The sequence below is a fragment of the Pyxicephalus adspersus genome, chromosome 1 (genome assembly GCF_032062135.1).
Source record: "Pyxicephalus adspersus chromosome 1, UCB_Pads_2.0, whole genome shotgun sequence".
NCBI classification, from domain to species: Eukaryota; Metazoa; Chordata; class Amphibia; order Anura; family Pyxicephalidae; genus Pyxicephalus; species Pyxicephalus adspersus.
Genome location: NC_092858.1, coordinates 135,479,579 through 135,602,115, shown reverse-complemented (window position 1 = coordinate 135,602,115; position 122,537 = coordinate 135,479,579). Strand labels below are relative to the sequence as shown.

The 122,537-nt window shown below is 36.9% G+C and overlaps 3 protein-coding genes and 2 long non-coding RNA genes across 7 annotated transcripts in view; 3 read left to right on the top strand and 2 right to left on the bottom strand.

Moving 5' to 3' along the window:
• The first annotated feature begins 10,652 nt into the window (after positions 1 to 10,652).
• On the top strand, positions 10,653 to 19,300 carry LOC140341965 (organic solute transporter subunit alpha-like). Its single transcript, XM_072427933.1, has 5 exons — positions 10,653 to 10,830; positions 11,648 to 11,759; positions 12,909 to 13,055; positions 14,923 to 15,028; positions 17,246 to 19,300. Exons 1-5 carry the CDS (start codon positions 10,706 to 10,708, stop codon positions 17,422 to 17,424), a joined length of 669 nt encoding a protein of 222 aa, XP_072284034.1. The 5' UTR covers positions 10,653 to 10,705; the 3' UTR covers positions 17,425 to 19,300.
• Positions 19,301 to 38,972: 19,672 nt separating this feature from the next.
• LOC140341949 (uncharacterized) lies at positions 38,973 to 45,999 on the bottom strand. Of its 2 annotated transcripts, XR_011922964.1 has the most exons (4): positions 45,868 to 45,999; positions 45,538 to 45,630; positions 39,545 to 39,772; positions 38,973 to 39,109 (listed from the first exon to the last, which is right to left on the bottom strand). It is a non-coding gene; the product is annotated as an uncharacterized lncRNA (long non-coding RNA). The 2 variants fall into 2 exon arrangements; XR_011922961.1 differs by lacking the exon at positions 45,868 to 45,999 and having other exon boundaries at positions 45,538 to 45,803.
• Positions 46,000 to 46,105: 106 nt separating this feature from the next.
• On the top strand, positions 46,106 to 86,994 carry PDK3 (pyruvate dehydrogenase kinase 3). The gene is made up of 8 exons (XM_072427905.1): positions 46,106 to 46,443; positions 71,861 to 72,002; positions 73,575 to 73,646; positions 75,044 to 75,228; positions 78,221 to 78,310; positions 80,922 to 80,999; positions 82,586 to 82,662; positions 86,854 to 86,994. Exons 1-8 carry the CDS (start codon positions 46,338 to 46,340, stop codon positions 86,977 to 86,979), a joined length of 876 nt encoding a protein of 291 aa, XP_072284006.1. The 5' UTR covers positions 46,106 to 46,337; the 3' UTR covers positions 86,980 to 86,994.
• On the top strand, positions 82,670 to 84,646 carry LOC140341958 (uncharacterized). Its single transcript, XR_011922965.1, has 2 exons — positions 82,670 to 83,043; positions 83,616 to 84,646. It is a non-coding gene; the product is annotated as an uncharacterized lncRNA (long non-coding RNA).
• Positions 86,995 to 99,126: 12,132 nt separating the features above from the next.
• Positions 99,127 to 122,537, bottom strand: part of PCYT1B (phosphate cytidylyltransferase 1B, choline) — a 39,729-nt gene continuing 16,318 nt past the window's right edge. The window contains exons 2-8 of one of the 2 annotated variants that reach the window (XM_072427893.1): positions 121,658 to 121,757; positions 117,144 to 117,260; positions 115,432 to 115,583; positions 113,107 to 113,185; positions 107,001 to 107,143; positions 105,848 to 106,036; positions 99,127 to 104,343 (exon numbers count right to left, since the gene is read on the bottom strand). In XM_072427893.1, coding sequence (XP_072283994.1) covers positions 104,125 to 104,343; positions 105,848 to 106,036; positions 107,001 to 107,143; positions 113,107 to 113,185; positions 115,432 to 115,583; positions 117,144 to 117,260; positions 121,658 to 121,757 — 999 coding nt within the window. In that variant the 3' untranslated portion in view covers positions 99,127 to 104,124. Of the gene's footprint in view, positions 104,347 to 105,847; positions 106,037 to 107,000; positions 107,144 to 113,106; positions 113,186 to 115,431; positions 115,584 to 117,143; positions 117,261 to 121,657; positions 121,758 to 122,537 lie in introns of both variants that reach the window. The other variant, XM_072427884.1, reaches the window with a different exon arrangement.

Genomic DNA, 122,537 nt, shown 5'->3' with positions numbered 1-122,537 from the left:
TAATGATGTGAGAGGTGGCCCAGTTGGAAAACTCTGGTACAAATATAGTTCTTTTGCCACTAAGGAAATAGCACTGGTCCCACTGTCTGCACTGGTGTTGCCACCAGCTTGTCAGATTTTGAAAAATACTCAAAAAAAGATGTTTTTTATGGCTTATGTTGTCATGCTCTTCTGAAACACCTGTTTGGGGATGTGAATAAAGCACTAGCTGACCATGGCATACCACTGATTACTTGTTTGTGGGTAGGTCTAGTAGGTGTTTGGCTGGCTCTATCCATGGGGGTGATACTCTAAGCTCCTGGTAGTCTGGTCTGTGCTACTTTTCCTTGTCCTCTCTGTCAGCTCCTGCTTTAGATAACAGAATGCAGTTTTCTAAGCTTTTGGTCATATTGGGCATCCAGGCACGATGCAGCAAGAAGAGCACAGGGCTGATGTAGACACAGTACTGTGAGTAATAATGCAGAGAAGCATTAGGAGAAGCAAGGCGTATTTAATTAGGCACAGTAAAACAGAAAAGGACTTTAGGACACCCCAAATTTGCTTTACGCAGACTGTCTATGAATTTAACTATTGGAAGCACTGAAGCAAAAAAAAAAAGTTTTATTTATTTATTAAAAGTTTTATTACATTTTAAAAAATAATGATTTTGTCATTTTAAATTAAAATGTTTTTAAATTCCTAGATACATTTTACGTATTTATATGGTGTGTGTATTTATATTTTAGATCAGATGAAAGCAAATGCATTTTACTGTAAAATGATAAGAATAGAAAATAAACTTTTAATTAAGTCCTCTTGAACTGTATGCAAAACGTCTCCTCCCATAGTCAGCACAGATTCTTCCTTTACACTATGGAGCACTTGGATCACTAATTTACAACCTGTTTTATATCCTTTGGTTGATGTTTAGCTGAACTTGTCCTGGCTTTAAGACATGTGCTGCTGACTATAAGAAGTCTACAACAGCAGACTGAGAACACAGTTCAGCTTTTAAAAAAATCTTTTCAATACTTCTTTACAAGATGAGTTGTTTTTAAAGTGCACTGACTGTCCCTGGGGACATTGACAGAGTAGAGCTGTATTGTTCTACAATCTGAATCCTTTGCAGCAATAACTGAACAATCAGAAAGAACAAGATCTAGGCTGGGAGCAACAAGACACATTTAGATTAATTCATCAAGTCTACGACAAAATGAATGTTACAGAAATAAATCCTACAACTTTTGGGAGTACTACTCCATTCAATCCTATCTGCAGAAACAGACAAGCACCATACTCCTATGAAATCCTAGAACGTAAGTAAACTTTTCCTAGTTATGTAAAGTTTTCAGCACAACTGAAGTACTATGCAGGTTTTTGCCTTTTGTTCAGCATGATCATAGAGAAATAGTGGATATATTGCATACAATGCAATTTGTGCTTTTCTTACCAGCCAGTTTGCTGTAAACACTGACAACATGGTTTTAGGATACTTATTATCTTACATGAAACCAAAATATGATTTATCAGAGTATGAGTCACTTTGACAGCCTATCTTTGCTAATACAGTGTTTCTTTCTGTAAGAAGTTACAGATAGCATACGAGTTCAACTTGAATATAGTTTTACATTTTATTAAGCCATTCTTTCAATATCTGTTGTATTCCCAGGTATGAAATTAAAGAGCAAATTTCACAATAGATCAAAAACTTTACAATCTAAAGGAAAAAATAATTGCCTATACATACACTTTGAGAAGAATGGGCCAACTCAAAGCCAGGGGCTTAAAATTACCCCCATATTGCCTTTGCTCTCGCCCATAGTTATTAGCAGACTTACAGTTGTGTTTGCAATTTACACAGTAGAGAGAATGTATTACCTACCAATGTATTTAGTAGAGAGAATAAGAATGTCCCACTTATACTGTAAGGAGAATGGGTTACCTATTATACCAGTATCCAACATATTACTGATCAGAACATTTTTTTTGAGTCTGCAAGTGTCCCAAATAAAGTTTAGATTAGTACATGTGTCCTAAAAATGCCAGAATTAACTTTTCTGAGAAGTTTCCCATTTATCAAGGTCATAGTATAGCAGCTATTCGTCACATTGACCTAGGCCTGTTCTGTAATATTAAAGACACTTCACTGCTCATTTTAGCAGCTTTTTGGATTCCAATGAGTGTCAAGGACATAATTCACCATTTATAGCCACACAGGCAACTCACCATAAACAGTCATCAGGATGAATATATCTCTGCGGCATCTAAGCACTCAAACTTCATGCAGCTGATTTATTTCTGCAAATTTACCAGAAATGTATAGTTTTCATTGATGATCATTAAAAATTGCAATATATGTTTAAAATGCAAAAAAAAAATCTACTACACTGTATTTTTGATCTCGTCTGACATTTGACAGGTTGTCCTCAGCAAAAACAAATTATGTCAATGTGGACTCAATAAACTTTACATAATGTTTATATTTTGTTAGAACTTGAAGGAATGTATGTCCTAAAGCAGTGGTCGTCAACCTTTTCGGTCCCACCGATCACTAAAATTACTGGCTCCTGACCGTGCATGCACGGGGAGCCGGGTGTCAGACAAAGGGGGAGAAACCTCCTCCATGGTGATGTCATGATTACATAACCTTGCCCACTCTCCCATCGTAGATCTGAGCCTGCGATGGGAGAGTGGGTGGGTTGTGTTCAGGGACACAGCCCGCCCACTTCTCTTAGCCTAGGGGATGTGGTCCGCGGCTCTGGCCGGTGCGTTCCCCCAGCGACTGGTTGCTCATAGCAGTGGTCGCCAACCTTTTGGATCTCATGGACCACTAATTTCACTGACTCCATAGGATGCATGCGTGGGGAGCCCAGAGAAACTTCCCCCAGAGTAACGTCATGATGCCCGAACACGGCCACCGCCATGAGCCTGTGATCCATATGGGAGACATGGTCCGCAGCTCTGGCCAGTGGCCACCCTCCCAATGGGGTCCTTCTCCTGATCCCGCTGGGGGGTGCACCGACCATGGACCCCCAAAATTTTCTCGCAGATCACTGGTTGGTGACGGCTAGTCTAAAGGACCCAAATAGGTTTTTTTTCTATGTGATGACTTTGTGACTTTCTGTTTTATGTAATTGGTCCTTTCCAAATATAGGTTCATTTTTTTCTAAACAGTTATCTTTTTACAGCCAAGGTCTGTGTGCAATGCCTAAACAAAACTAGTTGCTATGGGATGTTAAAGTATATATGTTGTCATCATTTTTTTAGGTTTTGTATAGAGCAGGGAAAGGTTAAAACCTCTGTCAGGTTGTTCCTTGGGAGATATCGGGGGGGATTTCCCACAACTTCCTATTTTTACCAATCAACAGAAGAAATCTCTCCACAGTAAACTAAATGTTCATCCTAGAGAGTTGTCCCTGGCACAGATGTCCCAGGTTTAGGATTTTCCCTCATCTGTTTCTCTCATGACAACAAAAAATATTTTATTTTCCATCATATTCTGCCTTAATGATAGTGATCATCAGGTCAAATGAATCTCCCCACCTGGGACACAGAGAACAACAAACTCAACATTGTTTAGCCTAGGGCTGACTAGGTGTCTCTTACACCCAGCATTTCTAACTTATGAACTCATTTTACGCCTACATTGCTTACCAGCAGCATGACAGCATGAGATGACCACCATAAGAACTTAGCAAATAGAACATATTTATAAAAATGTCTATATATATATATATATATATATATTACTATAAACCCCCCAGCCCATTGTTTGGTTTTTGTTATTCCTAGGAACTTCCTTCCTTGTTGCTATTCTACTTCTCAAACAAACAATAATTCTCAATGCATGGTTGGCTCAGTGGTTAGGACCCTTTCTTTTATAGTGCTAGGGTCCCAGGTTTGAATTTCAGCCAAGACACTGCCTGTACAGAGTATGTTTATTCCTTTCATGTTTGTGGGGACTTCCTCCCACATTCCAAAAACATACAACTAGGTTATTTGGTTTCCCCTCAATTGGCCTTAAACTGTGTTATAGACATATATATGACTATGACATGGAAATATGATTATTAGCCTCTCTGAGGCACAGGAAGTTACATGATTATGAACTTGAAAGAACCGTTAGTATGATGCCACTATATAAGTTAAAAACTTACTGACTGTGACTACTATTATTGCATTGATTATAGTGCATGATTTACAGATTTAGCAATCTTTGAAATCTGCACTTATAAAGAAAGAATTGATATTCACAGAAACTCCTAAACCAGTATTTACACAAGTTTATTTGCATTGTGTGATTAAGTTTTTATAGATACTCATTAAAATGATGTTGTTTACCTCAGATGTCCTAAGCATACTATAGACTAGTGTTTCTCATCCAGAGTTCCTCCAGAGGTTGCTAGGGGTTCCTTGAGCAATTTGTGTTTTTCAGGTTAGTTTAGGTTTATTTTCATAGTCCAAGCATTCCACTGTTGAATTCAATCAGATCCATGCATTATCAAATTTCTTGACTAAAATTTGCATTTCCTATAAAACTGTCAAAATTCACTTTTCAAGGTGCTCATCTTCAGTTCTCATCTTTACAAATAGCCACATTCTCTATTCAATAGATAGACAGCTATAGCTGTTAGCTGTAGATAGCGTTCTAGTTTGTATAGTAATGCTGTATTTAGTAAACTGCCCAGTGACCATCAGTAAGCATTCCTGTAACAAGCCATTTATGAGCTTCCCAAAGCATTAGAAGCTAAATTCAGGTAAGCCCAGCTCATTTTCTGGCTGGAGGTTGATCAGAATCATCTAGCCCAGGCATGTCCAAAGCCCGCCCAGGGGCCAATTGTGGCCCATGTTCAGTTTTCCACCAGAACGCGGCCTAAATTAATAATATGTGACCCACCAGCACCACAGTTGACCACAGTAAAAAATACACGCGTACAAAAAACCTATTTTATATTTCATTAAAGTTTATCAACCGCCTTGCAATTATCAGCTACTCAGCGCGCATAATCGGCAGGACGGGAGGCCCCATGTATGCACAGGGAATCTGCACGGAGCCCGCACTGACACCGGACTTTGCGCACCCTGGTGGGTGTGTGCTGTGAGGGACCCGCGCAGACCACGCCGACACTTACCCTGAATACGTGCTGAAAGGTCGGCCCCTACACATTTTCACCTCACCAAATCTGGCCCTCTGTGCAAAAAGTTTGGACACCCCTGATCTAGCCCTTCTGTTCATCAGGGTTGAGGGCTCTTAAAAATATTTTGATGTTTTCAGAAAGCTATGTGCTGAACCCCGTCAACTTTCCTACCCACCCCAATCTACCTGTATTGTTTAGAAAAGCAAAGAGACTCAGTAACTGGGTCTAAAATAAGGCGTTTAATTAAAAAAAGAGATTTTATATTAGCATGTTAATGATGAGGAACCTAAGGTACAGATTAGAAGAACGAAAAATGTCTGAGTGTAACTTATTTTCCCTACAAGAGAAACAAAGCAGGATAACCAAGCAGTAAACCTTGTGATTCTGTCATTTATTTCTTTATATTTGCTGTATTTGCTTTTCATGGCAATCATAAAAAGAAAATGGCAAGAAGAGGTGAACATCCTGTTACTATAAAAGTTAAGACTACCACACCTACTTGGCAACATCTTTATGGTACTCTCTGGAATTGTTAAAGGTGATTGACACATGTAAACTTCAACTTTAACCTGAGGACTTGCCACAAAGCTGCAAAGATTTTTCACACTTTAGGCCTAGTTTACACTGGCAAATTCTGAATCTAAAATAAGTCCAACAGCTGACTGATTGTCAGCATTTGTTCATTAGGACCCCAAAATGTTTGTGTGTGATTGACCAGGCAAATGAAACTGGGAGCTCCTATCTGTTCTATAGTTCACCCTGTACCTGTTCAACTATAGCGGGGCAGTGTTTTCTACATGCATGTGCCGTATTTTCAAACTTCTGATCCATTATCACCAAGAGCACAATCATCAGTGGATTTGTTCCTGTGTTCTTTCGTTCTTCCCTCACAACTAATCACAGGTTAGCATTCTGTATTGCTTATAATTAAAGAAGCCCTCATCATGAGAATTCCAGGCTACTGCAGGGCAAAGTCTCGTCCCCTCCCTTACTCCCACATGCCAGGTTGGATCACTTGTGACATCTAGGTATACCAGGGCTCATCAATCTCTAAAGTTGTTGGCCATTTTTGAATAAATGATATTCTGACCATGGGTCAAAAATTGCAGGGACAGAAACCCTCTACATAGACTTCACATTAGGACAGCACAGGACTTTCCATCCTTTGGGATTTCCCAGAACTGTTCTGGGTTCAAGTGATGTAGAAGGAATTGATTTGTCCAGAAATTGGCTAAGGATATGGTATATTTAGGTAAAAGTGTGGTAAAACAATCAGGTCTAACTGAGCTGTGGAATACTGTAGAGGCATTGGTATTCAGACATAAAATATTAAATGATGAGTTTATTTAATACCCATACCAATGTTTATAAATACTAACAAACATGCATAAAAACACACATGCATTTTGTTTAGTAATGTGTTATCTCAAAATTAGAATTTAACGCGTTTCGCAGACAACAGTCAGCTTCATCAGGAGTAACTTGATACATACAGGACAGTTCCAACAACTGTTCTTTGCAATAAGAATATTCTTTTTGGAAGAAACTTAAAAAAAGGTAAATGGTAAAGTGAAGTAGCTCCATATGTAGGGTAAACACATTAGCTATAATTCCCACAGCTAAATGCAAACAGGACAATATGGTGTCTTCTCTATTACTTAAAAAATAAATACAACACAAGAACATACTCAAGTATTTCAAGTTTTAAAACATCATATGGGAAATCAAATTTGACAGGCCTAGAAAAGACTGCTTTGGTTAGCCTTTTTACACATGCAAGCACAATTAAAAACGATTAGACATATTAGGATTGCACTGCCTTTGTATAACATGATCAGTGGAGAGCTGGATGTGTGCATAATAAAACACATTTTTGGCTTGATTTGTTTAGCATACTCCTCATTTTCTATAGAGGATCAGTCAATGCCAATTAAAACACATTGGCCTGATTAATTGTATACCGGAGAATGTTTAAAAAGCAGTGAATCGGACATTCATCAAAGACCCCAAAGTTGAAATTGAGTCCTTCTGTTCCTATGATGTATGTTTGATTTTCTGTATATATATATATATATATATATATATATATATATATATATATATATACATAAATCATATTTCTTGATATAATAGGAAACAGTGTAAAGCAATCAAGTATATAAAAAGTGAATAAAAAAGAACAAACACTGTAATAATGGTGACAGTATGCAAAGATGGACGTTAAATACTAAATGTTAAGGTTTTTTGTGCACACATTCAATTAAAAAAGCTTTGTTCATATTGTATACTACTATACTATGTGGAGACAGAATTCTTCATATTTAATCTGGTTTGGGATTTAGATAAAAAAAACACTCAATCATAACATGTTAGGAAAAATCTATAAACCCATAAAAGTGAGTAACGCTAAAAGCTGACTGTAAAGAAAATCTGCAATTATCACATTAGTACAAAGGGAACAAAGTCACTGTTCTTGGTGACATGAACGTATTTATGATTTGGTATTGCAATTGTTTACAATTGACCCCTACTGTATTGCATTTGTTGTCCATTAGATACAGTACATTTATTACAGTACAATTTATTGGAATAAATGCAACAAATGTCAGAGCCAATCTGCTGCTGTATTTAGTTGAATTTGTAAAATGTACTAGCTATTCACCATTTTTATTTCCTCAAAATGATTCCAAGGAATATGTTTCATTATAAAAGTCTTCTATATAATTTATATTAGAAAAAGCTTTCAGATTTTTTTATTAATTAGAGATACATCAAGGATTACTTTATCAGAACATAATTTGTAAGACAAAGTAGCAAACCAGCCATAGGTCTATTTATAGTGATCAATGTGCCCAACTTCATGTATCTTGTATTAACATTTATGTCATGTAAGAGTACTTTTTTCTGGCTACTATTCAGCTGTTGGGAAATGTGACTTTAAAAGACACAAAAATCTTTCAGAAAGGGTAAGCACATAAGTGCTTTATTTCTTTTTCAACTCTTTTTGAGGTATCTACTTTTACCTGAGAAAACAGGAAAATATTTTCACTTGAGTATAAACCTAGGGCAAAAAATGCAGCCATACCTCCTAACATTTAAAACTGCCATCAATAAAAGAAAGTAAATAAAATGAATATAAATAAATATTTCTATGGTGCATTTTTTTTAAAACATCAAACCAGTCTGGGTTAAACCTCTATTTTTACTGGGTAAACTATTTTGTACTTTTGAGTCGGTTGTAGTAGGTAATTTGTTCTTTTAATCTTTAATGGATTTTTGTTAACCAACAGTAGATGTAGCCATGTCCTCATGTAAAGTGTAACAAACTGCTTCTCTATGACAGCTCTGATCTGTGAAACCAGAGACACTTCCAGGACATGCCACTAGCTGTTACCTGGGTATAAACCTAGATTCTGTTTCTAATGGGATATCGAGGGCAAAAATGTTGGTGTTTTCTCTGGTATATACAGAACATATTAAATACAAAGAGGTCCATTAAATGATAGTTGCATGATGATTAAACGCAGTGTTGGGCCTTTACTACTTAGTAAGGAGTCTGGTGGATAGGCAATAAAAAAATTCAAAGCCCCTCTACAGCACATTTTCTTTGCTACACTGGCCCTGATTTATTAAAGCTCTCCAAGTCTGGAGAAGATACACTTTTATCAGTAAAGCAAAACTGGAATGGATTTCCTAATGTCTTTAGCTAGTGTTAGCAATTGTTTTCAATCCTGGACCAGATCTATTACAGGTTTGCTGGATCACCCAGCTTTACTGATGAAAGTGTATTCTATCTAGCTTTAATAAATCAGGGACACTATGTCTACCTCAGGGTTCAATGACACTAAGTGCACGACATCATATTCACACCTTGAGCTCAGCACCTTGCATTGATAGTGTATTGATGCAGAAAGTGGCACTAGTGTTATCATACCAGTGGAGCTTTTTGCACAATCATAGACTATCACAGAAAAAAAGGCTGAAAATAAAAAGGACCCTGCCAACGACTAGATAGAATGAATAAGGCGTAACAAATGGTGTAACGAAGTTGAAATGAACTTTCACGGAAGGAATTTGCGGGGAGGTCCTGGAATCCTGCATTGATCTTTAAAGCTGCGTACACACGTCAGAATCTGGCGTGTGTACAGTCGGCGTCGTTCATCGTTCGTGGATCCGCGATCCTAATTGTGTTAAAGCTCATTGTCTGCTTGTTAGGAATATGTCCATAGTCTGGGTGTATGCATCCGGTTCACTTTTTTAGTGCATCACAACACCACTTTCACATTTTGGCACCTTCTGAATGTACATATTTAAAATAAGCTCACTCTCCCTTAATATGCCAACTTGATGATGACAAATGCACAGACTGCAAGTAACATAGTAAGGGGACTACATACTTGCAAAATTTAGTCTTGGTACAAGGAGTAAGCTAAAAGGTATTTGTTAAACAAAAAACTGAAAAAGAAAAAACTAAGAGCACCGGTACTAGAGGACTGTGTGATATTCCCAAATATCCCCAGCCTGTGGATCAGCTAGATCTGGGTAAATTTTAAAAGTGAACAATGAGTTGATTAAAATATGAAAAGGTAAAAGCTATAAAGCAGTGGAACAATCAGAACAAAAAAAAACATTTTATAGAATCTGTATCTATAGCAGGCAGCCACACACAGTTGCTCCTAGATGCTATGAGTGGATGTGGAACATTCACAACAAAAATGTTTGGAGGTAACATGGGCAAATTACATACACGTTCCATGCAAAGATTCAATCATGGACCTCCAAATGTTAACACTGCCCCTTCCTTTTTAAAGAAAATAGAATTGTGTTTACCACTCCCAGGTGTCTATTGTCTAAAGCCAGGAGAGGTATCAGGCAAAGCACTTGGTTTTAACAGGCATGTGCAAAAGCTAATACAGGAGTTTAAAACTGCTTATGCAGATATTTAGAGTGTTTATAGTGTTATAGTGAAACAGTGTTTCCATGCATTTTTATTATCTAAAGCCAGAAAAAAAACATCATGGGGTCCCTTTAATAGGCTTGGGACCTTACTGAATAGACAATAGGGCAGCAAGAGTGTGTGTCCCACTCCTATCAATTAAAAAGTCTTCTGGAACGAGGCTTGACAAATAAGGAGGGGAGCAAAAAGCATGTAGCCCCCTGTAGGTTAAAAAACAGGCCCTTGCCTGTCCCCATGGGTTGGCAGAGCACCTGTTATCACTTGGGTGATTGGCTGAATAAATATAAACAACGATGGAGTTGCAAGAGTTAGGTTGTGGGGATGACACCCCCTCTCCATCAATGGATTTTTCCTAATAAAATGGGTCGAAAAAGACAATAAAAAAATTCCTAAAAATGCCAACAAATATTTAACAGGACATTCCAAAGCCAATCTCCTTCCCACTTATCCTGTTGCAGCTCACTGACATTGTCCTATGATGCAAGACCAGTAGCAACAAGAACATGCCAACTATAGTTACACATTTTTTTTTCTTTAATAAAGGTGTATATAGTTTTGTCACCACCTTAACAATGTCTGTTTTCTCTTCTCTTAAAGGTTTCTTGCTGTTGTTATACACAAGTTTCAGCTCATGCTGGTAACTGAATGTGGTGGCAGAAGAGAATTCCTCAACAAGTTTCGAACACAAAAACTTCAACTCTACACAGGCCCTCTTTGTTGTTGTTGTGTATGCTTTCCAAAAGTAGATATTCACAGGTAAGATATGCATGTATGTTCCCTGAGGGCTTATTCACACTTATCATTCTAAATATATTTTATTTTTAAACGCACCTTATCATATGTTGTGAAATGGAAGGAAGGCCACTTTACTGCTTTGTACACCACAAATCACATATAATGCAGTTATTCTTTGTCTGTAAAGCATTTTAATGCACAATAAGTATTTATTTTGAAAACCTAAGATTAATTGCAATAAACTGTTTTCAAATTTATAATTAAATATATAGTTATATTAAATATTTGCAGATGTGTAAAAGGATTGTTTATATTTGACTATAGATATTTTGCTTTAAGGAAATATACATTTTTTGTGAACATTTGTTACGTAATTTGAAACTACTATACATACACAATAAAATGATGAAGAAAATTTGCTCACCATCTGCAAAAGTTGACAATTTCCAAGAAGCACAAAGGTTACATCATGACTAATGCTACAAATTATTCCTAGCAATTGGTGATTAAAACTAAGATGAAAAACTAGAAAGATTTTAATAGCAAATAAAACAAATTGCATCTAATAAACACTGGGCAGATGAACAAACCCTTCAACTATAAAAGATTGGTTTAATAATATGAACAAAGGTCAAGAACTACCTAGATGGGTAAAAGTGGAAAGCCATATATGGTCATGCATTACATTTGACTAAATTCTTAGCCTAGGTGTTTTAAGACATGTGGGTATTTTTTACAAATATTTCCGTTTTTGTCATCCTTCCAATTATTTTCTTTGTTAACCTTATAAATAACATAAACAATGTTAAATATTACACTCTGTTTTCCATTTTTGCAGGGGTACCTTATTTATTTTGAAGTTGGGGACCTTCCAGTTTGCACTGCTTAGACCAATACTTATGTTTTTGCAAGTTGTCCTTTGGACTAATGGAACGTACACAATTGGTGATGTAAGTAATTTCCTGTCTGATGTTTTATAGCTCCATATACACAGGTGATTTGCAGCATTGCAGTGTTGCTTTGTTCTAAACAGGACCTATTTCATTCAATTGGGACTGGTACAAAAAGATATTTACCTTCCCAGCAGCCACACTTGCTATTGAGTTTATTTAACACTTCTACCATTGCATCTTAACATCCAATACTTCAAGCCCCACCAGCAGTCAGCAAAAGGGGGGCAGGAGGGAGGTGTGTGCATGTGTATTGGGGTGGGTATTATTCTGCAATTAGCTTAACAGGATTAAAATGTTACCAAGTTTGCTTATTTATGTCCAGTCTAGTACTTGCAATTACAACTGTATCCACAAAAAAAAATTTGAATGTCCCGAAATACAGTAGTGTTGCCTAGTAAGCCTTTGTATTATCCTTGTAATCTGCAGCTGCTTTTTGCTAAGCAGATCACATTTCCCAGATAGTCTTTAGGTGTTGAGCATTCTGAGGTGTTCCCTTTACAGCTTAATCAGAATATACCTTATATAGTATAGACCTTATACTTTTAAATAATTTGTCGTTTCTATCTTTAGCTCTACGTACACATGTAGCCTTAGACTGAATGAGCACTGTATATACAGAGCTGTTCTGCTCTATGGAGAGGGAAGGGGGGAGGAAAAGGGAGTGGCACCCCGCTGGGCTCTATCCCCCTTTCTTGTATTACGATCGTTTGCCGTTCATGGGTCCACCAGAACGGTTCCATGAGCGACGTGAGACGAACCCTGTACAAACGCCAGATTCTTGTCCGATACTAGCCCTGAGACCATTATCAGACGAAAATCATCTGAGGTGTGTACATAGCCTAAGTATTACCATAAAAATTTAAAACGGGAAACAGTAATAATTCACAGTAATCAATACAAATTCCACTTAATTAGTCCCTAAAACAATAAATATAAACATTGTTCTGGCATCCATCTGTATGTAGGCTACCATGATAATCAGTTGTATGTCAAGGATGTAAAAGTTTAGCTCCTAATTTTATTGTACCTAAAGTTGGACATTTTCTATGTAGAGTTGCTATCATAGATCATTGATTTTTTTTATTCTGTAGCATTGTTTTGCAAAAAATGCCATAAGAATGACTTCCATTAAATATTTTCTTGCAGTCACGTGCTCAATCAGCCACAATTTACATCAGCGTGCTTCTTGGAATAACTACACTCTCTGCACTCTGGGCAGTTGGAATTATGTTCAATCTTGTCAAACCCGCCTTAACTGATAAGAATATTATTCCAAAATTTGCTGCTTATCAGGTAAGATATTGGAAGCTATTCCAACTTGAGTAAAAGTTACTAAGAATCTCATTACCAATAAAATAAAAGAGTTTTATGTGTTGGCATCGTAACTTAACAATCATGTTTGTCAGATAAACATAAGCAGAAACACTTATCTTGCTTTAAAGCCCAACTAAACCCAAAACAAACTTTTAAAGCAATCATGGTAATTAGTGTAAATTATAAGCATTGTCTTTGGAACCTAACATTTCAAATTTAAAAATCCATTGGACCTGATTGATCAAAGCTCTCCAAGACTGAATAAGATATATTATGACATTATGTCTAATGACTATGAATATTAAGACTATTATGGGGGAACCTGGGTGATCTAGCAAACCTGCAATGAATTTAGTCCAGGGATGGAAAACATATGCCTACTAATAGCAAATGATTTTTGGGAAATCCATTTCAAGTTTGCTGGACTACTCAGGTTTTCCCATGATAGTCAATCTTCTCCAGTCTTGGAGAGTTTTAATAACTTGGGCCCATCTACATCTACACAGAAATTACGTCTCATGCATTACTTTATCATTAATAAATTTAACTCCTACAATTGCTCACCACCTACTTCCTGTGATTACAAATTCTGCCCCTCCTCATTTATTTATCAATGTATTACATGACGGGAAACTTACCCAGGCATTTATTTTCCTATTAGTTTGTGTGTCATGTGGTTAACTTTAATTGCCCTTTTCCATCATTTGTCCCATGAAAAAGATATTTTGTTCATAACTTTGTTTCTGTACACTATTTGTATTAACTTAGCTACCTAATTACCTCTATAATTTGTTGAATTTTGGCAACAATACCAAAAACTTATCAATGCCAACTTCTGACCTTACCATCCAAATACTGCAGCAGAAACTGAGACTTTAGAATCCTTTCTCCCCAGTCTGATACTTTTTTTTGAAGTTCAGCAGGTGATCTTGACAGTACCTTTATGCCCTGATGTACCAAGTTGCTGCCATGTGATTGGCTAACTAGATATTTGTATTAACAAGAAATTGAAGAGGTGAACCCAATAAATTGGCCAATGTATAACCAACTTTTTGGCACATAATCAATCTGTCTCTGGAGACCTGGTTAATCCCCTATTGGGCACTGCCATCTTGCACAGCCTAGAAAATTGTTAACGGGACAGCCTGAAAATCGGACACATCTGAGCTCTCAGTGCCAGTCATTCCTCATTGTTTTTTTGGCTGTAGGTGTATATTAGCTACCAGGGGAAGTGGTTAGAGATATAGGTGAATGAGATTGTATCTGCTATTGTCATTTTTGGGTCACTTATCATTTCAGGTAGAGGTAAAGTAAAGGTTCCAGGGATCCTTAAGTATAGCTAAAGGAATGCATCATTGCAAAAAGAAAAATACTGGCTAATTAAAATATGAAGAAATTTGCAGATATTTTTTTACAAAAGGCATAATACTCTGGACAATGGCATTCCTACAAGCCATTTACAATATTTTTGAAGACTTTCTTACTTACTAGTTTTTCTGAAATACACATTTTCTTGGATATAAATGATATTGTTTAATGGTATTTATTGTAAAATGGAATCTTTCTGTACTGCTGTCCTAGTTCTCTCTCTTTGCATCTTGATTCAGAAATATCTTTGTTTTTCCTTGTTTTCCTTGTGCACTTGGTGGTAGTCCATTTAAAATGCACATAGTGACTAGGGGGGTGGGTGAGAGGAGTTTATATGTGTAGCTGTCCTGGAAGATTATGAAAAAATTAAATGCCAAAAAGTTTATAGAAATTTCCCAATAGAATCTGTATCTGTCAATCTTACATTTAAAAAATGTGTAATTTGGATATTTGTTGATGGTTATACCAATTTTTTTAGTTCATTGTTATTCTGAGTCAACTGCAAACATCAACTATCAACATTCTTGGTACCGTTGGAGTAATTTCCTGCGTTCCCCCACTCCCAGGACCATCTAGAGCATCTTGTAAGTACTTTTTATTTATGAAGAAATCTTAGTACATCAAACATTCAGATATTTTATTTAGACTACTATAATTATGTCTTTTAAAGTAGTAGAATTCTACAATTTGCCATACAGCACAACCATATCTCTGAAGACTCTGCAAACTGCTTTCCACTAAAACACATACAACCCACCTAAATACTATACCCCAACCTGCAATTGGTAATAAAGTATAACCCACACACCAATGACAGCATACCTGTGTGCTCGATTCCCTTAAATATCTGTTAGACTGACAACAGTGAGGAAAGAAATAAAGATCTTGATTGTTCAGAGTGATGACCCTTCATCTCTTCCTATAAGTACTGCTATGCAGGTGATTACATTGTTCAATTCAAGACAAATCCAGGCATTTAATTAGTTTCAATAATTTTAAGTTTATTTTATTATTTTGTATTATTTTAGTATGCAAATAAACATCAAGCAACTTAACTGTTGATGGTTTTTTTAGTTGTGTTTCTGTCTTAGCAAACATTCAAAATTTTGTCACCTGAGGCTTCTGAATGTGCAGCTTGCAAACATATCTATCTTGACAATTGTGACCACTGAAATGCCAAGAATCATTGTTAATTTTTTTTTCTAAATTTTGCTGAATTTCTTTTAGTGTTTTAACCATTCAATACCAGACTAGCCCCAAGACAAACAACAATTATGCACCCTATACTTGGCTTATTGTATGTGCTGCAGATAAATAAAATAGACAGAAGTGTAAATAATATTTAACCCAACAAAGATAAGTGTGACTCTCAAGACAAAACACATACAATATAAACAATCAAATAGAAAAAAAGAAATAACACGTAGCAATAAAAATGGAAAATGCCACCTAGACTGTACCAGGGATGATAGTCAAAGGTGTCATTATTTTAACCTGTTATTGTGGATATGCTATATTTTGTAACAACCGGAATTGGAAAATGTTTGATTTTGTAACAATACTAATAATAGGAACTAGAGAAGTGCTTGATAGTTTAACTCTGTCCTCAATAGCACTACAACAAGTAATCGGCTGTCACACAGATAAGACTTTCTGGCTACTTCTTGTCCTTTCTCTATTATCATTTCATTCCAGCACACAATATTGCTGGGAGGTTCTGCTAGACATGTCTACTGTGTACTTTGGTAGCGTGATAGATGTTTGGTTATCGTTCTACAACAAAAGAGGAGGCTATAAAACTGTTACCGTCTTGTATGTGAGCTATAAGGCAAGCATTAGTAGATAACATATCTAGATGGACCTGAGATCTGTAGGAATTCCTGCAGCTTAAAGCTAATTCATAGACCAGCCACGAAAAGGCAGATGTCTCACCAGGAGGAACAGGCACTGAAATGGCTGCCATGCTCATCTGGTAGACAACATTCAGATGTTGTGCAGAAACAATAAAACAGGTGTTACCTTTTCTAAACAATCCAATATATTTTCAAAGGATTTTTGGGGACAAACATTTTAGATTACTTTTTTGTTTTGGGTAGAGTAGAGAAGAGTTAAAATCTCTGCAAGGTGTTTTTTTTGGCAATTTCATGATACCCTTTACTTCTGACCCACAGACACAACACGATATAAGAGGTAATCCTTCTAAAATAAGAGAGATCTTTTTAATTTCCATATTATAGGATTTCCTTTCATACTTGCTCTAGTGACAACTCAAAGTTTGCAGTGTTCACCCATTGTCACTTCTGGAAACATCAGTTACTAAACAAATAGAGAGAGAGTAAATCTCCACTATGACATAGACAGCAATAAAAATAACACTTCCTGATCTAAAGACTTAAAGACTCTAAATGTTGGTTGCACAATTTTGCAATATGAGGTTGTACATGGTATGCCACATAAGACAGTAATCAATAGTTACACAAGCAGCACTACCTGCTGGAGAAATGTTATTACAGCACAGCATAAGTATCATGCAAATCTCTATATTTCACTGCAATCACTAATAACTGGAAACAAATCTCAATGGGAGAAAAAGTATTTATTTTTCCTTTTTTTCCCATTTTATTTTTCAAGACATGTTATCTTTGTATATCAGCTTCAACCAAGATGCTTTCACAATAAATATGATCAGCCTAAACCAAGCAGCTTTCAGACTTAAAATGTATTCTATTATTTTAACAATACAATTTTTAAATGATTGAAACATAAAATTAATCTACACATTTCTTGCATATCTATTACAGATATGAATCAGCAGCTCATGATCATGGAAATGTTCCTCACTACAGTCATCTGCAGAATGCTTTACCGACGGCGATATGACATCAATCCTAGTAATGCCGATGTCACCAAACAAAACCTGCAAAACAGCACACTTTATCTAAATGGGAAAATGATGGATGATGGCCCAGAAAAGGTTTAAAGAAACATTAATGGAATATTAAAAAACAATTCACAGGAATTTAGAAGAACATTGAGCTTCCAACAGACTATTAGAAGTATCTTTATATATATACTTATACTATTGTATATAAGATTTGGTTTTACATGTCTATGTATACTCTTGTTGTTTGACTTAAGACATAAATGAGTAATCTTTTTTTTCTTTTTTGCTAAGTACAACAGACTGAATTGTTACTGATGTGTAATGTTCATGCTACTTTATATTCATTTGTGAATACCCTATATATTTCTATACCTAGCAATCTAAAATAAATGTAAATATAGTGCTCCTATTCAAAGACAAATGCTACTACGTGAAACAGGAATCAAGGAGGATGTTAATACCAGGCAGTGTTTTTAATCTTGCAGAACGCAAACATTGATTGGTTTTCGGCTAACCACCAGTTGTGATATCTCCTTTTTAGTTCTACTGAATTCAAATATTGTCATACAAGCCCCTTTCAGTTTTTTTGCAGCATGTTTAAGTGACAGCTGTTCAAAGAAGCAATCATCATTTCAAAAGCATCTCCCTAAATCAAGTAAAATCATTCACTAAATGTTAATTTATTTAAAAAAAAACATTACCACTATGCTAAAAGTCATTGCATGTATATACTGTGAGCTTTATATATATTTTTCACATAAACATTTGCATCCAGATAAAATAAAAAGCTTTCATTATGCTTTAGAGTTTCACTGTAGCTTCTTGCAAGTCATTCTCTACTGTGCAAACTCCCTCAAAATAGATGTTTTTTTGGAGACTTTAATACCACACATTAAGCATGAAAATATTGGCCAATTGATCTATACCCTAATTTGCTGTTCATTGTCACACTAAGAGACAGATCTGCTCTTGTTTTGTAGGTTTTTAGTAATGAGTGTAACATTATTGTGTCTTTTTTGAACAGAAGAAATAAAAAGCTGCATAGTGATAATACAATACAAAAAAACATTACATATTAAAGTTGCAATAAAAAGCTGCATAGTGATAATACAATACAAAATACTATTACACAATAAAGTTACATTTGTCAACATACCATGGTGTTGTCACATTTTAAAATCAAACATTTATATATATATATATATATATATATATATATATATATATATATATATACATACACACATATTTCAATAAAATAAATGTTTTATTGATTATGATTACAAGTATAAACAATAACACAGTAATTAGTGCATGAGTGGTCCTGGGCTCTGATTTACTGGCTATGAAAGGCATTCTTGGACATTTCCTGGCTGCTGCCAGGGCAGTGATCCCAAGATATTGGCATATTCAAAAAATCCTCATCAATCCATGAAGGAGTTGGCTGCTGAGGAAAGTGATACAAATTACTGATATTTGTCTACTTGGATGGTCTGGACTCCTCTAAGTTTATAGCATGTCTGAATTAATACATGCCCCTGGAGTTGTCTGTAGAGTTGGAGGGGGATGGATATGGTGGTAAATCCCCTCTTTTGCATCTTAGGTCCCCTCCTACTCTCTGCTTTCATCTCAGCTTTCTTCTTCCTTTTCTGTATTCCTGCCCCCTTTCTTTTCTTTGTTACCCCACCTTCCTCTTTATCTGTTTTTCTGGGTTGGTTGTTTACTGGATGAAAAATGATAAACCCCCTTTTGCTATGTAAACAGTAATGCTTTGTACCTCTCTGACTTAATTCATATATATATATGATATGTTGCACTTCATCTGTTTGTATGGCAATACTGTGTGGTATGCTTACACATGTTACTTAGAATATACTGTTTGTTTTTACCTCCTCTGTACCACTTCTGTTTTTTTTTTCCTTCTTTGTATTATTATGCAAATACTTCAATAAAAGAATATATAAAACATGAATCCAAACCTGGTGTTTGGTGCTTTTTGGGAACAGGAAAGGGCATATTTTCTACATGTTGAGCAGGTGGAAGTGGCAGGACCTGAAGATGTTCTAAATGTGGAGAGGACACCAAGGTAGCGTGCCTCTGGGGTGTGCCAAATTATTATAGTATTAACATTTTGTAAATATATTAGAGAAGATTTTGAAGGTGAAGGGGGTAAGGTGATGAGTTGTGTGTTTTCCAGTGATATTTCTGTTAGTTTCATATATCTGTCAGTCATCCATGATGAGATTACTGAAAGGCAGTGTTAAACTTTATCCGGGTCAAGAAAGACAAGTCGGTAGAAAACAAGGGGAAGAACTGACGTTTAGGGGACAGGGACAGAAAGGAGAGTGGGTGTAGAAGAGTTACTATTAAATAAAATTTGGAATAAGCAGTCAGATAAACAGTCAGCGCATCAAGAGAGGGCAATGTCACCGATACAGAAAGCAGGCTCTAAAATAGACAAGGATAACTGACAGTGTCAAAAACAGAAGAATGACCTAAGAGGAGAAGGAGAGAAAAGTGCATTGGAGTTCAAAGGTATATGGAAAAAGGAAGGGTGAACAGAAGCTAGTGAGTAGAGAGGGGTCTACTGCGGTTTCTTCAGAACTGGGAGAACAATTTCCTGAAAAAAGGCTAAGGGGAAAACACCAGAGGAGAGGGTAAACACTTTGGTCAGTGCATGGACCAGGGGTGGAGGATGGGTAAGGAGTATATTAGAAGCAACTGGGTCAAGTGCTCAGGTAGTGGACAGATATGATGAGAAAATAGAGGCTTATCTAAACTAACAGGGCTAAAACAGGTAAGATTGATAGGGTTATAGAGGTAGCCAGGGAGGTTCCTGATTTTGTTGATTTTATCTTCTGAAGAAATGGCTATTTCTTGGGTGGAAAGGGGAGAGTTGTACAGTTTCAGAGGAAGTTTATGGTTTCAGAGGGAGTCAGCTGGGAACACAGAAGTAATTTTGTGCCTGTACAATCCAACATTGGGGCTAAAAGTATATCTTCTACATAAAATATTATATCTGCTCCAAATGTTTTGTGTGGTAAAGGGTGGAGGTGCTGCCATCAGGGAAAATAAAGGAAGTACTGTAGAGATAAAGTACAAGTACAATAAGCGAAGTACAAATAAGCATAGGGAAGAAAGAGTTAGGTGAGAGAGGGAAAGTAGGAAAGGAGAGGACCCCGTCTCCCCACACTACCCGTAAGAATTAAAGAAGTACAAAGTCATAACTGTGTTTCCAATAGATTGAGGTGGCAATTTTAAAGATTCTAAACAAGTACCCTAAAATGCTATCTTTTGTGACCTTTAAGTTGTCTTATATAACTACTGTGTTTTATTATTTAAGGATGTTGATAGGCACTTCAGTCCCTCTCTTTGAAAAAATACATGCTACTGAAGCACTACCCATTAAGTTGTTTTAATCAATTAATGTGGTTCAAACTAAAACCCATATGTAGTCTCCCAAACTGTATTTGTTTATACATTAAAGGAAAGTCCTAATATTTCAGTAATTATTACCAATGAAAGGTCAGGTTGTGCTGAAACAACAATTAATGTAGGTATGCTAGTTGGCAACACAAGAAAGCTAGGTAATGATCAACAGATCATGCCAGACCTTGCGTCTTATTCCAGTAGTCAAGGTTTTACCAGATTTCTTGACTGGAGTAAATCTACCAAAGCAAAAAGAGACAGCAATTTCCAACCAAACAAAAGAGAACTACAGTCTGGTGGACAGAGGCAGAGAATAAAATCAATGTGGTGAGACCAATCCTTTAAACTTTTTTAAAATGGAAAGCATTTGCCAATCAAGCACTGCTCTATGCACACGTGCTAAGAGAGTATATCAAAAAGGATGGAGAAAGTAAAGGGACTGCTGCTGCTCCTTATAGCCTTATATCCTGTTATAGCACCCGCTTGGGGCAGAAAAGTGCCCCTGACTCTGTGACAATATATTTCTGTTGTCTAAACTGTACTTCTGTGTAAATCACAAGTACTTATAGCAAGGATATATGATAAAGCTTAAAATGCTGTTCTGAAACTCCAGTTTAAATGTTATTCTCTGTGACCACAAATGTGGTATCAGAACCAAACGCCTCCATTTGTGGTCATCACACCCACGTGTTACAGATAACAACTTAAGAATGTGTTCTTTATCACTAATTAAATCTTCTATCACATTAGAAATCTCTTAAATGCAATATTTTATAACAGCCCAACTTGTTTCAATAGCGTGGAAGATAGTGTTGTGTATAGTTTATGATGCAATATGCACATGTTATTGACAATGACCTACCATAAGCACCTTTAACCTTTCATCCTCCCCCATATGACGTGAATATGACTAGTAAAAACTAAACAGAAAAGATGCTCCGGCTTGTACCGGACTACAATTCACCAAATAAAAGTAGAAACAGGGAGTTGATTGGTAAAGAATCATAATCTTTTACTTAAAAGTTAATTAGGTCATGTTCACATCAACCTCGGAATCAAGTGGTCCCACATGGCTCCTGAAGGCTGCTACCTGTCCAGCTTCATGGACACTCACACCGCAGTGCTGGTTTTAAAGAACAAGCATCCGCAGGTTTGACAGTACCGCTCACTCCCGCCCCCTATTCGATCTGTATGGGGTTGTTGCAGGTAGAAGCTACTTGTAGGCAGCAGTTCACTCACATGAGAAAGCAGCAATGACTCACAACCTTATAAGCGTGACATTTTACACAATTGACTGCAATGTAAGAGGCATCCTTATCATTGACCGGCACAATAATATACTGTGAACTGTGGATATATTAATTCCAGCAGAGGTTCCCTGAAGACCTGAAATTTATTTCAAAGGGTTGCCGTAAAGCCACTGTACCAAACTTTGAGTTGCCATTTAATAATAACTGTATTCCATTTCTTCTTCTCCTGAAATTAGTGGGACATTTCAGCTGATGTACATTCAGGCACACTCTGTAGCAAAAAAACTCTTGTTATTAAACACAGCATGTAAAAGCTATAGCCAATGCATAGGTGTCCACATGTACAGTAAACAATGTCACATTGCACCACCATGCCCTTGTCCAGAAAATGTGCCTGAATATGCATAACGCTGGTAAATCAGCCTTTCAATATTGCTATATTTAAATAATTCCAAATTAAAAGGGAGGGGAGGGGAATCTAGATTTCCTGAGGCAGAGGTAAAGCTGGCTGACTTCAAACTACAAATTATAGAGAAAGGAATTATTTAGTATATTAGTACTAGTACACACATATATATATATATATATATATATATATATATATATATATATATATACTGAGATACTGTCTCAAAAATTGCAGTTAAAAGCCAGAAAAATCAAATGTTTGACTACTTTTTCTTTACACAAATTACTTTATTTTACTTGAACAGTTTCCTTTACTTTACTAGCTCTGTCATAATTTAATTAATTAAGGCACCAAAGTATCTAGATTCTTGCAGTATGCTGACTTTATCAATAGCTCCCTATTTATTTTTTTGACTCAATAGCAAGGTATTTTCATCTGAGTCTCCTTCAACACCTCTCTACTGTAGCTGTGTAAGGTAATCACACAGCTACAGAGGGGTTAGGGCTTTAGCTTGTATTACCTTCTCAATCCACATTTTGATGGTCATCCCCTAACTTTCTGTAAAGATGGGAAAAAGTAGACTCAAAACAAGATAATTTCTGTATCATAGAGAAAGTTAAATTATCATGCCACTTCTGGCTATAGTGGCGAAAGATACCCAATGCACTGGCACCCTAGCCAACCAATTACATCACTTTTGCCAGAAACAGCTACAATGTCTACTCCCCATGCCCATCCACTAAGGTAGCATTTGTATTGGCATCCTGTTGACAGAAAGTGAAGGAAAATCCCCCCAGAGACAGAGATAAAAACTGAAATCTTACTTATACTGTCCCATAACTCCTCACATGACATGATAACAGTGACACCGCACAAATCCAAATAGCAAAAGCAAAGGTTCCATGCCAACTGACCTTGTATTTTAGAGTCCCTCCATCAAGGCAACAGACAGAACGTTTTGTGCCTTCAATACACATTAGTTTGGTATTAAACCACGGTAAATGGATTTTCAAAGAGTCTTTAGAGATAAAAGTTAGATACAAAAGGTAACTCTTCCCCAGTGTATCCAAAACTAGCAACCTATTGGCTATAGGTAGGAATTAAGTCTTTGAAAAGGTGGACAACATTTTATTTACTGGAAAAATAAATTACAAGTGGGTGAGTCAGTGTCTTGCACATGCTGGTCAAATAAAACTAAAACTGTTACACATATAACTACTATAAAAACAAAACAAAAACAAACAAAACCAAGAAAATACTTATATAGTACAATTACAGTACAAAGCAATCTGGTATGACTCATATCATATCTTCTTAGAATACAAAGTACAATTTTAAACACAAAGCATAGGATATTGTCCAATGAGTGTCATATAAAGGCTATAAACCGTTTGATAAGTAAAGACTATTGCCAGCATTTTAAAAAAAGTTTAAGGTCTATTGCCTCTGCAAGAAAAAAAATGTGTGATAGCTGTGCCACCAGGCCACCTGATTCATACAGATAGACCCAAGAGAATTGTATTTCATTTTCATAGATTAATACATAATTATGATGTGAAGCTTTGTATAATTAAGTGACCTTGAAATGATATAAGGAGTTGCGGTTTCTAAATGATTCGTAATGAAATTATGCTCATTGCATCAAGAAAGTCCTTGAGATAATGAGGCACAAAGATAGCACAGATGCAAATTCCTGAAAACATCACTTAAACATATCTATTATAAAATGAACGAAAGCTTGAAAGGAGCAATGATCACAATATCTGATTTGAAGAACAATATACATGGAATAATCTACACTCTACTTTTTATGGAAAATCAGATATACAGAGGGGTTTAGCAAACATGACCTCAAAACATGGCAAGTCTAGAGTCTGGCAGCATTTAACAAGGTCACAAAAATCCAAGGTGAATGATGATGACATTAAAAATAAGTTACAGTTATTGGTAATTAAATAGATACTGTTTTTTTTACACCTACTAATTAAAGTCTGTAATGGAAATTTAACTTAAAAAGTCATGTTCATTTTTTTTATATTTGCAACTATCAATAAAACAACACCTGGTAATTCTGCTGAGTATTAATGTTAATGGGGTGTGACCATGACAGCCTGAGCTCATAGAAAAGAGGAAATTTCAGATTCAATGTTTTATAAATGTAATATTTTCTGCTTTTTACCAGAAAATGTTTTAAGGAATGTCAGATTCACTGTTTTATAAGTAGACCCTCGGGTGTCAATCAAGCAGGAAATGAAGCAGTGACCTATGGCCACGTTTGTTTTAGGGCTAGTATAGGACAAGAATCTGACTTGTGCTCGTCCGATGTCGTTCATGGAGCCATCCTGGCAGATCCACGAATGACGATAGATCGTAATACAAGTTAAGGTGAGAGAGTGCGAGGGTGCAGCTCGCACGTTCTCCCCCCTCCCCTCTCTATAGAGCAGAATGGCGCTGTATGTAGAACGCTCATTCAGTCTTTTGTCGTTCGTAAAAGATCCTTTCCAAAGAAAAAAAGTCTAACCTGTGTACATAGCCTATGTTGGAACTCAGAGAACAATGCTCGGGCACTGAGTGTGTTATGCTTCATGATTGTGATCACATTCTATATACTATATATACATTTGCATTATATTATGATCATAAAGGAACTGGTCAGAAACCCAAGTAGCTGCAAATGGTGTAATAAACTGGAAAAACCCATCATCTGGGTTTTGGTTCGTTCTTTCAATATAAGTAACCCTGGTAGTGGATACAGCTGATCTCACACTCTACATTGCCCGACAGGAAAGCACAACCTGATGATCTCTCTGATTATGTCAAATAAAACGTTTGCCATATTTAGGCTGACATAGAAAACAAATTATTTCAGCATAAGATTGCTGCCTTAATGTGCACGTCCATCCTATTTAATTAATAGTACTTAACAAATTTAGAAGCTTTCCTTTTAATATTTATGATCAATCTAATTTATTTGAAATATGGTAAAAGGAATTCTGAAACTTTTTATGGTTTTAGGTTTTAGTATTTTTGTTATAAGTGGAACACCCTGCTCATCATGTAATACATGTTTATTTGTCATATATATATACACTGTGTTCTGAAATTTCAATAGAGATTTTTTTTATTATAATTATTGATCAATTGATCATTTTAACACAATATAAACATATTTAAGCAAGACGTCAGTTACAAAAATGGTGTACTTGGCCAGAATTTAGTTTTAAATTAGTTTTAAATGTAAAGTACTAAGGAAATGCTAAACCAAACATATCCAAAACAAATCTCATTGCTCCTTCTTTAACTTGAATACAACATCATTATTAAACAAGTTATTTATAATTTAGTAAAGTCTGACTACTTTGTCTTTGTGTAGTATAAGAGTCTACCACCAGATGGCAGTACAGACTGGTTTTAGGATCATCCATCATTATCCTGAGATAGGTGACTTGGGTCTTTTGGTGAAAAAAAAAGCAATAAAGATATTTGTACTGGTCATTTGGCTGTATTGTTTATATGGTATAATGAGAAAAAGTCCTATTTATTGTTACAAGTGAAATAAAAAGAAAGATGAAATCTAAAATGTTTGCAAAAGTTCTTAAGGTTTTGGCTACTGGGAGAGTTACTGGTACAGAACCATCTCCATTTTAATAATAATCAGAGAACCGTAATAAAAGTTTGTAATTGTTGTTGGTATTTCTCAACAGTAATGATTACATATGCTTCTAACCCTTATTAAATAGCATATTGACCCTGACAAGGACATACCTCCCAACTTTTGGAGATAAGGAAGTGGGCCACTTTTTAGCTTTAAAATAGTTAAAACCTTGTGTCCCAAAGGTTTCTCACAAATACATGATTAGGGGATCTAGGATTCATGTTATGTACAAAACCAACAGTTTTTGTACATAAGTCCCAATAAAGTTTGATTTGGGTCGTGGAGGTCAGAGGTTTATAGAGCAGAGTGGGATAATCGTGGAATCCTAGGTGCATTTTTTCCTGTTGAATAGACATCACCAATTAGTAAGTTATATAGAGATGTGGATGGTTCTTGGCTTTGTGACAGCCTGCTGCTGGGTGAAAGTGTGACTAATGAAAGCACTAAACAGGTACATGTGCTGTTTGTTTTGGGCAGCTTGATACCCAGGTACTGGTGAATAAGTGTCGCAGACAAGCAAATGTTTATGCTTGCTTTATTTTTTGAACTTGCATCAAAATGCCCTCCTGCATAAGTGCATGCCAGCAAAGTAATGGGCATATGTAACGTATGTAATAATTACCACTCATAGAAATCACAGTAATCCATCTGGCAACATCTTTATCTGGTTTTCTCTTTAGTATCATGGGTCATCAGTGTTTAGGCATAATACAGGGTCATGCAAATCTTGGTGAGTGTGCAATTTTTGTGTTCCCAAATATCTAATATAAATCATCCTGCATTTCTCACCTCCACCACCAGCTGGAGACTCTCACATACAATAGTACAGTGTAGTAATCTGATCACTGCAGGAGGGAGAGGAGACTGGTGAAATTCATTTTCTTGACTGCAGCACACCAATGACATCACTGGTTTATTACAAAAAGTACAGTTTATTTATAAATATTGTTTTTGAACAGTCAGCAATGTTATTGCATGTTTCAGTTCACTGCATTGACCATGCTGTGTGACAGTAATAACTGGCCAGACAGAATTATAGATATTTTAGTTGGTAAAATATGGATTTCAATAGTAAATATATTTTACTTTCTGTCAAACTTGAACTACACTAGGGGTTGTGTTTACGCAGCACATTACTATATATTATGGCATGCTGATGTAGGAGAGCCTATTCATTATTGGAAGTAAACCAAAACTTAAAACGTGCAAAAAAAATATATTAAATACACGTTTGGCTTGATTTAAGAAAGCTCTCCAAGGCTGGAGAAGATGCACTTTCTTTTGCGAACCTTGGTGATCCAGCACACCTGGAATAAATATGGTCAAGAACTGAAAACATTTGCTGACAACAAATAGAAAAAATCCATTCAAGGTTGTCGGGATCACCAGATTCACTGATGAAAGTGTACTCTTCCCCGCCTTGGAGAGCTTTCATAAATCAGGCGCATTGCGTGAAAGGCACTGCAGTAACATGTAGTTAAACAGGTGTTACTGCTGTGCAATAGTTTTAATCAGTTCCTAATAAATTTAAAAAATCAGGAAAAGAAAACGAAAAATGAAACGTATGCAATTTATTTCTCATAAATACATAATCATGTACCCAAGGTTACTTCTAGGGTGCTGTTTTTTAAGTTTTCAGAATGGACACTAAAATACTAAATATAATTTATTTCTCATAAATACATAATCATGTACCCAAGGTTACTTCTAGGGTGCTGTTTTTTAAGTTTTCAGAATGGACACTAAAATACTAAATATACAATGTACTAAATATATATATTTTTGGATTTATTAGTTTTATTTTGTGTTAAAGGCAAAAAAAAATCAACCATATCCAAAAAATTACTTTCCTGTCCCATAGTGACTCCTACGGTAGTTCTTTCTTAGACAAAAAACAAGCAGTAATATTTAGGAGGGCATATTAAAAAAGATTCAGTTAGTTATGTTAATGCAGAATTCAAACATAAATGGTTTCAAATATAAGAGGTAAGCTCATAATAGAGAAGGGAAGTACCAAAGTACCAGTGGCTTTTAGTATCTGAAAGGGTGTCTTTCTTCATAGTTAATACATGTAGTACAGTACTGATCTTCCCTATTTCCATTTGTTGTATGTACACATGGATATTCCAAGAACAATACCTTGGATGAGACGCTGACAGCTGTGAAAGGTCAAAGAACATTTGTATTGTTTGATGTCCATGTTTTTACACTGACCTCCACTCTACTGAAAGTCATCACCAGTGGAACAATACTTACATACCTTTGCTATAATATTTTGCTCTGGCAATTCTTTATGATCCTAACAAGTCAATGTGAGGTACACAGTACCAAACCTAAATAATCTAAATATGCCTAATCAGTCTAAATAAATTACCAGATCTCTATAATATTGAAACAACATACAATCAGTGTTTAAAGAATTACTGTAGCCAAAGTCCAAGTTCCTCCAGTCTCCTTGTGATGAAAACAAAATGCATTTAAATATTTTAATTGTGTTTTTAGCATGTTCTGCTGTGGATCGTTATGTTTCAGGCTGCTATTTTAGCTTTTGATGCAGAAAACTCTGAATATGTTCATCATAGGCACCTTGTTGATAGAAAACATGTAAAAGCACTAAGTAACACATTTAGTGTATATGTAGACTCCCTTAACATGACCCTATGACATAACACTCTTTCAGGTGACCCCTTAAACCTGAATGTATGAGCCTATGCAAGTTGTATGTCATTTTACCATGCAATTCTGCCAGTAACACACTTCCATTACAAGGTGGCAACACTAACTCTCCATAATGTATCTATACAAGAGAAGAGTTGTCACCCTAGGCTACTCTCCTGATCTGAACTACAAAGATTCCTTCATATCTTCATCTTTAAATTTTTAGTTTACATGAAAGATAGCATTGTTGTGAGTCACAAGGACATTGCATTTCTAACCAGATCAACAGGTATTTTCTAAATTTGCAGAAAATGTAGTTGCCTAAGAAATAACAACCAATATAACTGCCACATGTAAAATTTGATAAGCTACAATGTGTATCATTTTAGCTCTTGGTCCTCTTTAAGCAATAAACTTACATCAGTACCTTTTCTGAAACATTATGAAGAGCCGTCTATTAGTTAGTTATTCTTGAGCACGCTTCTTTTTCATTCTCAGTGTCACCTGCCCTTACGATACTTTTTAATCAGCCCCCTAACAGGCTGCCATTCTAATAGGGGCATGCAGTTGTCACGAAGTCCCTTGTAGCAAGATTATTTAATTTAATCACCATGTCAGAGCTCAGATAGAGAAAGATAGGTTACCACTTTTTGCATCCAGACAATAGCTCCAAATCCCCATGAAGCCTAATTTCCTTTCACAAAGAAAGTTTTCCTAGTTTTTAAGGTTGTGGCCAAGAATCCACAGCTGAACATGATGGAAAACCTGTTTTCTCAGCCATCAATTGAAGCACACATACATTGGGCATGCTAATCACCATGTTTAAAAGGTCACAGAACTCGGCAGCACCAGGGAACACTGGGGTTTTCCTTGATAAGCACTCAATTATTTCCTACTCAGATTGGTGGTGCTTTGAATTACCCTAATGGAGCATTAAGTGAACACAACAAGAATCTCAGCAGATAGACTCTGATATATGGCTGATTGTTGCTTCAGCTGATTGGTACTTTCTAAATCCAATCATTCTGTTTTAGAGAACTTGAAAAAAGTACAAGTCACATGTTAATTCACCAAAGTGTTTATTCTTCTCTACTAAATGTCACTAAAATCATGTCTTTGTTGACTTTCTAGAAAAAAAATCAATCCTCTTTCTTTTGCAGTTAATTGTTTTCGTACTCCCTGCAAATAGCAATGTAATTGGCTCATTATTTTATATTTTCTACTCTTGACATGATCTCCAGGAGGCAGGAATATTGAACCCGCCTACCAACAGCAGGAGCAGGATCCATGCTATCAAAACTGCATTTCTTCTCTTGATTAATTCCCATATTATTTTAAAATGAAAAATCTGTACCAAGCTGGTATTATATTCCACACACAGATGGCAGTTAAACATGGTGTTTAGAACCTATATCAAGTTGTATTGCTAAACCATATGGTATCAGTGACATGCTCCTAAATCTTGAATATATAGACATTAGAGGGTTATTTTCTGATAACAACTGTTGTCACATTTGGGTAGTAATGGACATTGTGTTTAAAGCAGAATGCAATGTAAGGTATCGTATTCATGGCATATGTGCAATTCAATTTCTAAAAATGTCATGACTGTTTTAGGTGAACATGTTTTCAGGTACTAATACCACGTGTTATCCCAGGGAGCATGCTGAAAATTAATGTAAAGCACCTAAATTATATTCTGTTATTAACCCTTTCTTCAACATAACTCCTAACCAAAAGGTTTTACTACAAATTACAGAGCCCAATAGCGAAATTGTTACGCCTCAGTTCTTACTTGACATTGACCATTCCCCGTGTGGGGTTTTGTACACATCAATGCACTCTTGTAATGACCTATATTGTACACCTTTCAACAGGGCCCATAATACTAGTGTTTAGCAGCTGTGGCCCATGGTATTATCACTTATTTGTTTGTCTCCTTTTAGAAAGAAATAGCTAAAGTCACAAAATCGACTTTGTGGAGTGACAAATAAGTGACGCTGGACTATAATGAATTATAGGAGTTTCTTTGGTGATAAGTATTGAGTTCTGTGCTAAAGCTGTTACGGTTTACTTACTCTCCAATATGTAGTCAGCTGGAACTAATCTGGCTCAAGCAGGTGAATAAATACGTGGCATAGTAGTCCAATCTCCCAACCTCAGTCAGCTTTCGGTAAGGTCTATGTGGGTGAGTTTTTAACTTAGCTTTTAGTAACTTTTTTCTACCCTGAGTCACACTCGGGGTTACTACTAGGTTACTGCTAGGGAGGTTAAAAACCTAAACCTTAACAAAATAAACCTGACTTCCAACACATCAGTCTGGTGATAATGCTATCACTTACAAAATGTCTATCTAAGTGAGAAAAGGTTTTACTGCATCCTAATCTTATAGGTGATGTAAAACCTTCCCTAAAATCAGTAGATGTCAACTAAAAATGACACAAACAACCCAACTAGACTCAACCTACCATTTAAAGAAGTTCTCAATTCATGTGTGTTGATTCATTGTGTAGTTCCACAGGTCTGATAGTCATTACAAACTTCCATAGTTTGCAGGAATATCAGGCAAAAATATATTATACAACAATCTACATAGTTCATAGCCATGTTACCAACTGTCCCTCAGATGAGATCACATTCGAATGTCTCTAACAAAAGCTAGAGCATATTTTAGGGAAGCCAATTAACCAACCACTATGGGGAAGAATCGCACACAAACTTCATGCATATACAGTCCCGGCCAACAGTTAAAAATCACCCTGTCATCTAATATTTTTCTTTTTTTGTCATAAAAGGGATTTCAAGGGGCAAATGTATGCTCCATTTTAGGCTTTCTGATTGATTTCTGATTGATGAATGCTTTCTGATTGGTAAGGAGTGGATCTGGCCTTCAACATCTGCTTTTAGTTAAACATTTTGAAGTCCATTTAGTGAAAGACATCTACATTTACATATATATTAAAACATTTACTTACCAGCCAACAGTAACTAAAGAGTACACTTTTAAGCCATCCAATCCCATGGACATGTGATATAACCTTCCAGATTCCAGTTTTTTCTAGATATCAGTACAAATAACCCTGCCAGTATCTGAATGATTCAAACGATTAAATAAAGTTTGTGGCATGCATGCGCAGGCTCAACAGTCAAGGTTATGCACCTATACATTGACACAAGAATGACAATGGAGGCTACTAAAATATACACCGATTGAATTACAGTTACACTTTAAAATCAAAATACAAGCAAATTTGCATTAGAATTTTAATTTTTGGTCTAATAATGTCAGTTTATTCACATGTAAAAAGAAACTAAAATAGCTAAAATACTTGCAACATATTGCTGCTACCTGCAACATTTTTCCTGTCAAAACTAGAGTTTCACTTTAGATATTCCATTTACCATAAAACAGTATAGAGGGTTACAGGATATCCTAGCAATCACTATATAATATTACATGGCAGTATAAAGCCATAATCCCAGCAATTTAACAGCAGCAAGTCAGTTAATTCCTAGTAATTTAACAGCAACATCCCGGCAAAAATGCAGCAACATCCTGTAATAATCCCAGGAATTTGCCAGCAACATCCCAGCATAATCCCAGCAATTTAACACAACCATCCTAACATAATTACAGCAATTCACCAGCAAACCTTTATCATCATACGCACACTTCACAGTACTAAAATGGAATCTGAAATCCAATATAAGCACAAAGAATGGAAAAATAAAAAATGACCATGGGAACTGAACTCAGATAAATTCTCAATGGATAAACTCCATTGAGAGTTCGCCCGTAGTTCCCACGCTCCCCGGGCTGCACTTAACAACCTAGGGAGCGTGGGAACCTGCACCCTGGTTTTCAATGGAATTTGAGAAATGGGTTAGCAGAAATTTTGTGGACCCATCAGAAGCCCAGAGAAATTTTTGTGACAATGTCAGGGGCATTCTGGCTCATCCCAAGTGTCCAGGTCATGCAAGCAGAGATCTGAACACCCAAAGAAAACCCTCAGCTCAATATTTAGGTTGCACATTCTTTCCTTGCGCACTACTGAAGAACATCTATAATCATAAAAGGACAACTAGTTATTCACAATGAGATGAAAATACAGACAATACTTTGCCCAATATTCATTTATAGCGCACTTCATTTAGTTTAACATCATACTAGTTAGGAGGTGAGCTTAAAAATAGATAGAAACACTAGTTAAGTAACATGTAAGTGATGTGTATGAAACAATTATTGCCATTTACTATCTTGGTGTTTAAGCTTCTTTTCATCCTTTATTGCATCTCAATGCTGTTGATCATCTTGAGTCAAATTTCACAGGTACTGGTTGTCTATACGGATGGACTCTGGTGCCTGCTTGGCATTTCTCTAAGAATATTTCCTCATGGTGACAACTAGTGTTGGTCGAATAGCTCACTATTCGATTCGACAGCTATTCGGCCGAATATAGCAAAAACATAAATAGAACCACTGCTGCATATGGTACTACAAGCTTATTTCAATGCTATTACTAAAGTCATTGCATTCATCAGTTGATCATTCCAGATCCTTCAGCCTCTGAATATTTTCTGTGATAGGGTGATAACTGTAATGGCAGTTTCCTAATAGGGATGAGTGAGCGAGATTTTTAACTTTGATCTTGCGGCGAATCAGGCCTTTCTCGCTTACCAAACATGTAAGTGAGAATGACCTTGTAATTCGCCATGAGGTCGTGTTCTCGCCGAACTAACGAGGGAAAAAGCAGGGGGGTGGTAACGTCGAGAAATTTCAGGAGGAATCACGGCTGGGAGACAATCATTTGCTCTCAGGATGCTCAGCAAGGCCCAGCAGCCAATCAGGAGAGATCAGAGCACAGGCATATATATTTACAGTGAAGGAGGGTGGGGTTAGTCACTCCATAATATGTTCTGTGTAGAGGATAGACGCAGGGAGAGACATGTAGTGTGACAGGGACAGTGTAGGAGCCCCTTAGTTCATTGTTAGCTGCAAAGTTCAGTGTTTTATAGGACATTTACTTTTACATGAGCTACTAGCTAGTCAGTTTTGTTAAATTGTCAGCAGTCAGCACATTTAGTGTAAGTTATATAGTGTGTATTACACTCTTAGGAGCTGTTCACTGACTGCACATGCCATGAAGGTACAACTGTGGTTGCGGCTACTTGTGTCACGCATAGCTAATCAGTTTTGTTAAATTGTCAGCAGACAGCACATTTAGTGTAATCAATATTGTGTATTAGTGAAGACACTGTTAGTCATCTTTCTTTCACACTGTACATTCACTAAAGCAAAATAAAATCAATTTCAGTTCCTATTTACCAAAGAAGGCCGTTTGGTACAGTTAAATTTCTGGCCTACTGTAAAATAAATACCGATATTTTAGTGTTTGATACCTGTTCCTATTTACCAAAGAAGACCGTTTGGTACAGTGAAATTTCTGTCCTGATTTAAAATACTGTGCTTAATTTTCCCCACATATAAACGTTCTAATAAAAAAACAAAAACAAATAAACTCTAGCCAAAACCTTCTGAAGTATTTAGGCAGACATACAACTGTATCATTATTGCAGTAGTTCTCTTCCTTTCAAATGGTAATTATTTGTTATAAATCCTACCAGTAAGCTGATACATGAGAGAACCAAATATTATATTGTTCTGTGGTTCTCAAAACAAAGAGGACAAAAAGTGTGTATGTGCTAAGGCGTCTCCTAGCATCAATCTTATTTTAGGAATGACCCATTTAGAGATCATGGCTTTGTTTTCTCTTATCTCACAAGGAATCCATCGCTGGTAACATCATATTCTTTTAAAGGCTTTTCTCTTCTCTTTTGCTGTAGGACACAAAACTGCTGAAGTTCTTTAGAAAGCTCAGAGCATAAGTTCTCAGTCACAGCTAAAGCATCTGCTTTTGCTAGGCGAGGAGCATTAAGATAGCTGTCAACTATGTACAACAACAATGTCAACAATGTAAAGTCAGCGAGCATGCCATCCAACATAGTTTGACACAAATCTAGGAGGTGCGATATTTCCAGAGCCAACATTTTCAGCAAAGCAGCAGACAATGGACTGTCGGAACACATATTAGGATTTTGCTCCATCAATGTTTGTTTGATATTCAAGAAATGTACTTGTGCAGACAGCATATTTAGATACACAGGCAAACATTCCATCACAGTAGATAATCGATGAGGAAGAAAACCACCAGTCTCCATGGAAAACAAGTACACATAACCCACCTGTGTATCAAAAACATTATTCAAAAACACACTATATTGGTGGGACAAAATATCTTCTAGCCAACGACAGTCGTGGGTGACCTTTAGGATGCCTTTGTCTTCAAGCACCACTTGGAGACCATTTTTAAAGACCCCTGGTCCCATGATGAGGATGTAAGAGAGGTAAACATTATTTCTTGTCCCCACCTGCAGCCAACACCCATAGCGACATATGTTCAGGCCAGAAGCTCCCAAGCTCAAGACTTTGGTGCTGGAGATGGAGAATCTTTCTTCTATTGTCTCTCTTTCAACCTCTTGAGTCTTCTACTGGTTCCACGTTTAGAACGTTTTGCCCAAGAAACATCCTTGCTCCTCGCACAGCTTTACCAGTCTTTAAATCCTTGACTTTATTCAGGAGAACAGTGTGATCTGCAAGAACACCAAGTAAAACTCCTTGAAATTTTTCATTAATGGTTGTAATTTTGAGAGTCTTCCCAATAATACCCCTCAGAAAATATTCTCCAGAAGTGGACTCCATATAGAAATGGTAATGAAATTAATGCAAATAAATGTCAGCCTTCTGCAGATTCTGCTGTGTGAGTTTGGTGGGATTCCAAATATCGGGGAGCCCCAATACAGATATTTTATACCAGGTGTTTGATACCTGTTCCTTTTTATCAATGAAGACCGTTTGGTACAGTGAAATTTCTGTCCTACTATAAAATAAATACAGATATTTTAGTGTTTAATACCTGTTCCTATTTACCAAAGAAGACCCTTTGGTACAGGTATATTTTTGACGATGGACTACACCCAGCTCTAGATGACAGTTACCAATGCGGTCCACGCTCCGTCTCAGGGCCCGCCGCCTCCTGCTGCTGCTGCCTGTCAGTGCTCTATTCACAAACATTGTTTTACACACTTCTGGGTGGCATTGACGATGCACTACACCCAGCTCACCATGACACAAATGCGGTCTTCCTGGCGATAGCTGACGAGGCCCCACACTGCTACTGCTCTCGCTGACCCACGCTCCGACTCTGGTTCTCCATCCTTTTGCCTAATGTCACCGGACTACTTGTCCACAACTTTATGGGTGGCATTCCTAACACGTTATCCAGATCATGATGCCAGCTAGCAATGCGGTCACCTGCTGATCTGACAGCAGAGACTGCTGCTAGTGGGTTCAGTTCACACGTAGCACCACCCTTTCCCAATGTCCTAATGTTTATGCTGCCTTCTGTACGCTGTCTATCATGCAAAACTCCTATTTGCCTGCTGTTACTTTACCTACCATTTTCTAAAAAAACCACAAGGTCTTTTGGAACTTATTATCCCTTGTTACACTGTTCTCCTACATCTACCTAGCAAATTTGGTGGTTCTAACATGTATAAGGGCTTTGCTATTAATGTGTAAAGTTGGTCCATTGACTTTAATGGAATTCGCTAAATCGGTTCGTCGAAATTTTGCGGACCCATCGGAAGTTTGAGCAAATTTTCGCGAGACTGTCAGAGGCCTTCTCGCTCATCCTATTTCCTAATGCAGAAATTGTGTTGTTACCCTGTTTTTTCTAGAGAACTTCAGAAAGCACAGAACACAGTTTGCTTCTTTGTGTCTCCCCAGGTCTACACAACCTGAACTGCCCAGCCGTTGTAGGTGGCACATAATTTCTGGCATTTGGCATGCCACTGTTAGGCCAAAAGGTGGGATCTGTAAAGGCACCTAGGGCTCCTTGCATTGTAAAAAGAATAAAAATAACAAGAATAAGAAGTGACAAACTGCAGCTTCCCAATGCCCACAGATCTGACCCTACACACAAGAAAGAAAATTATGTCAAATGACCACTGAAAGAAATAAATATACTGTATTATAATAAAGCTAATTTTCCATTGCAATACATTAACTGAATGACTGCACATCATCCATGACTGTAAACAGCTGGTTTTACATGGAAAATAGTGAAGTGTCAAACCCACCACCTCCCAAAGAAAATCAATGGTGGTGGTTCAGTAGTCTTTTGCCACCTAGTGTAAAATTTTAAAACATTTTTTTTAAGAACCAGCAGAGCAATGTGGCAGCCAATTGTCTGACCTATTGTCGTGGTCAAACAACACCACTTTGGCACTTTTTACTGTGACCTAACAACAACAATGCGGGCTTACTATTACTGAGCAGTTAGAAATGGTATAATGATAAAACTGCAAGTTGCTAGAGTACAAAACTGTATTGTATTTTGATTAGGTAAGCTGGCACTTCCTTGGCTTTTCCAGTTGTCAATAACTTTCAATGGCTAGAAAAATTATTACTGTTGTTTTACAATGTTGATCCTACTCAAAACTGCCGGAGTACAACCCTGCATTATAACTTGGGCTAGTTTTCACTGTCTTGCTGTGTGTCAGTTTTACTTTTCTTGTGGTCAATGGCTTTCAATGGATAGAAAACCAATGAAAGCCATTGCTTGAAAAGAGTTAATAATTCACTGTTTTTTTTACCTTTGATGGGGGTAACCTAAATTATTTATTGGGTTACTTTGCTAATTGTACATCTGGATTGACTGAATAGAGTGAATATTACGCTGGTTAATGAAGCATGTAGCAACAGAGTTGACAAAGTGTGAAGCTGTTTAAGCACCTAGACTTTGGTGGCTCTGTAGGTATCTAGCCTCTATCCATGAGACTAAAACCCAAGTTATAAGAAGCTTGGCGTTCCCCCTATCAATTCATCGATTAAGCACATTATCACAGATAAGGTTTCAAAACTGATACAGACAGGCCTAACCAAACTGCAGGTCCTCAGTACGAATGAATGTCATAGCTCCCCACAAGCAATGATAGATTTTACTGATAGATGCACCAGGTCACAGCCCTGTGGAACCCGCCAAAAGTCATGACACTCAGGAAACAAGTGTAGTCAGAAAAAAGCAGGAGTTGGTAGCCACAGGGACAGTGGTAAGGGAAATGTAAATGGTCACAGGATTATCAGGGATCATAGAATAATAGAGGCATGTGAGTCAATGAACCACAAATATATACCAGAACACAAAAAAACATGGTATGCAATGTGCCAGTTGAGCATAGTATGTGCAAACTGCAGAAGAAGAGGGCAGCATAGTGAGGAAGATGCAGTGAGAATGTGCCAATAAAATCAGATAAGACTGAAATAAAAATGACATAATGACATAGCGTTTCAAATATAATATCAACATGAAGGTGCTAAAAATCAGAGCCAAGAAGTCAACTATTTGGATCTGTTTAGCAGCGAGATATGAGGTTTATAAGAGAAGGTGAGCGTAAAAATATTCAACAGGTGATCAAAACAATGGCCAAATTCCAGTATTTGCAAAGTTCCCAGTAAGAATTAGAAGCACAGAGTAAGGTAAATTGGAACAAGGTACCTAAATGCTAATGGATTGATGGTGACAAATGCAGGGGTCCAGCATTGACTCCATATGGTCAGCCTGCCAAGTCAGATGTAGTTTTGGGAGAATCAAATCAAGGACAATGTCATCAGACGACTCCATTCACCAACATGCAGTTTTTTGGCTTCCGGTTAATGTTTGTCTTAAGCTTAGTCTACATGGACTGTTTCCCCAGCGTTTAACCTGAGGCTTTTAAAGCCCATGTTTGAAGTCCCCATGCTTTCCAATAAGCTAATCTACACCAGGATGTTTCCTTCAGGCACGTTTATGAGCTTTATCTTAAACATTGCTTGCAACGTTTAAAAATTTAAAACACAGGGTAAACGCAGGAAAACGCTAAAAAACGGGAAACGTTTGCAAACGCTCCCATTAAACTCAATGGAGTCTTTTAGAAGCGTTTTTAGGCTTTTTATGAAAGCTTCTATTGAAAACAATAGGGGCTTTTATAAGCGTTTTTTTAAGACTTTGGAATCTGGAAGCCCTCTTTAATAAGGAGACTCCAAGATATCCACCACCCCACCCTGGGGAATGAGTACAGGGGTACATAAAACCCTAAAATTTCCCTGAAAGGGTTAAAATATGTGTAAAAAATTGGACTAGGCTTTAAAGTTAAATTATTTTATAAAATGTGTGTGTAACCAAACTTTTTTTTTTACAGGTTATCCCAATGACAGGATCATTCCCAGATGAACTCCACCAACGTGAAACTTGCTTGTGTGTCTGCCATCACAGCTTCTCACTAAAAGAAAAAAACAGTTTTAAGAATCACAGAGACCTGATATTTGCACAGTTACATACTAAGATATGAGGCTGTCATATGCCCCCACACTCATTATTCTATTTCATCTGGAAGGGGGCAAAGTCTGGAACTTTTCAGCACCCCCTCGCAATAGTATGAGTGTAATAAAGTTTGAAACACAAAATCATGTCAAAATAATAAATTAAATAAATTAAAAAAAATAAATTTAATAATAAACTTTGGCATAATTTTGTATTTCAAACTATTATACTCATACTATTATATTATACTGGAAAATACATTTTCATGAAAAACAACATAATGCTTTTACACATATAAATTCAGTGTATTGCATTCAATACAGTTATTTTGTATTGAATGCAATACAAAAGAATTTGAAATTCCAACCACACCCATATCGACGGCTGCACGCACCAACGTCACCACAAACTCCTCGGGAACATCAGCGCAGTTGCCGGGGGACAGATCCAAGGAAGAGGACACGGCCAGAGGAGGTTATCGGACGGGCAGGACACTGGAGAATGCCCAGGAGGTTAATTGTCATTTGCCACTTGGCTGCCCAATCAAACAGTTCATCCAGGTCTGCTTGTAGATTATAGACATCCTGTATGTACTTAATTCCATTACATAGTTTGGTGTCATCTGCAAACACAGAAATGATACTTTTAATCCTAATCTCTTTATCATTTATAAAGATGTTAAACAGTTAAGGTTCCAATACTGAACCCTGGGGTACACTACCAAAACCCTTAGACTATTCAGAGTATGAATATCCCTACTCTCTGGATGCGGTATTTAAGCCAGTTTTCTATCCATTTACAGATTTACTTTTCTAAACCTATTGACCCTAGCTTGCATATTAATCATCTGTGAGGTACTGTGTCAAATGCTTTAGCGAAGTCCAAGTGCACTAAATCAACTGCTATTCCACTGTCTACATGTTTACTTACTTCCTAATAAAAACAGAGTAAACTTGTTTAACAACTTCGGTCTTTCTTGAAGCCATACTGACGATCAATATTTTCTAGCAGAAACTCCTTCATGTGGTTTTTTATCAAACTCTCTAGGACCTTTCAAAATATGGACGTTAAATTGACCGGTCTGTAGTTACCTGTCAATGCTCTTTTTTTGAAGATAGGGACCACAGCAGCCTTATGCCAATCCATTGATACCATGCCAGTGACTAAATAGTCTGCACAAATTAGAAATAATGGCTTTAAAATAACTGAGCTCAGCTCTTTGAGGACATGTGGATGTAATCCATTGGGTGCTGGTGCTTTGTCAACCTTTATTTTACCAAACTGGTTTTCAATCATATCAATTTTGAGCCATTGTGACTCATTTAGGGCAGTGACATTGCTATTATGAATTTAGACTTGAGCTCTGCCATTTTCCTTTGTGTACACAGAGCTAAGAAAAAGTGTTTAGTAAATACGCCTTTTTTTTTTTATCCCCAGTTGCCAACCCAGAGACATCCTTTAACACTGTTATTCGTCCCTCCCCTCAGGCACGTTGCTTTGGCCTCACCTTCAATTCTGCCCTCTCATTTACCCCTCATATTCAGAACATTTCCAGGTCCTGTCACTTTCACCTGCACAACATCTTCAAAATCCGCCCCTACTACTAACTTCCTCACTCATAACCTTATCACACGCATGGCTCCAAGACTTTACAAGAGCTCCCCCGACTCTCTGAAATGGTCTTCCTTCTATTGTGTGGTATTTCCCTCACCTCCTAGATTGTAAGCTCTTCGGGGCAAGGTCCTCTCCTCCTCCTGTGTCATTGTTTGTATCTGTCTGAAATATGTTGGTGCTGTTTATTAATATTAACATAAATTTGTTGTTATAATAGGTGCATAGGTGCTGCATAGTAGCAGATTTCTTGTCCTGTATGGTTAACGTAATTCTTTGTATTTTTTCTAATTATATTGTACCAATTGTATGCATAGGAGCTAATATTTCTTTTTAAATCTGTTACTCCGGTTTCCTCCCACATTCCAAAAACATGGCTTCCCCCCAAATTTGACCTTGGATTGTTTTAAAAACATAAAGTTATGGTAAGGACATTAGATTGTGAGCTCCTTTGAGGGACAGTTAGTGCTATGACAACGGACTTTGTAACACGCTGTGTAATATGTCGGCACTATATGAATACTGTGTAATTCCAATAGTAATAATCTGTATGTTTATACAGTGTCACTAATCTTAATCTGTTTGCTTGATTTAATTTACCCCTGTACATTTTGCAGTTAGGGTAATGAGCTGCTATTTTACTGGTCTGCCTGATAACAATAGGGCTTATTGCCAATGTTATTAATATAAAAAGATCATATTTTTTCTGAGAAATGGATGACAACCCTATTTGTAGTGTGAAAGGCATCCCTTAATGTAAAGGAAAATTGCATTCATATACTGAACCTACATGTGGGAATGTGTAGTCCCACCTGGCCAGCTAAGTTAATTAAAGATCAGAATCAAGAAGAGTTCAGTGACACCTGTCTTGGCACTCCATCCATCTGATCCTGGCCAGGCCCCTCTGTCAAATTTTAGAACCGATTGTGGCCCCTGAGTCAAAAAGTTTGCCCAGCCCTGGTCTAAACACAGACTTTCCCTATATTAACTAATCTTCACAGTTTTGAATCTCGTCGGCCATGATGGGGCAAAGCCAACGTATTTTTTATTTCTTGTAAATGGTAAAATGTTTTCTTTTGACATGGACATCACAAACCTGGCAATGGCTTATTTCTATACTCACTATAACAACAATCAGAAGAAAACCTTTTTTCTATTCTCAGATTCCAAAGTCATGAACATTTATCACCTTTTTACCAAATCAGTTTAAAGTAAAAGAACAAAGTAAAAACTTCGGTAACTCCCTACAACCAATCAGAAATCATGCTTTTCAGTTAGCTGATATCAGTTATCTGATGCTATAGGCTCATGACTATGGTATGCCAGAGCCCCTTGTACTCCTTTTGCCTCCCATCCCCTCCACCCACATTACCTTGTCAATAACGACACCTGCAGTGTGGTATAAAACTTGGCCTTACGAACATTTTATTCATTTAACATAATATTAACCATAACTTACAACATTTTCATGTTACTACATATAAATTTGAACATATATATTTGAACAGGCCCTGACAACCACCAATCAGGTTACCAACACACACCTTCCAGCACATTGCCCTCAAGGACCTCAAACCGCAACAAACATTCTTTAACCCACCACCACCCAATTGCCTTAAGATTTGGGCAGGAGGGTGGGAATCCCTAAATTCTCCTCAAATCCCTAAATTCCTATGTCTCCCTAAATATAGTTAAATGTAATAATTTAAACTATCGGTTCTGTTCATCCCGAATGACAGGTTTGCATTCAAAAGTGTAATTTAATCTTCCACAAAGGTGCATTGAAGGGATAACTTCCTTCTTTCAGATGGATTCCATATTCATTTTTTTATCCCACATAATAGAGAACCAACAGCAGAGCCTGTTTTCAGTCCTTTTGTGGTTGCAGCAATTACTAGGATCTTGCTGGAAAAATGTCAAAAGGGGAGTTCATACAACATAAAAGAAACCAGTTTATGTTTTAGCTTGTCAGAAATATACCACTACCACTAGTATATCACTTAACACAATGTTTAAAATATCTGGCTACCTCTGCTTCTTTGCTGGGATAGGAGAGTTGCAATATATTAAAAAAAATACGGACTAGAAATTTACTACCAATTATGGAATATGCCAGAAGACCCGACATATCTGGGAGTATTTATGGGCGAAATGCTGCTTCCAAAATCCCTCTCTTTTAAAAATAAATGCGTTCATTCTACATTTGTTCTTAAACCTTGTACTGCTATGAGCCATCAGTAAAGCTGTTTTACATAATATTAGAACATTAGAGCATATGATAGATGGGTGACACACATCTCCCGAGAGCATTCTCTCTCCTAACAGCATGTGGGCTGACTCTTGGGAATAAAGGCAGTAGCACTGTTTTGCTTGGAATTAAATCATTAATTACATGCGGAATAAAACAGAGATGGTAATAGATGAAGTTGTCTACTCCAGCAGGTAGGGCTGACAATGGTGGTTGGTATTTCAGTGCAGAAAAGGGACAATTATGTTACCCAAGCGGAAAGGTGAACAGATATTTTTCTGTACTTGTGGTCTTATAGGGGTAAAACATGGGGACTTGAAATGTTGTAGAGATACACAGTGTTTGTACTAGAATTGTCTGCTGAACTTTGGTATAGTGTATCCATTAAGCTGAACATCTTTAATGGCTACATGAGCAACTCCCAGTGACACAACTGAGGCAAAGCACTGGGTTTCTGTAGAACAGCCAGTGTATATGGCATCTTTACTCCTTGCAGACCAGATGGCCTTATTCTCCACAGATTTTATATATTAGTGCCCAACACTTCTCTGAAAGAGCAAACACAATGTAAAAGTCATACCAGGGCATATATTAGACAATATTGAAACTCTATGAGCAATGCTAGTAGAAAATAAAGGATCTAAAGTAGGAAATAATGTTGATGATCATTTATCCTGAATGTCTGCATAGGCCATCACATGGAGCATAATCCAATACAATACAATCTGGCTAAAGTCTTTTCTGTACCGCCATTAGAGATCACCCACATATGTGGATAGGTTCTCAGCATTGAAGGTTGATTTGTGACCATCTTCTTGTTCCTTAAAAATGGTAAGAGATTACACAAAACTAGTGTACAGTAGTCAAATGTTACATGATTGTATCCAGCAGGAGATTAGAAGGTTCACTCAGGATGGGGGTGTTCTTTGGTATGGTGCTCCCACGTGGTAGTAAATGCCATTTCTACCATTGCCCATTCAATGTATGACTTTTTTTGTGATTGAAGAATTAATTTAAGATTACTATATCAAGTTTCTCCAGATAACAGTCTATGCAATCTCAGACACTCTGATTCTCTTGTGTTCCTCTAGAACATTTCCAAGGAATACAGAGATTGTCCCAACATTTCTGAAAATCTTTCGGTGTGTGGCAATGGAAGATGTTTGACAAATCCAAATATATTATAGAACTTGAAGATAATTAAAAAATGGTTCTTCATATCTTCTTTTGCTTTAAATGCAGATATGTGACATATTAGGGCTATGAACCTAAAGTTGTTTGATATAATAAAGGTGCCATGTAATGGAAGATCCCTCTAGGACCTTGGACCTGATTTATTTTATCTCTATAAGCCCAGAGAACATAGACTATTGTAGGTGAACCTGGGTGATCCAGCAATCCAATGCCAGACACTGATCAAAAACTATGAATATTTTGGGTCTCTGTATTTAGGCCAAATTAAAGAAAGTAATTTAGTGAAAATATTTGGAAGAGTGTTAGCTGTGCAATAAACTGTATATTTATACAGGTATATACTTTTTATATGAAATTTTCAGGATATCAGTCTGGAGCTACCTTTTACAGAATTATTTATGCAGGTAGGCGCACACACAAGTAAACAGGAATGTCCTACTGGCTGGAGTAAGGTTTTTCTATAATAGGTATATTAGGGACCTTGGTGAGTGTTATTTTGCAATAAACCAATGCCTGGCTTTGGAGGCCCTTGGTTAAGAGAAAATGCTTTGCCCAGACACCAATCCCCCAATCTGTCTCGTAGTTTAATCTATAATCAAGCCCTTGCTCAGCCTCCTGAGTCCTAGTTGTGCTATATTTCAGAGCAGGTAGAAAGCAAAAAAATCAAGAAATTTGGTATGAAGAGATATGGTGCATTATTTCTAAAAAACAAACTGCTGATTAGTCATTAGACTACAACAAGCACTGAAAAAATGCTAATGGAATTTAATCCCTGGGTTGATTTGTCCATTCCTAAATCTATTAATCTTTATAGTGACTGCCAAGAACCTCTACTTTTTCCCCCATTTATTTCCCAAATTGAACTACATGGTTGAAATATTACTTACTGGATGGACAATTTAAAATATTTTGTACAAGCCTAAATTAGTAAAAATTGGTCAAACACCACAGACCTGATTTATGAAAGCTCTTCAAGGCTGGAAAGGATACACTTTCATCAGTGAAGTGAAGTGATTCAGCAAACCTGGAATTGCTCTGGTCCAGGATTCAAAACATTTGATTGCAAATAGCAGGTGCCTTTTTAATAAATTAATTCCAGGTTTTCTGAATCACCCAGCTTCACTGATGAAAATGCATTCTCTTCATCCTTGGAGGCAGAAAAAATGGAGGTGACCAGTAAGGGATTGTGGATAGGCAAGTGCTGCAGGGTTTAGTTCTGTTTATGGTGGGTTCAGACCTACCACACCGCAGCACTAAAGAACCAGCATCTACAAATTTGACACATGGCGTCAGTGAGCACTGCTATTCATTCCCTATGGGGCTGTCACAGGTACCTGGAGAGGCTGCAAGTCCTGGAGGTAGCTTCTCCAAGAGGGAGCTCAGTTTGATAGAAGACTTCATGGAGAGCACACAGCCACCTGCACACCCTGAAAGAGAAATACACAGAAGTACAGAAAGTACTTAAATAAGTATGAAAACACCTTGTGAATGTGTCAGTGTGTGTGAATGTGTTAGTGATAGTGTGTCAGTGGGATTGTCAGTGTGAATGTGTTAGTGTGTGTCTCTGCTGTAGTCAGCCTGCCCTGTCACAACAACTTCTGCATTTTCATACAGGCGGCTCTCTGTAATGACGTCACGGCTCACGCTCTTCATCCATGCCTTACCTGTCTGCAATCAAGTTCTAATTCATCTTTCTCCACCAATCAAATTACTGAAGGGGCGGAGATAGAGCTCCTAGGTCGATATGCTCAGCCACTCCCACGGTCTCCTGCTCGTGGACGCGCCTGGTCTCCGGTGTAGGAATGTAAGTGTGGACGTGCTGTGCACGAGAACGCGCGGGTCAAGGGGGCGTGTCCAGGCCTCGGCTGCCAGTGCTGAGTAGGAGGTGTTTTCGGAGCATTGGCTGTTTCCTTCCTTTTATCTGCGATCAGCATTGTTTACTTTCAGCACTGGACACCGGTATTCTGGCCTGAGGCGGTATCATCAGTGCCAGGCTGGACAGCACCTGCAGCATCCTATTTATTCTCCTTCTACATGTACAGGTCTATAGGTGAATACATGGACAAAGCCTAATCTGCTCATTAGAGATTACCTGCCACTGGTCACCTACCTGTAGGAGACCTACCTGTGCATCATGAGGTTGTGCAGGTACTTGCTGAAAAACACCATCCCCAATCAGATTGAGTACTACTCCAAGTTCTCCCCTTCGCCTCTCTCCATCAAACAGTTCCTGGATTTTGGTGAGTTGGTGTACATGTGTATCTGCTTATGTCATTCTGTACAGGGATACTATGGTTGGGTCATGTGATCTGTGATATACATGGGCCTTTGGTTGGAGTATGCTCAGAAATCTCATTGTGTCCCTGTTGTGCCCTGTTCATCATGGACTGGTTGTATTGCATTCCAAAGCTAGACATTGCAGTGTGCAATACATCACAATATGTTTATTCTTTGCTATTTGTGCTGTTTATTGTGATGTTGGGTTTTTGTTGGTCTCCTTTCCCTGACATTTTGGGAGTTTTTGATTAAGAAGAATAAGTTTCTGAACAAAGCAATGGTGATGAGCAGCAATCATAGCTGTCTGAAAAGAATGATTTCTGATTGGTTGCTGTCGTTTTCACTTTGCTTTCATTCTTTAAACTGATAGTGTGATCATGCTCACGACCTTGGAATATAATAGTGGGAAAAAAAGTTTGTTCTGATTCTTCTTATAGTGAGTATTGAAATAAGCCAGGACTAAGTTTGTGATGTCCATGAAAACATTTTAACATTTAAAAAAAAAAAAAAGTTGGCTTTGCCCCATAATGAGCAACGAGATTCAGAACTATGACGATCTGGGGTAAATCTGTGGGTAGACCCTCTGACTTATGACTGATGAATAAGGAAAGGAAGTTGTCTTTTCCCTAAAATGACCGATTAGTTTCATAGCTGCGGAAATGAGGAGAATGAACATCTAAATCTAGCTGATATGGGTAATATCTGGGAGAAGACCCTCTGACTTCTGACTGATGTATAGTGTAATGTTGGGCAGCCTGGAAATAAGGGTTACGGTGCAGAAATAGGAAGTCACAGCCCAATGTATAACCTAGAGAAAAAGTTCAAAGGGGTGAGATTGGCCAGTCTTTATTCAGCTTTTTAACATAGAGAGACCCCTGAAATAACGTTCAGGTCTTAGATAATCCTTGCTGTAATTCCTATATCCATAGCTCACAGTATATTAGTGTGGTGGTCAGTAGGAAAAATGCCTCTTACATTACTGGCCAGTGGGAAGAATTTCACCATTACAGATAGATCACTGGTGTCCGGTCATATGACCCGAGAGGCACAAACTGCTCAATGAATCCCTAGCAACCTTAGGAAGAACTCTAGCTTGGAAACTTACAAAGGTGTACCAGGTTTGGATGCATTTTAAGCCTTGAAAAAAGTTTTGCTTTAAAGGGATTTTCCTCCTGTGCTTATGTGGGGACAGTTCCATGCTCATGATCCGTATGCTGCTTGTACTCCCACCACTGTTATAAATGCTTCAACGCATCCTGGTGTATTTTTGTTGCTGTAGGTATTCAGGCCAATCAGATCATGTTTTGTTAGCAGTTGAGTCATGTAAGATGACTCAGATTGTCCTATTAGATTCATTGCGTTATATATTAAACATTACTACCGGTAGTTATTTTCTAGAATTATAATATTGGTTTCTTTTTTTTTAAATTATCAACATTGTACAATAAAAGTAAAATATGTACAGTGCAGCGATTGTGCCCAGCGTAGAAACATATAAAGAGCCTCAAGTAGTGTTTAGTATGATATCTCCACCCTCTGTTTCTTCTCTGCCATCTTTCTCTTCTTTTCTTGGTTCTGATCTTCCACCATTCTAATTGGCCAGACTAGGATTAAGTTTTTTTTCCTTTTTCCAGGACTATAGTTCCTCTTTAAACAATATTCTGTGTTCCCAGCTATCTTCTGCGAACTACAGTGCAATAATTTACTACGAAAAAAAGATGAGGTGAGGAGGTGTTTGTAGTCCATATTAGAAGAGAAACCTAAGGTCACAATACTGCTCCTCCATAGATAGAATTCAGTGAGTGTTGTCACCCTAGGGCAGGAAGTGTTGGTAGGATCACCAGGTAAACAAAAAAGGAAAAATTCCTGAAAGAAAACTAATGCAGCTTTCTCATCAAAGGACTGGAATTTGCAATATATCACATTTTTGTGTTTACATATAATTTATAAATAATACAAATATTAATGTAAACCCTGCAATGCTATATATACTATTTTATCTTCGCTCTGAATGAATAGTGTAATACTAATAACCCGTTTTGTTTTCAGTTTTGATTTTGAATGGTTAGGAAGCGTTTGTTGACATAACATTTGTGGAAAGTGGTTAAAGTTAGTCTGAACAAGATTTATTTCTTGAGGGAAAAAAAAGTTATCCAACAATTTGTTCTGCTTGGAAACAGATATTGTTTTATGAAGAACTGATGTGTATTTTCATGCTTCTGAGAAATGTAAAGTAGATTCATGAGACTGGCAGTTTGTATATAGGACACGCCAACATGTCATTCTGTAGTACTGCCAGGATCTTCCACCTGTTTATTAGCGGTGTCAGGATCTTCCAAGAACTGCTAACCATTAGCTATATTTACCTTATAAATGTAAATTCACCTAACACATTTTATATCCTTTAATGTCATAGAAAGCCAGATGTGATTACACTGATAACCTTAAATCATCGTCTTTTGCCCTTTGAGAACTTCCAAGTATCTACCTACTGAAATTCCTAAATGAACAACATCAATAATTCCTAATGTCCTTCTGTTGGCTTCGTTTATTGAACTGCATTCAGAGAACTATTCATTTAAAATTCTGTAAAAGTCACTCTCTGAGCTATAGGGATTTACTGGAATTCTGTATTTTTTGTTTGAAGGTAGAGTTATTTTAGCATATAGAATGACCCAAATTTTAGAGCAACCTGGTCTTGCTCTAACTGCAAAGGACCATCTTAAGTTCCTACTTTTTGTACCCCTCTCCTTTTCCCAATGCCATCCTATTGGCCTCTTTATAACTCCACATACTGTATAGGATTATGGATCTGATTGAGCTCCTCCAGACCTTCCATTACCAACTTCTATCTCTGAGCTATACATCGAACATTTTATCTCATTTTTGTGGACCTCAAAGCCTACCCCCAACATGTATTAAGTTCAATTTGTTACCCCTTTTGCTGGAAATAATCATTATCCAATTAATGACGCCTAACACTTTTTTGTATTCTCTGTTTACTTACAATGGATTTATTGTAAATGTTTTATGAATAAATAAAAGTATTGATACGTAAAGTCATCTCTGATATCTCTATACATGTGTATAACAATGCAGTGTTCTCCCCATCCCCATTTATCTGGGCGCATCACCCGGCTGTTTTTTGGGTTGTTACTGAAAAGTAGGGACACAATACAGCGGCCACCACCCAGCTTAAAAAAAATTCTGGGGAGAATACTACAATGATTATACAGTATGTGTTCATACAAATCTAAAGGAATACAAGGATGTCCTCATTAATCTTTTCTGATACCCCTTTTAGCACATTTATTTGATCAATCACCATTGTATGATTTTCCATTACCTTCTTCTTGTGGTAACAACTCCAACAAGTTGGATTCCCATCACTTTCTGTGTCTCTGACAAGGGTCCCCGAAAGTATAGAGGGTTTAATCTTCCCAAGATGGACATAAATTCCAAGAAAACTTGACTTTTACCTATATACTTTCCTGTATTGCTTAAGTTCCCCCAATATCCTGCCCTTCATCCTTGTAGTTTCACTATGCTTATAAATAGTTAAAGTTTTCTTTCAAAAATCACGTTCACTCATTGCAAGTCAACAGTGTTCTCTTGTCCCAGGTAGTATCGGTTTAATCACCCCATGTAGTTTTAGGGACTGCATTTGTGATGCATTTTCTTTAGGGGACATATAGTCTTATGTTACATGGGTCATTATTGCCATGCAAAAGTTCTTCTGAGCTGTTCCTCACCCATAATCACCTAGGAAAGTGGTAAACCTAGTTTGGTAATGATATTGTGCTATATAGTTCCTCCTTAAACTATAAATAAAAGCCACAATTTTCTTTGTACTGTGTGAAAATATTGAAACCTCTTCCTAGTTTTTATTGCTGTATGTGTCCCCTCTCTGGTGATTTACCATCTGTTAGTCCATTCGACTGGACACAAAGTGATGAGAAATCTACTCAATATAACAAAAAAAGCTGCCAGAATTCATATAGAATCCCTACTATCCACATTGATTGTGGTACCTATATACCTCTTGTGGACCACAGCAATTTTACATTTTCTGTATAGGCCTCTTCATTTTGCAGAGACATTGTCCATGTTTTTTACTATATACTTTTTTACTAAATGATATATTTAAATTATACCAAAATGATGTTTGGCACAAAGCATGGCAGTTATTTGCAGATCTTAAAAGGCTTGCTTACTACTTTGTTGTTATGCAACACTAAAAAAAGTAACAAATGAAAACAAAAAATAATAAATTAATGAGAAAAACAAATAGCAGGGCAGTAAGAAAAAAGGGGAGCATAGTATTATTTAGAGGGTTAAATAAAGGTTTTTAAGGAAATCAAATTTTTTTTTCCTTTGAAATTGCCTTACTTAGGTTTCTTTATCTCATGTGATATGCAGTTTGAAGGTCACAACTGTTTACGATATGAATTACATAATAACTACAGTGTGAAAATACATACACAGTATAACCCAAAAACAGGGTCAGTTTGACATCTGCTCCTGCTGTGTAATGCAAAACAATAACCCGCTGTCATTTTTACAGCTGGTAAGTGTTAATAATAATGGTAGAGAGGGGAGCTAGCTCTAGTAAGGCTATGTTCACACTGGCCATGAGACTGTGAGCAGTTATTGTGAATGCCGGTGAATCGCCGCCTCGGAGAAGACGCTGTTTGTAGCTTCTCCATGTGACAGCTCCATAGAGAAAAAATGGGGGAGCAGTAAGTGATACAATACTGGTTACTGCTGCCAGCTGTGAAATGTGCAGACGCTGGTTCTTACCACGTTGGAGCGAGTGGCTGGCGAGGTGCCGGCTGCTGGGACCCGTGCATGATTGCTTGATCTTGAGGCAAGTTTGAATCTAGCCTAGGAGATGCCTCCTCAGACTTTCTAATATGTATTACAATCACTTTGATTCTCTCACTGTTAGTTTACTGAAGGTTAATTTTATTTTGGGCAATTCAAATTTATTTGCCACTGAAAGTGAATTTTTATGTGTTTATACTTTTACAAATCTGTATTTAGCATAAAAAATGTATAATTATGCCCTTTAGATTAAAAAAATGGTCTTTTGAATATAATTACAGATTGTGACATAAGTGACATGTGTTTCTTGCACGCACAAGTTTACCGTAACAGTTCGGCCAATGGTAACATGCAATTAAATCATCTTTGTGGAATAATATATTTTTATTCTGGAGTAAAGCTACCCATACATTGTGGTTAGGACTCATTTCATGGCATTGTGCCACTGGTTTAATAAAATACAAGGATCACAAGACAACAAAAATACTTGGGTGCCAAGGTAACATAGTGGATAGTCGTTTTTGGCAGTCCGAAGCAGCTGGAACTGGTCTGCAATACTCTTATGTAATCATTCAACTACATAGAATATAATTATCTTTCCTAGTACGAGGTAATCCATGTATATTCGATGATGATAAAGATTAGGGCTATCTTCAATGTGTTGTATAATTGATTAAAACCAAGATACATCAATCTAGTTAGCTACCATTCTTATATTTTTCGTATATACGGGGCGATCTGAATGGACAGTTGGCACTGAGATATAGTTACATGGTATTAGAGATCAATGAATCGGGCACAAAACAATGATCTGCAAAGCTGAAGGCCAACAATATCAAAGCTGATATTTAAAATTGGTGTGGCTTCTAGAGGCATGTATTCTAAAGAAATACCTTGGTAAACCTCAGCCACCACTATGTCTAGTTCTATGCACTGTGTGACACTGCAAAATTTGTTATTGGGGTCATGCTCATCCAATAAATTCTCCATAATGTATATAGGTTTGTTGTGTGCAACTTGCTGTTCCAAAGTCTTAGACTTTTGCTGTTGTAAAGGATCTTTCACGATCCTTTCCAATGACAAAAGACTGAAAGATGCTTGAATGAGGCGCGGTTCTGCTGTATGGTGAGGGTAGGGGGGAGAACGAGAAAGCAGCACCCCTCTGTGCTCTCCCCCCGGCACCTGTATTGCAGTCGATCGTCATTTGTCAGGACAGATCCATTAACGACGTTGGACGAGCCCTGTATAGATGTCAAATTCTCGTTTGATACTAGCCTTGAAGCTATAATCGCTGGAGAATCATCTGACGTGTGTACATACCCTTATAATGGGGACATGTTTAACCAATGGTTACTCCATAATGTAAACAAAAAAAAACAGAGAGTACACACATAGAGTGACATTTTTGTTGTGTTCTAAGGACATAAATGGGGCTAGGGGGTCAGGGACCCAGATTATTATTAATATTATTATTATTATTATTATTATTAATAATAATATTAAACAGGATTCATATTACGCAGCGCTGTACACTAAATAGGGGTTACAAATGACAGACTGTGACACAGGAGGGGGTGAGGACCTGCCACAAAGAGCTTACAATCTAGGAGACTGCTGTAGAATATATAGCTCAAGTCTCTGACAAATCTATAAAGTGTGCATGTGCTTTAATCCACTACTACCTCCATCAGAAGTGTTGCCATTAGGTGTTAGTGTCAAATGATGGTTATTTTTTTGTGTTTGAATAAAGTAATGATGTATATGCACTTTCTGTTTTTGGAAGGCAGTTTTGTATAGCACCAGCTCTTGACATTGTGTAAATACTTGCTGGCCTAGAGCCATCAATCTTGCAACGCCACTTTATGGGACTTATTTACCTGTTGGCACACCTTGTACTTTGCACACTCAGATTACTTTTGATTGGTAAAGTTTAATTTAACAATTACAAATGCATAGTAAAAAAAATACATAGTTTTGCTACCTGTGCTTGAAATTAATATTTTTTTTATGTTTTAATCTTTGATCAAAGAAAATTTAATTGAAGTAATCAACCACAGTGACTTTCTCTACAGAACAGACTGTTCTTGCTGGTGATTTTTAACCTTTGAGCTGTTCCAACGGAAGCTGGTGCCCAAGTGATTTGTAGCATAAATCAACCTTGTGTAAATCCTTTAACACATGAGCAAATTCATGAAAATAATTAACATAACTTTAACTGTTTTTTTGCATCACAAGGTTTTGGAAACTTTCACCTTCTGGAATAAGAAGTAACCTTTAACAGTGTACCAATATAACCTATTTCAGGTTTGGATGTGACGTGTTTGGTTAAGTTCCAGACAATGATGTACGTAAGCAGTGGATAAAATCGCATATACCAATTATACCTGCGTATACCTCAGTCTGGTTGGTAATTTAAACTGAACAGAGATACATTAATTTATTATAAAGACAATGTAATTGTTTATTGAAAATATCTCTTTAAATGGGCTCTATCATGAGGTCTGATATGTGATATAAGCAGTTTATTTCTGTTTGGGAAGTCGACATTCACTGACTAGAGGTCACATACCAGTTTAAGGACAGTGAAGTGAAATTTGTATGTGCAGAGCGTTGATTGTGCTTTTGGGTTTTCCAATGAAGCTGTATGAATATTTGTAATGTACACATTATGAGTGTTTGCTTTGGGTCTTGACAATAAAATGTAGCATAGGCTTCTTCTCATAATGTACTGATCATGGACCAAAATAGAATAAAAATGTTCAACTGTGTGCAAAGCAAATTAACAGCTGGAGCGTGTACTGAACCCAGGGCCACACTATAAAGTAATTAACCTAAAACTGGCCTGCGGAGACCATGCATCAAAAGCACCCAAAGGTAAAGCTTGCAGCATTGGGAAGTAAATTGCCAAGTACTATGGAAGTAGTTTTCTACTGTTTTCTTTTTTTTATTATAGAGAATGCACAGAAGCAAACCACTAGATACTAAAAGTTTATTTGAAATATTAAAATTTAAACCTTGTTTAGAGAAACAAAAAATTAAAGGTTTTAGTAAACGGCTAAAAGAAAGCATTACATGTTGTTTGATTTTGTTCAGCACTCTGGGTTTAAAAGTAGCCAATACAGACTACAATATAGAAGAATACCCAAGAACCCTAAATACAGGGATCTTGGTACACCTATATAGGTTTTTTGGTTCCAAAGTTGGGCATTCCAATACCTTCCCCATTTAAATACAGGTCAGTGTTCAGGGGCATTGTCTCCAAACACTTCATTTACAGAGGTATAGAAAAACCCATAACGGAACTAAAGTCAAAACAAAGAAAACACACTTACCTTTACTCTTGCAGATCCTTCTATCCATCGGGATGTCCCACATTGGTCCCGGTATCCATCTTCAGCCCAGCGCAAAGGAAACACTGTGCGCCAACATCATCTTCTCTCTTCTTCCGGGTTCTTCTTTCTCCTTCACCCAATCTTGCACTGCGCAGTTACAGACAGGATCAGGTGACGTACATGGGGGAAAAAAGATTGCCAATCTCACTGTGCATGCAGCATTTCTTCTTCCAATAATGACGGCTCCTTCTGTGCATGCCTGAGACAAAGGCATGCCCAGAAGGAGCAACCAACAGCCTCCAGGGATGCGTCATGTAGGCTTTTATGTTCAGATAAATGTTATTATATCTTCAGATAAATTTTTTCTGAAGTAAAAATTTTTGAGTTTAAAAATAAAGCCTAGTTAAATTCTGCTTTTCTTTTTTTGTCCTGGTCACCAGTGTAACTGAAACAGAATTAGCAGATATAAATGATAACTAACTGATTAGACAAATCACTGGTAATTGCTGGCAGTAGTGATTTAGAGCATCGGTCTATCAGTGCAAATAAATTACCTGTCTGACATGGACTTTGGAGGTTTTTTTGACTCTGGAGAAGGAAATGAAGAATAAATTCCCCAATGGGACAAAGACAGTTGTAACCATTCTCCACTCTATGGAAGATGAAGAAAAGAGCTAATCAAGTTTATCCCGCTGTGATCGTTTTCTTGGCAAATATTGGTATAAAATTTTCAGACCGTCTCAGATTAACTGCACTCACTCAGATTTGAAAAGGTTCTGCTTTAGCACAATGACCATAATTCTTGCATAATGTCTTCCTTTAGTGATGAGGAAGCAATCTTGCCGGTGCAACAGATGAGAAAAGAAGAAATAATGTGTCATTCTGCTGAAACAAACATGTCTGCTGCACAACTAGCAGTGTAGTATTTCCTTTTATTTACTCTGACATATAGAACTCCTGACTGTCTTGGAGTACACATTATTTGTACGCCAGAGGTTGTTGTGTACTTTTACATTGGAGCACCAAATGGCAAATTGCTTTTGACCTGGAATCCCAGAAAGATCTGTCTCTTGTTTCTTTTTAAAGGAGAACTAAAGGGTAAAATAATAAAAAAATTGCAAACATTCAAATTCTTTAAAGCAAAAAGGACGGGCAATGAAAAAAAACTGACCTGCTTGTTCACAGTTTTCTTTATAATCCTACACTGAGCTGCTTATGTGTACAATCTCGGCTGCCAGGAATGAATGAATGCATCTTTACGTCTTTCTGGTTCAGCCAATCAAGATGAACAATGATCCTGAACCAGAAGGAGGAGGTAAATTTAGATTTAAAAAAATCCTAAATGGGCTTATTTTTAATTTTATACAGGCTAAACACACACTTTCAAGGCATTTGCAAATCTCCTCCAATTACCAGTCCTCTTCCTAGGATATATGTGAGAATAGCACATACATCCATAGCTGGAGTGCAAACAGGTAGATAAGGAGTACAATACATGAATAAAAGTTATTTTAACCAAATTGCAATTATTTATGATACACAGTACTTTAGCACACAAATAATATACAGATTTGGTTAACATCTACTATAATCAAGTGAATATCATATTTAATATGTAGGGAACACAAAGTGTAACTCATTCAGTCTGTGTAGTTACCCTGACTTGTGAGTTGCTCACACACAAAAGGTGTGTGGATTGCTGACATCATAAACCTTTCTGTACCTGTTCTTTACCCTTTGCATATACTCTGATCTCTAAACCACATCAATATATTTTAACATCACCATAAAAATAACCTTTCTACAACCACCTGAAACGGAATATATAGTTACTGCCAAACACGCTTCAGGAGTTGTAAAACATGTTAGTCATAAAACCTTATACCTCTCTTCTTTTTAGAAATGGTTATAGTATAGCTATCACACTAAACTGCAAATGATCGATCATTTGGCCAATCAAGTGTATCCATATATGTTTTGAGCATGCATAGATATAACTTTTCGGGCAGATGGCTACTTAGCAGTACAATTTTTCATCCTAATAAGTAACGCTAATTTTAGAACAAACTGCAGCATAGCCATCACCTTCTCATCAACTGCATAAATCAGCGAACAGACCTTGGACAAAGACGGGCAGACTGTCTGGTCTACTCTCTGAGCACTGGCTTGCGCAAGCCACAGCTCCCTTTGTTGCAACTGCTAGTTTACCTTTTATACAGTTGTCAAAGGAAAAGAAATACCAAGTAGCAAAATAAAAGACAACCTCTCTTCTGTTATTTGAGTTTTCACATCATTACTACTACTAGGAACAGAATCTTTATTTTTTAATATAAATACTTAAATGGGTTCACAATGGGTTCACCTACAACTGGCTCCCTGCTTCTGTAAGGACAATATTTTTTTGATGTACAGGGAGCAGGAGATAAGCTTCTAATTGCTGAATAAACAAACCATAAACAGTTCCCATGACAGATGAAAATTCAGTAAGCTGCAAAATGTTCTTCCTCTCACTACTCCTTGTGAAATAGGTGTGTTTTACAGAGATGACATTTTTTTGGAACAAGGCAGGTAGGGTAACCATATGGGTAATAAAATGGTGGGAGACAGATTATGATTGTATATTATGTCATGCGGTTATTCCAATTTAATACCCAAACCCACTTCTCTTTGTGAAAATCAATCAGATTAATTAATAAATTAGATCAGTCACATGAACTAGATTTAAAGTTTATACATTTTTAATGATATTGCACCTGTTTTCTAATTATAGGGTATTATAAATAATTTGGGATAAAATGATTGTGTGCAATGTAGTGACACTCCCGTCCTTCCATGAACAGGTTCCCTGTAACCTTCAATATTTAGGTCAGGCAGCTGGCAGTATATTGTAGCTGACTGTCTAGTGTTTCTAACAAATAGGTTTTTCTCATGTCCCTAAAATCGGTCATTCAAGCGAATCCTGCAAGGTAATGCATCTCTTTAAAAACTGACAGTTCTAAGTCTCGCTGTGTAATCTCCCACAGAGGTCATGCACTGTTGTCCTGATGACGGTGCTGATCTAACAGTTTTTAAGCTAATTATTCTATTGCACTCCTGGTAGAAAAGCTCAACAAATGGTCAGCAAGTGACCGGGCTAACTATGGTGCAGGGTGGAAGTTCACATTTTACAGGTAGCTGATCATTTTACACGATCATATCAGATTATATTATTATATTATTATATATATATATATATATACATATATATAATTAATGCTGTTAATGCTTTTACTAGACTTTATTTAAACTTTAATTGGTTGATTTCTGATCAGACAGATTGTTTGTTTTTCTGGATGATCAGACAAAAAAAGTTGCCTTGTGTGAATGCAGTTTTACTGGACATATAAAAAATAAATTAAATTTTCATGTTTCAGTGAAGCGTTATTTAATCTACAGCACTGCGTAATATGTTGGTGCTATATCAATTTTTGAATTTTTTTGAATAAAATCACTCATTGAGTGTGCTTGTACATGTGCTTATATACACTGTTTATGAATGTTTCCACACATCCTTTTACCCAAAATGTACACGTTGGGTTTAATTAGAAAAATGTGTGTAAAAATTGATTCACACATTTTGTAATTGAATCCAATGTGAACATTGGTACATTTTGGGTGAAAGGTAAAAAAAATGTATGTACATTTATAAGTAGACCACCTATAGTTATTTTTTAATATTATTTTTTAAAATGTATTATTTAAAAACTACAAGCCTTTCCAAAACATTCTCCTGATAATTGGGGATGCTAATGAGCTTATCAGGCTCCAGACACTGGTGCTGAGCAAGGTTTTTTTATCCTCAAACAACCCCCATATGCTGAAGGTCATGAAGGTTGGTTTCAGCATGGCAGGGCTTACCTACTTCCCCCTTGCTATAGGGATATCAGCCAGTTTTATAATGAGAAGGTGTTAAATACATTGAACATTCCTAATGGATAAATGACATAAGTGTACATACCATAATCACTTACCATGGCTCAATATCACTTTATATTGCTACTGGCAAATTTCAGTCTATGTGGACTCCTATAGCAGGTGATCATCTTTGTAAAACATGCCTCTAATGACCCAGAAAACCTTATCTTTCTGACTCATTATTCAGTTTACCTTGATAAATGGGACTAATGCTGCACCGCTCCATTTAAGAGCATTATTATGATGTTTGTTCTGATTGGTGGACAGGCACAAATATGAGTACATAGGGCTTAGATTAAATTTATTCTACTGCTCATATTAAAGAGAAGGGTGCAGATTTCAGTCATTTTATTTTACTTTTTTAATAATGTTGTTATTATTAATAATAATATTAAACAGTATTTTTTATAGCTCCAACATATTATGCAGCGCTGTACATTAAATAGGGGTTGCAAATGACAGACAGATACAGACAGTGACGCAGGAGGAAGAGAGGACCCTGCCTGTAAGAGCTTGCAATTTAAGAGGTAGGGGAAGTAGCACACAATAGAAGAGGGTATATGGATTGATGGGTGAGGGTTTTAAGTGAAAAGAAACGGGTAGACAAGTTTGAAAAGAAGCTGTTTTAAATGAGCAGAAAGTAGGAGGAAGCCAAATAGGACGAGGAAGACCATTCCAGAGAGTTGGGGTAGCTGGGGGAGTACTTTTGTACCAGGTCAGAAATGTAAGTGGGGCAAGAACTGTGGAGGGATTTGAAGGCAAAGGATCTTGAATTTGATACTCAGGTGAAATGGAAGCCAATGGAGAGAACTACAAAGAGATGCAGCGGAAGAGGAACGGTGGAAAGGTTGGATGAGTCTGGCTGCAGCATTCATAATAGATTGTAGAGGAGAGAGTCGGGTTAGTGGAATACCAGAGAGGAGAAGGTTACAGTAGTCCAGACGAGAGATGATAAGAACATGTACAAGGTGTTTGGTCGTCTCTAGGGACAGGTAGGAGCAGATTTTGGAGATGTTCAGATGTTGTAGGTGAAAGTGACAGGACCTGGAAATGTTGTGAATATGGGGGTAAGTGAGAGGGCAGAATTAAAGGTGATACCACAGCAAGGTTCTTTTAGTTTTGTATATTTAATAAATGTGCAGCTAGATTTGCTTACGTAGCCTAAAAATGAACCTGATGTTACTGTGCAAACATAATCCAGCTGCTTAAGGCATATCTTTGAAGCTGAACTCCTAGCAGATACAAAAACACAAATTAATGCCATACTGTAATTTACTGAACTCCATAATTACCTTTAGTCTTGTAAAAAGGCTTCTCTCCCATTCTGAAATTGCTTACTCTGATTTCACTTCACACTGCCAGATTTTCACAGTGTTCAGTAGAAGCTGCAGCAAGTTAGATAGAGCCTGCCATATAACTTGGCTAATGGACATACAACAGAACTGAGGAGTTGCGCCATCTGCATCATCCGTCACAGGCAGAGATAGGGACTTAAAGTGTTACTTAACTGCAGCAGAAAAAAAACGGGTGTTCTGCTGGACAGTGTGCGGTGTGATAACGCAGTGTAATTTTCCACACTGGATGGACAGAAATAAAAATCTCTTGGCAGGTTAAACAGATCATATGTATGTATTTCATCTGTATATCTGTTTTACTGGAGTTCAGCTTCTATTACATTACCAAAGGGCAAAAAAACAACTGATGCTAATTTGAATGCTCTCCTAATGGTTTCCCATTTATTGGTATTATCACAACAGATGCATCTTACCTTTTAACTACAGTGCAATGTGCGGCTAAGTGCTGTGCTTTAACAATGGGGCATACACTACATTTGTGTGCAATGTGCAAATCCCAATGCTATTTGAATAGACAGCTGAACACAACGCATAGCAGCACAAACCTATAGTGGTAACCAGCCCCAAAGGATCCCTGATTTGATGTCTGTACTGTAAGTATAGGGTATCACAGGCAGTCTTTGCTTCATAAATATTTAAACTTTGCTAAAAACTTTAAGAAGCATTTTCCATTCCCTGCCACAATCTATTTATAGAGCATTTTATGTGCACATTTGACCTCTACAAGATGGTTTGAACTTTATTTAAAGGATAAAAGAGACTTTGTTGCAAGATGCAGCTTGCAATGGTTCTCATATTTATTTACAAGGCATGTGGTCAGAATCACTATTCTCTGTAACACCCCTCATTAATATATACCATTAAGTGGGGCCAATTGGTCACATGAGATAAGCGCAGGAGGGGACAAGCACCGTTAAACTTGCCTTGTTCTGTTCAAGTATTTAGTTTTGTGGCAATTATTCATTTTCATTACTTTGAGTTTAACATCAGAGATGATCCAACTGGTACTTCAACTCTATCATCAGNAATACCAGAGTGTTATGACAGAACATTTCAGGCCCTGTTACCCTTTTAAACAGGGATAGTGCCACAAAAAAAATAGACTCGTGTGCTGCTAATAGTAGGGAGTTTGCTGAGCTAGGGATATTAGATTATAATATTTACCAGAAGCTAGGGATATGAGATTGTGATATTCACCAGCACACTACACTATGAAGGAGTGGAAATAAGATCCCTAGCTACACTGTGCTTCTAAGCCAGGAATGAAGGCACAAGAAATGTTCAGCAATATTGTGGTGCACTGTTTCACTTTAGAGGTATGGGACATTGTTTTTTATATCGGGGTAGAGGAACAACAGGAAGTAAAATAAAACATAAAATAGTCTGGGTGCAGTGAGCAAAGTAGAAATTTCCAAAGACGCTGCGGTGCTTTATTGGAAAAACACATGCTAGTCTCTGCTAGTCACCTTTAAGCAATTATCCATGCAAGCAACTTAATACATAGTTGAAATTCATATGTGATAAAAGTGTAGATGGAACAGAATGCACAGTATTGAGAAATGTCTCCTGACTCTCGGCACAGGATTGCTTTATTAGCCAGTGCAGGGTACAAGGGATACACTTCTATTACATATGAAGGTTGATTCCACAAGATTCATTATTATAGTGAGGTATGACCAGGGTAAGGTCAACGGAGGAACAAGATGGCAAGGAGAAATAAAGGATATGTCCACAGTAGATAAAGTGAAGCAAGGGATTTGTACAAAGGGGTACACAATCACCTTCTGGGGTACAACAGAAGACAGCAGGATTAAACCAGCCGGGTCACCATCCTACACTGTGACCCAACAACAGACTGATGAGTTACTAATTCTACTTCCTTGTAGCATGTTCCTTGTGAGCACATGTGTAATACAGAACGTGCAGCTACCACACACACCATGTATTCACACACATAAATCCAATATATTTCTGGAATAAACATTGTAATACGTGGCGTTTTGTTTTGTCTTCCTGGAGTTCAGCTTAAAGACATGGCCATGTTGGGACTTTTCTAATAATTACCAATCTAGCATCTTGCTAACTCTGTGCTTGGAAAACGCATTGTGGTGTTTGGTAAAACAAATTCCTGGATGTGCTACTAAGTAATTGGTAGTTGAATCAAAACTCTTATTTCAGTTTTAGTATCAATTTAAATCCACTGACTTATTGTAGGTGTTAAGAAGCTCTTTTACCTTCAACAGCCATTACAGGAGTCACATATGACACGTCATAATGTTTTATATATTATACATTTAAGCTACTGAGGAGGAGCAAGACTTGTGAACATAGCTGGGGAGATGTCCGTGCTGGATTTTTTGAGAAACCTAGTCAGTTTTGCATTCTTCCTCTATAGCCATTGTGGGGAAGGGGGAGAAGTTGACAAACTATTTTTTAGGGTATCCCAATCAGAATGAAATATTTGCCATATTTGTCCAGAACTGCATCTCCCAAGAGCCTTTTTTCTTTTGTGGGACTCTTGGGAATCTCAGTAAAAGCTTTGCTGAAAAAGAATTCATTGTAAGTCTGTGGAACAAATGGCAGACTTCTGTATGTCAACAGGCAAGGCTGACAAAACTTGGAATTTCAGTGTAGAAAAGACACTGTGTTGTCAGCTAAAGCAGGAAGTTTGGAGCACTATCCTTTGGCAGAAAAACAACATTTTAAAGGGATAAAACATGGCCATGGTCATTACAGAGATGTGCAGATTTTATTTTATTTCATGTTGACTCTGACATTTAATTTTAGGTAACTGTCTAATTGCAGTAAGACATTTGCCTAATTAGCTCAGTTGGTTCATATAAACAGCCAATATTGTTTCTATATTTCATATTTATATCCTTAGTAGTTTCGTAGTGCAGTGTTTGTATGTGGATAGTTCTGTGCTAAGCATAGATAAGCTGACAGCATAAACAACATACATTGTATAATGAAGTGACCTCTGTTACAAGGGCATGATAACATTCTAGTTGCTGAGCATAAATGTATTGATGCTTACACAATTAAGATCTTTTACTAAAAGGAAATCAAACAAAAAGCTGTTTGCATTTATTATTAGCTCTTAAAAACTTTCTAAAGCTTTAAAATAAAAAGCTTAACAATTTTATTACAATAGTGATGTGAAATATGCCTAACAATGATCTAGGCCAGGGGTGCCCACACTTTTATGGCTTGTGAGCTACTTTTAAAATGACCAAGTCAAAATGATCTACCAACAATAAAAACTTGGACCTAATAACTCCTGTGTGCGGTAGAGTTTATTTTGAAAGGCAGGGCTCCACGATCTACTCACGTTGCCTTTGTGATCTACTGGTAAATCACGATCCACCTGTTGGGCACCCCTAATCTAGGCAGTTAACTGTTCTACATATATATATATATATATATATATATATATATATATTTCATCCAGTTACAGCAATGGCAGGCGTGCAGAAAAACAATCCGGGGTGGAGTAGGCTGTTTTTGAGGAATAACATCAAATCCACCATTATATACTGACTCTTAAAATGTGATCATTCCTATAGTGTGGCGTAAAGTTTATGCAAAGAGTCTTTTAGTTTAATCCTTAGGCCAGAAATAAACTTTCCAAAGGGAAAACGATTCTATTTCCCATTTTTGGACAGAGAATTATAAGCCTGCCCTGCATGGCAAGGTGGACTCCTCTTGGGCTGAACCTACAATAAACTACACTTATCTAAGCTACTTTATGCTAGACATCGTTTTACTAGGATTGAATGTATTTTTGTAATAGGCGTCATTTTTATAACCCGTGCTAATCTGGTTTTCCATCTGTAGGTGACTTGTTTGTGTACATGCCTAATAGATAATATCAGTCTGGGGTGCTTTAGTGTTAGTGTGTGGTCAGTAAATGCCAGTAGTTGTATATGAAGCAGTATGTTTGTCAGTTAATGTATACTAAAAATTTAGTGGGCTTGGGGATCATTTTGGGGTTTAGAGGGGCTTGGCGGTTGAGGGGGGATGGAGGCTTGTGTGGAGAGGTACAAAGTGAGAGACAAAAGAGGAGGGGGTTGATTTACTATCCAACCATGGTAGAAAGTGGGGCCTCGTCCACTTGTCCTCCACGGTAGAGGATTGGCCAGATTCTCTTACCAACCACAGCAGGGTGAGAGCAGATTCACTTGCCAACCGGTGAACAGGTGTGAGGCTTCTTTACTTGTCACCAACAGACAGGTTAAGAGCTGCTTTAGTGTCCTTCTCCTAGGTTCATGTTCATCCCTGGAGTGCAGAGAGGAAGAGGTCCACCAGGTATGTGGCATCTACACCAGTGAAGGAGGTTATAGCTGGAATTCATGGAGCTAAGCCAACAACCTGGAGGGTTACTGGAGTCACTACACTATTCTCTCCTGCACCCCCCAAAATTCCCTCAATACTCCTCATCTGCACATAATACTCCCCTGCATAATATACTCCCTAGGTCCTTCCTACACATATGCCCCATAATACTACCCACACTCTCTGCGCATACTGTGTTCTCTAATACCCTCCAAATCCCTCTCCCGCACGTACTGCCCTTCTAATACTTTCCACATCCTTCTTTAGCAGATACTGGAGGTCTTCTTTAAGCAGAGGTGTTTGTTGTTCAGTAAATTACCATCAAAAGAAATATATCTTTTTTTTTTTTTTGGAACTGTCTGCTCCAACACTTTGAAATTGTATGTTAAAAATTGTGCATGCAAATATGTGTTATCTTTTGCATTATTCATATTCATTCATAATGACATACTAAGATGGAGGTGTGGAAAGCCTTTGACCCCTGCAATGTGAAGCTTGTGGAGCTGAAGCCTATAGACTATTAGGAATTCCAGCTTCTGCCTTTCTAGTAGCCGGCAGACTTTTTAAAAAGCTGTAAATGCACAGTGTACTTTTACCCTTTTAGAGTGTTGACATAAAAAAAACAAAAAAAAACTTCCGGACTGCTTTTCCCCTGTCCAATTTCATTTAGGACAACAAAACATACTTGTAATTCGGAAAATTCTGGACTTTATGGTTTGATTTTGTTTTTGTTACTGATTTGAGGATTTTTCATGGTAGTAAAAGAAGTAAATGCTTTGTAGTGACCTGAAATCTGAAAGTTTGAACACTTCAAATGGCCTTTAATTGAAGAGCAGTCTCTCCTGTTATGTAATGTTACAAGGGAAGGCAGCCAGTAGAAATGTGTCCACAAGCCAACGCCTCCACTTTTTTTGGACTAGAATTACAGACCTGTGTATAATGTGTACACTGTAAAATGGTAGTTTAAATAGCACACATGTCAGAAATACTTTTGTGTTTAAACACATTGATTTTACCAAAAAAAGTATTTTTTCATGAATTATATTGGGCTTTCTTTTCCTTTTACTTTCACTCTGTTCATGTACTAAACGCAGGGTATATTTTATATTTATTAGAAAATGAAAAGATATTGTGTGACTAGTCACTATAATATAGCATAATCAGATACAGATTCCAAAGTTTCTATTTGTCAGCTGAAAAATCTGTAAAGCTAGAACTGCCTCGTGTTTATTGGGGCTGTAAAAATTCAAGAGGCCAGGTAGGCTAATGCTAAAAAAAATAAACCTTTCTGCTAAAAGAAAACTCTTAACTCCTAATTCAGTGGCAGAAACCACTGAAGATCTAAAGTCACAGTATTCACATTACGAAACAATTGCAACAAGCATGCAACCATTAATGATTATATATATATATATATATCCCATGAATCATTGCATTGTGTTTCATGGATGCAGGTGTTTACACTTGTAGTCCTAGCTCTCTGGAGTACAATAGTTGTATTTAATGGCAAAGAATAGTATTTGTAAGGACTAATTGAAATTTTTAAATCAAGAAAAAAACGTATCATTAGGACACAAAATTAATTTTTTTCTTTGTTTTTGCACACTTACGGTGTGGTTATTTTAGCCCGGTGTGCACATACTTCCATTCATCCAGATACATATAAATGCATGTGGACATCCAGCATGTACATAAACAGCTTTATAAGCCTGCTATCACTAATGATAAGTGTTGAAATATCTGATTTACTAGTTTTCAAATGATCGACTCTATATTTCTATTTCTATATTGGAGTTTGGATTCAACTAACCTCTGACTTTATCTGTGCTTTCTCCTTGGCTGTTGATGTCCTTGACCCTGACTTTCTTACCACTTATTTTGGCTTTAGGGCTCTGTGCCTCTTGCATAACAGTTCTACTCCTTTTTTGTTTTATAGACATTGGTGGTGGGAATCTAGAGCTAGCATGTAGCAAAGTTCCATCCCAACCAGCATATAATTGTGTGGTCAAATATTTTGTAAAAATGTAATGTGTACATGACACTTGGGTCTTGTCATTCCCATTGCTAGTGCTTTCCTAATATCTATGTATTTCAGTATGCATGTTTGTTCCAGATCAGTGTCAAATAACATTTAAAGTCTTATTTAGATAAAGTGGCTATCAAATGGCCATTTTTGTGGATCTAGTTGCTATAATAATAATAAATATTATATATTATATTTATAGGAGGGTGATGAGATTTTATATGGTGGGGATGAGTTGTTTTATTGCCATATCATATTTACTCTAAATTAGAGGTTTCAATCCCTTGAATAGAAGTGGTGGTAATCACCCAATAGACTTATTTTGCCCACCAGTCGTTTTTTCAAACTTGAAATTCCATTTATACCAATTGTGACCTATGGCGTTCTCCACTGACAGTTGATCTAAAAAATTGGGGAACAATCCACTGATTACCACTTTTATAAAATTGAAAACTGAAAAATGTTATCATACGTGTATAAAGGATGCAGTTTTTCTGGTAAACTGCTGTGTACACCTTTAATAATTCATCCCTTTGAGATACATTGATAGCCAGGCAGTCCCCCACTTGGACATCCTCTTTTAGGGACCTCATAATACATTTGAATGGGTATAATGCATCAGGAGCTTACTATCCAAAAGAAACATCTAAGACAATAGGGCTGATTTATTAAAGCTCTCCAGGCCTGGAGAGGATATACTTTATTCTGTAACCCAGATTGATCCAGCAAACCTGGAACCAAGTAATTTGCTATTTGTTAGCAATAGTTTTTTTAATCCTGAACCATATCCATTTCAGGTTTGCTGGATCAACCTGGTTCACTGATGAAAGTGTATTTTCTCCAGTCTTTGGGAGCTTTAATATACAGACAGACCCAATGTTACCATAAGGAAACCTTTATCTGGAATATGTTTTATTATTTTTCCTAGTGGTTGAATTTGATGGATTTATGTTGTTCTTTTAACTTGACTAACTATGTATGAAACGTAAAAAAGTGAAAAAAGCAGAATGAAAGCAAATAAAAACAAATCACAGAGCTGGTAAATCTCTATTACTTTTCCTTTGCTTTCCATTTTTTTACCCAAAAGGATCCAGTTTTACAGGGTTACGCTGTAGTTTACAAATGGAGTACTGAAGATTGTGTTGTTACTCACTTTATGAAGGTTAAACATTTCTGTAAAAGGTTTACAGCCACATGTACTATAAAAATAACCTTTCAGGGATAGCATTTGGGATAAAATGGCCAGAAAATAGAACAGGGCTGATTAGAGAGATTTATAAAATGATTGTTACCTTGTCTTGCAGGCCCTCTGCAGACGGGATGTTAATTAACCACGTATTGTACATGGCAATTTATGATGGGAAAGGAAAGAAAATTCTCTGTTCTTTGAGATTTCAATGAATAGAATTGTAAAAGCTTTTAAGAAATTACAGGTCATAAAGAAATTGGCTGCACCACTGTTTCATTTAGTGTTACGGGGCTGTGTACTGGTCACAGACCGCTTCTAATGTAAGTGGCGATGTAATATAGTATTTGTTGGCTAGTTGTATTGTTAATATAATAGAAAGGGAATGGCAATCACTGGCAGGGCAGAAAGGTGCTATCACACTGATCATAGAGTGCTTCTCGGCTGGGCATTCTGGGTAAAACATTTGGCATTAAGGGATAGCCTGATATGCCTCAGATCAGAGGTGCTGACAGCAGTCCCCTCTGATATTTCATAAATTGTCCTCTTGGGGAAGTTTGGATTCAAAACTGTCAACATATTCCATATGTATTAACATATAAAATATGAACTCTACATGTTTCTCTATATTTATCTATTTCATCTTGTGCAAAATGATATTAAAAAAGAGATTAAAAAAAAGAAGCCACCATTTAATGGCATGATTGTGAATATTATTTTTGGCATTGGAATATCATATTCAACCTCCATCTTATTCAGCCCTTTGAAATTTATTTTTTGTAATGGTATGTTTTATTTTTATATTTATTCACTGGTGCCTAAGAATAAATTCCAAAAATGATGACGTAAATGTCCGTTTAATCTAGGAGTATGAATGCAGGTTACATCATCTGCCTGTAGTAATTGGAAATTGCTCCATGTGGTTCTCTGAAAGCCTCTTCAAATTAGCCTCTGACATGACATGTTGGTTGTCCAAAGGGTCTAGGTAAAAAAAAAAGTTTAATTTTCAATAAAAACTTTTTCAGTATTATTACATTATTTTTGACCCCGTGATTACTGGGTCTTTTTAAAATAAAACAATCATGGGTGGTAGGAGGCGTCGTCAGGGTACTGTACATAGATTCCTGAAAAGCGGATAGCCTCATTACTCCGGTCAAGAGCCCTAAAACAAGCATTGGCCTGGCTACTGGAAGAGGTTTAGAAATAACACAATGGGTGGATGTCATTCCTAGACGGGCTGCTTTTGCTTGCATACTGCCCTAGGTAACTCCTACATATAGTGCTCAGCCTGAATGAAAATAAAATCCAGAATGAAATGGGGACAGGAGGGATACTCTGTTGCTGGGATGATGATGGAGATCTTTTTTGGTGAGTTTTATCTGATTTGTTATATCAGATAAAGCAAAACTAATTTTTAGGCAAAACTCAAAGTTTGAGAACAGACAAGGCTTCATTACTGAAAGGGACAGGCAATATCCCTTCTGCAATAAAACATACTTGCTTGTCTTATTGCTGCCTTCCCCTGTCAAAAAACACATCCTGACATCCAGCAGCTGAAGGGACTTCCCAAGGCCCCTGCAGGAGTTACATCGTCCCGGCCCTGCCAATCATGATAGCAAAATTGGGAAGAGGAGGATAGAGTAGATGGCACATCCATAAGGGAACAAGAACAGGTAAGTGTATTTAAACATTGCAATTAGGCAGGAAGGTTATTTTATCCACATTCTGTCTCTTATACAATAAAGGACCTGCCCGGTCGCTGTTTCTTATTTCAAGAGGTTAGTTCCACTTTGCTCGAGTGAACCATTTCTTTTTAAAATAATTGAATTACCATCAGAAATATGATATAGCCCCCTCAGGTGTCTGCACATTGCTTTAAAGAGGAAGTAAACCCAAAACTTCCCAAAACAAAAAAACTTACACTTACTTTCAATCCCGCAGAGCAGTCGATCCGTTGAGAGGTTTGTTCCATCGGGTCCCGTGTCATCACAGTATCCGTGTTCAGGCCAGCGCGCCAGGCCTCTTCAGGCCAGAGCTGCCATCTTCTCCTCTTCCTCTGGGTTCTTCTTCTTACGTCACCCAACGCAGGCGCGAGATTGGGTGACGTAGATTTAGAATTTGCATGAGATTGGCATTTTTTTCCCTTTGGATGAAAGGGCTCCTTGCCCCAACAAAATGCTGTACCAATGCACTGTGCACAGCCAAATGGGTTTGAGCAGCTCATTGGCACTTTTTTATAAGGAGAATTTTACTGGCAGCTAAATTGATTTGGAAATGTAGTGGAGCTTGTTATTGGCAACTAAGTACCCCATCTCATCTTAAGGTAATTTTATGATGTGTATCAACATAGCATCCCACTTACTGTTAGGGCAGGCAGTTGATCGGTCCTGAGGTCTCTTCCATCTATATCACACGACCCAGCGCGCTAGATCGGGTTACACTTACCTTTAATCCTGCAGGCAGTTGATCGGTCCAGAGGTCTCTTTCATCCACATCACCTGACCTAGGCGCGAGATCTGGTGACGTAGGCGGGAAAAAACTTGTCGATCTCACTGTGCATGCGTGAGATAAGCAATCTTTTCCCTTTTCACGAAAAAGCTCCTTCTGTGCATGCTCAAGCATCTCCGGCATGCACAGAAGGAGCAGCCAAGAGCCTCCTGGGATCCGTGACATGGGTATCCCGGGAACCTCTGTGCTCCCATTCATTTGAGGGAGCCATGCTGCACCCTTTTTTTTAAAAAAAAGGTACACTTTACAGTGTAGGGGATTTCTCGAGAAGCAGCTAGGATTACACATTCTTCTTAATAAAAAAAAATGTGAGCTAATAGAAATGAGTCTTAGTAGGAAACATTGAAAAGCTCTAAAGAAAATTTATTGAAAAGAAACCCATGATTACCTAGAGTAAAGTGGTGGATTTGCCAATATAGTAGAAATCCAGCCAGAATTAGATTTGTTTAGTAAATACTTAAACTAAGTGTTTTATTCAATGGACCACTATTATGTCAAGGTAATTGGTTTAATGTTAGAAGCAATAGGTATTTAATGGCGTAAGTGCAGTGTGGGTTAGGGCGAGTGTTTATGCTGTGGTCAAGGCAGCTATTAAAAAAGGACTTATTGTGTAAGCCCACTTATATATGTAAAGTAAATTACGGTTATTTTGTAAAGTAATAGGAAGTGTATTTTATTGCATTTCCTGCTACATATTTGCATTTTTATAAATAGCTGTGTGGGCTTTTGTGCTGTAATGCACAGTAAATTATGTATTCCCAATTGAACCCCATACTTCGTTTTAAAGTGGTTGGATAAAAACAGACTTTTTTTTTCTTAATGAGTCTGGGTGACCCTTGCTAATTTTGTATTAACAGATCAATTTTATATCAGAGTATGGGCATAGTAACATAGACCATGCTACTTATTCACAGCAAGAGTGCTACTCTGCAGGGGATCATAGGACACTAATATCGAGACAAATCAATCTAGTTTTACTGAATATTGTACTCATTTTAAGCATTTGTGTTACTATTTTTAATCTTAAAAAATCTCTCTATTGTTTGCTTTGACCATAATACTAAAGTGCACTCAAACGCAAAAAGTGAAAATTTTCTATGTTAAAGCGGACCGAAGCTAAAAATTATCTTATATAATAGACAACCCTTTTTAATTAAGGCAAATAGTACCTGCTTTTTTCAGGGGTGAGGGGTCAAATCCCTTAAAAAAAAAAAAAATTTAAAAAAAAAACAGAGTGAAGCCCCTCTTCTGTCTTTATCGAAGCAGCAATAAAGACAGAATGTGAGGGCAGGGCCTCCTGGAAAACCTATGTTGGGCATCCCAGGAGGCTTCTGGCTGCTCCTTCCACGTATGCCCAATCTCGGCATGTGCAGAAGGAGTTTTTTCTTCCAACAGGGAAAATGTATATGCTGATCCCGCACATGCGTTTACGTCTGCTTTAAATGGGGGGTTTAGAATTGATATTTGTGCCAAAGAAGTGCCTTGAAAAATGTATGGTTTGTCTTGAATTCCTCTTATAAAAAGAAAAAAGCAGTGCACTTTCTTGACTTAGTTATAGATATAGCTTAGATATAGCTGATATGTTGCTCACTATTTTTGCTTCAGTCTATTATATGAGATAGCAAACTCTGTAACTACCAAAATGGCTGTTCCTAGTTGAAGGCATGGTAAGTTAGTAATATGGAAAGAGACCACCGACAATGTTTAGCATTCAGGTTTTTTTTTTTGGCATTTCCAGATTACCAGTTGAAGATTCAAAAAAAGCTTGCTTAAAAATGAAGATTTGTTAAAAAAAAAAAAATTATTTTACATTTCTGAAAAGTAAAGTGTAGTACTAATTACCTCCTTTTTTTTTTTTTTCAGGTCGCAATAATGCTTGTGAAAAAACTTCATACCTTTTCTTACGGAAGGAACTACCAGTACGACTTGCCAACACACTGAAAGAAGTGAATCTTCTGCCTGAAAGTTTAGTCCAAAGGCCATCGGTCAAGCTGGTACGATCTTGGTAAGCTGAGGTTCACATATTTCTAATATTTTTGAATTTAGGATTTTTATTCAACAGACACACAGTAAAGTAACATACAATGGCAGTAATATAAGTTACCGCAAACCAACAAAAAAGTAACAATAAACCAAAGTCATTTTAACATTATCAAGACGAATGAAGAAATGGGTGATCAGTCCCGTATAGTACAACAGTAAGTTACATATCAAAGGTAACGGTAATAAGGAAGATTAGCCAAGTCCATATTTTAAAACCACGGGTCTGAAATATGCCTGTTCTGAGTAGCTTCTATATAACCCTTCATATTATGTGTATACTGGTACTGTTTGTGGTGCTGCGGTTTCGCACAATCGGCTGTCCAAGTATGGCCTATATTTAAATAATGGAGACCCCAGAAAATACCTACTATTGCTGCCAGCTGCTGATCACTATTGATGGGCAAGGTTTTCATGACAAATCACTGTTTACTAAGCAATGCTTTGTCAATAAAGAAATACCTTTTTTTTTCCTCTGTTAATTTTAGCAGTGAGCAATAAAACCTTCTGAGCGAAATTCAGAAAGGCCTGTTAATTTTAAAACGGTAAAAGTTCTTTTAAAGGGCATGAAAAAACAAGCCCTAGTTACTATCCCAAGGAGATGAGAAATAAAGGCCTACCATATGTAAACAGATGAACAGGAAGTAATATTTTGACCACTAGACAAGATGATAAAGGAAATTGAGTTGCGAGAAATTCAGGATGAAATTCGGAGCTTGGAGGAGGAGGAGGAGGAGTTATGAATATGTTCCAGAAGAAGATGAAATGACGACATGTTAAATGTACGGTACAGTAAATTTTTGATAATGAATAAATGTACCAGTAAATTGTTGTACATGGAAAAATATGGTAAGATGATGACTGTATTTAAATAAATGGATTTTTGTTCAAACCGGTAAATGTACTGTAGTTTGTTGTACATGGAAAAATAAGACATCCCCCAGAAAATAAGCCCTATTACGTCGTTTGGAGGAAAATTTAATATAAGACCCTGTCTTATTTTCGTGGAAACACAGTACTTTCAGTTTGCTTCTTTTTTATTGGATATAATATGGTATGAAACCCGTACAGAGGCACAGACAGCTGGGGTCCTTCAAACATATCTGCAAATAGGCAGGTCAGTCAAATGCAATACTTTCGTGCCTTAGGGTGGCAGCAATATCAGAAATTATTTCAACATCCAGAATTAATTGCCACACAGTGTGTGCTATTGTAAATGGGCAATAATTCAGATTCAGGCAGGTCACAGGGTTGTAACTGTTATTTAATACTTGTATTTTTAATTCTGAATACTTACTACTTTAGATGGTAGACTAAGTATGTGGAATGCACATGAATAAATTATAAAAAAGTCCCTGGTGTAAAGAGTATTCTCTGTATGAAGCCCAAAATTCTTAAATAGTTCCTGTTATGTATGGGCCAGCTAAAATTATATTTGTTATTCTCACAATGTACAAATAAAAGAGCTATTTTTTGTACAACATTCTGAAGTCCTTGGTACATGTTGACAACTGTTCTGCATTGTTTACTTCCTTAGGTACATGCAAAGTTTTCTTGAACTTCTAGAATATGAGAATAAAAGCCCTGAAGATCCTGATGTTCTTTATGAGTAAGTTACTGCTGTTTCTAACAACCAATACTTTAGTGTCTTCTATCAGTCATTTGTGTTCAGTCTGGTGCATGTTTCCTCTTAAAGTGAAATAGAACCATTAGTGATCACCCAAAGTCAAAAAACATTTTGTAACCACCAAGGTATATACAGATTGAGTGAAGCTTTTCCCTTTTTGCCTATACCTTCTAATGCCATAAAGATCTAAAATGGGCAGCTGCTTCTGTATGTAAAATACTATTGGCGGAACTACAGAGGACAATTTTCCATCTGCTTTATATAGCACAGCAATAAAATAGAATATACCAGCATATACCATTTTATTTCAAAGTGTACCAAGCTTTAGCTACATTTAGGTTGCACATAAACTACAATACAACACAACTGTTCTCAAAGTGAAAAATATTACATAACCTATACCCATGGCAATAGGCTATTGTTCACATGAAACAGGATTGTCAATCCTATACTATTCTATAAAAAAGTGAGGTCAGCTGCAGGTCAATGAATGGTCAAGGATCTCTGAAACTGATGCATTCCCAACAAGCAAAGCCTACCTACACAGGTCCTATCATCTGTAACTTTTAAATTGTTTCATGCTACTTTATCAAGATCTACAAGTGTTTTTTATCATAAGATACTCTGGGGGGAAAAAGGTCCTACATGTCCTAGTACAATGTTGATATGTGGCAGACCATGACCCTGTAATCCCTGTTTTGTCTATGAAAGGAAACTGGTTTAAAAGGAAAGAGAAGTCTGTCAATCATAGCATGAGCTATCTATCCACTTGAATGTAAAAAAAATAAGTTGATTTACCAGTATTGTGTTTATTAAAAACAAAAGCAACAAGTTACAATTTCCAGGAACATTTCTCCTGCAAAGTCAGGCTTTCTGGGTCATGAAAACTGACATTTCCAGTATAGCACATCCAAGTTTGTGAAGCAAATGTTCTGGCATAAGGAGCTTGGTGTTGTGTCCTTTTTGGTGCAAAGAATCCAGGCATAGGATGTGGGTAGGGAGTTTTTATCTTTGCACAAAATAAAATGTTGCTGACATTCTGGTTCTGCAGAATCTGAATTTTGGAAGCTATATCTTGTTTAAGGTTTGTGTTACTACTAAAGCTGGATTCCTGCAAGGATTTAGACTTTTTGAAAGTGCTGAAAACAAATGAGATAGATATACCGTTAAAGTTTAAAATGTTTTCATTGTATAGTAAATTCATGAATACATTACAGTATGATTTGACAGTCAACATACTATTTCATTAGACTAATGAGTTGCTAGATAGCCACCCCTGACACAATTAGGGTTTGTGCAGTTCTAAAAATGTAATGCGAATGGTAGTTCTGTAAAAATATTTTGTATTTATTTTTAAGCTTATTCTGCTTTCACCTCAGCTTTTTAAAGGTCCTCATCGAAGTGAGAAACCGACACAATGACGTGGTCCCCACCATGGCCCAAGGGGTGATTGAATACAAAGAGAAGTACGGCTTTGATCCATTTGTCAGTAGCAATATCCAGTACTTCCTGGATAGATTCTACACAAGCAGAATTTCTTTCCGTATGCTCATTAATCAGCACAGTAAGTAGCTTGTTAATGCTTAACAACTCAACATATTAGGCTCACCTCATCGCATTCCAGCTGCTGCTGATAAATGTCTTCCATTTCTGCCAGATACTTTTCATGTACAGCACATTTTGTACAGACATGATGTGTGATTTGTTCCCTGGTAACAACAAATGGCAAAGCCTGTCAATGCACCTATTTAAACACCCTAATTGATATTGTGTTTTCCAGATCATAATTGTTAATGATAAATGCTAATTGCATGTTTGTTTGTTTTTTTTGTTTTCAAATATCCCCCCGAACACCGACTGCCTCTGTCTTTATGGAGCTTGGAGGGAGAGGGTAGGGTCAGGGTTTTGGGGTACAGTTTAAAATAAATTACCCTGTTTCCTATTCCAGCAATATTTATTATGTGGCCCTGCATAATGCCACAGAACTATAGGATGACTGTAAAAAGGCTCAACCATGGGACAGGGCTGGGACAGATGTACGCACTAAGAAAGAGAGTTGGCGGGTACGTTTTCAGGAGAAATACTGTGCAATGCTGGGCAGGGCCATAAGTGAAGATTGCTGGAATGGAGAACACGGTAAAGCTTAACATAAGATGCTGTAACCTATGTTTATATTGCAGCCCAAAAACCCAACATTCAAAAACACTCAAATGTGTACCAGCACATTGGAATAAATGAAAATTTCATACAAGGGCTTCTGAACTCTGTATTTTAATAATAAGGAAACGATTAAATTTCCATGTTAACTTGGGTTTTAACTCTCTTAGGGACTAGTTCCCCAAACTGAGAATAGATGTTTTCCAAACATATAAAATGTTTCTAATAAAATCAAATATGTCATAATAGCTTTTTTGTAAACAATATTCTAAGATTTATGAAAAAAAATTTAAGGAGCAGAAGGATTCCCTCAAAATTTTAACAGAACCCCTGGAGATACAAATACCACAGGCTGAGATCCTGTAGACCAGGGGTCAGCAAACTCCGGCCTTTAGGCCAGATACGGCCTAGCCAGTAGTCTGTTCCGGCCTAACGTCCCCCTGGTTGATCTGGCCTAATCCCGGACGGCAGGGGTCGGCAACCCGCGGCTCTTGTGCCTCCTTGTTATGCCTCCCTTCCCTATTTACCCTGGCCGGCGTTAACACTTCCGCCTGCGGGGTAAGGAAACATTCCCTCTCCTCCCTATGCATTGCAGAGGAGAGGGATTGCCCTTCAGGGGCGTTCCTGGTGGGGGGGCGGAGCCATCTGCGTGGGATTTGAGGGAGAGTCCGGCCTAGTGGGCCTTCTTGACCTCCTAAAATGGCCTAGTAACCAATAAAGTTTGACCCCTGCTGTAGACCATAAAGCTAGTAGATAACTTCACTTTACCACTACAGAATAGTGTTATCAGTGAAAGTGAACTAGGATCTGATTTATTATCTGTCTTGTCTGTTATTTTAAATTGTCTTAAGTCTTATATTGTTTCTTATATTGTTCAATGGAGATTTAGAAAGTATGTGTTGATCTGCTGAAAAATCTCTGATAATCTGTCAAACTGTAACTGAAACCAGTTATTAAAAACATTCTTACAAAAATGAAAACCTTTATTCATTAAATCATTAGAAACATCTAAGGGCCCATTCAGACTGGCCTGGTGCATGAAAATTAAAGATGTCTGTTCTACTGACAGCCCCCCACTCCTAAAATACAAACTTAAAAAAAAAATAGGCAACTTTCTAAATTGTGATGTTTCAGTTCCCTCCAGCACGCCCACAGGATTTTCAAAATCCTGCAGGAATGTTTTCCAGCACTTTGCAGCAACCTTTTGCACGTTGCTAATACCTGCTCATCATTCATTGGGCCTAATTTAATAAAGCTCTCCAAGGCTGGAGAGGATACACTTTCATCTGGGTAATCCAGCAAACCTGGAATGGATTTTTTCAGTCATTTGCTAGCAAGTGTTTTAAATCCTGGACCAGATACATTCCAGGTTTTCTGGATCACCCAGTTTCACAGATGAAAGTGTATCCTCTCCAGCCTTGGAGAGCTTTAATAAATCAGATTAATTTGTGGTTTGCCTGCTTGGTAATCATATTGCTAGGAAAAAAAATAGCCCTGCAAAGATAAAGTTTCTCTTGTTGCTGGATAATCAAAGGACAGTCCAAGGACTTCTGAACCATTGGATTGAAAAATGCATTTTATGTTTTCAGAATAGTCATTGGAAAGTTTTTGTTTGAATAGTATAGCGATTATTTTTGTGAAAGTAGCATTGTGTACAGTGAAATTACCACTAAGAATAATTCCTCCCAGGTAAATAAATGTTTTATTCTATCAGAGTTTAATAATTTTCCAGGTGTGAAAGAGCAGCTTGTAATATGTTAACTATAAAACCACAATCTATGAATAATATCTTATTTCCGCCTAGTTACTGGTGTAACTGTTTGGTACACACGTCATTTGTATTACCTATGTAGATTGTATTGTGGAGCTGATATGTATATGTGAGTCTACTTCTAAGTCTGACCCAACACTCCGAGTGTACTATGCTTCTGCTTGCCTGGGGAACAGGAAGATTTCTTACACATTGGGCTTGATTTATTAAAGCTCTCTAAGAATGGGGAAGATAGACTTTCTTGCGAGAACCTGGGTGATCCAGCAAACCTAAAATAGATCTGGTCCAGGATTGAAAACATTTGCTGCAAATACCTTAAAATTTGAATTTAAGGGTTGCTAGATCTCCCATGTTCATCCATGATAGTCTATATTCTCCAGTCTTGGGGAGTTTTAAAAAATAAAGCGTTTTATATGATGAGCAGACCAGTAATCCAAGACTGGCTTATTTGTTCTGCATTGTGAGCTGCAGTCTTTGGGACAAGTCCCATTGCCTACAGCATAACTCAGATACATAACATATACAGCCCATTCACACCTTTTAAGTGATCAATATTTCTCAATAGGGATCATTATTTAGCTTATTGAAAGGTTTTATTGACGTATTACTTTATCTGTTTATTTTACAGCTCTTCTGTTTGGAGGGGACATTAATCCTGCCCATCCTAAGCATATAGGAAGCATTGATCCATCCTGCAATGTACCAGAAGTAGTAAAAGGTATGACTTCTGTGTTGAGATGACTTACTATTGTTAATAACAAGGCCCTGCTTTTGTATTGATGGGCAGATTTACACACAAAGATAAATTGGTTCCTTTTTTTTTTTTTCTCCAGTTCTGTTTATACAGTCGCAGGATTCTCTGTACTGATCCACTGATCCGGCCAATTCATTGATTCTATCTGACCACTGAGATGGTTATACTGGAGCAAGGGATCAGTACAGGAAAAGAACTTTTCCCCACAACATGAAGTGGGGAAAAGCAGGTGTATTCTTATAAACTACTTGGCCTATGTTTTAATAAGGCTATAAAACTATTTCTGTTTGCTGCTAGTAATTTTGTCATGCACACATTTCAATCTTGTTCTTATTATGCAGTAGTTTCAGTAGACAATCATACCTTTATCCAAAACTTTTTTTGTTCTTGGTATATTAAGTTAGTTGTTTTTTCTGTTATCTGTATCTATTTGGAGAAATGTCCTTTCATTTTAAATTATATAAATGCAATAGCAAATGGGTGGAAAATCTCTTTGGGACGGGTGTCATTAGTAGGTTCTCCCTTACATTCTGTTTTGGTAATATTTTGTTTCGCTGACAATGGTTGCTAGACAGCAAGGAAGAAGGGTATATTCCTCTGGTAGACAGCAATAAAAACACAAGAATTTCTATCTCACATTTTCCAAAAATAATGGAGATAAAAAAGACCTTATCCACGCTTATCTTACTGATCAGTGGCATACAAAAAAATGAAATATGTTTTTTTCAGTTACCTAAGCCATGGTGATGTCATTCTTCAGTCCTCTCTCCGTTTTAAGGTGTCTATATCACTACCTGGGTGATGCAGGCACTTCCTATGGGCTGCCTAGCAGTGTGGTCCTCTCAGGACCCAAAAAAGGAATCTGCAGACGTGACATCAGCAATAGATGACCATAGGAGATGAGCAGCACTGGCCCATCTGCAGCTTCACATTAGATGCTCTGCAAGGGAACTTGACAGTGGATTTAGGTGAGAATATCCTGTTTCACAAGGTAAGTTAAAGCAGAATTAAACCGAAGACCAAACAATTACACTTACCTTTAATCCTGCAGGTCCCTTAATGGCGCTGGTCCTTCCTGCGATCCGGTCCCGTGTCTTCTTGGAATTCCCCTTTGTCCCGGTGCTGAGGTCTTCATTCTCCACTTCCTTCTGCCATTAAAAAAATAAAAAATGAAAAACATTTTCCCTTTACATATAAGGGTTGCCTACCCTTTTATATAAAGTGAAAATGCTGAGTTTAGGTCCGGAATGGTTGCTCTAAATTATAAGTATCAACATAAAAAGTCTTTCCTGACAAAAGTAGGCTGCCAGTGATGAATGTGTTATAAAATAATAGTTCCATGTCCTTATGACATGATAATTGTCTGACAACTACCGTATTTTTCGGCGTATAAGACGCACTTTTTCTTCCCCAAAACTGGGGGGGAAAAGTGGGTGCGTCCTATACGGCGAATGCAAGTTTTAAAAATACATAAAACCGGTAACATACTTACCCGATACCGCGATCCTGCGTGCTTCTGCGATCTTCTCTCCTCTCCTCCTGGCTGCAGCGCGTGTCCCCGCCTTCCTGCAGACCCAGCGAGGAGAAGCCTGCACACGCGATCCCGGAAGCAGGCTGAGAGACAAGCGTGCCCTCGCGATCCCGGAAGCAAGCCGGCGGAGAGAAACGGACCGGTAAGTGGGAAGGGATGATCAGCAGGGGATAAATAGGCACGGAGTGGGGAATTTATCCTCTTCTGATCACTCTGTGCCAATTTATCCCCTTCTGATCGCCCTGTGCCTATTCAACCGCTTCTGATCACTCTGTGCCAATTTATCAGATCACAGGGTGATCAGAAGGGGATAAATTGGCACAGAGTGATCAGAAGGGGATAAATTGGCACAGGGTGATCAGCAGGGGATAAATAGGCACGGAGTGGGGAATTTATCCTCTTCTGATCACTCTGTGCCAATTTATCCCCTTCTGATCGCCCTGTGCCTATTCAACCCCTTCTGATCACTCTTTGCCAATTTATCAGAAGGGGTTGAATTGGCACAGGGTGATCAGAAGGGGAATAATCTTTTAGAATCTTTTTTTTCTAGATTTTCCTCCTTTAAAATTGGGTGCGTCTTATATGCCGGAGCGTCTTATACGCCGAAAAATATGGTATATTGGCTTGCTCTTGTTTGTTGCTTGAAAACTTGAAAAGCTCCTACTCTGGGGTCCATAAACATAAGGCACTGAAGTCTTGGCACCTCCCAGGGCATAGTGCCACCCACGTCATTTAGCCTCTACTGCCTGCAAGTACTTGTTCTGGGGTTCGAATATCTTAGTCTCAAATTCAAGCATCAGATTTCTGTCCCCCCAAAAAATCTACTACTCATAATAGCTAAATTCTGCTTATTGTTTTTTTAGGTGAGCTTTATCTAGCTGGCCTTAATACAAAAAGTTCTAGGGGGTCATTTTGCATTATTTTACCTGGTTAGCTTGTGGTTAAAAATTTTGTTATATTGCTAACCACCCATCTTGTTAAAGCTTTATTTTATGCTCCATTTTTAGTATACCAGTGATAGCTGAATATATATTTTTTCAACAGATGCCTATGAAACTGCAAAGATGCTGTGTGAGCAATACTACTTGTCTGCACCTGAGCTGAAAATTGAAGAATTCAATGGTGAATTGCTTTTTTTTTATAACAAGCAAACAATTCATTTAAATGGCAAAAGCAATATCTGACTATTATCCAAATAGTAATATGTGTTCTTATTCAAAGTTTGAAATCATTTGTTTAGGTTACAGTTTTCGGAATGTTTGTTTGCTGAAATATAGTGTTGTCAGAGAGAAGTCTTAGTGGCTGTATTGGAAAATTCCCCAGACTAGAGATGTACAGTGGCCAGATCACAACGGCTTGGTATATGATCTTTCAAGAGGCAGACAAAGGGAACAGGACAAGAAGAGTGATAAGTTGTTTCCACAATGGATTTAACCTTCAGGATTTTAAAAATACAACCTTGAGTGTTTTTTACTTTTATTTTAGAGTTTACTTGATTGAGGGGTTCTAGCCTTGCAAAGACTATGTAATATGTGTAAAACAAAATTGCTTTCCACTGTGTTCTCTGTGTCTTTGAAAGACCAGAACACTAACCAAGTAAACTCCAAAATTAAAAGTAAAAACACTCAAGATTTTTATTTTGCTCATGTAATACATTTTTTCGGATTGATGACATGGGGAACACGTTTATATTCTAAATAAATGATGTGTCATCCTGTAAATAAACCACTCACTGCTCATAACATCTGAAATGCATGGCCAGGGGCGGCTTTGCTAAGTAGCATACAGAGAGGTTAGTAGTTGTTTTTTTTTTAGCTTTTTTTTTTTACTGCAACAGATACCCTCTAGCACAGCGGTCCCCAACCTGTGGTCCCAAAAAAATTTTGGTGGTCCACGGCTCTGGCCGGTGCACCCCCCAGCGGGGTCAGGAGAAGGATCCCGCTTGGGGGGGGTGCACCAGCCAGAGCAGCGGACCATGTCTCCTGTATGCATCACAGGCTCAGGGAAGTGAGCAGGTTGTTGTCTCTGGACACAACCCACCTGCTCTTCCATCGCAGGCTCAGACCTGTGATGGGAGAGTGGGCAGGATCTGGCATCATGACGTCACTATAGGGGAAGTTTCTTCCCCTTTAAATGACACACGGCTCCCTGCGCATGCGTGGTCCTGAGTCTGTAAATTTAGTGGTCTGTGACGTCTAAGCGTTGGGGACCACTGCTCTAGCTTGGTGAGGGCATGCAGGTTCTCTTGGTCAATGTATGAGCTAGTTCAATGTAATGTTTTTATATATAAAAGTTTGGATCAAATATTTATTCTGTATATCTGTATGGTGTTCCTTTATTAACTCAAGTACATACAATCTCCCTTATAGTGGAAAACTTGTTCTAAGTAATACAAATGAACAGTATACTATCTAATATATATATATACTCAAAGTATCTCAAACACAAGATGCCCCCCTCAAATGCTGGACTTTAATTCCAATAAACGTCTCATGTATAAGTAAAACCATTTTAAATAAAGGTAGTTCTTACTGTAGTTGTTTGGCATATGAGAAATCAAAGCCTTTAGGAATCTGTTATATTAAATATATTCAACTTTATTATAAGTAAATGGTCATTGAGAACTTATGAGCACGTTGCCCTTTTTTGTCAGAATGCTCATAGAACTCTAGTATATATGTACTAGTATATATGTACTTGTTTTACAGCTAAGGCTCCTGGCAGACCTTTGCAGGTGGTCTATGTTCCCTCACATTTATTCCACATGCTATTTGAATTATTTAAGGTAGGTACACTGCATTGTATTGTTTTAAGGATTCTTGTTTTTTTTTCTGGTAATTTTAATTTGTTTTTTTTCTTGCAAGATTTAAATTATATTTTACTTTTTGGACAAATTTTTTTTGTTTGTTTTTTTGGATACAGATAATAAATAAATAATGAATAAATGATGAGTGAAACTTTCACTGTGAGAAGACATCATTTCTTACCATTATTCTGGCTTTATTATAATGTTCTGTAACCCTTTTATGTTTTGTTACATAAAACTGAAGAAGAAGGTAGATGCTTTGCTGTAGCAGCAGAATGCTGTCCAGATGGGAATACGATTACAAAGTGCTTAAACTTTTAAACCATCTTCTGGCTTTGTGTGTTTTCTCTAAACAATTGGGTCAGTAATTGGGGGGGAAAAAAGCTCTTTTTGTAGATTTATCTGATGACACAAATAATATGATGTGATACAAGCATATTAAACAAATTACCTTGCAGACAAAGAGCATTTGAAAAAATCAGTGTCTTTACAAGGGCAAATGTATGCAGTGGCCAGTGATCTGTCTTCCAACTGATTTCTCATTGGGTCCTTTGTCATAATTATAATGCACCTTCAGGATTGTGTTCAAGTTGTCACACTTCTAGATTTCCAATTCTGTAATGGCAAATTAAGTTGTCAGAAATACAATTTTAAAATTGCTGTCCCCAAATTAGTTTTGCATTTTTCCTGATTAGGGATGGAAAAGTCTGTATTTGCCATAAATTTACCTATTCAATATATATTCCAAATCTACAGGGTTACTTACGTAAACCTGCTGGCAGATACAGTTATTTCTAAGCCCTGAGATTGTTCCCAGATTTGCAGCTTTTATAAATAAACTTTATGATGTTGGGTAAATTGCTTTACTGAGGCTTTTTTTGTGTCCTCCAAAATTTGGCAGCCTATTGAAATCCTTCCATGTTTTTATGCAGCACACTGAGGACTGAGAACCATAGTAAAAGGTTATGTCTACAGCACCACCTACATATGAAACCTGGTACTGCAGCCAAACTTAAAAAAGTTATTGCGCTAATAGTTACCTGCTTTAGATTTGAATTTGATTGGAAAAACGGATGTACATGCAGTGAGGTCTGAGTGCCAGTAAAAAGCAGCAAAGCAAGAACCCGCATTTAGTAGCTGCTGTTTCTGATTGGTTTGAAAAGCCCATTTAATAATGGTAAGCATACTCTTACATACTGCATATAGATAGTACAGCAGTCCATAACAATAGAAACATTTTTGTACCTCCCTATCAAGCAGTTATGCTGGAGTCCTGTGCTCTCCATGTAATTAGTGGCCCTCTCTGCTGTTTTCTGACCCCTTTTGACACAGATTTAGATAAGCCCTAAACCTAACAAAGCTCAAACTCTTCACCAGTCGGAGGGCTCTAGCTTTGACTCAAAGGATCTGATTTAGGAAATCTCTCCAAAGACCATTCCAGGTTTGCTGGATTCACTGATGAAAGTGTATCCTCTCCAGTCTTGGAGAGCTTCAATAAATCAGGCCAAAGAGAGAATGTTAGAAAGCAGCAGAGCATGTCACTACACACAGAGCACACTGGTCCAGCCCATCCTAGCAAGGAACAGATTTAACAGATCGGGACTTCGGTACTATATCTATGAATGGTAAGACTCTGCTCACTTATGTTTGTTCTGTATGAGGGAACTCTGGGGTTTAGTTAGGATTCATTGTAGACTCTGGAGCTGTCATTTTTAACCTTCTGTATCTACCTAGCGAATCCCAGACCTTAAGCAGATATGCAGGAAGATACCCAATGCTGCATGGCTACATATGGATTTATGCCACCTAACCATCAGAAATTCATTCTATTCCACTGCTTTCTGCCAGACATTGCTGCAAGCATCAAACATCTTTTCATTGTCCTAATGGCCAAATTCCTGGCCTTAGATTCCTGGAAGCTAAAGTGAAATCTTTAAAAGTATATTTATATAAAAAAAAGAACTTTCAGGTTTTTTATTGTTATCAGTCTTCTTGCTGGGGAGATTTACTTTTATTTCTTCTGGTAGTCATTGCAAAAATAAAAATGATAAAAAATCCAAAATGTTCAACCATTTCTCATGGAAACAGGTTAGAGAGAATCTTCAGTGGGCACTGGAATTCAAACACTTTCAGTATGTCTTCAGGACAGAAAGAGCGAAAAAAGAAAATCTAAATGTTCTTTATGTTGTACAAGTTTTGGCTAGAGATCCACTTTGAACAACAGACTTTACAAATCATTGTACTTTTTCCTCCATCATTGTTCATTTTTAGACCTAATTAAGTTATTATTAAAATAGTCAAGAAACTGAAATCACCCATCTCATATTTTCTGTTGCAATACTGGCACACACATTACCTTACCTAACCCAGAACTCTGATTTTTCAGTAAACCTTACACTAGCAAATTTCTGTTTTTGTTGCAAAAAAGCAAGCTGTCATTTAATTCCTTTTTGCTGAGGTCACTTCCCAGACATGGACAGAAGGGTAATAAAAAGTTAAGCCTAGACTCCTGAGAAAACATGGCAAGAGGAAATTCTACTTTTATTATGCTGTGAAAAAGTAAATGTAATATTATTAATGGCACATCTGTTAGAGGGAGGAGCAAAGCATTATGGTCCGGCAAAACTAGTTACTTTTGAGCCGTGACATTTTCCACTCTGAATCAAATTAATAACAGCGTGTATTGGAATCCATTTAAGGATAGAAAGCCTTGCCATAATTGTGCAGAATTAGAGGTATCACTATCCTGATCTTGGCTACAGTTCAACCTGGTTACAGAGTAATTTACTGCTATAATAAGGGATAACGCTACTTGGGTGGTGTGAAGCAGCAAGCATTTCATTTCATAAGAAAAGATTGGCAGCTTCCACAATGATATATTGTGGTGCCTTCTTATATGTAGTCCTTGAGGAACCATTTTAATAATAATTGGGCTTTTAAATAGCTACTTTATTCTAATGTTAAGCTTATTACCTCATTATTTTACTTTTTATAATTAGTAATCACAGGCAAAGAAAGTAGTAATTTTGACTCATTTGAGTCATCTAAAGTCTTCTTGTTGCATGGTGCTTTAATTATTCCGGTGCCAAAAAAAGCACATAGGAACAGCATTCACAGAGTGCCCAAAACTGTAAAATCCTCAGACTGCTAATGCTTATACAGTGATTTGGTTATTGAGCCTCATCCAGATGTTCTGACAATGGTTGTTTCCGCACATTTCTGATTGGATATATGGCTATAAAACTCAAGTCCAGCTTGTAGACCCCAGCAGCTCTTAAAAAAGGCAATTGTATTGGTGCAATTCTCAACTTTTCTTTAGTGCTGTCCCTTGCAGACTCACTTAGGGATCCAGCACCTGTTCTATTCCTGGTTGAATGACACTGAGATGACTAAGTGTCATGTCACAGTTACTCTTTACCTTCTTGGGGTAGATGGATCCTAAAAGCTGCAGAGATAGGGGCTACAATACGCCCATGTGAGCCCATCATTGTGAGGAGGAGGACAACCTTTGATCCCTTGTACTTTACAAAAATATGCAGCATTTAGGTTTTGCTCATGGAATGGGGGTGCAGAGCACATGGTATCCCACAAATGGACCAGAAACATATGGAAAAAATGTAAAAGGTGCAAGGATTTCCAGTTGGGGGATTCCAAATCCAGATTAGGGCTTTGAATTGGACCAAACAATTCTTGTTTGGAATGATCAAATGCTCCATTTAACACTACAGAAATGGCTGAATTACACTGTGTATAGAATGTCCATCCAGGATAATAAATTGATTTATTAACATTTTACCCTGAAGCACTGTCTGTACTGGAGTCATTGAAGTATGATTTGTTGGTGACCTAAGGTTTGCCCTTTACCAATGTGATACATTGTGTATAATATTTATCGCTGGTATAATTGATTTAAAACCAACATATGTTTGGGCAATGCAGTATACTGTAGATAATATACAATAAAAAGGACTATTTATAAATCGATTTACTCAACTTTCAGCCAATATTTACACATTTATCCAATTTAATACAGTTAGATAAATGTGCATGTCTTTGGTGACAGTTGGGTTAATTTTTATGCGTATAACTTTCTCCACTATCAGCACTGTATGAATGAATGAAGTGCGTTTGTTTAAAGAATGCTACATTTTTTACATTTGATTTTTGTAGAATTCAATGAGAGCAACAGTGGAACAACATGAAGGGAAGACTGAAATCCTGCCACCTATAAAGACTCTGGTCACACTTGGAAAAGAGGATCTTTCAATAAAGGTGAATTCCCTGCAAATTGTGTAACACCTTGTAATGAAATTGTATGCATTTTAGAGTCTCAGGACTCTGGGGCTTTACAAGACACAGATGGCTCTGAATCTCTATCATGATCAGCAGGTAGTTTTTAGCCATTACTGGACATACAGTATATACTAAAACACATTCAGTGTACTTACAGACCAAGGCTTTGTTCATACTGGAGGTGAGGTTTCTGTGCGTTTGCTGCTTCCTCATGCCAGGGAACCGCTGTCTCTCCAGGGTTGTTACAAGTAGCGTCTCCTGGCAGCAGCTCTATATTGAATGAATAGGGGCAGAAGTAAGGAGAACTAATATTGCTCACTGCCACCAACTATCAAATGTGCAAATGCTGGTTCTTTAAAAATCAGTGGGAAAAAAGTGGGATCCAAATGAGTTCTAAACTTGCCATAAAGATAGCAAAATAAAAGAAGACATTGTTAGGGTATACATACACTTGATAAGTCAGTTCCTTTTGATTTTAATACTTTATGATACAGTTGTCAGTGTGTGGTGTTGGGGGCCTACACACTTTTTCCACTTTGAAAACCATCCATAAAGGATCCATATTGACTTTGAAAGTTAGGGGCTTTGTCAGCCTATAAGACCAATTCTTTTTGGTTTTTTTTTTTTTTTTTACAGAAAGTAAAGGTCAGCCCAGCAGCCAGCAGTTATAACTTTAAAGTTAATTTGCCGGTGGCACAATCCATCAATAAAGGCAAAAGTTTTTTTTTAATAAAATGTTTTCTTTCTTTAGGCTGGGTTCGGCTATGGACTCCCTATCTCTCGACTGTATGCCCGATACTTTCAAGGGGACCTTAAACTCTATTCCATGGAAGGCGTTGGCACTGATGCTGTCATCTATCTAAAGGTATTTCTAAAATTATAAACTATATATTAGAATTGGATAGTGGGAAGAGGTTACAACATTGCTGTCTATTACCTTGGAAGATTTCCTAGCCCTAGTACTGTGAGCAGGAATGACATGGGAAAGCTCGATAGGGTCACAGTCCTTACTATATTGTTCAAGACCTTTCCCTGCTCTGACCACAACCAAAAATACAGTTTTGGTTAAATTAGAGGTTTTACACTCTGGCCTTTGCAGCACTGGGTCTCCGGTTCGAATCTCATCCAGGACACTGTCTGCATGGAGTTTGCAGATTCTACCCGTGTATGCATGGGTTTTCTCAAGGTGCTCCACTTTCCTCCCACATTTCAAAAAACATGCAGTTAGGTTAATTGGCTTCCCCACAAAATTTACCTTAAACTATAATAAAGACATATGACTGAGGTAGGGACATTAGATTGTCAGCACAATTGAGGGACAGCTAGTGACATGACTATGGACTTTGTAAAGCCCAGCGTAATATGTTGGCCCTATATAAATACTGTGTAATAATAATAATAATTCTACATCCAAGTGTAAAGGCAAAAACAGAATAAACCTTCTTTTGTTTCTTTATTGCTGTCGGTATCTTCACCCTTCTTTCTCTCCCAGTGACTATTATCACTAAAACAAAGATGAGTCATCACCAGAGCAAGAGGGGAAGGGGATTCCTCTGTTTTGTACATATTCCTTTAAAAACTCTGAGATAAAAAAAACTGATAACAGTAAATGGTGGGGAAGGTTTTAATACAAAATATTGTGTGCGTGGGTGCATGCTGGAAGCCACTTCTCCAAATTCTTTAAATACATACACGGTATATATGCATCTGCTGCATTTTTTTTTTTACTATATGTTGTACAAAGAGAGCAGTATCTACCATTCTCAGAAAAATATATACATATTTTGGGTTACACGGCTTTGATTTTGCAGATCACTAAGATATTAGAGTATATAATTTACAGTTGTGTACCTGTGGGGAAGGAATAATAATTGAATATTAAGCTGTACATTACATTCTTGTTTCTTTTTATCCAGGCTGTATCTGGAGAGTCATTTGAGAGACTGCCGGTGTTTAACAAGTCAGCATGGCGACACTACAAAAACGCAGCAGAAGCTGATGATTGGAGCAATCCAAGCAGGGAGCCACGGGATGCTTCCAAGTACAAAGCTAATTAATGGACAGCCTTCAGGGTTCCTTGCAAATTGGCATTTCTTTTTTCCTGTTTATTGGACGCGTTGCCTGTCAGTACACAGCAATTATGAGTGTATTGGTTAGTAAAACAAGAAACCGGGCATTTATGTTTATCTGTTAAAGCAGCCAGGGCTGATAATGGTTCAATGACTGTGGAAGATGAGGCTTGCTTTGGTTTAAGCTGTTTATAAATACGAGGTTTGCACTTAATCATATTCTATGAAATGATGTAGAAAAACGGGTTACTTCTGGTCTTATTAGGGTTTTGCTATACACTTGTAATCTATTGCAATAAGTTTGTTTATTATACGGATAACATGTGAACCTTTTTTTTTTTTTTTTTAATAATAAAATGTTTGTTTAGGAGTAAAATACTCAAATGATATTTCACATTGTAGTGAAGGGATATTTATACACACCACTGTTATGTGTGTTGCTTTGAAATATAGTGTGTTTTATTATATAGAGTGTTTAATATATATATATATATATATACCGGTATATGTGTGTATATATATATATATATATATATATATATATATATATATATATATATAATATTTATGGGGTCTTGTGCAGCAGCATAGGAGAATGACTCTGCTCTGGCCACTTTTTGCATGTATGCAATGCTGGGACCTCTTGGTAGTTCTTTTAACTTCTTCTAAAAGCCTAAACTAAGTGACAGATTTGCTTTAACCTGACTCTGTATTGTGAAAAAAATTATTTACGCTTCCCTACTGAAGGCCCCCAATAACTGTTTTTACCATAGTAAGGCACTTGTGTAGTTACTGATTATTCCCATAGTAGTGCTTGAATGTGTAATAGCCAGAGCAATGTGTTTTCAGAGTTGGTTTTTGTATAAATAAGGACAGCATGGGATGCTGTAAAGGTAAAGGCAGGAATATACAATGTTTTTTCTGATACAACTTAATATGTGTTCCTTTGATTATTTTATTCAGAGAACAGAGTCACCCTAAGAAGCAAGAAGCAGAAAGAAAAGCAAAGAAAAAGGAAGTGGTTGTTTGTAACAACCAATCAGATTCTTTTTTTTTTTTTTTTTTTCAAACCTTTTGAAAATTGATAATTAGAATTTGATTGAAAGCTACAGGCAACAGATTTCTCCATTTCTGCCTCTTCGTATTATACCTCTAAGTGTAGATATCTGTAGTATGACACAATTTAATGTTATTTTTTTCTAAGATATGATTGAAAATATAAATTTGAATTATACAAATCTATATAACAGCTATTTTCATATATGGCCTAGCTCATTTTATGCATGAATGTTGATAGTGTGTTAAATAAACATATTTTCACTGTAGTGATTTTTCTGTAGTTTATAAATGTAGTTTAAAAATTCAATGTCAGGACCTTTATTAAAAAAAAGCTGACTTCATAGAATAATTGAAGATTACCAGGGGAAAAAACAGGCTACTGCGAAAGTGTAAATCCTTGAAACCAAAGAAACTGTATAAAAGTATTGTGGGTAGTATGAATGAAAATCAATGTATGGTACTATATGTGGATGGTGTAAAAAAAGTAAAGGGAAATGGAGCAGCAAACAAGTCAGATATGATTATATATTCCTTATGTACAGGTTAAAAAAGAAAATCCTAATTTGTGTTTTCTTGGGTGTTTTTAGGTTAGTTTAGATAAATTAGTTCATTGTTCTTTGTATTTTTTTATTTTGTATTTCGGTACTGTTGCCTTTTTAGTCTACTTTTTTCACTTTTTTTTTAGTCAATAAAAAAAGGTAAAAGGTGATGGTTAATATGGGGCCTTTGTGTGTACACAAGAACAGGTCCAGAATACAAATATGAAAAATTACCTTATATGACCCTTGGGAATTATTTTAATCCTAGCGTTTTATCCAAGGAATCGGCTCTGGGGCTTGGGAAAGTGGCAATGGCACCACAATCTTACAGCCGGTTTGAGCATAGACTAAATTAAAGATTATTATACAAACATACGGCCCCCAAACTATATACCTTTTACCAGTGAAGATTCGTTGTTGTGTGACTGTATATTAGTTTATTTCCTATATCACCTCTGTTCATTTTACATCAACCAAAGTACTACATCATACTGTAAACATTGTCACATTGCAACACTCAGAAGTACAGCAAATATTTGACTTGTGCTTAGTTAAAATCATTTATGCATTTTGTGTATTTTTTTTTATTCTGTATAGTATTTGCTTTTAGGGATAGCAACTTACAATCATTTGTTTGTTGTGAAGAATAGAATACAGTGCATTATTTGAATAGATTTTCTTCTGTAACCTTTTCACCCATTTTTTTCTTTGCTATGTATTTATGTCTTGTCTTATTATATTTTTGTAATATCTTAGTTCCCTGGGGCAATGTTTTATTTATATTGTTGAGTGTTTCAGTTAAGAGGCTCCTTTTACTTCTTTTATCTTCCCTAACAGACAAATGTGCTGTCTGTCCACCGCAAAAACTAAATTTATAAAAAATAAAAAAAAATATTTTAAAAAAATGTTTACTTTGGGTTATACTTGTTTCCATTTAGCTGTTTTTTTTTTTCTTTATTAACTTAATTAATAATGTTATATTAAAAGCATTGAAAAAGCATTTTAAGGCTGGATTCACATTGTTGCAGTGCAATTACAAATGTAGAGTGTTAGCATGCTTTGTGGTGGAGTTAGGAATAACTGCCACTGTAGTTTATCAATGCACCTAACCATCATGTTAGGTTATTGTGGTAATCCTTTGCAGTGTGAACCCAATCGAAGTGTTCATCCAACATCTATAAAATGTTGTCTAATACCTACTCTGTGCATGGGCCCTGAGGCAAACAAAGCAAAGTATTTCAGCATATGCATCTAATGCATTGCTATGTGTTAACCACCTGACCGATAAGCCCGACCTTGGTACGGGCTAAAAAAAGTTACTATTTTCGATAACCCCAAACTTTTCTCCCTATATTAAAATCATCACTTACCTGGTCCCGCTGTGCTCATCCAGCGTCGTGTTCGTGTTCCAGCGTCGTCGACCAGGTAGGAAGCCGGCCGGCATCTTCTGTTCCGCCGGCCGGCTTCTTGTTCTCCGGCGGAGAAGAAGATGCCGGCCGGTGGAGAAGAAGATGCCGGCCGGCTTCTTACCTGGTCCCGCTGATCATCCAGCGTCGTTCCCCTTCCAGCGTCGGGTGCCTTCTAAGACAAGAAGCCGGCCGGCGGAGACAAAAAAAAGCCGGACGGCTTCTCTCTGCGTGCGTGTCCCTCGACGATGACGTCAGCGCGTGTGCAGGAAATTCAAACTCATTCAAACACATTTTGTATTGGATTGAATACAAACTCCTGTATCCAATCCAATACAAAATAATACAAAATAAATACAAAGTATGTAATTGGTAAATTCAAATTAATATTTTGTATTAGATTGGATACAAACTCGTGTATCCAATCCAATTCAAAATAATATAAAATAAATACAAAGTACATAACTAGTAAATTCAAACGCTCATTTTGTATTGGATTGAATACAAACTCCCGTATCCAATCCAATACAAAATAATAAAAAATATATTTATGTGGTTTTGTCTATAGGTATGTGACGGACACTAGGGAGGTGTTTTAGAAAAATATATTACTATACAGTATACCGAATTAACGCATTTTCAGTATTTTTCATTTATTTATGTATTCTTGTTTAAGCTGATTTTTTTGTGTCTTTTATTTAATTTTATTAAAAGTAATTTTTTTTTTTACATGATTGTGTGTTTCAAACATTTTTTATATTCATGATATCTACTAGAACCCTTGTTCGGACATATTTCTGTAAGTTACAGGTCTACAATTTAAAAAAAAAATTTCATGAAAAACAGTGGATCACTTTTGGTACAGAAATCTAGACCTCAGTGTAACGCTCAGGTGGTTAAGTAACGTTCGGGTATGTGTGCGTTACCATTTATTTTTAATGGTACCCCAATCCCATATACAGAATAAAAATAAGACACCTGTGCTAGAATGTATCACAACGTACACATAAAGAAAAGAAAAAGGATTTGAGTAAGGGATATGTGAATCAGTGTATATGGATTTAAGAATGGGTCTGCATTCATATAGGTTTATATTTTCCTAGTTGCAAATAATTTTTGTTTATAATTCTAATGTATGACATGACTAAAAGCTTCTCTTTAGACTTCACATACATTAATAATGTTCTTTGCATATATATATATATATATATATATATATATATTCTTTCAGAATATGTAGGAGTATTTATATCCTCCCCTATGTGGTTAATAAATATAGATATATTTATTTATTCCCCCCATTTATTCTACTTTTTTTATATATTTATATATATATATATATATATATATATAATTTAGGGTCAGGCAGGGCTTTTTCTGTAGAAAATAGTCATTCTTACCTTCCTGATCGCCATCCTCTACTGTTAAAAAAAATTGCATGTGCGGCTAAGTGTAGGATACTGGGATACCCAACACAACCAAGCTTTCCTGGCAGAACTGAAAGAGAGTTAAATTCCAGGTGAAGAGTGAAAGCAGGAAGCATGGAGGAACAACATGGCAGGGCCCGCAACAGGTGAGTGCAATTTAAAAGTTGTGATCAAGCAGGTAAGTGTGTTTTTGGCACATGAGACATTGCCTGTCCCTTCTGCGATGAAGGACCTGCCTGGTCACCATTTTTAAATTTTTAGGCTTAGTTCTACTTTGAAACTACTGGCAGATGAAGTGAATAACATTAATTGTTATACAATGGCACCTGTCAAAGGGTAGAATATGTTACGCAATATTAAGTATTGCAGTAGAGTACGCAATATTGGGTATAGGAAGCATGAAAAAGGTTCTGAGCCACTGGCTTGTAGAAAATCCAAAGGGCAGTTTTTTTAGGATTGGATATTCCTGGTATAAATTTGTTTGTACATTCCAAAAGTGATCCAAGGAATGACCACCGGAGACAGGACCAACAGTTCCAGTGGCTTACTGCTGCTCATGTGAAGTGAAGCTTGTGGCACAAGCCACAAGATCCAGCAAACCTAAAATGTATCTGGTCCAGGATTGAAAACATTTGCTAGCAAATGTCTTTAAGAAATCCATTCCAGGTTTGCTGGATCACACAGGTTCACTGATGAAAGTCTATCCCCTCCAGCCTTGGTGAGCTTTACTAAATCAGGCCATTTAAGCTCGCTGGATTGATAACAGGATATACAGTAATTTGTGGCACCTTGCACATTTAAAATTGTGTTTATTTATTCAACAGACCAAAAGGAAGCAAATAAAAGAAGTTCATTGTTGGAGTTTGGATATATTTTAAGATATTATGACAAGGCTTAAAATAAGGTTAACTAGGTTGCTGTATTTATTACCATTTGCATGGTGATTTTCTTAATGCGGACCTGCTAACTGAGCTGCTGGGATTTCTTTGGCAATGATTCAAGATGGAATCCATTCCTACACTGGACCTTAAGTCACAAACCTTTCTTAATTTTTTAGAGGTCATCTAGATGTGTTGATTCTGTTTTGTGAGTATAAAGATATCCAACTTTGTCCTATAAATTTCATCTGAACGATACTTTGCTAGGCCTACAGCCTTACAGCTGGATATGTGCAGTGTTAAAACTATAGAGATGGTCAATGCAATGCAGGGCATTTGACTTTAATGAAAATGAATAAACACTGCAGGTTGCAGTTCAGTGATCTCACTATTATTATCTATTGTGTGGATTTTTGCTTTGTACACCTCTCTTGCTGCCTCTTGGTTAATTATTTTTCCAGCATCAGTCATCAGGTGGAAAGATTTGACATAAGGAAGGAATCTCTTTTCAGTAAATATACATAAAAGAACAAGGCATGAGAAGTCAGTAATGTGGATTTTCTATATTTTATTATCCTATATTAATATAAAATATTTATAATTTTTTCCTGTTTTGCTTAACCCTCGCGATGATAACCCTAAGTACTAATCTGGCAAAAGTTCAATGCAAAATCAAATATCCCCAAGCTTTGCTCAGGGGTAATTGTTTTACCACTCAACCTCCTGCCTGAGTATTGCTGAAGTTACCGCCAGGAAGTTCAGGAGAAATTTTGAACAGGTTGAAAAGTAAACAAATCAAGTCTCATTTCTTACTATGTGTTTGTAAACTGTGCAGGACAGGCATGATTGGATTTATTACTGTGTCAACACTATGTTACTATGTTGTGAACAAAGTTACTTCCACTTTACCATCATATAGGGTCATTTCGTGACGGTAAAAAAGTGACATAATAAATAAACAAAGTTGCATAAAGTTTTTTTGTTAGCTGTAGAATAAATAAATAAATAATGAAGGGACCCACAGTCCTGTCACATACATAAATATGTGTACAGCCAGGAAACAACACCAAGGAGATCATCAAAGTGCTATATGCAGTGCACAGACACACAGTAAATGCCACATAGTTAGGCCTAAGGCTCATAAGAAACAGGTTTTGGTGTATGCTATAAGAAATGATTAAAAGGTCAGTCTGTTCTATCAGGGCCAATATACTCTATAGTCCCCTAATGAGTATAAACCTCACTACATTTTATTAAATCAACATTTATTAAAATCTGCATTGTTTATTCTGTAAACTACAAATAAGGTCCTATCTAGAAGTACACAGGAATAAAATAAAATCATTTGCCACAATCAGTTTTTGAAATACATACCTTGCTGTGGGGTGTCCACCTTTTGGTTCAGGGGGAACCTCGGGCTGTTGGACTGCTCCTTGATGATACTTAGTGCCATATTGTGCTTTTTAGTTGCTAAATGTCACTGCTGCAGTGGCTCTGTTTTCTCATATAACATGTTGTACTCTTGGCAAACTACATTTTTGTTCAATAAAACTCTATTATTTTCTGTGGAATATAAAGGAGATTTTAAGGTGTTATTTGCACTGCTGTCTTCTAGAGAATCCCTTATTTGTGGTCAGTGGTTTATCCAGCAGGTGGCGTAGCTGTCACAGTAGTTTAAAGATGGGTATTTCATAGTTGTAATTTCCTTTCTTTTCTTTATATGTATGTATGTATGTATGTGTGTGTGTGTGTGTGTGTGTGTGTGTGTATATATATATATATATATATATATATATAATATATAGGGTTTTACTCCTCCTCACTATATGAATGTGTTTTTGTGTTGAGTCACCTCTATATGGTATTTAAGTCTAAATAAATAGAGAGGAAAGAAAGAGGTTTGAGTCTCATAAGTTTTTTGTGCAAAAAGTGAAGTGTATTGATTGATTATTCAGTACATAAGCCATCAAATACACATAAACATATATTGTTTTCATCTCTGTCCTGTTACTATTTCACAGCACAGAATAGTTATACATACATACATACATATATACATATAGAATGGATTTTGTCATAAAGTATTACACATAACCATAAAACTGTTCAAAAAGCCGTGCCGAGGCACACAGTGATCCAACGCATTTCGCCACAAAGGGCTTCCTCAGGGATAGTAGTGAGTGCTTATCGATCCAAAGTTAGGAACATGCCCCACGGGGGGGTATATATGTAGTTGCTGCTGATGATAATTCCAAGGTTTAAAGTAGTAATTTATACTCTTGTTAGAGGTTTTAGCACAATTTACAAATATTTCATGGGTGCGGTGAAGGTTTGTCCCTGCATTCCTGGACCAATGTAATAAATAGCTGAGGAGAGAGGGCCTCTTCCTTAGAACTTTTGGATACAGGTTGAGTCATTTGTAAAGGTCAAACTGTTTGAATCAGGATATGATAGATCAAATCTCTTGGTAGTGGTGTAGTGAATCAGATGGGAAAGTGTCTTCCTTTCTCTTTGTAAGTATTAAGGGTAATCCAGGGTGTTCCAGGTTGGAAAATACAGCAGCCTTTACTAAGGGTTAACCCTGAAGGGTATCAGTCTAGTAGGTCTATTAGCAGGAATAAGCAGTAGGGGGATGAAAAAGCCTCAGCCTGCGAGCTGTTCTGCTCTAAATTGTTTGCACAACTTTATTTACACTTGAAATAATCTTGAATCAGAATTGTTGTTTGCATGGTTTATCTAGGTCAGTGTACATATAGGTTCGGTCTTGAGGTTTATGTATAGCCAAAACTCTCTGATTTTTGGAAGAAATAGAGAGAGGCTAAAACAAGATTATTTTATTTTTTGCTGTCTATGAACCATTTCCAAAGTGTGGGAAACAATGCTGAATCTTTTGTGATAGTTTCCAGCAACCGTAGAATGAATGAGCTTTGTTCACACAGCACCGTTCATTTCTTTTGAGGGAGAAGCAGGGAAAATAGGTGAGAGCGAGTGGCACCTCGCTGTGTCCATTATAGGAAATAACATTGGTTGTTCCGATCATCAGTAAATCATCCAAAACGATGCTGGAGGACCAGTGAACATATACTAGGTTTTCTCTCTATTTATCCAAGGCAACAATTATCCGAATAATCCTCTTCACCCTGCCTTTTTTAGAGTTCGGCACGAATGACAAACAGGCTGTGTAAGATGCTGGAGCTAACCTGAGTCATTTAATTTTTACATTTATCACCCTGTTGGAAGTATGCTTTTTTATTATATAAGTCTAGGTGTTTATGGATACTTTCTGAAACTTAGGTTGAAGTGTAATCAAATAGGATGAGTGTCCTATTTGAAGTTCTTCTATTTGGATTTTTTACATCTCAACAGGTTAAGATTGATAAACTTTACTAAACAATATAACTAAACATTTTCCATCCAAACATCTTTTGTCAAGCCCAAACATGTTAAGTGAGTTGTAACAGCATAGGCAGCCATCTTGTTATTAGTTTCTCCAAATGCTCTGCCTGGGTATTTGAGGCCACAGGACAGAATGGGGTCAAGTGGTCATGTGAAATTCTGACATGCTTAATGCTTTCTGCACTGGCAAGTGATGAAATTGAAAGTTTCCTTGGTTGTCACTTCCAAAAGTGGCCCAACCACCTCCTTGACTTTGATGAAAAGCAGCTGAGGATGTTGGCATGTTGTTATTGATTGCGGTTATTAAAAATCAGATCTAAAAAGCCTGCATTGAACATTTCATGCAAGAAATACCGTAACTTTGGACAGGAATCACACAAACCATAGTCAATAATGGCAATAAGGTATATTTAACAGACTGAATGGAAGAAAACAAGAAGAATAGATTAGTAGGTTTAAGACTTTAAATTGTATAAAAGCATAGTCTTACTTTTTAGGGATAGCCCTGTATGCTGACATTTAGTTGTGTTGTCTGTTAAGTGGCTGTCAAAGCGATGTCAACTCGATGATAACAAATAATCCGTCTAGGCTTCTGGAAATTATTGATACAGACAACTCACAAGCCAAATATTTATGATTTCATCCTCACAGCATCTTTGGTAGTTATAACTTTTGAGTGCATGAAGAAAATAGTACATCCTTACATCTTCACAATTTTCTGACAGGGAAAGAATACAAGTAAATAATCACAAACTAAGTAATTCCTGAGTAGCATGGCCACACTGGTATAACAGTATACAAGTAGAAATGTAAATAAAGTAATAAGTAAATATAGATGCCCAGTGGTAAAGGACATGTTGATGGACAAAGTGCAATACCCAGCCTTAACCTTTCATTAGTTTACAACAATCAGGACATTAAACAATTGCAAATTGCTATTTTGGGTTACTACACTTTGTACTTTCCTATGCTTGATTATGTGCAGTGCCATGCACCAGATGATGCACTATGGGGTCTATTTATAAAGCAGCGAATTTGACATTCCCTGAAACATTCACATTAAAATCCATTACAGCCTTTGAAACATGGACCTGGAAGATTGTCCACCAGGAATGTTTTGGTAAATGTCAGATTCACTGCCTTATAAGTAGACCCCTTTGTGTCAAAGTCTAACTCGCAAATATCTTCTGCATGATCTCCCAACATTAATCCAGCAGTGTGTCAATGGATATAGTGTGCACGTCTGTGGTGGCCAAAGTATTTAAGATATGTTCATCACATATATAACTGAATTAACTTTGTTTCTCACTCATGAAAGCATTGTCCAATTTAGATAAGTATGGTAAAATGATGTGAAGAAGAGAACCACAGGAGTGTAAGGCTAATAATTGTCATCTTTATTATGAACAGTTTATAGAAAACCATGCGATCTTACAGAACTATTAAAATCTATTTGTAAAGCAGGCGCTTAAAGTGGAACAATCACCTTCAGGTCTTCCAAAATTTACATCATTTGTTAAAATTCTAATGTCCATTTCGCTTTAAATATCGATTTAATTCCCCAGACAACTACCTATTCCAACATTGTATGACACAAACTCTTACATGAGCATGTAGATAGAAGACACTCCTCTTCCTTTGTTATCTATAGGTTAGCCTAGACCAGCCTTTCTCAACCTTCTTTACCCCTGAGGAACCCTTAAAATAATTTTCACGTATCAGGGAACTAATATTATAATCAATCAATAGGAAAATGTTATTTGCATTGGTTGTCAGAGGGAAGAGATCAACCAGACATAGCTCAAAGAACATTTGGCCAGTTTCTGGAGGGCCCTTAGGGTTCCAAGGAAGCCTTGTTGAGAATAGTTGGTCTAGACTTAGGGCTAGTGCACTTATGAAAACTCAACACATAAATCTCTTCCCTGCCTTACTCATTCATACAAACTACTGATTAAAATTCAGACCTCAGATTTAGGTATTTTGCTGTTTTCACACCTAGTCCATCCAGGCAGCACATGATTATTGTTTTCATTTATATGGCTTTTCTGCACCTGGCTGGCCATAGAGACTGAAGTGTAAGTTTTGGTCAATACCATTTATTTTTTTAGATGGGGAAAGACCAGAACCTATATTAAATTTCTATTACTGTCTGTGGCCGTTGGATAAAGGTAAATCTAGACACACAGAAATAAAAAGCTGCTGGAGTTTCAAGTCTTCCTCCACTTTTCTATGTGTTTTTATTGCTTTTATCTGTCACCAGGACAGGAACAAAATACATTTCACTGTGTGGTCTTGGAAATCCAGTTTAATTTTAAGTCAATCATTCATTTCAGCTAAAATTGTCCCAAACGAATATATGTGCAATAAACATTTTATGAATGGTATTTAGCTGTAGTTTACCTAGTGAAGACCCCCACAAGTTCTGAAACTACTGCTAAGTGCCACATCTTGGACAATGCTGTCAGACAAGTGACAGTCTATATAGTACAGTACCCCTGTGAGAACTGGATGATGTATGCGTGTGAGGTCTGTGACACATACTCATATTGGAAGAAATTAGAAACAGTGTAGGCTGCAAAAACTGCTCGCCACTGTGAGATGCCTAAATCTGAGGTCCGGAATGAGCATGATGATATATATGGTGGGTACGTATAAGAGTGAGCAATGAGTTTTAGTTAAAGGTAACATTTCCCTAGGAAAGGTTTATTTTTGGCTGTCCAAAAAAAAAATATGTGAAATCATTTGGAAAAAAAATATCCTGCAAGAGGTCAGGCAAAATAAATGCTTAGTGCTCTAGTTGTTCCAGTTTGTTCTATATTTTTTACTGTGACATGTTGTTGCCTTAAGTGCACAGGGAGAATACAATTTTATACTCAAGCACCCATACAAAGCATGTACTGGTTGTATATTATGTTCATTCTAGGAGAAACAGATTTTTTTGGACCTCATGCTGCCTTGGCACACATGAAAGATATTACCATACCCTATCACATAATCTAAAAAAATAAAACAGGTTTGCACGTTTGCATGCAACATGCTGCCTATCTTTTATTTGGGTCAGCAGTTCAAATGTGGAGACTACCAGCAAGATAACAGTGATGGTAAATACTGCCTAAGCTACTGAAAGTCTTGTGATTCATCTTATTAATTACCTTCTTCTATGGCAGTTTTGCTGGATTTACAACAAGTAAGCCATACAAAGGTATATTTTTTTAATGTGTTGCTTGTTGCTGTTTCCTTCGATTTCTCTGCCTTAGACATGGGGTTATATGTGCCCTAATGTCTGTACACCATTTATGATGTTGTTTATTTCTCGCTCTACCCTTCAGTGTACCACTAGTTACTTTGCCTTCCGTTGGGCACAGTGATTTGTCCCTAACAGCAAGATTGGTATTCCAGATAGATATGCTGTGAAATATTAGGTGCAGCCATTGTTTTGCTGAAGGTGCAAAAATAATTTAGCAATGCCTTTTTCTGTATATGCAGAATTTAAAGAACATCCACCAAGCAGCAGAAAAAAAAAACAAAATACCCAGTCCCCTTGAGGATTCCCTTTAAAGTAGAACTAGTGTCCCACTTTTACACACGTGTAATTCAGACAGGTGGTTCAGCTGCTCTGAACTACCCGTTCTCCACTCATTTGTCAAATTGTGCTGAGCAAGGAAACCCGGCATTCCTCGCTTACATTGTGCAGGCCCGGCATGAATGAACACCTGCATGCCTGCACAGGGCTTAAGTACAGCCAGTCAAAGTGGCTGAAAATCATCTTCAGGAGGTGAAGAAGGAAGACGGCGGTGCCCTGCGATGGAACATGGATAGTTGAGTAATACAGGCTTTAGTTCTGCTTTAACCCTATGTAGGTTTGAGTGCCCTGGGACTTATATATTGATAAAAAAAGTCAAAAGGCCGTATAAGCCCTAGAGGCACACGTCATATACTTAGGTGAATTGGTTGTTATATAAATCCTAGAAAGATCCTATGCCATAGATGGTCATAGAACACCGAAGAACAGATTCCTTTGACATATGAGCAGTGCTAAAAAGGTGCATTTTTTTATGTGGAGAGCATCTGAAAATAAAATACTGACCGGGGCCGTGTATATTCATTTTTATGTTTGGAGTAATGCATAATGATTGCTTTACTTCAGTGCTGTAGTGTTGCAATCATGTACCAATGACCAAGTGGTAAGTACATCTGTGTTTGCATTTCTTGAGTTCAGGGTTTGATTCCTAATTATTAACATTATTTTTATTATTATTATTATTATTAATAATAAACAGGTTTTTTATAGTGCCAACATAATACACAGCTCTAGTATGGATGCCATTTGAAGAATGTTCTCTCCATGTCTTTATGGGTTTTATCCTAATATCATACCAAAATAATTTGCTATCTTTCTACAGTTTGTATATTAGACGGGGGAAGGGGGAGTAGCTTGTAAATGTATCGGGGGCAGGGACACATAAATCCCAGGGCTGCTACCTAGATCACAGGGCTGCTTGTCAAAAGTCTTCTTGGTGGGATCCTAATACCTGTTTACATGATAGTACTCTTTACACTATAGGGGGTCCTTAGGAATAAATGGTTTTGCCGAGTACATGCACTGAATGAATTTTGGTGATCTAGGCACTGTTATCTTGGTGGGTTGGTGACAGGTTTCCATAAAGCCGGGATAAGGGCTTGGATACCCTAATACAGTGTTTCTTAACCTTTTTAACATGGAACCCCTCGAAATCTCTTTTAGGTTCTCAGGGAACTCCTGCTCTAATTATTACATCCACAGCTCATAGTATATTAGCATTGGGTTCATGTGAAGAATGCCTCTTACATTGCTGGCCACTGGGAAGAATGTCACTTTTACTGATAGCCCAAACCATCATTGGTGTTAAACTTTCTTTAAACACAAATTTCTCATTGTTCACGGAACACCTAACAACCCCTGGAGCAGTAGTTGCCAACTGGTGGGTCCTTCTACAAAAAAATTTTGGTGGTCTGAGGCTCTGTCCCCCATATAAACACAACCTGCCCACTCTCTCATCGCAGACTCAGACACAACTTTTGTTGCATCCACAGCCCTGCGCTACCTTTCTCCCAGGATGTTTAGGAAGCAGGTCTGAGCCTGCGATGGAAGAGTGGGCAGGTTCTGGCAACATGGCGCCACTCTGGCGAAGTTTCTTCCCCTTTAAGTGACACATGGCTCTCCGCACATGCGCAGTCCAGATTCCCTGGATTTAGTGGTCCATGAGGTCTGAAAGATTTACAACCACTGCCCTGGATGAACCCTACTTGAAAAACACTGCTCTAGAATAAAGGTAACAAACAGTTTAAGGAAATCAACAGTACTGCTATCAAAAGAATGTATGTTTGTTTATAGAATATATTTTTTTATGAATAGTTCCTTATTGTCCTAAACTTAAATATCTGTTGGTGTGCTGATGTACAAACACTTGACTTGTCCATAAAAAATAACACAAACTGGATTAACCGCACTTACTTTTTAAAACAAGGCACTGTACACTGCCCTTTTGCAACTCTGTGATAGAAGAACATGGTACGGACATGGGAAAGATATTATATTCCTGGATGCCCCCTTTATTAACTATTTGTTATGTGTTCCATGACTTTCACTCAATATTTCCTCAATAAACCTATTATAGGTTCAAAGATGTGTACACAATTTCACTGTCCAATCACGACAACTAGGTAAGAGAAATCTAAGGGAACGATAAGTAAGTCATGTACTGCACAAAGTGGTGTGACATCTAAATCAACAGATACTCAGTAAAGTGTTAAGCCCCTAGCACCTATGTATTAGGGATTTATACAATCAGTGCAATTTTTAGGAAGTTATTAAAATTAATTACAATCAATGCACTTCTGGGTTCCCAACACAAAAAAGAAGCCATTTCTGCATTAAATTAAGCAAAACCCCGATAGTGCTTTTTATACATAAATGATAATTATTCTAATTCTGTTTGCTGTGCATGGTTTCCACCAATACACAAACTTCAAGTATACCAGGAACCGCATGCCCATAATACACTTTATAGTATAAGCCTCATATATATGTTTGCAATTTGTTCTTCAATTCAGCAAATTCATTTGGAAAACAACTTTAGCTTTGTAGTTTCTATACTTTGTCTTATTCTTGGTAAAGAGATTTCTTATCATATATACCCAGGTCAGAGACCACTCTAACCTTTACTTTAATTTTACCTAGGTGCCTGAGAATTGTTTGATGTTTCTTCAAATGCTTCCAAATTCTGACGCTTTATATTATCCTAATAATTTTTTTGTGAGAAGCCAGCTGAGCAAATCAGAGCTGTTCTCTGTGTCATAAAAGTCATATATTAGAATAAAAACTTTGGTACAGTTTACTTTTCATCTTCATCTCCCTCACTCATGCTGCTGATGGAGATAGAGGCGGATGCAGCACCTTTGGGGGACAAAGGAGGAGAGGGTTTATTAAGCACCCATGGCAAAGGTGGTGATGGGGAACGAGAGGGTGAACGTTCTCGAGTGGGACTATTGGTAGGACTTTGTCTAGGAGAGAGTGCTTGTAGCATCCGTCCACTGCGCTCCTGAAACATCTGCTTCTGGAAAAAAATAAACACTGTTAGTCAAATGCATTCTGGGACATAATGTTATTTATATACAGCACAATCTGTGCACACTTATGGTGGTTTTAACCTCTTCTGAACAGTTTTTTTAGTCAATAGATAGCTCATGTTTGTTGTCCTGCGGGTCCTGCTGAGCATTTCACGGTCATATGCTCCTCAGCTAGTAGCATCTGGACTATGAAGATTGTCTCTATTACCTTTGCCCATGAACATGTTACATGCATTTTTTTCATACCAGAAAGCTTATTGAAGTACACCACAGGTATTCACAGCACCTGCTCTGTATAAAAATGAATGTTTAATGTAATTTATGGGTTAAAATTTATGGTTTTCAAAATTGGAAATTGAACTTCTTTTCAGGCTAAGAAAAGTCTTAAAATAAGTAGTTCCTCTACGGGTGATAACCCAAACACTCTGACATTCATAGTGATTTATCTGGAAAGGATGACTAAAAAGAATGGGAAACTCTTTTGAATTATAGCTCCTATGATAGTGAAACATTTATTATCAGCAGAACAATACCAAACAGCATATGTAACTATGCCCCCTTATCCTCCTGTGTATTTTATGCTTTTATGGCTTTAAAAGTAGTTTATGAACTCTCCTTTGCACCATTTATGTTTTATATGAATCCATAACAAAACCTCAAAGCCATTTCAGAAAAAAAAAATGTACCATGTTTTGGGAAAGTTGTTCTCCTGTAAAAGAATTACAAAATAGAGATATACTTCAAAGCTATACACAGTGCCAAAAGTGATCCGGCAAACCTGGAATAGATCTGGTCCAGGATTGAAACCGTTTGCCAGTTAATAGCAATTGATTCTTAGGAAATTCATTCCAGGTTTTCTGGATTGCCAAGGATTTTCCATGTTAGTCTATCTTCTCCAGGCTTGGAGGGGTTTAGTAAATCAAGCCCACTATGTAGAGCTCAGAAAGAAATGCAATGTGAAGTTCAAGAGCACCTCAAAAAATATCTCATCTATGACCACACTAACAGTGTTCAAATGGAATTCAAATGGAAGTCCTGATGCACTTTTAGGAACATTTCATGTATGACCACACTGGCAGTGCTCCAAAAGTAATGCTAACCAAAGTCCTGAAGCACCCCAAACAACATCCAACAAATAATAACATTAGTATAGCTCAAATAGAAATGTGAGGCTAAAATTCAGAACATTTTATGCAGGACATCTCAGTCTGATAGCTAAATATGAAAAAGCAAAAGCATGTTGCAAAATTGCCATATACATGCACAGTCAGGTGTTCATTTTGTTATTTATTTAAAAAAATGTATAGAAATATCTATAATCTTGCTTATTTGCTGCTTTACTTTATTGTTGTAGGGTAGTCAAATTAATATTATTGCCACATTATAACCCCACCAGTGTGACTATGGAGCTGGGAATTTGGAAAATATTAGGCTTATCAATATAAAGGCTTATCAGGTCAAAACAGTAAACATGATGCATACACATACCCAGGCACCATCAGGACCAAATAACTCAAGAAAATTCCCTATGAACTCCCTAGATTTTTCTTCCCACTTCTGAATTAGATCATGGCTTTTTTCTTCCACCTTGTAGACAAATTCTTTTGATCTTTCTTCCACATTTTTCACCTTTTCTTTCATTTTGTCCACTTGGTTTTGGAACCTGTATTTTTTTTCCTATAACAAATGAATTATAATAAATGATTTATGCTATCATACATCGACACGACTGCATTGCTGATATGTTATCATTTACATGGTGGGTTTTTCTATTTCTATTTTCTATTCTTGATTAATCATTTCATTTCTAGATACTAATTTGGTATTTCTATCACTTACCTAAAGGTGACGGAAATATTTATAAAGAATAGAATCCTAAATCTCCCCCAACAAGACTGTACATAATGAAGCTAGCTAAAACAAGGTTTAATACCAAAACATCCCCTATAAACATACCAATAATAGATAGATTTCAGGCTATCTGGCCTAAAAGATATACATATATATTTATATATATAAAGTTTTGCATTTATTAGGTTAAATCCACAGTCTAATGCTACATTCGATTTTCTTTCAATATTGTGTTCAGCACTGACATACATTATTTAGTAATCTGACCCTGCCTGACCAATACTTAATTACCATTCTGCTCAAATATCTTTAGAGAAGCACTTTTTATTTTATGGATACAACATTTTCGCCCATATTATCACATGGCGATATGGCGATAAACGGCTAGCAAAGATCTCATTAGGCACTGGAGCTTGAGGGGGAGGTGAACTGTATATTCAACTATTTGTCTGGAATTCCACTTTAACTCCAACACTTTCTAAAGGGTTTTTAACACAGAAACATTATTACAGAGAAAAAGAAATAAATATTAGCATTAAACATGGAACTCATTCAGCCTTAAGAGGGGATTATAGCACTAATGCTTCTGTAATCCATCAAACTGTTGTAGTCATTTATGATTTTAAATGACAATAAGGTTTCGTTTTCTATATCATGTTGTATTCAACAGTCTGCAGTCGCTATTGTATAGTTTTGGCCAATGAATTGAGGGATTTATCATAAATACAGTGTTTAAGGATAGTGAAAAAACACTGATGTAACCCATGTTGCCAGCTGTTTTTATACTTACATTTATGAAACTAACATTTAGATCCTTTGCAGTGTATCCTCTCTGGAGGTTGCGTCTGGCATAAACATCATAATCACGGACGATTCTAGTGATTATGTCTGACGTTGAAATACCTTCTGTCCTCTGTGTTGGTACAAACATGCCTGTCACAAAAGGAAGGATAGCCAGTATCACAGCTTTTTCTGTATGATGACAGTACAAGCTACCGCACTGAAGAATCAGCTTTATTGACATTACAACCATTTCATATAATTGAGTGCTATATTTATGTTAAATGTGAATGAAAGAAAAAACATAAAATGCATCAATAAGCCTTAAAGTTTAACTTTAAGGTTAAACTTTACCTTTGCTGCAGTTATGCCTATATCAAAGGAACCTTTACTCCCACATCACCACTTTTTTCATTCCTATAAAGCTTCTAAGTATAAGATCCTATTCTGCACTTACTACCTATAGGAACAAACAGGAAGTAATTGGCAAGCGACTGTATGTTCTAGATAATGACATCTTAGAGATTTTTATGTAAACTTGCTGGCATGTGACTGCTTTCTTCAATATTTTTATTGAACATGTACAGCTAAATTCAAGCAAGAGCACAGTGTTGCCTTTTTACCAGTGTGTCAATAAAGGTTTGAGTTGAAAGCAGTTCATCTAGCACATAGCAAATGATTTTGAAGAAATACATTGCAGGTTTGCTGGATCACCCAGCTTTACTGATGAAAGTGTAACATCTCCAGCCTTGGAAAGCTTTAAAAAATCAGGCCCAAAGTAATCTGTCCATAGGACTTGATGATAGCATAATTCGGAGGCATAGGGAGAAAAGGAGGTGAGGGAAAAAGAGAATGGAGCAAGTATCAGAAAGATAGGAAGAAAAAGGGAAACAATTAGAATAGCTTCACCATTTGGCTTCCTTGAGTGGACCCATTGGCATTCTTGAGTGGACAACTAAAATTTTCCACCCTCTCCCCCCTCCACCAGAATTATGGTATGTCAAACTGTTAACATCAATTCCACAATGGGAAAAATGCAGCAATGTGTCGCAGATATAAAAATTGGTATGTTTGTCTTCCAACATTTTTATTTAATTTGCCACAATATTAGCTACTTTACTGTAGACTGCTAGAAAGCGAACTAACAGTTTTTTTACATTCCTCCCAATAGTCAGGTCAGGTCAAGTTTAGTTTCTAATACTGGTAGGTTAAAGTCTCAATCTTGCAATGTCATAAAGCTTTCCAGGGGTTTAGGAACATCTTAATAAATAAATAAATAAGTTAAAACAGTTACTCAGAAAATTAAAAAAAAAAGAATATCCGGTCCACCAAATATGCAACGTCTGGTAAAAAAATAAAAGTAAACCTGAAACAAATATCAGGGTAGGTGGGATTTACACAAAAATCCTAGAGGGTACCAAGTACAATGTCATCATTACACCAGACTACTTCCATATTGGTAATGTTTAGGGAACATTTTACTAAATCTGTTCTTCTAATTTAGTTTGAATGTATTTCATATTCACCAAAGTAGGCATGTGCCTGGAATAGTGAGACAACGATTATGCTGAGCACAGAGCATAGTAAGTAGTTTGTGGCCCCCTGATAGGTAACAGTAGAGATGCCCATGGAGGCAATTAGCACCCCACGTTTCTTCCTTTTTCCTAAAATAAGTGAAATAAGATACTTATCTGTATGACAGAAGGAATATTTAAAAAAAAACCTTATGTATGCAACCTCCCTGGCGGTATTCCCGAGTGTGACTCGGGGTAATTTTCAGCACCAAAAGCGATAACCCTGAGCCACACTCAGGGTGAAATTTTAAATGAGATTGGGAAACTTACCTGGTCCCCACGTGCTCGTGGCTTCCTCCAGCCGTGCCCGGCATCGTCGTCTCCAGCGACACCTGCCTGAAATCTGTCGCCTAGCGATTCATGCCTAGCATCTACGTCCCTGGCGTGTGAAAGTTGGGGACGCAAGGCCAGGGGACACAGATGCCAAGTGGGCAATTTAAAATAATAAGTATTTTTAACTTGTTCCGCTTTTACTGTCAGATTTTATTAATACTGCTGGCCATGTTTAAAGAAGACATTTAGGATATAGGGATGTAGGCATGTATATAATCATGTTGCAAATCTCCTATGGCACCCCAAAAGGTGCTCTGTTGGATTAGTACCTGGTGACTGTAGAGGATACTCTTCTGCAAACATCAGTTATATTTGTAAAGAGTAGTTATTTGATTTTTTTTTCAGTTTGGACATGGTCATTACCCTCCAACCACTGACATCAAAAAGGCACTTTTGTGCCCAGAGAACTGACACTCAATGGATATTTTCCTTTTTCAGACCATTCCCTGTAAACCCTAGAGACGGTTAGGCATAAAAATCCCAGCAGATCTAAGCAGTTCAGCGTAACAATGTTCACATACCTAAATGCATGGAGTTTCTGCCATGTGATTGGCTGATTTTTAGATTTGTATTACCAAACAGTTTACCATGTATACCTAAAAAATTGGCCAATGAGTGTGGATCAGGGATCGGCAACCTGCCACTCTGGAGCTGCATGCGGTGACGCAGAGGGGTAATGCCCTCCCTCCTCTTGTGTATGCACGGGGAGGGGGATTCGCCTGCTGTGATGTTCCTGGATTGGGTGGAGTTATCGGTGCGGGACTCCCGTAGGGATAAGAGTCCCGTGTCCCACGTGTTTCCGGGTCTCTACCCGGAAACAAACATCATGGTGTATTCCAGTACGATGTGGGACACGGGACTGAGTGAATTTAAGGGTGGTCGCTCAATGCAGCAGCTGGGCTATTGATTCCAAAAACACTTTGACATTTGAAAGAAAGCAAAGATCTTACAAGTAAGTCTTTAATTGCCTAATAATCTATTATACTAATAAATCTCAGTGATTTTGAGGGTATAATAATTTAATCATGGACTCCAAATAATGAATTGGGGGTATATTAATTTGATCATGGACTTCAATGGATAAAGTAAATGGTCTTAAGTTTATATTATTACACCTGTAGTCATTGATTAAGGGTTTATCTATTGGTGATTTAATAGTTTTGAATTGATCATTGATAATTTTTCATGATAATTTGATATTTCAATAAATAATTCAAATGTTAATTTAATCATAATTACATCAAATATATCACATTAAATTTTTGAAATTTTTTCAAATTAATTTAAAGTTTTCTATCTCTAACACCCTATAAATGAATTTGCAGGCTAAAAAGACTGTTGATCCATTTTATTTATTTATTATGGAAACATCCAGTAAAGACAATAACATCATCCAGGTGGGATTGATAAGGCTACATATTCTTAATCAATAGTTTGCTGCTTTCATTCAATATTTCCCTAATCAGTTGAAATTACTGGGTCCGTGGTAAGCTAACAATGAATACATCCCAAAAAAGAAAAATCTCAGATAAAAAAAGTGAGTTTAATTCTGCATGGAAAGTTGAGCAGAGCAAACATACTTTCAAGAAGTAGATCAACTCTCCAAACTAAACTCCAGCTGCTAGTTTTGTGGCAGCTCCTGAGATCGTAAGCAGCAGGAAGCTATTCACAGATGGAGAATACATGAAAGAATTGTTCACAAAAATATCAGAGAATCTATTCTCCAAATTCAAAAACAAACAGGAAATTATTCAGAAAATTTAAAAAAATCACCATTAAAATGGCAACAAACATCACCAGTAAGCAAGTGATGACATCAATTCAGCTCAAGCATCTTCAATGTGATGAGTCAAGTGATGTAAACGATATTGAGCAGACAGCACTGTCATGCAGATATGTGAACTCTGATGGGCCACAGGAAGAACTGAACTCATACCATTAAAGGGCCAAGCGCCTGGACAGGACATTTGTGAGGCTGTTTTGAGTTGTCTAAAAGCCAAAGGAATAAAAACTACTCACCTGGTGCACCCAGTATGGGAGGAGCACATAAGGGCTTTGTGAATTTACTTCAAAAGTCGCTGGATTGAGAGCTGATGACGTTTCACTGCATCTTGCACCAAGAAGCACTGTGCACTCAAACACTCCCCCCTGAATGGGTTGAAGTGATTGTTATTAAGATAGTGAACAAAATAATTGCAAACGGGTTAAACCGCCAACAGTTTTGTTCATTGTTGGATGAAGTTGAGAGTGCATATTCAGATCTCCTGCTGCACAACAGAGTTCAGTGGTTGTCAAAGGGAGACGCACTGAAACGCTTCGCTGCTTGTCTGGAACATGTAAAAACCTACCTGGAAAGCAATGGCCTCAGGTATCCCTGAGGCCATCCCTGACAGGTAGTCACCTAAACACGCTGAATAAAAATCTCCATGGAAAGGGAAGCACGGCCCTGCAGTTGCTGGAGGATGTTCTGGCGTTTAAGCACAAGATGACAGTGTTTGCCAGAGATGTACAGAAAGGTATGCTCTCTCACTTCCCCTCTCAGCGAGGGTTCAAAGAAGAGAGAAAATACATAAATTGTGATTAAATACACCGTGCAATTAGGGCAATGCAAGCTGCATTTGGAGAAAGATTCAGCAAGTTCTGAAAGGAAAAAAACACTCTGTCCTTCCTTATCACACCGCTGGACATCGACCCATCCCTGCTGAACTTATCCGCATTTACAGGGATAGGTCAGGCCGATCTTGAAATTGAACTGGCTGACATAGCAGATAAAGACTTATGGGTGTCCAAGTTCAAAAGCTTGACAGCGGATTTCGAAAAAGTCGCCCGTCAGAAGGCCACTCTGGCTAAAGAGCACAAATGGAATGATATTGAAAACCTCCCCAAACCCGACAAACTTGTTTTTAAAACATGGAGTGCCATTCCTGACACGTATATGAACATGAAAAAGTATGCATTTGGAGTCCTGTCCATTTTTGGCTCAACATACTTATGCAAACACGTTTTCTTGAGCATGAACTTCATACCATCCAAATATCGCTCCGGCCTCACGAATGAGAGCCTACAGTTCTGTGTGAAGATCAAAGTCACATCTTACAGCCTTCAGAAACAGAAGTCACATTAAACAAGTGAGAGAACCCTAGCATTTAATAGGCTATTATTTTTTAGAAAAAAACATTTATGTAATTTTTATATTGTATGTTCAGGGGCTTTCTTTTGGCCGAGAAAGAAACCCGTAGAGGATGGGAGCATACTGAAATGGGCTTGTCAAAAAAGGTGGTTCCTAATTTTATGTTTACTTTAAAACTGCTAAGCTTTATTATGTTTTTTACGTTTTATTTAATTTTACACAAACATGGGAAGGACTCAAAAAGGCATAGTTCAGTGTTTAATTTATTTCAAACTAGGCCTATACACACACACTGCACTTCTGTTTGTTGTATTCTGTTGTAACAGGTAAACTTAAAAAAAGATTACAACTTTTTTTCTTTAGTGGAAGAGGGGGCAAAATGGCTCTTTTGATAGTAAAGGTTGCTGACCCCTTGTGTAGATGGATGCATTTCCATTCTGTAAAAACACATATAAATTTGCCTTTACATGCACTTTATTGTTTGGTGAAACAAACTGGACTGCATTATTCAAACCTTTCAATGGTCCCAATATATATTGCCCCAGGCAGAGTTTAGGGAAGGGGTTAAAAAGGGCAGGCAGGAAGGGGCAGTCAACAGAAGGTGCAGAGAGTGGAGGGAGGTTCTCGCCTGCCACCCTGTGTTGGGGAAGGGGTTAATGTGTGTGGTTCAGTTGTTGGCAGGTGAGGTCTTGGGAAGGCAGGTACTTTATGGAGTTTTTGATGGTGAAAAGGGGCTCATCGGGGGTATAGTGTCCCACAGTGGTTACGGTATTGGTGGTGAACAGCCGGTTTAAGCTGGCGGTGAGTGGTGGATATGGTTTGCAGTGGTGGTAGCTTTCCTGGATTTGCAACTGAATGTTCAATGCTGGAATGTTGTATTAGTTAGTTGAGTGTTGCTAGTGTATGGATGTAGGGAATCAGTCTATGGTGGGTTGGGGGTGGGCTGGGACAATAAGTCATGGGTAACATCAGAGCTACCACAGTTATGTTGCATTATAAAAGTATTCAGTCAAAAATATTAAGTCAATTTGGTTACAGAAAAAAATATTTAATATGGTCACAGGAAAAAAGCTGTTTACCTGCCTCCTTTATATGCTTGTATACATCATCAGAGCCAGCTGATGAATATGGGATGTCATCATGAGCCACAAAATCAATCTATACAAAGAGAGATAGTACATGACTGCTCAATACAGGTATTAGACAACAGCATAATAAAACAGCATTGATTAATACTCACTGCAGGATACAGAACTCATTAATAAAATTGATTTGTAATTTTTGTGATTTAAAGTTCTTTGTCTTCTTTTAATGTTCAAATTTTAATATTATCTAATGCATAAATAAATCAGCTTAACACTAAAATTCTAATTAGTAAAACATGAAAACAGAGTTGCAATATCAGTAATGCAAATGTCAGGTTTTTACAAGGTGTGTACATCAAGTAAAGATACAATATCATAATGTTTTAAACTAAATACTAGTGCTGCGGAAGACTGCATACCTTACTGATATACTATTTTACTATAATATTTTAGATACGTTTAGATAATTAAAGTAGATCTAAACCCAATTACTAAAATCTCATATAAGGTCTAAAACCTTATAATTTGTGTATCACTTTTCAAGATTTTTTGTTTTTTTTTAATCAACAAAGTCAATGTAATGTTTTTTCCTAATGGACTTCATTATAAGTGTAAACCTGTATCCTCTCATAATTTGCTATTGTTTCCTAATATTTATGATAACATCAAATTAGAATTATTGTAATTATTTCTACAAAAAATGTCAATTTTTATTCTCTTCAACAGACAGAACTGGTCCAAGCAGTCACTAAAATAGAAAAATTTCAAGGTGCAAAAGCCTCATTATATTTTGGAATTGGACTTAAAATCAAATAGCACAAACATCAACAATATTACAAGTGATAAACTTAACTTAACTGATCGGCACAATTAAAAAAGTGAATTAAAACCTAAATAGTAACTATAAAAATGAACACAAAGAAAATAAGAAATAAGAAAATGTTATCTCTAAAACATGTCCATATGGACTTGTAAGGCACCATAAAAACATAATTTATTCAAACATTCAAAATATGATCCCTGTGCAATCTTGGGGTTGTCTCCCGTGAGATGGAGTTTAGTATGAGGAGGATGTGAAAATTAATGGCTGGGGAAAGTCTTGTGTGCCACACTTTGAGGCATAACGTGTAATATAGGGAAACCTATCACATCTTACTTTTATAGAAAATTAGGAAGAGACTATGAAGATGCAGATCTGATATGAAAAGAGATCATGACAAAGGCATCATCCTTCATTGCCCCACAAAAAATACAAGCCTGAGAAAGTTAAAGGAGACTACCACTATTGCTGTTTAAAGGGTTGAACATGAGATTTATCATGTAAGTTTGGATTTCCAGTATCTTTTTAAATGGAAGCAGAGTCTGTGAAACGCGTTGACTGGATACATATCATGTGCATGTTTGTATAAGATATCTCTCATTTTTTAATATCTGAATAAATTATATTTTTATGGACAATGCATTTTGAAAGGGGTTATTGTTATGGAGGTTACTTAAAAGTCCATGTGGATATTTGGTAGAGATGGTATGGATATAAATTGAATGTGGCACCAAATTTAACATAACTGTTCTTAAAGTGAAAGGAAAAAAAAATGTCATATATACTATACTTGTACAGTTGCTCAACGCAGTTACAGGAATGTTTGTTTCTGGTAGCACAGAAATCAAGATCCTATATTTCTTTTAACAAATCAAGATATATGCAAATTAACACACCTAAACTAAACAGTGTAGGAGTATTTTTTAAAAACAAGGAGATGTAGTGTACTTCTTTTTTATACAGATTTACAATGGTTTGCTGTTTTTGTAACAGTATGTGTGCTAATTTAAAAGTTGCACGTGAACAGTGGAAAACCTGGACATCTAAAGTAAAATACACATTGTACAAAATTACAAAATCAAAGATAAATACTGCAACCCCCCCCCCCGAAGACCTGATTTAATAAAGCTTTCCAAGGCTAGAGAGGAGATACACATCCATCAGTGAAGCTGGGTGATCCAGCAAACCTGGAACAGATCTTTTCCAGGATTCAAAACATTTGCTAGCAAATAGCAAATGACTTTGAAGAAATCCATTCCAGGTTTGCTGGATCACCCAGGTTCATTGATGAAAGTGTATCTTCTTCAGCCTTGGTGAGCTTTAATAAATCAGGCCCTTTGAGTCAGGTTTGCACTGAAAAAGTGCTTGGGTCATCTAATTGTAAATTCTTTCCAGTGCTCCTAAAGGAGAAGGGTAGATAAACAGAAAATATAATCTGGGTCTTTTGTAAATACCTGATATTGAAAGGATATAACTTTAATTTTAACAAATAACATTACCTTATGCTTCTCTAAAAACTCTGGGGTAAGTGTCCATGGGGCATCAGTGATCACTTCATCTACATAGCGGCAGTGACGCAAAGCTTCGTAGCGCTCACTCTCAGTCATTACAGTGAAACCTTTGTACTTGTGAGTTAGCTCATCACTGCAAACTGACAGAAACCATTAGAAAACCAATTCTACAGTTATTCCTCTTGATCAGTATGTATCAAATCTAACTACTTAACAAATAGTAGTCAATATTACCAAATAAAGAAAACTCCAACTAAAATTACTGGTGATAATATAAAGGGAACAATTTTGCTAAAGGTGCACAAATTCTGATTCATATTCTTTAATGACCTAGGCAGGACCGATACGCTTGTTGTCAAACACAGGTAGATTGTTTACAGTGCCTGCCAAACACACATAGTTACATAGTCAGGTTGAAAGAAGAACTAAGTCTGTCAAGTTCAACCACCACCACTAGACAAAAAAGCAGGGTTTTGTTGGCACAAGAATAATGTTATAATATATTCTCAATAGACAATAACAAATATAAATAGAAAAAAACATAACGGTTTAAAAGATTGGCCACAATAATTTCTTGTGGTCCAAGCAGTATCAAATTGGCCCTAAGAGCCACTTAACAAAATAAATTCAAATTAGACCACAATAATTTCTTGTGGCATAAGCAATCACACTTTGGCCCTAGTGGGCTCTAGACATAAAACATCTAGCCAATCATATACATTCCTTGCCATACAGATATTAAAACCTCCAATCATTTATTCATGTTGATTGCTGTACCCGACGCGTTTCGCCCTAAAAGGCTTCCTCAGGGGTATCAGTTTATCAACAGATCTTTGGCACTTGCGGTAATTAAGTTTGAATACGAATTTTTTTATGTTACATTATATAGTACACATAGACATATCTATGTATATTTGAATAAATAACTGTTAATAAACTGATGGCCCCCTAGGGCCAAAGTGTGATTGCTTATACCACAAGAAATTATTGTGATCTAAGTTGAATTTATTAAGTTAAGTGCCTCTTAGGGCCAATTTGATACTGCTTGGACCATAAGAAATTATTGTGGCCAATCTTTGAAACTGTTATGTTTTTTCTGTTTATATTTGTTATCGTCTATTGAGAATATAATATAACATTATTCTTGTGCCAGAAAAAAAGCTGCTTTTTCTCTTCCTTTTTACGCTTCATTTAATTGAACAAGGGTTGGCAAAAAAAAAACTTTAAGTTCAACCACTAGAGAAATAAACATTTCCCAGATAAAAAAGAACTTTATAGACATAGTTGATCCAGAGGAAAGAAGAAAAAACCCTGGTTCAATTTGCTCCAACAGGGTAAAAACATTCCTTCCTGAGAGGCAATCGGATGTCCCATGATTACCAGTCCCTGTTGTCTTTACTTTAATGCCCATTTATAATCTGTGCTATCAATACAGTTTGACACCTAGGTAAGGATTTGATTAATCTTAACCAATCCTAACCATGTCTGCCAATGGCTGCCTCACCAGCAAAAGGTTTGCGTATGATCTAAAAAAAAATTGGCATATTCACACAATCTGTGTAGTTGTATTTGCATATACTTAGCTCTCTTGGTATATGCTAATTGTCTTTCACATATGTCTAAATCAGCTTTTTTTTAGTAATATACTACACCTTCTTTACTAAGTACAATAGAACACAATATGTTAATTTATAGATTACCTCCTACTAGCAGGTAACTGTTTGGGAACAGGTTTTTAGCTTGCATTAGGGCTCTTGCATGGCCTGAGTGGAAAAGATCAAATATTCCATCTGCATACACCCTGACAGGTCGGTCAACTGGAAAAGAGAAAGAAGTGACATTAGCTTGTCTCTTGGGAGCAATGTGACTTTTTCTTCAAAGTTACAACATTCCAGAACATATCTACTTCCCTACAGAAGATGAAAAACTATATTTATATATTGTGCTAGTTTGGCAGTTGCTTGCAGTAACAAATTAACCTAAATCTATAGATTTGTAGACTTCCTCTAGTAGAACCCCCAATTTGTCTGCATGCACGAAGCCTTCCTTCTGAAATAAAAATCTAAGCCACATATAGATTCCTATACAGTATTTTTAATATTTTAAAAATGTCAGACATGCACAGAGGCAGAATGAAAAGTACAACACAATCATTGCATTTCCTAACAGGCAATAGAGACCACATACAGTATGTAATGAGCAAACAATTACTCCACTGCACAGGATCACCAACAAAAGGCTGAAGTCGTACCCAGACTCTAAAGCACATAAAACTCACATTGTAAACAATAATGACTTGTTGAATTTAGCACAGTTGCAGTACTATACCTTTATTTGTACATCACAAACAGATTCTCCATTATATAAATTAGAATTAGGGGCAAGGAGGGAAATCACATTTTTTGTGACCTTGTTTCAAAGCCTGAGGACGTTATTGCTATCAATGCCTCTTCCTCCAGTATTGGCAGCTCTTAGCATTCTTTCACTATTCTATATCAGCATTTTGCTGCCTCATCAAATATAGCCAAATTCAAAATTATATTCTTGACCCATTGAAAGTAAAAGCAATAAATGACACCTTTTTCTGGATCGGTCCTTCATCATGGATTTTTTTTCGCAGTATTTCGTAAAGCAAAATAGAAACCACATCACTTGCAGTGCTCTCTTCAAATAAAAATGCAATTTCACAATCACAGTAAATAGGACAAGACACACCTGAAATCATTTATTGATCACCATGGCTGGTTTTCAAATAATTTGCCCTGCTGGGGTATTATTGTAAACCTTTTATAAATAGACATGCTAGTGGCTGCACAATTCTATACAGCTCCATTAATATAAATGTTTTCTTCATGTGAAATACTTGTTTCCCAACATTTCTTCATAGTAAATGTAAAAGAATAAAGCAAAACCTTTGCGTATTTCATACGTCCTTGATGCTAAGCCTTTACTGCCTGCTATTTTTGAGACCTGTTAACCACCTTGCCGTTAAGCCCGAGCATGCTCGGGCTAAAAACTTTTGCAATTATGGTTTACCCCGAGTTTTTGTCACCAGGTGGTTAAATGTAAACAAATGTTATGTTGCAATCCGATTGTCATACATTGTATGACAATCGGATTACAACTGAAAGGAAATACTCTTTTATATTCATGATATCTACTAGACCCTTGTTCGGACATATTTCTGTAACTTACAGGTCTAAAATGTAAAAAAAAAAATTTCATGAAAAACAGTGTAACGCTTTTGGTACAGAAATCTAGACATCAGTGTAACGCCCAGGAGGTTAATAATACGTATGCAGGCTTACATCTTGTTTGGAACTCTGTTTTTGATGTATGGCCTGATTTAATAAAGGATACATTTTCATTGTTGAAGCTGGGTGATCCAGCAAACTTGGAATTGATTTCTTAAAAGTAATTTGCTATTTGTTAGCAAATCTTTTCTGTCCTGGATCAGATCAATTCCAGGATTGCTGGATCACCCAGCTTCACTGATGAAAGTCTATCCTCTCCAGTCTTGGAAAGCTTTAATAAATCAGGCCCAATAGGTATATTGTTGTATGATGTTGATATGGTTTATGATTACTACTTCTTTCCCTCTTTCAGGAATGTCAGGTACCCTATTCACATAACCATAACCATTGGCCTATGTTTTTACAAAGAGCTTATGTTCTCTTTCTAAAAATCTTGGCTTGATTCTTTATGTTTTTTTCTCATAGTATCAGCATATTTTTCCCAAAAAATGTTTGGAAACCACAGACTGATACATAATCCCCTCGCCGGTTCATTTTTTCCAGAATTAATAATTTCTGGAAGAATGATAATGACGTATTTTGGGTGGTGCATTTCTTAGTGGCACCCCATTGTTTTTTCTTTACTTTCAGCTCTGAATACAAAGGATGACAGTCTGTGTACACTATTTTGATTTGCTATAATGCAGTGGCCCATTGAAGTATAATCATTGAGAAGAAAATTGCAGGATCAACTGTGCTGCTGTAAAGAGACATTTTCATGTACAATACAATTTGTATTATCACAAAGCGAGGGCTATTCTTCTTTTATATGCCTGTAATTTGTTTGTCACCTAACAAAGAATTTCCTTCCCAAATGAGAACTTGTGTAGCATATAAGGCTGCTATTCTTGGCTCTTCCTGCCATCTGTGTTCTTAGCTTGAGTACATCCCTGAGCTACATCTCATGTGTGCATTTGCTCATCTCCCTCTAAGCAATAAATCTTTCATATATCCAATCCTTTAATTCTGCAAATGCTGCAAACAATGTTACCTGTTTCATTTATAATACCAATCTTTAAGTGACCACAACGATTGTGGCAAAGAAATTGATGCAGGTTGCACATCGCCAGATTTAAAAACGATTTGAAGAAATCAAAGCTTCTTAAAAAAAAAACTAGAATTGTCCCCAATAACAACCACTACAGACCATCTCTTTAGTCAAAAAAACATTTTGTTAAGCGTTTATTGCATTTTATGATTCCTTTCTTTTGGAGATTTTTTTCTCATTTCTTTTCCTTGTGAAAGCTGGACAAGAGATAAGAAAAGCAGTAGTCACTTGGACATGAGGGCAAAGACAGTGACAAGAATTTTACAGATTCTAAACCCAACCAATATTACTTAATAAAAGGTGTTTTGTTTCCTTTGTGTGTCAGAATGTTTCGGTAAACCTTTGGACTAAACATTTAAAAGATCTGATGGATCAAATCTAAAGCAAAATCTAACATTAGGAACTTGAACTTTTTCTTCTTCTGTATTTATTGCTGTATAGGAAATAGAAAGATTTGACTTGCTAATGTAGTTAGAAAGACCAGTTCTCTTTTCAGACTCGTTTGATCAAAAAGCCATTTAAATTCCAAAGAAGTTACTGGATTCTGGATCTTACTCATTACCAAACCCATCACTGGGTAAGGTTCCACCTCATCTTATCCCGTCCTTACAACAACTGACTGGTTAGTAAAAAAAAATACTTTCACACACTTCTGTGTGTCTTCTGCTTAGAGGAAGGTGGAATTGGAAATGAGATAATTTAAATAGATTTCAATTGATTAATTTTGGGGAAGAATTACTAAGAATGGCTGAGAGTGGTGTTATATTATGCTAAATTGTGTTATATTATAATATGTCTTTTGTTAGCCTGAAATACTAAAAAGGGACCTGGAAGAGTCACATATGAGGCAGCAAGGGGTATGGAAAAAAGTTGGGGTTCTGGTGTGTCCATTACTGAATATCTGGAAATGGATAGCTATGATATAAAGTCAGTTAAATAAATGGGCCAATATAAAACAGTGTTCTCAACTGGGGGTCCATGGAACCCTGGGGTTCCTACAGAGGTTTGCTAGGGATTCCTTGCTCAATCAGAAATTTGTGACTCTCAGGTCGGTTTAACTGACACCAATGAGCTATTTGTATATTTATATGAGCTATTTGTAAGGGTGGCATTCTTCCCAATGGCCAGCAATGTAGAGGTGACATTCTTCCTCTTGACCACCACGCTAATGTACTGTGAGTTGTGAATTTAATAATTATGGTGGGGGTTCCATGATAAAAAGATTGAAAAACACTGGTATAGACTATAAATTGTTCAGCAGTGGCAGTATATAGTTAAGAAATAAATCCAGTTTTATCTCTGGGTTGTCCCTACAATCTTGAGGGCCTCTGTGAAATACCTCTGCCCCAGAAAGCATTGTTGTGAAGTAAAATATAGCAGTCATATATAAAGTCCACCAAAATGCAGTTTACTGGGTAACACATAAGGTGTTCTCTTGGGCAGTATGTAATACAGGAGATGTTAAGAGACTTAACATGAACTCCCCCCCTGTACATGCAAATTCCAAGGTTGGAGAGCTCAATTTCCAAGTTCTGATATGAGGTCAGAATAGTTCCTATAACACGAAATAAACTCCAAGAAAAACTATCCAACCATGCCTAATCCTAAGTGTTACCCTGCAAACAATACAGCAAACACTGTAAATCGTTATTCATTTATGTCCATACTTGGCTGTCTAATAAAAGGGATATAGAGGACATTAAAAAAAAAAGTTGTGTATTATTTTGATAATTTATGCTGATAAAAAGACAGCTGTCGCTATTGAGCTGATTTGCTTTTAATCTAGAAATACAGAGATTACTAGCAGACATTCTAAACAGGTATTGCTTTTGGCATTTGTTCATTAGAGGTAGAGAAGAATCTAAAAGCTCACCTGGTGTTCCTATGTGGGCCTGAGGAATGGTTAGTTTCTCATGGGGAGCTTTACACTGGCAGCTTGTTTCTACAGCAAATGGAGCAGGTGCAGCAATTGTCTAAAATGGATAGAAAAGAATACATAACCATTCACTGTCCACATGGCTATTAATATTGAACAAACATCATTGTATTACAACCTGTTATTATACTTTCAGACTTCCCTGTTTAAACTGTGTTCCAAATTGCTAAACAATCAAAAAGGAAGAAATCAAGCATATAAATTAAAATAATTAGGATTATGGTTAATTTGTTTGCTTAAGTGGTTTTCCTAACTTGTTTTTGATGTAAATACAACATTTACAGTTACTGAGGTCTCGCTATTGTCTTTTAGTATTTCATTTGTAGCACATTTGGTTTCAGAATTAGCTTGTGACAATACCTGGTGATTGGAGGCCAAACTTCCAGGTTCACATGTTAAAGAAGACCTAAACTTGACAAATACATTGCACTCAACTGAGAAGAATTACAAAAGAATATATAGAGTAAGGAAATACACATAAATCTGAATCCAGTATATTAGATCACATGACCTTCAGCAGCTCTACTATATGTACATAGGCTTGTAAATGTATATATTATTAATATTAATCATTAGTATAGTATTATAATATATATATTATAATTATAAATACTACAGTCCCACATCCAATCAAAATATCTAATTTTTTATTTGAGAATACAGAGTTGGAAAACATACAGTTAGACATTTGCTTTATGATAAGCACTCTTGCCTTACAGCAGGGGTGTCCAAACTTTTTTCAAAGAGGGCCAGATTGGATGAAGTGAACATGCCGGAGGGCCGCACATTTTTCCGAACATTCTTTGAACAATTACAA

Excerpts from the sequence above, each read along its gene's own strand:
- PDK3 (XM_072427905.1), top strand. The coding sequence starts at position 46,338 with ATGAGGTTGTGCAGGTACTTGCTGAAAAACACCATCCCCAATCAGATT. Across the intron at positions 72,003-73,574 it reads GTCAAGCTGGTACGATCTTG|GTACATGCAAAGTTTTCTTG; the intron begins GTAAGCTGAGGT and ends TTACTTCCTTAG. Across the intron at positions 81,000-82,585 it reads GAAAATTGAAGAATTCAATG|CTAAGGCTCCTGGCAGACCT; the intron begins GTGAATTGCTTT and ends CTTGTTTTACAG.
- LOC140341965 (XM_072427933.1), top strand. The coding sequence starts at position 10,706 with ATGCTGGTAACTGAATGTGGTGGCAGAAGAGAATTCCTCAACAAGTTT. Across the intron at positions 11,760-12,908 it reads GAACGTACACAATTGGTGAT|TCACGTGCTCAATCAGCCAC; the intron begins GTAAGTAATTTC and ends ATTTTCTTGCAG. Across the intron at positions 13,056-14,922 it reads CAAAATTTGCTGCTTATCAG|TTCATTGTTATTCTGAGTCA; the intron begins GTAAGATATTGG and ends CAATTTTTTTAG.